The sequence below is a fragment of the Brachyhypopomus gauderio genome, unplaced genomic scaffold (genome assembly GCF_052324685.1).
Source record: "Brachyhypopomus gauderio isolate BG-103 unplaced genomic scaffold, BGAUD_0.2 sc96, whole genome shotgun sequence".
Lineage (NCBI taxonomy): Eukaryota > Metazoa > Chordata > Actinopteri > Gymnotiformes > Hypopomidae > Brachyhypopomus > Brachyhypopomus gauderio.
The window spans coordinates 584,232-720,710 of NW_027506917.1; the positions used below are offsets into that span (position 1 = coordinate 584,232).

Consider the following 136,479-nt stretch of genomic DNA (forward strand, 5'->3'; position numbering starts at 1 on the left):
GATGCAATTTACTTTTTATTGAGTAATATTAATCAGCTTACCAAGGGAGAACCTGCACAGAAAAAAGGAAAGGTTATATAATGTATGTAATGAAAAATGTTCATTTTATTTGAGCAATACCAGTGACTGGTATGCAGAGAAAGGCAGCCATGTTGTTTTGTTGAGAAAACAGATTGGGTTCTGTAGAGTCAGGGTTGCCAGGTCCTACAAAAATATCCCGCACAAATTCAGTGTAAAACCCGCCCTTCAGTCAACAACTTTAGGGTTTGGGCTAGTTTAGGCTTCTGAAGGGCCTAAACTAAAATTGACTATTATATCGGGATCGATTCTTAGTTTTGATTTGTAACTCCTGCGGTAGCCCAACTCAAAAGTAGCCCAAAAAACCGCACCCAGCAACCCCAGAATTTTTACCTGCGGCTGGATTTTCAAACCAGCCCAATTTGGTGTGAAAACCGCGAACCTGGCAACTATGTGTAGAGTGCTTTTATGGGTTGGGTTTTACCACCAAAAATCCAGGAAGTGACATCACACCACTTCCTTTGTAGCACTATTAAAGGCCTGATGGGAATTGTTTGAGCTGGTTTTTGGTGGGAGAGCATGTAATGCTGAAAGTAAGAAATGATCTTGACGCTTGAACTGTGCAGTGTGACAATTGATGTGAGGAACTTGTGAACTATCACATTTTGGGTTTTTTATGTCTTGGTTTGTTTCTGTAAATAGTTTTCTTGCCTCTACATGGGGATTAAATAAAGACATGCTACTTCTTGACACCCTACCTGAACCAGACCCTGTGCCTTGTCTGCCGGTCACTCACAGGGCGAACAGATCAAGGCCATGCAGAAGTGTCAGAATGTTATGTTTCTCCCTGGAGGTCATACATAGGCATAGTGGGGGAAGTGTGACTCAAGGAGTCCCCATTGAAATGGGCTAAAACTGACCGTTTGTGTTTTGGTTTATCTGTGTATTTGCCAGGCTTGCTTGGACTCATTTTGCAGCATGTTGTGTAGTGAGAAAGAATGCGTCTTCAGTTCAGAAAGAAGGTAGAGACACAGAAGTGGGGGTCCTGTGTGTAAATGTACTATGTTGGTTATATCATCAAACAGAATCCCACAGATTAACATGTTTTTGATAACTGCGGTTCCTTTGATATGCGCCGGGTGTTAAAGGAAGAGGAGTTTGGTGTAGGGTCTCTTCTTCTGTTTTCCTCTCTTCCCCTCTGCTTTCTTGCACCTTGAGACACCCTGCACTGGTCTGTATAACTGTTTCCATGAGAATAACTCCATAGGACCAGGACAGAGGAGAGCAGGATGAAAAGTGGAACAGTCACGTACAATCCTGCAGATACAATCCTGTCTTCACCAACGTGTTTACCCACCACTCAAGCTTGGTTGGTTCTTCCTTCGGGGTGCAGATGTCTGGCTAAACAACAATGAGGGAAAATGAAACATGATTAAAACATGAAAAGAATCCACGTGTGCCGGTCATTCACCACTTTTCTTGAAGGATTTCAGTGTGGATCTGCAAACCCTTGTGTATCAGCAGGGTCTCAGAGGAAGAGGCATGATGGGCAGGAAGACGGCTCCTCCCCCTTGTCGAAGGTCTGCCCGCAGCGTTGCAGAATGGCAGCTTCAGGTTCAGTTCCATCTTCACTAGAGGAACCCCTTCCTGCACGTGTCCCACTTGAACAGCTCCTTGCTGCTGAATGTGTGTTCCTTTATGTGCTTGTGCAGGCAGGCTGTCTGTTTGGTTGTATCATGAGCATTTGGGGGAATTTCCACTACACTCAAATATAACCGAATCTTGTATGTTTATTATGTATGGTGTATTCTTAATTTAGCTGTGACTGTAGTTAGTAGACTACTGTAAAATCTTTATTATCATTGTGCAATATTGTGTGCTGATGGTGATATTGTGCAATGAACCCAAGTGTTGGTTGGCTTTTCCTGCTCCCTGTAACAGGTGATGCCTGAAACTTTACAATGTTATTCATGTCCCAGCTTGTGCTTTGAACCAGCTACTTCATCAAGGTGGGGCTTTACATCTGATAGTGTCAGAGGTATTTTGTGTGTGTGTGTTTTTAACATGTTGTCTTCTCACTCACTCAGGTGCAGGTTTAAAAATGCTGGAAACACTGTCTCTCTGCCGTGCTACAGGCAATCATGCTCGACTGACTGACTTTCAGCAAAACGAAACCTAACTCAAATCCGACCACAAGAGGGTAGTAAATCAACAAAATATAATCACAGGCCTTTCTTATGAACATTTCTCAGTATCGCAGTACATGTACTCTGCCTCCAACCTGGCTTGAAACCCCTGTTCTCAGTGTCCACCTTACGTTTAGCCATTTTTGAGGAGGGGGATAGCTGAACGTTGATGTCTGCTTTGACTGCTGATTTAGGTTTATACTTTCGCGAGTGACCATAGTGCGCGACTCCGAATTTTAATGTTGCTTTGTGTTGCAGGTTTGCTGGAATTTAGGCTAAAGTACTTGAAAATGCTTGAAATTGTAACTACTTCGTTTCACAACAAATTGCTGTATTACGTTACGTTAACAAATACGAGCCTCTTGTAATTCCAGGACGAAACATGAGAGATCATGAAGACGTTAAGATTGAGCGTTTTGAAAATAAAAAACAACCATTAAATAATGTGATAAAAAGCGAATTATTTCGAACCATTTCGAGTATATGTATAAATATTTAACTTAATTAAGTTTAACGTGCTGGGAAATATTGAAATGGACCTTTAAAGTGACGTACAAGTGCTTTAATTCCACCTTATAAAGGTGTATGAACCCTGCAAACATGACTTTGTTCATTGCGTTGAGGCGTGGCGCGCGCAAAGTTACAAAATTCGAGATGTGCACGACCTCGAGAATCGACAGCACGCGAGACCCTCGCGCACAGGCAGAGCCACTGCGATTACGTCATTTTCGCCGCGCGGACCCTCGCGGGCCTTGACTTTGACATATGTGTTTTAGATGAACTGAATCATTAGAATCAGTTCACTAAATAGATTCCTTCAAAAGATTCGTTCACCGAATCGTTAAGTGCTTGGCAGGACTCCGACACACCTGGGTCACTCCACTATAATGGTTCAAATTGGACTTTGACATTTTCAAATTTTTTGCTTAAATGTATAATTTCTCTGTATACATCACAGCATTAAGGATATTTTTACCAATCAGAAAATCATATTTCCTCATCTCAGGCATTAGCTCTTTATTATTATTGGTCATTTTTTCAAGATCTGGGCAATGTTTTTCTTCAACCCCATTACGTACACAGTGGAAGCTCTCTGAATATGATCATAAAATGCATTTCTGAAGAAATCAATATTTTCATATTCATCAGATATCCTCAACACTAATTCAATAACTGTGAATACAAAAATGATATAGAATCTCACTTTTTTGCAATACTAAAGTCTGAAATGTCCCTTTTCATGAAAGCGCTCTTGTCATTTTTCATTAAAAGTGTGGTTCAACTAAAGAATCTTCACAAAAATCAATAAGCTTATAATAACTCAACATTTTAGACAGAAGTCAACAAACATTAAATTACTTTTCAATGCATTTTTTTAAAATTATGTATTAAAATGTAGGTGTGACAGGGTTGAGACTAGGGTAACGGGGTTGAAGATGGTAATGGGGTTGAAAGGACAAACAGGGCTTAGAGGACAGGATGCTGGAAATTCTGTCAGTCATCATTTCAGTCATCTTCACTTGGACCTGGCATGGAGTTGGGTTTAGGGGGATACTGCCCCTACTATACCTCAGTGAGAAGGTGAGCTCCTATCTTTGCATGTAGAAGAGCAGGTAGGCTGTTCTTGCCCTGCGCTTAAGGATTGCTGGCTCATTCATTTTTGAAACTTTTGAATCATTGAATGTTAACCAGCTTTCTCCTTTCTCCTCAGCTACGTCACTGATGTAGTGCCTTGTCAGGGTAGCAAGATGTCATTAGTCACTTTAGTTTCTACTGCATGTTTGTGGATAATGTCAGACTGCTCACCACTGAAAAATTTGCAACAGGGCAGATGTAAGAGAAGGAGGAAACCCTGAGTGTCTCTCCCTCCTTTTTCAGCTGAAGCAAACACATCATCAGGAACTCATGGGCATCCTGTGGAAGACAGTACATCAGAAGAGCATTGCTCCTGGACTTCAGCAGCAACAGAGTGAGAAAATAAAGAAGGTTGTGTGCAGTTCCTGCAGACTACTGCATGTGGTTCTGATGTGTTCTGAATGGCTCAGAGGTTGTTTAACTGAACCTGTTCGTAGTCCTCTCCAAACGCAGGGCATCTGACTGAAATACAGGCATTCAGGGCTCTCAGGAGCTTCTTCTTCTGTGAAGAGCTACGACTAGTGAGCCTGCCTTGCTGCAAATCTGCAAAACATCTACGCACGGTAACAGGGAGACCAATGTGGTTTATTTCTCTCTGCATCACAACACCTCCCTAAACACTCATATTTGAACAGTTCAGTTAGACACGTGAATCCTCTGTTCCTGATCTGGTACCTGAGCATCTGGCAGCTGGATGTCCGCTTAGCAATCGACCCCCCACCCCCCCCTCAACAACTTTCGTTCCATTGATGTGTATCAATCTGGTAGCCCTCCGCTATAATTGGTATTCAAGAAGTAGCTCCCAGTTTCAAAAATGTTGGTGACCCCTGCAGTAGACACTGCAGGATTCAAGATACCATTGAGTCAGACTACTACTAAACTACAGGAGTCCATGTCATTATCTAGTGTTTTTGTAAGTTAGACATTTGCCAAGAAGCACAAATAACCATCGACAGACATACCATTTAAAGAACAACCTCAAGTGGTATCAGCTGAGTTAGTGCTCTGGTAAGAACTCAACAAACAGGTGGGTCTTCAGTCTACGCTTGAAGATAGCAATAGTCTCTGCAGTCCTAGCAGCTTATGGAATATTGTTCCACCATCTTGGAGCCAGGACGGAGAATAGTCTGGAGCTTTGTCTTCCATGAGACTTTAAGCATGGAGTTTCAAGTCGAGCCATCTTGAGTTTCTGAGTATTCGCTGTACGGATCGGCTTTTGACCATGGACATCATGTAGGGAGGGGCCAGTCCATTTTTGGCTTTGTAAGCAAGCATCAAGGTTTTATATCTGATGCGTGCCGCTACTGGAAGCCAGTGAAGAGAGCGTAGCAGAGGAGTCACATGTGAGAACTTGGGGAGATTGAAGACCAGTCGTGCTGCAGCATTCTGAATTAGTTGTAGAGGTCTGATGAGGGTGACAGGAGCACTGATAATCAGCTGCTGATAACCAAAAATCCCATAACGGTCGAATCTGAAATCCTGATGGTTGTCCACGGTGATGATGAATAGTCCACGGATGGTGATTCTTTCTGGCTTTCCTCACAGTTCCTTGCACACTGACAATGGTGATTGTTCTAATAATCCCGACGATCAGTTCTTGATGTTGTTAAGTCCTCTGGTCTTGATACTTATAGTCAAGACTCTTCGTTACTTTGATGCAGGCCACGGCACTAGCGCTGGCAAAGTGGTGAAGGGTAAGCTACAACTACAAAGAAAAGATTAGGTTGAAGGGACGTTGACAGTAGCATGTCCATTCTTACTGAAATTGTGAACCTGTTCCCATGACTCACCTCTGCATCTATCCAGTAGAATTGTTGAGCACCCACCAGTGCTCACTCTGCCACCCACTGTAGATGGACTTGTGCTGAAGCTTCACCTCCACCACCTGCATTTTATGGGTTTTGCATCGTCAAAGTAGCAAAAAACTCATTTTGGTCTGGGGGCCGAATACAACTTAATCGGACCTCAAGGGGGCCAGACCAGTAAACTCATTACAAAAAATTACATGGAACTAATAATAATCAATCAATCAATCATCAGTTATTCATATACAGTGTTGCAAATAATAATAATTATTTATAATATAATTATTATTACAATAATAAGAATGCATTATTTTTAACAGCGTTAGGTAATGGCGTCATTTTGTCAGTAAAGGGATAATATAATTAATTACTTTTCCTGTCGTTACAACGCCGTTGACGTTACTGGTCATTAAAAGCGGTGCGTTACTATATATTGATATACTAACAGTAATGCGAGCGGACCGCTGCCCAGGCTAGTGAGGAGTAACAGATCTCGATAGGTCACAAGTTCTCGGTGTAACACCTGTTTATCTTAACAAGTCAGTAAGCGATTGGCTAAGGCAGCGTTATGGTAGCCAATCAGAGCCAGTGTTTTTACACGCGTGCCGAAGCACTCCAGTGACACGACACAAACGGAGAAGAGACAGAAATGGCGAGTCAGAAGTAAGCTGAAGAAAAATTTGCATATTCAAGTTGGCGATATAAACATTATTTAAGAAAATACTTGAAGTTCCTGAATGTCTACCAGACTGGGTATTTGATTTATTTAATTAAGAATAGAGGTTTAATTGTTAAGTTTACTTCTGTTGTGAACAAACCAGTTCTCAGGTTGAGAGAATTTAATTTAATTTGATAGATGTAAATGCACTTTATATAGTGTAACTGTTTACTTTTGTTTCTTTTTTTCCAAAGTTTTGGGATTATAAAGGATTTTATCCTGCACTGGTATGTTGATGTGCAATAAATGTCAAAATTTAAACACCTTTATGATCTACTCATTTCAACTGACTGTGAAAACTGCTTTTTCAAAAAATCCTTATTCATTGGCATATAACTTTTGTACTGTAATGCAAATAGTTACTTTCCCTGGTAACGAGTTACTTTTATTATAGAGTAATTCAGTTACTAACTCAGTTACTTTTTTGAACAAGTAGTGAGTAACTATAATTACTTTTTTAAAGTAATGTTCCCAACACTGCTCATACCTGAATACATTTAGACTTACTTATGGGGTATTTAGAAAATGATTCCTAAAGGCATCTTTACTTATTTTTACTCTTATTTGTGTTTTTCAGCAATCAGAATTTTCTGTGACGTATAAGGGTGTCTCCATCGATTCAGGTGGCCTTTTCAGGTCACATGAGTCTAATCACACCCAGACCCTGGAGACACCGGACCCTGCTGTTTTCTCCACCAGACCAGACCCACCAAGAGGACCCCCTCCACGCCCACCTCCAGGCTTTTAATCACCTACACAGCATTTTAATAGATTCTTATACAAAGTTCTAATCTCACTATGTATCATGCTTTTTACTTTTCCACATAAAAACAAAATGTTTTGAACTATTGAACTATGTTTGGTCTTTGTGGAGATGCCTTTGGGGGGGGGGGGGTGGATGCGGCTTCACAACAATGTATACACTGAAAAGGCCAGGGTTTTCCCCGAAAACATGACTTAACTCCAACGATAGACTTCACCCATTGTTTTTTAATTTGTGCAGCACACACATGAACATAGTCCCTTAAACTGGATAAAACATTGGTAAAACTGTGCAGTAAAAGCTTAGCGGCATGTCTGGCCACACTCGCTGCCCCCGTGAAGTTCTCCCTTGAAAGATCCTATGCTCGGCATTTAAATGAGTAGCCCCGGCCCCAACTTTGTTAGACTCTACCACCTACGTTGGAGCAGGACTACATACGTCGCCATTGAAACATGTACAACATACACAAACATAACTGTATGCTATTGTTTGCTAAACATCACATTCAGCATTACAACTTTTCCTGTCCTCCTCCTACAGGTTCAGTAGGACCTGCCTCCCCCCCTTCTGCCGATGACCGTGGGCTCTACCGGCCAGCACCAGGGAAGCCCTGGAAGACGGCCCTCCTCCCCTGAGGACGAAGGACCTCTAGTGAGTTATTCCTCTTTATATATACACATACACAGTCCAGGTGATGGGTCAGGTCTCTGACCCCATCAAAGTCTTTATTTTGCTTTTCTGTCTCTTTCTTCCTCTCCATCATGTAGGTCTCCAGTGCTTCTTCCTGGAGTAGAGACCACAGATAATGATAACTTAGCTGCTAAATGTATTCCTAATACGATAGGGTGACCAAACGTCCGTAATTCACATCCTGTGAGGAAATGTCCTGGTTTTTAAATGACCTTCATTGGACCATTAAGACTGGATTTAAACTTTCGCGAGTGGCCGTAGCGCGCGACTCCGCACGCGTTTATACATGACGCGTCACATTATTTGTGTTGTCCGCTCCCTACAAGAAGCGCTGCGAATTGCGTCAACTGATGCAAGTTACGAACTACCGTCCAGGGGTGAGTTTCCCAAAACGTTCTTAGCGCCAAGTACTTCTTAACCTCGTACGTAAGAATGAGGTAACGAAGTACTTGGCGCTAAGAACGTTTTGGGAAACTCACCCGAGAAAGACAATGTTGTAGAAAATCCAGCAGCTGTATGATGAGGAAAGAAGTAAAACAGGTTATTGTGAAGAGCGCCACAAATGTGGCTCTGACTGGGGATCACTGGACCTCTGTTAGCAACAAGAATGATCTTGGTGTGACAGCTCATATTATAGATGATGAATCTATAGATGATGAAGATCCAGTCATTTGCTTTGAGCATGCAGAAGACCACTTCTAGGCACTATGGAGATGTCTGTGGCAGAAGCCTGGGAAATTAAAGAAATTGCTAAAATGCTATTAAAAAACATCTTCTGATTTACTTCAATTCTTCCAATATCCTGAGCAAAACTCCCAAAATTAAACAACATTTTTGATCAGAATTTCCAATGTTCTGAACTGTTTTCTGCACACTACACATATATTGGTCTGTGTAGTAGACTGGTGGAAAAATAAACAAGATGTTGAAGTTTATGATTATGTTCATTGATTCATTCATCATTCAAACTTAAATTAATATTTCTCATGTTAAATACTAAAATGCGATTAAAATGCGATTAATTTCGATTAATGAATTACAAAGCTTCCGATTAATTCGATTAATTTTTTTAATCGCGTCCCACCCCTAATATATATATATATATATATATATATATATATATATATATATATATATATATATATGTGTGTGTGTGTGTGTGTGTGTGTGTGTGTGTGTGTGCGTGTGTGTGTGTGTGTGTATAATATTTATATATATATATATTTTATTATTATGTATATACAGGGCAGTCATGGCCTGGTGGTAGGGAACTGGTCTTGTGACCGGAGGGTCGTGGGTTCGATTTACAGACCTGAGGCCATGACTGAGGTGCCCTTGAGCAAGGCACCTAACCCCAACTGCTCCCCGGACTAGGGCTGCTCACTGCTCTGGGCACATGTGATCCACAGCCCCCTAGTAATAACTAGTGTGTGTGTGTGTTCTAACTGCACAGATGGGTAAAATGCAGAGGACAAATTTCGATTGCGGTGAAAAATCACAATTGACAAAATATGGCACAATTACATTTTTATTTACATTTTATATATAATGTATGTATATGTACATACAACAAATATGTGACTATGACGGACTTGTATACAAAATGGGTTGTTGCTGAGCCTCTGCAATCTAAGATCACAAGTGAAGTGTCAGCTGCAATCATTAAGAAGCTGTACTTGTTCGGCATGGTCAAGAAAATTATTACTGACCAGGGAAGAGAGTTTGTTAATGAGGTTAATATTCAGTATAACTTAACTTTTATATTATCATATTTACCATATGACATTTTACATTTACATTTTTACTTTGATATTTACACAGCTGAACGAGAACATATTTGCAACTCGCAATGTTAAACATGCAGTTTCGAGTGCAGGTGATGAGGTGTTGATATTCCAAAACCCTAATAAAACACACAGAAAAGACTCCCTTGCAGACCGGCATCAAGGGCCTTTTTCTGTAGATACCATCACTGCTAAAGGTGTGGCAACTGTGGTGAAAGACTAAGGGACTCGTTGCTGCATTAATGTCTCACGTCTTAGGCCTTTCTACCAATTGAAAAGTTTTGTCGTCATTGGTGTTCAAGATTATTGTATATTGGGAAATTTCTACTCTTAATAATATTCCTAATTTCTCTTGTCAGACTATGGACCAACCAGTTTCATGTCGCATCAGGACCATGAATACTGGACACCTAAAAATTATGAGCATTTATATGCTTTCTCTGTGGAGAAATGGGAAAAATACTTGGGTCCTATTGAAGAAAAACAGTTTCATCTAAACTCGTCATGTGAACTTCGCTTCCTCACATTATTTAACTCTCACTCTTACACTGTCAAGCACTGTCTCTCACACTCTAAATTAAGTAACTGATTATTATTATTAATTTCAGCTGAAATACATTTTGGACACTAGCCGTCCAGAAACAGAGCTTATCATTAAAGATGGTGATGTCTGTCTAACACGTGAGGACTTCTGGAGTCTCGGATTAAACCGATGCATGGAATCTACTGTATATATTATATATGTTGCAGAATGTTTACTCTAAGAAAAATCTAACTAAATTGATTTTGTTTGCATTTTACTCCGTTTTGTTTTTATAGATTGAGAATGCATGTTTTAAGCTCATCACTGCTGCTCGAAGACATGTAATCAAGAGTCAAATTATTGTTTTGTGGGTTTAATGTCCTTTTTTTGTATGGGTATTTTTATAGAGTTCCTAATTATTCTTAAATAGGGCAAAGATGTTCACATTGTGGACATGTATGTCATTCCCACGTGGAAGACATCAGATGTGGACCCACTGTCAAGCTTACCGGTAATATTGTTATAAGGCACTTATATAAGTCACACTCATGAATGCCCATAATTTTGTACAAAAACGAAGTAATCTTTTTATATGTATTTCTCTACAATACCAGGACAGTCAGTGCTCCAAGGATGCTATTTTGTTTCCTGCATGGAATAGGCAAAAGGATCAGGCATATCACTTTTTGCTATGCGTTGAGTTACAACTATTAAGATAGATATTTAGAGATTCTTTTCTGATTCTGATAGAACAAAATAATAAGTTGCCTATCTGGTCATTTTTAAATATGCCCAATGCAGGTTTTACTGGTAGCAGAGAAAGAGATCATTTTTCTAGACTCTTTACTGCCTGATGGTTTTGGAGATGAGGCCTACAGAACTAACTATATTTAGGTTAAGATAAAATAATATTTACTGAAGTAAAACTTAATTTACTTTATTGCCTCTATGGCTCCAGGTTTAAGTAAGAGCCTTGTTCTACGGCTCATGTCATGTCTTTCTCAAAACCTGCTGTGAACAGAAAGGTTAGCCATGAGCACAGACAATATCTTGAGAAGTGGGAGATAAACTACTTTTTCGTAGAGCTCAGGGGCATCCCGACATGTCTTATATGCTCAGATAAAGTTGCTGTGCACAAGGAGTACAATATCAGACGTCATTACACAACTAAACATGCTGAGGAATATGCAAAATATCAGGGAGAAGAGAGAAAGTGCTGTGCCACCAAGCTTAAAACATGTCTACTGCGGCAACAAGATTTTTTCAAGAAGGCAAGCAAAGAAAGTGATGCTGCTGTCGAAGTTTGCTGCGTGATGAGTCAGGTGATTGCTAAGGCTGGAAAGCCATTCAAAGATGGCGAGTTCATCAAAAAGTGCATGTTAAATGCTGCAAGTAGTCTGTCCAGAAAAGAAGGGTCAGTTTAGTAACATCAGCCTTTCAGCCAACACAGTGGCAGAGCGCATTTCTGACCTGTCAGGTAACATTTATGATCAACTGCGTGAGAAAGCTAAACATTTCCATGCATACTCTGTTGCTCTTGATGAGAGCACAGACATCACTGACACTGCGCAGCTCGCAATTTATGTCTGTGGTGTTGACGGTTGTTTTGAAGTAATGGAGGAGTTGCTCACAGTGATTCCAATGCATGGCCAGACCACTGCTCAGGAGATGTTTTGGAAGCTGTGTGATGCCATTGTGGATGCTGGCTTGCTATGGAAGAGTTTTGCTGGAATAACAACCGACAGAGCACCATCAACGACAGGGAGGAAGAATGGACTCGTGGGACTTGTTCAAAGAAAACTGGAGGAAGAAGGTGTGGAAGAGGCTATTGCTCTCCATTGCATTATCCATCAGCAGGCCCTTTGCAGCAAATGCCTGACGTTTGACAGTGTGATGTTTGATGTTGTGAAATGCATCAACCATATCAGAACCAGGGGCTTGAAGCACCGTCAGTTCCGTTTTGGGGGAAATAGACTCATCATATGAGGATGTGCTCTACTTCACAGAGATACGCTGGCTTAGCAGGGGAAACGTCTTGAAGAGGTTTTTTGAGTTGAGAGCAGAAGTGAAAGCCTTCATGGAGAAGGATGGGATGGCTGTTCCTGTACTTAGTGATCCCAAGTTGATCATGGACTTAGCTTTTCTGGTTGACATCACACCGGAGCTGAATGTACTGAACAAGAAGTTACAAGGCCAGGGGCAGCTTGTGAGTGTTGCCTATGACAACATCAGAGCATTCTCCACAAAACTTGGGTTGTGAAAAGCCCAGCTTTCTCAGACAAACCTCTGCCATTTCCCAGCATGCAAGGCACTCATGGATTCAGGCACACCATTCAGTGGTGAGAAGTATGCTGATGCCATTGTAAAGCTGCAGGAAGAATTTGATCACAGGTTTGCAGACTTCAAAACATTTTTGCTGATCCCTTCTCCTTCGGTGTGAAAGATGCTCCTCCTGAGCTTCAAATGGAGCTAATTGACCTGCAGTGCAATTCTGAACTCAAAGCCAAGTTCAGGGAGGTGAGTGGAAAAGCAGAGAACCTTGGCAGGGTGTCTACAGGTTTGACCAAGGGAAAATTAAGACATTTTAAGACTTTTTAATACCGTTTTCCAAATAAAATTAAGACCAACTCGCAAGATCATACACGTTAAAATAAAGCACAAAAACCAACTGATTATTTACATTAATTAATCTAGCTGCTTGAAAACTTCAAATGTTAATGCACAAGACGGACAATACAAGACACAAACATTACATTTTTTTTCACTGTACAGTATACACAATGAAACTTTATACAAAACAAAATTCAAACACTGACAACAGCATCATACCACACACACACACACACACACTAGGCCATTTTCCTGTTTTTCTGATCCACACTCCAGCTCATGCTCAACCCCTTTCAGTTCTGCTACTTTTTCTCTGAAACTCTTTCTAAGGATGTTTGATTTTGTGATCACTTTGGCCATCAGGGTTCCTGCTTTCCCTTCGGCTTGTTCAGCAAGTAAATTATTATTATAACTGGTTTATACTTAACCTTGAAAGTGACGTACAAATGATTTAATTCCATCTTGTTAAGGTGTATGAACCCTGCAAACATGACTTGGTTAATTGCGCTGAAGCGCGGCGCGCGCGAAGTTTTTACAAATTTTCTACTTCCAGCAATGTCACCCAAGTAGGTGTTTTCCCCTCATTTTCTGCAGATCTTGGAGAAAGCCGTTGCCAATCTGGAACGCATCTGTGACGGGCAGGTGTGAGCAACAAAAAGGAAGCGATCACGCCAAGTCTCAGGGAAAAAGGGTGGTTTAATATAAAGTGTGCAAAACCTAAAACCCGTGCAATAGATCCAAATTAAGGATATAATGACCAGCGGTCAACTGGTACAAAGACAAGACATATATAGGCAAACAAACGACCCTCAGGTGAGACGGATCACGGGCTCCGCCCACCTGAGGGACACACATGACGTCACCAGACAATAACAACAACAGCCGCTGTGGACAGAGATGGCCGGTAGGGGGCCGCCTCACCGTGACAGCATCGACTTTCTCCTGAGCTTAGGGATGGTCTTGTCAGAGGTGGATGGTGCTTCAGCACTGGTAGACTGGAAACCTGCAAAGTCAAAGCAAATAGACGGCGTGAGAGGGATGCTGTGTGTAGTCTTCCATGCTGTTGTCATTATTGTTGTTCATGCCCTATTAGTTGTGCAGCAGGAAAGACTACTAAACCATGGAAGACTACTAAACCATGGAAGACTACTAAACCATGGAAGACTCGGTTCTTTATAAATAATACTGTCATGAATTAAACTTCATGAAATACTAAAATGCGTACCATCTGGAATATGTTTGTCCACCACCTGGTCCTCCGTGTGAACATGCACTTAGTTTGTGCGTTTCTTTAAAAAGAGCAGACAATTTGATATAAAAAAATCATTCAAAATATGATTGACGGTAGCATAAATGTATGGTTGAAAATCATTCAGAAGAGCAGAGTCTAAAGCTAATGGTGTGACTGGGAATAAATACATTTTAAAAACAGATACCTTGAATCTCCGCTTCAGAAATCTTGGAAACCTGAACCACCAAGATTTCTTCTCCAGCCCCACGTCCACTGTCTGTGCTGCACTCTGCAGAGCGGAGCCTGTATGGTCCTGTTCTGTCCGAGAGATGGTGATGCCAGCGACATCACCGAACAGAGTGAGGGCAATCAGAGCTGACAGCTCTGAGCAGCATCTCTGTAGTGACAGCTTCACTTCCACGTCAGCCTCCGTCACAGATGCGCTTCTAGAACCGTAGTGATCAGTGTCAGGCTTGGTCCAGGATGTCAACCCAAGGCGTTCTTGGAGAAAAGTTTCTGAAGCAGTCTTCACAAATCTCCTCACGATGCCCGACTGGAGTGCCTCCTCAGAAAGGTCAGACAGCACTGACCGAGTCTCCCTGCAGCTCATTTGTGCCTTTACTCGGTCCAGAGCCGCAATCCTTTCCAGCATCAGGTTCCTCACTATAGGGATGAGGTCCTGAGCAACCACCTCCTTCACTGCCACTTTGACCCATGCTGAGATTTTTTCCAGCACTTCAATCAAATCCTCCATTTTCATCTAGTTAGGTTAAAGGAAAGTGTAAAAAGTTCATCAGTATCCAAAAGCTTAATGATTTTTAATTATTACTTTTTTTAACCTTAAGCTGATTATTTCTTTAAGAAGTAAAATGCTAATGTAAAGAACATCTACTGTTGTGAAGGTCTGACCAGACATGGCCAAAGGCTCATGTTGCTATGGTAACTCAGACACACAGGCAGATAGGAAGACAGAGATACAGAGATTCGTACTCACATTGCTTGGCAGTGTATTCCTCAGCTCTTCAGTTAGAACAGCTGGATTAATCCCAGAGGTGGATACGACTCCACCACTTTTCCCACATGGAGGAGTGTTGAGATCCTCAATCACTGCCTCCTCCACTCTAGTACAGCAAATAGCTGTGGTGAAAGAAACATTTACTTTAAGCATCTATGAGGCAGAGACTAATGATGCACATAAGCAAATGTCACTAAAAACATAAATTGTGGAAAATTATAGTTATGAATAAATAACCTCATAATGCATCACGTTTTGGTAACATGTAATCACGCTAAATCTCACCTGAAAACCATCTGCTACGGTCTTTCTTTGCCTGCTTGTTTTTCACGCTGGGGGCCGACACATCACAGCCCTCAGGAAGCTCTTCTGCTGGCCCAGCTTTCTTAGACTGTAGTAGAGAAAATGAAGAAAATATGAGTTTCATGATGACTATCGCAGGGGTTCTCAACTGGTCTCAGCCCGGGACCCACTTTTTCCCCCATTGTCATTAAGTCGCGACCCACTTTTTAAAAAAAGTTGTCAGTTGCCGTACACCATGCACTTTATGTAATACAACTTGTTTGGTGGTCTTATGAAGGACCGTTTATAAGCTATTGAAATTATTACAAAAAACAGTGTGTAGTGCTCTGGGGCCTTCACGACCGCCACTTGCGTCTGTGTTAAGGTCATTTGTAGACGGTGCCTTAGACGTTGCAGTGGTGAAAGTTGCACATTTAAAATACGTCTATTCCTGACGTAAACAAAGTTGTAGATGTTTGTCTTGGTTGCCAGAAACAAGAATTTTATTATAGCACTTTTGCCAATACTGTCTTAGTTATTGAAGAAAATTCCGAATACTCGAACGTGAAACAAACTTTACTGAAGTTTCCTAGTATGCATACGAGTGACTTTTGATCCCATCAAAATTAATTTAAAATTATGTACAGTTATAAAGAAGTGTGTCCTCTTTGTGTCCGACAGAGATGTAGACTGTGTGGAAAAAATGCGATATTTTTCGCTTGGCCATTTTCAACGCTTAGTGCTCAAGTTTCAGCTCCGTTTTGCGAGTCATGCTGGTGATCGGATTCCTGCATTTGTTGTTGGGCAGAGACGAACATGTGAGCGGGAGCTGGAGTCTATCGTTTAACTTTTAAAATACAAACTCAAAAGAAAATGATGGATATTTTTCCAATTACAAAAAATCCTTACCCATAAAAAAATAATGCTGTTGTATCGGCTGTCGCCAGTGGCGAGTGAAATAATTATAAAGTAGGCTACATTACGCATTAAACACGTTGTAGAATGCTACCCTTTTCTGTGAAAATACAGGCTGCGGACATACGCGCAGACAGGATAGGGGGAATACGAACATTTCATAATTTGATTTTTTTTCTCAACACCGCTGGACTCTCAATGAGAGAATATTAATCTATCTTAATGACCTCAGATGGTTAATAACCAATATTAATTGGTTACACATCTTAAATGTGATAAGAGGCCGTAAAATGAAGTAACTGGGATGTAACCGGATAATTAATGTTAATGTGAGTCGCCATTTGTGGTCGAAAGCAATTTAGTTCTATTTTTGTGCAATATTCTACAATCACTGTTGCTACAAAGCAACTTTAGAGAACTGTCTCGACGATGAATGTCATTTTCAATAAATAAACTGAGAAGCGGCTCTCTCGAACTTACTCGGACTAAAGTGAGATTATGGAAAAAGCTCAAAGGAACATGAACTTACCCTCATCATTTGTTGATTTGTTGATGATCACTTGGAATAGTCGCACAAGATATCGCTGAACCGCTGTAGTCGCTACTTCAACCTCGGTGACGATCAAACCATCTGTGGTTAAATTAAACACTGTCTGTGGCGACTTTTATAGGTCTCCTGCATTGTGACTTCATATGCCGTGTTGTCGTAGGGACGCAGTTAGATAATAACTAAAACTACTAATTGGCCGTGTTGTCATAGTGACAGTTAATTAATAACTAAAACTACTAATTGGCCGAGTCTTCAAGTGCAAATCACATTGGGCTGTCCCATGTTAATCTCAGTAGTTTGGGCCGGGACATTTATCACACCCACTCTGGCCCTGGACATGTATCAGATCCACTCCGGTGTTATAAAAATCTGTGCTACCCATCGAATGTCCTACTTAGGTATTTTCATGTCAGTGTACAACGTACACCTATAATTTTGCGTTGTCAGCATTTTTTTCTCTTGAATTCACAATGAGGACTGTCCATTTATTTTGCCAATTTACTTTTTTGTCAACAATTATTAAATATTTTTGTGAATATCCTCGGAAAGACCTGAGAAATATCACTACTGCTTTGTTTCTAATACGTGGAGGTTCCAAATGTCTGCTAGTCAGTTTGTTTTATCCTTGCCAGTAAATAACTGTGCTCTCTTTTATCATTCCATCCTAAATGGTTTTAGTTGACTGACCTTGAAAATAGCACTTCTTAACCTTTGACGTTCGTTCAGTTGGGCTATTTTACATTTTGAATCAATTTTATTAAATACAAGTAAATAACCATGAAATGTTAATGACGCTTGCACTCATCGCAGTCATTTCTGCGATACTCAGTTGTCAGTTAAACGTGCAATTGAGGAGAAGTGAAGTGGGACACGATACCTGTTTCTGATAAAGGGGACATACCCAAAGAGCTTCAACAAATCACAGAGGCAAAATCTCAGAAGTCCCTCCAAGTTTCAAATAAAAGGTCAGTAAAGTTCAAACATATGTTAGTCCAAACATGCTTCCAGCATTAATACTGTAGATTTTATGGTCTATATCGGTTCTAGACTGCGTTAACATCGTATTTGGACTGCGCAGACAGATTACATGGAGAAACCTGTGCACTTCACCTGTTCCAAATGCTCAATTCGGATAACCTCATATTAAGGCTCTAACGTTGGAGGATCCGTGGCTCCGTCCGAAATGCCGTGCAGTAGGCATTAGATTTCAATGCATTACGTTCTGCTCAAATCTTAAAGCAGTGCGTTCTTTCAGTAGGCGACTGGGCAGTTTTCATAACCTCGAACATACTACGTCCGTCATTTACCTATATCATATGATATGGCATATAACGGCACTTTCGTTGATAAAGGGCAGAGTTGGTTGTCTATGTGTGCACGCCACTGCTCAAGGGTGTTAATTATTTAAAATAAAATACACACTGGCTATACGAAGTTCACCTCTGACCACGACTTTGCAGTATTACAGCAGTATTATGTCTAAATATCTAGTTAGGACAAAACTAGAGTGCTCAATGAACTAAGTTAAAATCACTGTAACTCCGGAATATAATCTGTAGCGTTTTTATGTGTGTGCAAATGAGGGGACTCGGAATTCGGCACAACACGTTCGTTTGAAAAAAATTCTCCGTTGTGTCTGCTGCTTGCATGTGTTAAATGAAAATGAGCACCTGATTAACTTTCTGTTCCACCCCTGACGGGTGAAGAAACATCTGCAGAAAAGCCACACCTCATTATAACAGGGTTGCCAACTTTTGACGTTCGCTTGGAGTGAGATTTTAACCTGAATGTACACAGATTCAGTGTTATATCGCCGGTGGATGGCGCCAGAGCTAGCGAACTAGTAACGTATTGAATCATATATGTGGATCTGAGGTAAATAAACTGGATATTTTTTTTCGGCGTGAGATATCGGAAGTGTGGCGTGAGAGCGTGTGAAAACGGTCAAATGCGTGTGTCTCACGCTCAATGCGTGAGAGTTGGCAACCCTGTTATAAGTCGCATGGTTCAAAGCGTGAGGGAATAAGTAGCGGTTTATAATCTGGAAAATACGGGTAGCAATCGCGGGGGCTCCGCTGTGGCGGGTCGAGGTCGCGTTCCGCTCTTCAGCTCTGTTTGCAGGGTTCATCCACCTTTACAAGGTGGAATTCAAGTACATGTACGACACTTTCAAGGTCCATTTTCAATATTGTCCAAGTGGAGGTCGTAAAGGCCCCAAACTGCGCACTGTGTTTTTTGCAATTATTTCAATAGCTTTTAAATGGTCCATCTAAGACCACCAAAGGTATTGGATTAAATTAAGTTCATCTTTAATAACAACCTACAACTAAAATATGGGTATTTATAGCTTGCACCAATGTGTGGTGGTCAGTTTTTTCAGATATTTCAATAGCTTTTAAATGGTCCATCATAAGTCCACAAAACAAGGTTGTTGATTAGGATGCACTTAATGTACTATAACTTGTTTTGTGCTCTTATGATGGACATTTTTAAAGCTATTGAAACATTTCACAAAATGTGCACTTAATATTTATACAACTTGTCTTTATCTTATGTAGAATCGTTAAAAAAATATTTAAATATTTGTAGAAAAACAGAGTGCGCAGTGCTCTGGGGCCTTTACGACTGCCACTTTTGTCCATGTTAAGGTCATTTGTAGACGGTAATAGTAGTACATTTAAAACATGTCTAATTCCGAATACGCGAACATGAAACCAACCTAACCACAGTTACAAGGAAGAGAAAGACATGAGTCATGTTGGATGACAGAGATCCTAAATAACAGCTGACCTGATGTGAGTGCTTATTAGTTTATATTATGGCACCTAGAAAAAGTTATTGGCGCCTGATTTTTTCCTTTTAGGACCTTCTGGCTCCTTGAGTAATTTTTTAGTCTGTAGCCCAGCATGAGAACCATCTTGTTGCCATGGTAACCACCAATTGTTTACCCTTTTAATTTGTTATAACATTTGTACTGTCTATCATTCGTAGGCATGGTATTAGCTTCCATTGCTACGCAGATGATACTCAGTTGTATATATCTTCTAATCCAGATGATATCACTACAACTCTCACGATTGAGAACTGCGTCCAGGACATTAAAAACTGGATGGGATCTAATTTTCTTCAACTAAATTCTGACAAGACTGAGGTGCTGATTCTTGGGCCTAAAGCTGCTAGAAGCAATTGGGCTGATATTCCCCTTACCCTAGATGGTTTTTCAGTAACACCTAAATCTACTGCAAAAAGTTTAGGTGTCACTATTGATTCTGATCTTTCATTTGACGGACATGTATGCAATGTCACTAAGGCTGCCTTTTTCCATTTACGTAATATTGCCAAGCTGAGACACTTACTTTCATTAGCTGACGCAGAGAAGCTAGTTCATGCTTTTGTCTCGTCGAGATTGGACTACTGTAATAGTCTTCTAATTGGATGCTCTAAACAGTCTATAAAGAAGCTACAATTTGTACAAAATGCCGCAGCTAGAGTCCTAACCAAGGCTAGGAAATTCAATCATATTAGTCCCACTCTCGCCGCATTACACTGGCGTCCGATTAAATATCGCATTGAATTTAAAGTTCTTCTGTTAACCTATAAGGCGTTAAATGGTCTTGCCCCACAATATCTGAGTGAACTCATTGCTTACTACTGTCACGTCCAGCCCCTCCCTCCTCCCTGGTCCCGCCTAGCTCCCCGCTCCCATTCGTTCCTCCGTCTGTCTGTCACGCCCTCATCGTTAGTACCCACACACCTGAGTCTTGTTTCACCGTCTTGTCTCTGTGTATAAAAACTCCCTAGTGTTTTGCTCCCGTGTCGGTCATTGTATTTGTGTTTGCCATGTTTCCTGCACGCTCCGGTCTATGCTGCTCTCCGCGCTCAGTAGCCTGTACCCTCCCTTTGTTTCTCCTGTGTACTGGTCTGGTTTGTTCTGTTTTGTCTTCCCTGTTTTAGTTCTCATGTCTATTTGCTGGTTTATGTAGTTGTTCCTTGGTAGTCGTGTTTTCTTCACATCTTGTATATTTCTCCCTGTTACTCTGTTCCCCTTAGTAGTTAGGTTGTAGCCTTTGTCTTTCGCTTCTAGTTTGTGTATGCATTCCCTGTGCGTTCTAGTCTTCTTGCTTTTTAGTCTTTCAGTTATTTCAGTCCTGTTTGTGTTATGGTTGTCATGCTTTAGTATTGTTTGTTTGTCCATTATTGTAGTCCTTCCTGTGGTGTGTCTAAAGTTTATTTCTTGCATTGTGTTTCAAGTAGTGTTTCTATTAGTGTGTTTGCTTGGTTGCCGTGCTGTCTAGCTTATGTTTGGTCTAGTGTGTATTCTCCTGTCCTTTAGTTATTCTCTCTTGTTCCTTATGGTCTTTGTTTAAATTAAAAATTCAAAACCCGCTATTGCGTCACCCCTGTTAAATTGTTACAACTACAACCCAAAATGCTGGATTTCTCCTAGTTCCAAAAATTTGTAAGACTACAGCCGGAGGCAGAGCTTTCTCTTTTAAAGCCCCTCAATTATGGAATAGCCTTCCAGCTCCAATCCGAGATTCTGACACAGTTCCAATCTTTAAATCTAGACTTAAGACTCACCTATTTAATCAAGCCTTCAGCTAATATTCCTCTTGTAAGGTGTAGGGGCTCCATACGTTGAGATTTCTGGTGATCTGAGATGTTGATGCTGTCATCCAGCTGTGTCTTGGCATCACTCTATTTGTGACTATGACTTGACTGGAAAGCAATGTCTCAGTGAGCCCTCATGACTGTGGTCACCTCTGAACCCCTCCCTTTAGTTATGCTGCTATAGATTAGTCTGCCGGAGCCACATGCTCATCACTGGCACGTGAGCTACGTACATTTAAATCAATGGTGGTTTAAATTCATATCCACTCAGTCTGTATTTCTATCTTCTTGCATGGCTCTACCCAAGACGATTGGATACAGGCACCTGCAGGCACCTGGGGGATGGTCTGGCTTGTCGGTGGATGTGCTGATGCCGGGGTTGGATGAGCCGTTGCCACGAGGGGTCGTGCTGATGCTGGCCCACCTGAGGCCCACCGCCTGCACCGAGGGGACTGAGGCTGCTTGGCCGGGGAACAGGAGCCTGGACTGTTGCTGTAGAACTTTGAAACCACCCTGCGATCACGAACTTGTGTTAACGGGCCGCCCAATGGAGGATGGGTTCCCTTTTGAGTCGTGGTCCTCCCGAGGTTTCTTCCTAATCCCCATCCTATAGGGAGTTTTTCCTCGTCACTGTCGCCTTTGGCTTGCTCATTAGTGATCTGGACCCATATGATTGTAAAGCTGCTTTGTGACAACGTGTGTTGTGAAAAGCGCTATATAAATAAATTTGACTTGACTTGTACTGTATAAAACTGGGTCGCGACTTAATGACAATGAGAAAATGTGGGTCCCGGGCTGAGACCTGTTGAGAACCCCTGCAGTACAACTACATAAACCAATACGGGAGGACTCAAGCTACATAACATCATTCATTCATTCATAACACACATAACCAAATACATAACTAATAAAAATATATGCACCAACATTACACAACAATACCGGAGCCGCAGGGGCTCATGGGAAGTAGCGCCGTCCCCCAGTGGACTGACGTTACAGTTCACTTGCTAAGCAAATTCTAGCTAGTTAACTATTTTTATTGAATGACATTGATCCTTATCAGAGGGATACCATGGACAGCTCCACGGGTTCATGTCTATCCTTGACGCACCATAAGAAAACCTCGTTGTGCGTCACTGCAAAATGAAATAAGCGATTCGGCGCCACAAATTGGTGAAAGGTATAAATACCCACCAAAGAGTTGTAGGTTGTTGCATAGTATATACTTTATGTAGAAATTTTTGTTGGACCGTTTAAAAGATCGTATCGGCTAATGTAATTTGTAGACGGTGCCTTAGACATAATAGCGGCGACAATTGTACATTCACAATAACATGTCCACAATTTAAAATACGTCTATTTTTGATGTAAACAAAATCATAGTAGTTTGTCTTGGTTGTCAGCAATGAGAGTTTGTAAGCCTATTAGCACTTGTGCAAACAACGTCTTAAACAAACAATTCTGAATATGCGTGTAATTAAATCTTTATTTATCATTACTAAGTCTGATGACATCTATGTTTTCTCAACGACCGAGCCATCCAAAGACAAAGAATCGCATCAAACATGCTACCAGTAGTTTTAAAAGTTTTGCTTCCTACCGTTATGAGTCAGTTTATCTTTCCAGGCAGTGTTTTGGGCAAACATTTCTACGCATTATTTTGACACTAGATGGCGTTAGCGCATCTAATGTCAACCTCGAATCCACAAACTTTACAGATATTACACTGCACCGTTCAGACCTACCTGGTGGACGTTCGTTCGCTTTAAGTCCAAAGAGACATAAAATATTTTTTAAATAAAAAGTCCAAAGATCGGGTTCGCTATTCAGTCGTTGTCTGGCTACATAAAATGAAAATAAAAAAGTTTTCTTATTACCATTGTATAAAATAATGAACTGATAGCCTACAGATATTTTTGTATGTTAAATTTCCCATGTGAATAATCATGGTACTGTTGCATTAAATAAAATATTTGTGACGACCATATCACAAATTGGATCATCTAGGATGGGTGTTCAGAAAAAAAGGCCATTCAGTTTGCTTAGAACGCAAACATTAATCATTAATGTGCACAGGCAATTACATTTTTTTTCAGTTCAAGACTTTATTTTACAATATATTTATTTTCAGAAATAATTATATTATATTTATAATTATAGTTGATAACTGTTAAATAATAGTAACAGTTATCAATACAATAACAACAACATTATGCTGTGTGTTACTAAATTGCACGACAAAAAAGTTTTGTTTAAGATATGTGATTGAATGTCACTTTTATAGACATGTTGCCTCCCAAGTGATCATGACGGACTGTTTGCTCCTTGAAGACAGACGGTCCTGCCATAACGACATTCTCACTAGTCACTTGTCCTTCCTCACATAAAACAGCTAGACAGTAAGACCACATAATTAGTAGTTTACATACATGTAGTTTACATACATGTAGTTTACATACATGATATCCAAACAAGTTTACATCGTCTCCTCGTTTTCAGCTTTGAATGAATATTCTATGCAAAACATTTGGAAATTGTCGACGTTCCTGTAATCTACAGATCAACGCTCAACCACAAGTGTCCCTGGTCTCAGTACAGTCCAGGCACGCGCATGATGCAGCGTCCACGCGTGGGACATACGTGCTCGTAGTGTCATTCAAGCAGTGAACTTTGGATGTTACACGCCCCAGGACAGATCCGAGCACCAACTTCCTTTAGTCATACAGCACGCACACCATCGAGTTTTGTATGTTCCTGCTGAGGAAAGTGCCAAGATGCACTGCATACAAGGGCAGCTGGAAAGGACAGAGTCTGAGGAATTACTCCGTAATATGCGAAGCAAGCATGTTACAAATTTCAACTTGAGGCTCCTGGGTAAGATGAGTGTTTAAGGCTCGAGCGCTGTCATAGGAGACGTTACCGGCGCGCGCGTTATTGTGTGTGCCGCGATGTTCTTCAACAGTTAGCTGTAGGTTATGTTTTCATTAATCGCTTTAATCGGTTCTGTTCCGAGTTTACGACTTTACGACAGCTATTAATCACATAATTTCCATAAAGTGACATATTTGCACTTGCATAGCAACACCTGCCCACTCACACACCTTAAAGCAACACAACACATACTTCCGTTTTCTCGTTCTAGACCACAACAAGCATCGCGGTGCTCTATAATGTTTATATGAAAATGCAGTTTGAGTCAACATATTAATTAAGCATTTGTAAATTATGAATTTTTTTCTTATGGTGTCAGATGGCTAGAGTGAAGTTTTTAAAACATGACGTTTTGCATGGTTATTGCATTGTAACACGATCCATGGTCAGTATGAAACGAAAGAGCTCCTAAGATGATTAGCGGGATGCAACGACATGCTTATTTGAGAAGAAATTAGTTCGAATTATAGACTTTTACATAGAGAAGCCTTTAAATTCTCATAGTAGGCTTTAATTTCTCCACTCTTCACACTAATGCTGTTAGTGGAACGCCTCAAGCAGTCATGCGAATGCGAATCCGGTACAACGTCGGTAGAACGTCACCGTTAGAACGTTAGAACGTCTTCAGAACGTTAGGACGTCATGGTTAGAACGTTAGAACGTCTTCAGAACGTTAGAACGACCTGTTAGTCAAGAGTGAGTTTAGAGATCGTAAACCATCAGGTATGGGCGGGGCTACCGTCCATGTGTAATGAGCTGTGTAATGACTTGGATGTACCTGTGTTTAGTTAGCATTTTTAATGTGAATCAGGGTTAAGGAGCATAAGATCTCTTACTCCAGACTATGTTTGAACATGATTTATTCACAGACTAAATCTAGCTTTCTTAATGCAACACATATGGATTAAAGGCCCAGGAAACCTAGTTCAAAACATAGTTGTATGATTCTAAACATGAGTGTTAAACATATAGCAAAGTCAATATGTTCTGCTCAAACACCAGTTGAATTCACTAATCAGACTAAGAACTGTGAGGGCACGATCCAAATATTCTAATGAGCAGAACTGACACGCCTCTGTCCAGGATTCAGCCTGCTCTCCTGCTCAACCAGAACACACAGTGTACAGTACGAGCAAAAGCAGGACTGCCTGACTCTTTACCTACGGAGTTACCCATGCTGATTTTGAGACCTGTCCGAGAACACTAGTTTTTGCTAGTTTGCTAGTCTTATTTAGGATGTTCCTACCTGAAGCGTGTTCAAACGAGCACAGGACTGGCACAAGCAAGGCACACGCAGGACTAAGCAAACCTCACCCTTGGTAAAGCTCACACAAGCTTTCCCCAAGATTAGGACTGTCCACTGTACACCCATATTTACAGAGTGAAAAGTCACCAATTATTCATGCTGTGCATTCTCTGTGCCTGTAAAATCAACATTCATTCCAAAGTGATATTAATAACTCCCTGGGGCTTTGAAACCATTTGAAGATATTGTTTTAAATAGGCACTGCTTTTCCTGGCACTCTGAATAATCACTTTGCTCTTTTACATCTCCTAACACACCTGAACCAAACCTGTATCCTGAATACCTGATTGAGATGTACTGGAAACTGATGTGAAAAAACGTAGAGTGTTTGGACTGGAGTGGGAAACACTTCCTGGAGTGATGGGGTGTTGCCACTTTGATGTACCAACTGACATTATTCAAACTATTAGGTCTATTGAACTGTCTTGCTATCGATTATTATATTAACACTTTATTTATTTTCTTCTTATGTTAAATGTTTAGAATGGCACGTTCTTGCCTGGCTTGGATCATATTTGACAGAACATTATGAATTTGTTTGTGTTTCTTAATTTTTAGAATCTAAAGTATTGGCGTGCCATGTATCTCCACGATTTAGGATGATGGCGTACTATATATTCAAATCAATATTAAAGACTTCAGTCTGTGATGGTTCATCATTTGAGTTATGAAAGTAACATTTCTAAAATGGCACATTATGACCAAATGGATAAAAAAAAGGATGTGTGCTACATGTGTTCTGAGAAAGTGTAACGTGCTTTGATACCTTCCACGTTAACTTACTAGAGCCATGTCGGGCAACACAGCGGCTTGGTGGTTAGCACATCTGACTAGCAATTTTGGTCACCAAATTGTCGTTGTGAGCGTGAATGATTGTGTGTGTCAGCGTGATACCTAACCTAATAACGTGAGTGTGTGTGTGTGTGTGTGAATGACTGCGTGTGTGCATGCCCTGTGGTGGATGGTGCTCTGTCCTGGGTATTGTCCTCTCTCCTTGCGTGCGATTCAATCCTCAAGGGGGATGAGTCTTCCAGTTGAGAGTACGCCATATATGATTGGCTGCCGCTTCTCACCGGCATGTGACTGACTGGAAAATATGTACGTTAATTGTAAAGCGACCTTAGATTCCTTGAAAGATTCCTTCATTAGTTCATACAGCATGTTAACATCTGTTTGTCCCACTGTCTTTGTTAAGAAAACAAACTGTTAATTAAATTATCCACCTCTGTTAGGTCAGCTTATTCAAAATGTGAGAGCCTGCATCCTTACATCAGAAAAATGTCAGAATACGTACATTTGGTCTTATTCAGTTTGCATTGGTTTCCTATTTCGCGGCCAATGTTTAGGATAATTTGCAGTTGTAGCGGGTGAAAGATCAATTAATTTAATAAATTTCTTATATAAATATAAATCTGGAATTGGGTTCCAGAGAATATTATGCACCCTTGGTTTTAATAGTTTGATTTTGGGTGAGCTTGCAGTTAGTTTATCATATCTTTGTTTATTTAGTATTGTGCTTTATTAACTTGTCAACATAAACTTTTGAAACTACAACAATGCTCTATAAATAAAGATGATCGTCTTCTGTTCCTCCCTGAGGTATGGAAGGAGATGTGGATTTGCAGTTTCTCCTGAGTGGCGCAGATCTTCTGAAGGTTCGCTCTGGCTCCTGGAAGAAGACACGCTTTTACAAACTACAAGAGGACTGCAAGACCATGTGGCACGAGACCAATAAGGCCCTGCGTCCTCGACAGACATGTGAGCCCGTCCCCCGTGTGTGTTTTGTTGAGGATTCTTTGCCTGTGTGCGGTGGGAGTGCTGGTCTGTCCCTCCTGTTCTGGGCGTGTCTGTGACAGGAAACGGCCCAAGTCCTGTTTCCTGTCATTGCAAACATGTTTGAGTTGCAAAAGTTCACGTCTGACTCTGTCTGATTCCGTCTGATTCCGTCTGATTCTGTCATGTCCTTACCTTTTATGAGGTTTAAGTGGTGAGGACTTTTAATCGCGGCACCTGGAATTGACAGCACTAATATATATATATATATATATATATATATATATATATATATATATATATATATATATATATATATATATATATATATAGTACTTAAGTACTATATTTAAGTAACATAATCTAAGTAATTTAAGTAAGACTTTTATTGCTTTTACCTGGGTGAGGTGTTAGAGCCATTCAAAAAATCTCAGCCTATGTACAGAGAGCAAACAGCTGTGTACATATGCTGTTAGAAATTGCCGTATTAGATTGGATCAAAGTTCAGTTGTCATGTCTACAAGTGCTACAGTATCACCAACTGTTTCTGCAAGTCCAGTGAGTAGAGTAATCGGTTCTGGGACTGCTCCCTTACATACTCGGCTCTTGAAGGTCTTCTGGCCCGTTTGGTCCCGACCATGATCTCGCACAGATCCAGAAGGATGCCGTGTGTTTCTTGCGCTCCACAGTCTCCGTCGAGGACATAGAGTGCGTGCGGCCCGGCCGTCAGACGGAGGGTCTTAGGAAGTACACGGAAGAGGCGTTGGAGATGAGGGCCTTTTCAATCCTGTTCAAAGGCCGCCGTAAAAACCTGGACCTGGTCGCCGCCTCCGAAGAGGAAGCCAGACACTGGGTCTCCGGCCTGCAGAAGGTCATCACCAACCTGAAGAGCCTCAGCCAGCGTCAGAAAACTGAACAGTATCCTCAACGTTGCCATGGGTTTCATAGAATGTCATTTACTTTAAACGTGAAGTATGCTGGTATTATTAGGCCACTCTAGCTATCATGTCATGATAACCCATCTAAGACCCTTTAATGCGGTCTAAACATGAAAATCCCACTGTTTTGAAAGCTTCACATCATAATATAAATTGTACAACTGGGCTGCCCAATACAGATAATACAGACTTATTACACATACGTAGCATCATTATTGCAAACAATATCTACATATTACCAACCTTAACACTACCAATACTTAAAAGGCCAGAATGTTGTACATGGTTTGTTGTACATGGTCTGTTGTACATGGCGTGTTGCATGTGGCGTGTTGCATGTGGTCTGTTGAACATGGTCTGTGGTATGTAGCATGTTATACGCAGTGGTGGACGAAGTACAGCAATTATGTACTTGAGTAAAAATACAGTTACCTTGCATTGAATATTACTCAAGTAAAAGTAAAAGTATTCACCTCAATTTTTTACTTGAGTAGAAGTACAAAAGTATCTGCCTTCAAAAATACTTAAGTATTAAAAGTAAAAGTAAAAACCTTTTTTTTCTTAGCGTCACATCAAAACCCCTAGGCCTACTCGATCAAAAAGTGAACAGGAAACAGTGCCTTACATTTGCCTAGCAAACACAAAATACACAAAACTAGCCTATATTATCCTCACAACATTCATCTCCAAACTTTATCCATATTAATAATTCACACTAGAAAGGTAGACAAGTGGACAAACCGTTTAATATGAAAACATAATTCACCACCAAACAGTTATTTCGAACCGGCCACTTCAGTCCTAGCTTGGGGGACTTTTTCTGAGGTTCTATGTTGTCCACCACATGGCGGGACAGGGAAGCTAGAAGCTACTGAACTCATAATATTAAACTTGGCCAAATAATTAATATAATAATAATCAGAGTTGCCAACTCTCACGCAATGAGCGTGAGACACACGCATTGACTGTCTTTACCAGAGACCGTTTTCACTCGCACTACACTTCACATACATTCGATTTCTCACACTGAAAAAAAATCTAGTTTATTTACATCTGATCTACATCTATGATTCAATGAGTTACTAGTTCACTGTGGCGCCAACCACTGGCGATCGATCGTGACATAATACTTAATTTGTGTCCAACAATTTACACTCGCCGCCACCCCCACCCCCACCCCCCGCCAACATTTTACACACATGCCGCCGCCCCGCCCCCCAACCCTGATAATAATTTTAATAATTTTAATAATTTTGCTTCGCTCATATTTACTTGCCTTCGCCTCCCTCATAGGAATAAATTGCGAAGTTCGCTTCGCTTGGCCAAATTCGCGTGTATGTGTCCCCGGCTTTAACGTTTGATGTGGGAGTCTCCTGTGTTAAACTGGCGCTTAGCATCTCCACAGATTGCAATTCGGGTACTAGCACACTGCTTTGGATAAAAGCATCTGTTAAATGTAGTGTACTTCAATGTGATATAATTAACCGGGGTATATAAACCTACTAATCTAATGGTGAACTTACTTCGATGTGTTTTTTCAAGTTTGACAGCGAGTTCATAAATGATGACAGCGATGTGTTCTTCGGAATGCAGAGGAGGAATACGAATAATTCTTCTTTTCGAGGAATACAAACACTTCGGCTAAATAAGGCCAGGGGTGTTGGGGGAAGACATCTGTTGCAGCCATGTCAGATACTCAGCCATTTAGCGTACAAATCTTAATCTCTTACTGAGCGCTGATTGGTTATAGTCTGTGACATGGTACACTTTTACCTTTCGGTATTTTATTAAACGTTGATTTAAAAATGAAAAAGGAACGAGATGTTTCTGTAAATGTAACAAAGTGAAAAGTACAAATTTTCGCTTTGAAATGTAGTGAAGTAAAAGTATAAAGTCTTACCAAATAAAAGTACTTGAGTAAAGTACAGATACATGGAAATGTTACTTAAGTACAGTAACTAATTACATTTACTTAGTTACTGTCCACCACTGGTTATACGTGACGTGTTGCAGGTGGCGTGTTGCACGTGACCTGTTGCACGTGGCCTGTGGTACGTAGCCTGTGGTACATGGGCCTGTGGTACGTGGCCTGTTGTACGTGGCCTGTTGCACGTGGCGTGTTGTACATGGTCTCTTGTACATGGCGTGTTGTACGTGGCGTGTTGTACGTGGCCTGTTGCATGCGGCATGTTGCACGTGGCGTGTTGCACGTGGCTCGTTGTACATGCCGTGTTGTACATGGTCTCTCGTACGTGCCGTGTTGTACATGGCATGTTGTACGTGGCATGTTGTACGTTGTCTGTTGTACGTGGCCTGTTGCATGTGTCGTATTGCACGTGGCGTGTTTTGCACGTGGCGTATTGTACATGGCCTCTTGTACATGGCATGTTGTACATGGCGTGTTATATGTGGTCTGTTATATGTGGCGTGTTGTACGTGGTTTGTTGTACGTGGCGTGTTGTATGTGGCATGTTGTACGTGGTTTGTTGTACGTGGGGGTATGTGGCGTGTTTATGGAGGTTCTGCCCTTACATTAGACCTTTAGTTGGATCTTCAACTGTTTGCGCAAAGCGGACATAAACGGCGACAACAAGATGAGCCAGGAGGAGCTAAAGACCTTCCTGAAGAACATCAACATAGAGGTGGACGACAACTACGTCAAGCTGCTGTTTGAGGTGATAGCTTTATCACAAACTAATTAAAAATGAAATGACCCTATTGGCTATCAGTAACTCAATATGCACAATTCACAGTCACTTTTTGTGGTTGAAGCCGCCTCTCTCTCTCTCTCCTTCTACAGGTATGTGATGAGTCCCATCGTGGTTTTCTGGAGTTACAGGAAATTAAGCATTTTTATGAGATTCTGACCCAGAGGGAAGAGATTGATGTGATCTATGAAGAGTATGCCAAGACCAGTGGACTCATGAGTGCCGCAAACCTGCTGGAGTTCTTGTTGAAAGAGCAGAAGGAACAGGTGGACCTGGCTTATGCCATCCAGCTCATCGAGAAATATGAACTAGACGATGCAGGTACACTCTTCACGCTGAGTCCATCAACTCTTGAATCCTCTGAGTTTTTACGTTCATTGTGTAACGTTCATCTGTGACGAGGCCGTGCAGTTTCACACACACATACGCATGTTTCTTTTGCCCCCAAAGCCAAATCGAAGCAGCTTATGACAAAGGACGGGTTCCTACGGTACCTACAACAGCCCGAGGGTCTGGTAATGAAGCCAGCTCACAAGAGCGTGTACCAGGACATGAACCAGCCACTGAGCCACTACTTCATCTCCTCCTCACACAACACCTACCTACTGGAGGACCAGATCAAAGGCCCTAGCAGTACCGAAGCCTACATACGGTGTGTGGGACATAACGTTCACAGACAAACACAGGAAACACGCTAGAACAACGAACAGGCCAGAATCCTCAAGATAAACAATATTTATGCCCCAAAAGGCTCCTGAATAAAGTCCCTTTGTTGGCCTGTAGTCAATGTTTATTACACCTAACTTACAGCTGTAATAACCTCCTGACAGAGCCTTAATGAAAAGCTGTCGTTGCGTGGAGCTGGATATCTGGGATGGTTCGGACGGGGAGCCAGTTATCTACCATGGCTACACCCTCACCTCCAAGATCCTCTTCAAAGATACCATCAAAGCCATCAAGGAGTATGCCTTCAAGGTTTGCTTTCATTTCCTATTTTTGTGCATTTATCCAAAATGGATAGAAAAATATGAGTTTATGTGTGGGATATTTGACAGTTTACAGTGCTTGTAGAACATTGCCATGACCATGCTAATGGTTCAAGTCATTCAGAGATGTTGATGTCAATGACCACTATGACACGGTCACGGTGGTTTTATGTTCAACAGCGAGTTTCGCATTAGTCAGCATGCATGTAACGCCCTTCCCACACTTTCTCTCAGACTTCAGATTATCCAGTTATCCTGTCCTTGGAGACCCACTGCAGTGTGGATCAGCAGAGGTTGATAGCTCAGCACATGGTCACCATTCTGGGGAATGCCCTGATAACTAAACCCCTGAGGGACGACATGCCCACGGAGTTGCCCTCTCCAGAGGTGAGTCACAGCTCAAAGCTCAAGGTGTCTTCAGGAGCACTTTAGCCAACCATGGCTAACATCATGTTGCGTTTTACAAATCACTTCATTCTGATTGGTGGCAGCAGAATCCTCTCTTCATAAGATTGGCTGCGATCTAAAAGGGCGCATTACCGTTTCCTGGGTAACTTTGAAAGAACCAATGAGACAATCAAATAGCTGCTAAACCACCTCTGTTTCCTGAATAGATGCAGGATGACCGTTTAACCTAAAACCTTGACATTCAGTCAGAGACTGCGGTGGCCAAATGGTGTAATAACTGTACACTATACCAGACTTAAATACAGCAATCAAGAGTAAAATATTAATTTATATTACGATGTTATAGATCTAATTGGTCAGTTCCATTATCTAACAAGATGGATTATGGCTGCACTTCTGTGTTGTGTCATATCTCACTCTTTGATTCTCAGCTACCTCCTACAACTACTACATTATCCACCCGAGTATTCTGAAAAATCTGAATTATTTAGGGATGGTGGCGTACACATGACAGCATTTCGTTACGGTCTTTCTTAGCGCTTTCTGGGATGACGCATTGACACATCAGCCGTAATGACTGAGGAGTTGTTTTTATTGCTTGGGGTAATTGTAGCTTACCTATTATGCACGTCTATTCACCTCAGTCAAGGTGTGGTGTTGGTTCTGGGTCTACTTTAGCAATGGAGTTCACTACTGATCCTCTTTGGGTCACATGTATGTCTAAAACTTCACTGCTTTCATTTTTTAAGGTACAGTTCACAAAAAAAAATGCTAGCCTCACAAACACGCAGTGAAAGCTTGGGTGACCTGTTTGCATGTTCCCTTTTGTATAATGTTAAATAGGTCTCCCAAGCTTCTTTCTGGTAAGTTTCTTCATTTTCTCTTAGCCAGAGGACATTTTCTTTCAAAGCTGTGGTCACCAATATGCTCCTGGAGGTCTACCTCCCTGCTGAAGCTATACTGTCTTCAGAGATACTTAATGTGGTGGCAAACCCGGCAGTATGATAGATCTTCAGGAGGTGGGTGTGAACGAATGGATAGCCACTTCACTAGCGGGGTGAAATGACAACTACACGTGTCAACACTGTGTCCCTCAGGAGCTGAAGGGCCGTTTTTTGGTGAAAGGGAAACGACTGAATAGGCTGGAGGCCTTGTTCTTGGATGAGGAAACGGAGGAGGAAGAAGTCGTGACGGAAGAAGAAGACAGCCGCGACGATGACGAGGAGGAAGATACCCAGAGGAGTTCATCTAACATAGAGGTGTTACACTGAGATCCCGCAACACCAGTGAACTCCTTCGGTCTATTGCATGGATGCGTGTGAACTTTACTTTGGTTCCTCTAACTCGACTGTCGTCGATATCAGTAATTATTCCTTTATCATTTCAGAAATCAAAGATGCTGAATCTAGCCAAAGAGCTCTCTGACCTTGTCATCTACTGCAGAAGTGTTAAATTCCATGGATTTGAACACGCACGAAACAACCAGTCCTTTTATGAAATATCCTCATTCAAAGAAGGAGATGCGATGAAGCTTGCAGAGAAGTCTGGTAAGTTGGAGATGCTGCTTACGGCAAATGGCCACCAGCACGTCAGTTGAATTTTGTTGCTTATTGTGTAGATCATATTTAAAGGCCTTTACCACCAAGGAGGAACAGCTTAGTTACCTGTGACTGTTATATTTAACACAGCCAATGAGTTCATCCTCCATAATGTGGACAAGCTCTGTAGGATCTACCCTTCGGGATTCAGGACAGACTCCTCCAACTACAACCCAGTGTGTCTGTGGAACGCCGGCTGCCAGATTGGTAAATAATAAATAAACAAATATCTAAATAAGTAAGTAGGTTAGTACGTTATAGTAAACATGCATGCAGCAATCCCAGGAACACATTACAACCTGCCGAGTCTACTGCAAAGCACAGTGCCTACCGTATTCAATCCCTATGAATGTACACCAACTTGGGCTTCTCTGCTCTTTCAATAAAATGCAACAAAATAGATTTTTTGAAGCTAGAATAATGTATAACTTATTTTAGTTTTAACCCAGTCCTGATTTGACCCCAAAACTTTATGCTCAACATACCTGCACCACCTGGGAGTTGGCTGGAATGATGACAAAGGTTTGAGTGCTTGAAAAGAAATAAAACAAAGCAATGTAGCACACATACTGAAATAATTAACTGTACAGACAGAAAATATGCATTATGCGCCTAACTGCCTTGTTGTTATTGTATTGCTAAAGTAATTTATTGGGTGGTTGGTAGTGTGTCATTAGAGGAATGGACCAGAGATATTTGTGTTTGTAGATGTGCTTCTTACAGTATGGAATTACATTTCTACAACTATTACTTTGAATCAGACTTTGTGGAGGGCTTCAAATAGCCGTAAATAGATGTTTGAGAAGCCTCTGGTGTGTTCAGAATATCCATCAAATTTATATAGGTCAGATTTGTGTAGGTTTAGTAAAACATTGTCACTTTGCAACACTTTCTGATTCCAGTCCAAAGCACTGGACTGCCATGATCTTAGAGTTCATGAGTTACAGGCATCAAATTCAGTTTTTAAAGGTCTTATTTTTACATTGATACTCTGCATCCAACAACACGTTATGACTAAAATGTGTACTGCGGCGATAACAATATGGCAACCTTGAATCAGACCCATACAAAACAACCAAACTTGCTACAGCGCTACAAGATGTTGTGAATGCACGTGCAGCTTGATTTTGACTTAATGAAGCATTGTGATTTTATAGTGTTGTGGTATGAATAGCAAATTCCTGACAGAACAAATCATTGGCTTGAATGTAAACGTGTTTGGTTATGTCTTCGGTCTTCGTCGGGGGGGAAAGGCCACCAGGTTCGTTTCAAGCACTCTGGTGACTAGACAAGACTAGAGTCTTGGCGCCTGTGTTGTGTGTCTTGGGTCAAGTTGAGCAGTACTGGAAACACGAAGGAAGAGGATCTGATTGGTTCTTTAGTTATCAATCAATCAATCAATCAAAGTTTATTTGTATAGCACTTTTAACAACTCAAGTTGTCGCAAAGCAGCTTTACAGGGTTTACAAGGTTAACAATACTATGGGTCCAGAACCCTAATGAGCAAGCCAAAGGCGACAGTGGCAAAGAAAAACTCCCTATGTGGGAACAGTTATGTGGGAACTGGTCCAGTTATGGCTGTGTAGATGAGCACTGTTTTCATCTAATGCGAGACACTACAGGGGGCCAACGTAGGGAGCACGGTTAAGAGGGTGACCCAGGAACACGTGTTAGAGACGTTGTGTAGTGTCAGAAAGTAAAGGTCCACCCATTTGATTGAATTATCTCTGGAATCTACATCACTGGTGAGGCTTTCTTGTAGACTGGAAGACTAGTAATTACTGGATAAAATAATTGTCAATATGACATACAGTGCAAGAAGTGATTGAGTGCTTGGATCATAATACTCATATTACTAAAAATCTTTACAATCTTTTACAATTTACAATACAATTTACAATCTTTTTTTTATTTGATTTTACTAAATGATTATTTAGCATTGCAAACATTTAACCTGCTACATTGTGACAACCCATAAAAAACTGATACCGAAATCTTTTTTTTATATAGCACAAGCCAGTTTTGTAGCAGTTGCTTTATTCAGGTCACAGATATCTTAATGACCACTGTGTGAAGAGTAATGCTCTTACCTTTGTCATTCAGTGGCCCTCAACTTCCAGACACCATGTCCGGAGATGGACCTGAACCAGGGTTTGTTTAGCCAGAACGGCATGTGTGGCTACGTTCTAAAGCCACCCTTCCTCAGACGCCAGGATTCCCCGTTTGACCCCGTCGGTCTAACCAGGGGACCCTGGCTCAAGCACACGGAGTTTCACGTAATGGTGAGCATCGCCCATCCATACAGGCAGAGAGTGTTCAGGTGATAATTCATCAATGCTTTTTTAAGGAAGTTGGATGCAGCCAAAATAATCTGACATGGTTGGTTGGCAGCTGAAATGTCCTACAGGGTACAACAGAAGTGACTATGCCCCTGTGCGAGGTCACTTAAATGTCAAAAGTTTCAAATCTGTATCATCGCTCAATAGCGAAAGTACTTTCAATAAAAACAATTTGATTAATAGTTTATTGCATGAACATGGCCATAAAATGGCCTGTGAAAACCATACCTTCATTATCTCTGGTCCTATGGGCCTTATGTATCTGGAACATTATATTCCCTGCTGTATGAGGAATGAAGCACGACGTCTTCATGGCCCCACATGGAAAACAACTGCCAGTAGAACTGGAATAATCTGAATTATTTCACAAAGACGGAAAAAGATACAGGAAGATTGGTTGCCAACAAAAAAATAATCAGTCGAATCTGCAGCAGCGACGTGTAGAAAAAACCATACGATCTTAACCAGAGTCGTAGTCTCCATCTTCCCAAGATGACACCACGGTCAGCGTGCTACCTTCTCCATCCAGCGCTGAAGAGCAAACAAGCACATGCTATAGACTTGATACAGGTATTATTAACAGAAATAGGAGTTTCTGCCACAGGTCAACCTATATGGATGCCACTGAAGGAAAAAGCCTTTGCTAGCTCTTTGGCACAAACCTTCAAGATTAAACACTGCTGAAGAACTGAAAAGAAGCTTGATGGATATTGGGAGCACATTCTTTGGTCAGATGATACTGAGATCAATCTTTTTAGCTATGATGGGGACCAGTATGTTTGGTGGGCATCTAGCCAGGACCATCATCATAGTGAATGTCATACCTGACAGCGATACACTAAGATGGGAGTGTGATACTCCCATCTTTTTTTTTTTTTTTTTTAAAGAACAGCAAAACACCTCTCCAAAAATGTGTACAGCAATGGCATTCTCTGTGCCAAGGAGGACTGTATAATAATTATTATTATAAATAATGGACAAATGAGAGAAAAAAAAGATTTAAATCTGCACAGAGTTCCTACTATGGGGCTTGTATGTTAAATATAGTGAATCTACACTCTTCGTTTCCAATTTTACATTAAAGCAAATACCCTACTGTTCAATTCAGTAGTAATGCCATTATTATAAGATGATACAATTTTTAATCATTTGACATTTAAATGATTTTGCACAAGGCTGAACTCACTCCTGTTGAATACTGTACAAAAGCCACATTTTATTTATTATTTTGTGCTCGGCTTGGTAGGTGATCTCGGCTCAACAGCTACCCAAAGTAAACCCAAAGATATCGTCCATCGTGGACCCGCTGGTGCGTGTGCAGATCCATGGGGTGCCAGCAGATATGGCGGAGAAAGAGACGGATTACATTGTGAACAATGGTGAAGAAACCCAACGCCACCAACACCTTAACAGAACCTGCCAATGAAATGAGATTAGATGGTCAAGAACAGCGTGTTAACTGCTTAATGAAGAAATGACGATCTTCATATTTATCCTATAATGGCACATAAAGGAAAATATGTTTGCATATTACATACTGTTTTCAAAGAGAAACTCGGCTCATGACAAGGTCCTGTTTAAACTAGAAGACCTTCGTTTCAAACACCAAAGAGCCGTAGCTTCCTGGGGAAGTACAGTACCTTTCTAAAACCTCTTTTGTGAAAGTTTTTCCCTTCTGTAATAGGGTTTTCGGTGTTTTTATTTCACCTCAAAGCACTGAGGGAATAAGGATATGGTGGTTCCCACAACACTGCAACTAGCATTTGCAGTGTCATCACAAATGTTTTCATGTGACTTATTTCCTTGTTATTCAGGAGTAAACTGCCTATGTAGCAAACTGAAACATGATCCACTTCTTGGACAAGCACCACTATTAGTGATGACAATTTCTTACACTGGCTTAGCAGTCTTACACTTACTTCACACTTGTCTACATTAAGACTGCCAGACTGCAGATTGGTTGTGGAGGCTGCTATGTTGGAAGATCCAACCCACCTCTTGATATACAAACACTACTGGTCTTAAGTGGATCAGGTTCGCAGGGTAGATCTCCTGGAATTACTTGGGCACCTCAAGACTTCACAATCTCAGTTTGGTGGAGAAGTGCATAAATTCCACGAGCCTTCCTAGTTCATAAAATCTGAAACTTTTACCTCTAGCACAATTTGGTACAGGAACATAAGAGAATTTTTATTCATGTAGAAAGCTCAGTTATGGGGGAAGACATAACACACTCTCTCTTTGGCAAAGGTTTCAACCCCATGTGGAACAATTATTTCCAGTTTGACTTGTCCGTCCCCGAACTTGCGTTGGTGCGTTTCGTTGTGGAGGACTACGACGCCGTATCCAGCAACGATTTCATCGGCCAGTGCACGATACCCTTCACAAGCCTACAGAACGGTCAGTGATCACATGCCTCTGTGCAAGTCACAAGAACCTCAGGAAAGTCCCAACTGACATTATTTAAATCCACAATTTACATCTTACGTTCGTGAGATTTGAGTTCCCAGGACCTTTCAGTCTCACAATAATTACACAACTCAAGGAAAAAGTCCCCACACTTCCTCGTTAAGTAAAGTTTGTAGTTTTTGAGAGAACATTATTGCTCACTGTGTTATTGGTTTTCACCCACAGGCTACAGGCACGTGCCCCTGTTCAACGAGAACGGAGACCTTCTCTCGTCCGCTGGACTTTTTGTTCACACGATGGTCACAGACGCCGAATAGCTGGGCTGTCTACGCCAACTCCACGTTGCCGACGTTCCGGTGATGTTCAAACCCGTCCAGCTTACCAGGAGGCAGAGCGATAACACACATCTCAGGTGCGCAGGAAGCAGACGAGAATATGAACGAGGACTTGCTTGGGGTTCCTGAATACTGAATAGGGGTGTTTGAGTGCCATTCACACGTCCCATTCAACAGGCTTATGGCTCACTGTGTACAGCTCGGGTACAATGAGAATCTGAAAATGTATTCAAATATTCTGACGAGACAAGATGGGGCAGGCAGAGAAAATTAAGACACAGTACTATAAATATAAAACTCATGTCTTCACCAGTCCATGACTTACATAAATATGGACATTTTTAAAGCATCTACTCCCAAAAATATGCACACAGTGGGTATCAAAGGTTAAGTGGTGCAAAAAAAGCAATGAAACCACCACTGATACAGATATATACGGTTTCCTGTAAGTCATTCCCATTTTTTTATGGCTCCAACTTCTACACCAGACTCTCAAAGAATGGTATTTTATAGCCAGCCCACATTTATATCACTTGTAATCATTACCAGACATTTCCGGTAGAATTATCATGGCATTGCGGGGGGGGACGACACTACCCAAGCTGCAAAAATGAGGTTATCATTTGGTGATGAGTGCTAGTGTCTCCCTAGTGCTGCCATCTGGAGTACTTGACGTGCATTAGAAATTACAGCCACTACAGCAGAACTGTGTAGAGCCATCAAGTCACAAACTCCACCCACACACAGTCATCTGAGAAGGTTTTGCAACACGAAACCACACCATGCTCCGGTTCTGAGCAGTTGGTAAATAACTGACAGTCAACCCCTAACCAGTCCTAACACTGTACTTTTATAGAGAATGAGGGGGGAAAATATTTATTTATTTTTAATCTGCATAAGTGCACACTAGACCACCTATGCAGACCAAAGTTAATAATCCTGAAATTGGAGGTTTTAACGATACACTGAAAGCTGGATGGTGTGGTCTAGTTCACAGTACCGTTCCCTCAGTTATCTTAAGGGAACGCCATTTTTGGTGCTTCAATAAACAAACTGCATTGTGATTCTTTCTCCAACTTAAAACACATGTTTTTTCCACCTGCCTAAGGAAAATATTCATATCACTGTACTGTATAATAATGTATAAATCCCCCATTTAACTACACGCTGGAATTTGTATTTCCTTTTGTGAATTAATTATGGTTAAAGCTGACTTCAAGAAGGTCCAACTCCTTATAATATTACATTTATACTACATGGCATTAATTACATTTTAAATATAAATGCTGAATCAAAAGCAAAAGGCATCTGTTTTTTTTAAAAAGGTGCTTTAATATAACATCATAGTCTGGAAGGAAATTTGCAACAAACCATGAATCATTTCAGGTTGAAACATACTGCAAACATGCCACAGCGCGGCCCCTTGTGACTGGTTTCAAGCTGCAGTGAGCACTGTTGATTACTGGTCTTACAATACAGGAAGAGACGGAGGTCAAAAACCCAAGACCCCATGTGGACGTAATGCTTCACAATTATAAATGCAGTTTTGCAAGTGGTCAGAAGTGGAAGTTTTACTGGAAAACTTGCTGGAAGAACAGAAAGAGAACATGACCAACACCAAGTGCTTCGTTTCCGAAAAGCTCCTGAAAGGAAAAGGTGAACGATACAGGTGAGAAATCGGTGGAAGGATCCAATAAAACAAGATGTATCTACATTCCTGTAGGTTCTCAAATTCTACATGACGACCATGAATATCTAAAAAGGACGAGGTCTGAAACCAGAAACCACACAAGAAGCTGAGCAGGGCCAAACCAGGGAGAAACAGCAGCAGGATAATATAGTCGCTTAACATTACAAACCAAATACTGACAGAATACCATAATGAAAACGATAAAATGCTCTCTTGCCTTGGGTGCAGAGAAGAAGGAGGGGGAGAGGTAGAGCGAACGGGGACAAAATCACGGGAGAGGGGCGTCCGAATCGCCTGCATATGTACTAAACGCGGACGGGCCGTGGCGTGGCGAGCGCTGGGGCTTGTGGGGAGGTTATTGCATGCTGGCCGCCGCCCCTGCGCAGACCGAGCCCCTCCAGTCGAGCTCCCTCTCCCTTCAGACGACGGGGTCCGAACCCAAGGGCCCGGTCCAGCGGAGGTGTGTGGTACATCCCCAAAAGGTCGGTTGTCTCCGTGCGCCTGCCTACGATATAACCCCCCCCCGACTTTACGCCACGGAGACGCAAAACCGAACCCCTCTGGTGACGACCCTGGATTCTGCGAGGTTCTGGAGACTGGGCGCGGCTCAAAATCCTGACGGCACAATTCAAGCGAGCCAGGCACGGACAGCTCTACCAAACCACGCTCTTCGTGAAAGTTACAACGCCAAACAAACAAATCGCTAAAAGAAAAACCAATCGATACATTTGCAGTGATGCATCCTGAGAGAGGAGAGGTGCACCTATAACAACACTCCACCTTTCATTATGGTTAAAAGGGCTGATCTGCAAGGTGTCCACGCATCATGGCCACACACAGACTGATCCACACGCCTCTAAACCGCAGTCTGTAGATTCAAATTCAACTCATCGTAACAAATTTACCATCGTCTCCGGATGAAAGCAGAGACGGCCAAACAATTTCTGACATGTTCTTCACCATCGTAAAAATGAACCAAATCAACCAAGTAACCAATTTTACCACTGCGTAAAAAGTCGGTTAACGCGGTTAAATGGAACCATGCACTGCTGGAAAGATACAGCAGGTGATGATGTGAAGTGGGCGTGAAACACCGTCTTTTGGCACGGGATAACCGTCCCCACCATCCCGCCCAGCATCAAACCAAAGAAGCCTCCACGTAGGTTTTAATAAAATGAGTGCAAACGCATTCCTTTGTTTTCCCAAGACAAACATTTGTGTCCAAAGAAACAACGATAAAACCACGTCTGACTGATAGCACAAGCAAAAGAAAACAGACAGAAACATTTACCCTCGACAGATAAAAACAAAAGCCCCATCTGGCCTCAGTGCCTTTACAAAAAATCTTCTCCCCTACCTCCGTTTAGAGTAGAATTCTGGAAAAAAAAATTCTCTGGAAATATGCCATATACAAAATGTATTTTTCCCATAAAAACGACATTCAAAAAAGGCACTTGGTTGGGCGACGAAAAAAAAAAACAACCCAGTCCTTTTAACGTCTACAGGCCACAGGGCCTGCCTGCATAGCAACAACCCAAAGATATGCGCTTGTTTTTTTTCGCATTTAAAAAAAGGAGTTGTGTTTTTGGTTTATTGTTAAGCACTTGACAGGAGAGCAAGACGTGAGTCTCTTGAGCAGTAACGGTCTGTGTGTAGTGGAATTTCATCACACTGTTCGGGTCCCCCTGGTGGGCACGGCAGACGTGGCTCTGAACCTGGTAGTGAGTGGTGAGGTGCCGGAGGGTGATGCCTCAGGGTGGAGGGGGGTGGAGTAGGACAGGGATGGAGGTAACATCGTCCCGCCCCCTCCCGTTGCCCTCCGTCAGGCTCTACTCCGGAGCGCCCCCCTGAGGCGAGGCAGCTCAGCTGGCTACCTGCCTCTGAAGTTCTGCAGGACTCCGTAAACGTCCTCCTCTTTGCTCAGTCCTTCAAAGAACGGGAGCAGGTCCATCAGCTCAGTGTCCGCCATGTCATCAAACCACGACTGCACCGGGACCTGTGCGAGTCAATTAAAGAACCGTAGGTTAATCTACGTCAATTTCAAATAAGCAAACGGTTCGTTCCAGACGAAAGCTGCAGTGTGTGGGCTGAAACTCACGGCGTTCTCCGGGTGGAAGATGTAGGAAGCGGGAGAGTTGTCCACGATGATGACGTTGTGCAGCTCCCTGCCGAGCCGGCTGAGGTCTTTCACGTAGTTCCCCCTGTGGAAGACGCAGGACTCTCGGAACAGACGTGCCCGGAACACGCCCCACTGGTCCAGCAGGTCAGCCACGGGGTCGGCGTACTGCGGCAGAGAGGGTGGGGAGGTTAAAGTTCAACTTCACAGTCAAAGCTGAGGACAGTGTGTACCTCCGGACTGCTGTTACACTGTGCCCGTTTCTGTTCACAGACAAGAACATGGGTGAACTGAGAGAACTAAACCTGGAGGTAAATGAATACGTAGGTAGACGACTAAGAGGGAAAAAAAGATAAAAGGAAAAATTCACAGTCTGGAAAAAAAGTGTCTAGAAATAAGCGATTTCGAATAGATGATGGGAACATGCATCCGTCACTAAACTGGTGTGTTAAACCTCACTGGACTTACCTGCGCGCTCACAGTATCAATACAGTCACAAAACACTTCAGATTTAAAGAGCCTAGCTAACAAGCAATAAGCCATTTATGGCCTCAGCCTAACAGGCAGACTAGGGCATCCAAAAGACGAGGGCGGCTACGACACGCACGCTAATCTACGACAGCATCGACTCGACTACTGCAGCACGTACAACTAACCACAGGACGACGTAAAGCAGCGTCTGAGACGTCACGGCAACAAAGGAAACTTCACGGTAGCTGGCAAAGCGTCCCAAGTAAACATAATGCAAGCTTATAAACAACAACAACAAAACAAAGCAAGTGAAGCCGGCATCGTCCGGGAGGACGCTCAGCGGGCTAACGCTACTGGTGCATGGAGTCGTGGTGGCAGTTGTGGACACTTACCCATGCATTAGCAGCTAAAACATATGCTGGCCACACAGAGACAGAAAGGGGGGGGGGGGGGGGGGGGGGGGTCAGATATTAGGAGGAGAGCAGGAGTTCACGCCCCGTTCACAAGCTGTAAAGCATGCTTCCATAGAGCATCACAGTCAACAAGCGCCGCCACGCCGTGGAAAGAGACTCAGACGCTTCAGTTACAGGTGGGATTTAAGTAAAAAAAAAAAAGGGGGGGGGGGGGGGGGGGGGGTAAATTTAATCATAAAAAGGGCGCTAGTTTTTACCAAAGGTCTTTGTGAGATAGTAATAAGAGGGCGTGGGGGACAGCACCAGCCCTTTGAGACACTCAAAGACGCCTCTAGCCATGAAAACCGTGTCGTTTGTGTATGAACGCAACGGCACAGGTTGGGACTTAAAAAAAAAAAAAAACAAAAAACCAAGGAGCTGTATGCAGACAACATTCACATTCAGATGCGTGTAGTGCCGAGTTTTGGACCGGACCCCATCAGCTGTTAAGCCCAGTAGCTTTAACGTGGTGCTGTTGGGTGTGGTGCGGAGTAGACGGCCACACCTTGGCTAGGCTGGCTGTGAAGAGCACGCACTCGAACATCTCGCCCATCTTCTGGAGGAACTCGTCCACGTGTGGCCTCTTCAGAACGTACACCTGGAACACGGGCCGACGGGTTAACTCGCGCATCCTCTTAACGGAGAAACATCAACACCGTTCAACACACTCCCTCAACAGCAACACGCATTACAATTTCTATTCTATTCGGAAACTAGCTTTAATACGTAACTTACCATGGAAACAGCGAAGAACACACATTTGAAGACAACAAAAACAGTTGAACACATTTTAGATTTCAAACTACGCGCTGTATGAATGAACGCACGCGTGGATTATGTAGTTAACTAAGCAAATACACAACTGAGCCCTCTATACAGAAGAGAGCCTGTCAGCGGAGACACACGGCAGCCACCCAGTGCAAGTAATCGTGAATAGGCCTACCAGAACACACACAGCCTATCCTGGATTACTTGAACAAGGTAGCAGCCATCTTTACCGTCGCAAATGCTGCATGTTCACCCAGATACACACCGACACCAGTACAGCTAATGTGGTGGACTGGAAGGTCTTATGACCTGCGTGATATCTTCACTACTGGAGGGATGTCAGGGCGTCGTGCTAGTGTTGCTGGGTCCGGCTCCGTGGCCGCGTGGTTGCGAGTGTGACTGTACCTGATGGACCGTGCCGTCGATCTCCACCGGGACGATGAAATCAGCGTTGCTAATGGGCTACGAGGAGAAAAACAACAAGTTGTATTAAAAAAAAAAAAGACAATTCTTGAAATTATAGCACCATGACTTAAACCCTTCTAAAAATATATTTACCAGTTAAACTTTATTACGAGGCACAAACACGTACTGTACGCTTGTTTGAACATTACAACGGTAATAATCGCACTGAACAGCAGGTGGCATCTGTGTCCTTGAAGAGCAAACAGCAACCCAACGGATTTTCCGAACATAATTTTACAGTAATCTAACATTTTCATAAACTTTGAGTGATATAGTGCAAATAAATAGAGCGACTGTGGCATAGACGAGTGGCATAGACGAGTCCCTCGTCAGTGTGACTACTGTTTAGTATTGATCCATAGCTATAATTATCTGGCTGGGAATCTCCCTTCATATGATGGCGGCTGGTTTTCCTCTTACATACGTTTATTTATGTCTCCCCCCTGATCCTTTTTCAGCTCTAAAAATGGATTATGCAGAATACTGAGGAGGATTACAGCAAAGCCCATATGGATTTAATCTGAACAGGGGTGAGTTTCCCGAAACGTTCTTAGCGCTAAGTACTTCTTAACCTCATACGTTTCATACGAGGTTACGAAGTACTTAGCGCTACGAACGTTTCGGGAAACTCACCCCAGCTCAGGCTAAGATCCTGGCATTCTCTCTCCGACACCTCGGGGCGCCTACGTGCTGAGATCGGACCGGGAGGCCGTTGGGTGATCACTGTGAGCAGCACGAACGCACTGCGAGATTTGGCAGCCCTCGCGGTCGGGCTCTGGTAGAACGTGTATGACTTGACACGCCGAGTTTACACAGTGGTTGGGCTAATAGCACAGGGACCCCCTGGGGGCAGGGCGGGGCATTGCAGGGAGGGGCTGCAAGCCCGGCTGTTGAACAGCCTACCTTGAAGGAGCTGTGTACGAGCGTCTCATCCAGGTCTATGACCACGCACTTCTTGCCGTAGTCGTTGATGTTCACGTCGGGGAGGAGGTACTTCTCTGGGGGCTGAGGGGCAGAAGAGAGCGAGGATGAGTGTGGTGGGAAGGTGCGGGGGGCTTCGAGGGACGGGGAGGGCGGCTGACGTACTACACGCGGCGAGCGGCAGTGGCTTCGGGCGGGCGGTGGGCGTTAAAATATGAAGTGGAATGCAACCATGCAGCAATGTTCCTGCTCCACCCTACAGATTTCCTCAAAAACAGAAGCGGGGAAGGATTGTGCTTTGAGGAAGAACTAGCTGTCTTCATCTCTCACACACACACACACACATTTCAGTGTGTATGAACGATGCCCATGTTCCACCAGTATAAGCAGGAGCAGCGATGTTGAGGAACGATGCTAAATTTGTTGTGCCAACCTAAACCTGCGATTTGTGTCTTTTATAGTTAGCGTGAGTGAGAAAGGTGAAATTGATGCATCTGTCCTGTGGTGTTGCATGACGGCAGGTGACAAAACAACACATGCTGAGCTTCAGGTTGGACAGACACCTGGAATCAACTGGTTAATGTTCATATAACCTAGACAAACGTCCCACGAAGAGCCGAAATGTCCCATGCACACAACAGCATATTAAGAAATGAAATAAGTGATTGTTTAGTCCTATGGTTCTAAGAGTCCTGACTGCAAGACCAGGCACTGAGTTAAGACATCATAAAGACATAATCTGCACAGCTAAATCTAATCTAATCTAATCTGGCTCCACTCCACCGTGTTAACAAGTACATGCACTGATGTCTCGTGTCCCGCTGCTCACGGAGCGAGCCTCCAGGAGCCGAGAGCGCAGGGTGAGAACACGGCTGCGTCTCAGGAAGCCTTGGCCTGCAAAGCTGCTCGAGGAACATTTCAGTCACACGCGCGGTCCAGGCGATGCCCCCGGGGAGAGGCTGGCGTGGGGGGGTGTTAGCGTTAGAGCCAGCTCAGAGCTCAGATGCAGAGCGCACTCCCAACCCCCATGCACGACCCCAACCAGGAGGGACAGAAGGAGGAGGTACGTACAGCAGGGATGGGGGTGACTTCAGCCTGCTCGGACTGGGCCACGACACACCGGGACGGATGATGACAGACACACACACACACACACACACACACACACACACACACACACACACACACACACACACACAACACAGGAATGGGTGATAAGGCGCGACCCGCATGAGACAAGGCCCAGAGAGACAGTGACCGGGTTGAAGTGACTAAAAGTGGGGAAACCGGACGACTCTGTACCTACGAACAGACCAAACGCAAGATGAGCCGTGTGATCTGGAGAGTGAGGCAACCCTCCAGGTGACATCGACCTGGATTAAAGGTCTATGTTGAATTTCTCGAGCACTACGGTGCGCTTTAAGAGTGTAATGGTGATTATGACTGAACGAAAGAAGCTATGCCAATTAGATAAAGTCGTTTGCAGTCATATAACCTCAGCCTACATCCACGTACGTCCCAATCCTGGATGTTTTGGCTGGACCGTGAAGGGCAGCGTTGGGGACTCTCACCTTGGGAGGAGCTCCGTTCTCCTCGACGGGAGGAGGCAGGGGGCCAGTGTTGTTGTTGGTGGTGGTGGGGGGTGGTGGAGACTCGGTTTCATAGCTCTGCAGGCAGCAGAAGAAGGAACTGAAGAGACTTCGACGACTCTTCTTCCTCAAACTGCTGCTCGACAGCGAGACTGAGCAGAGACAGAAGGTAAAGGACACATCAGGACACACCAGGACACATCAGGACAACGCGGAGAGCGATTAGCACTTTCCAAGAATCCGGGCGAGAGCACTGAGGGTGAAGCGGGCAGGCTTGGCTATATGTGACTAGCTACATGTCCATCCTAACCTATTAAAAATTTTATACAAGAGAAAATGTATTCTTTTATATCAAGAAAAACATTTAAGGAGTTTTATGAAGGCAAGTCTAGATACAGTAGAAATATTTAATCATCCGAAGCAGTGAAGAATTGTGTTGGATACGGAGACGTTTTGCATAAATCAGAATCAATGACACATCAGCTGTCTAACATCATCATATTAAGATATGAAAACACTGGACAGACCCAAGAACAGAAGCACATTGCCAACTCTCGTATACGAAACCAAAACGACCAGCACCAGGTCCAGGAGAGTGACCCGTGATTTCTACTGCTGAAACTAAGGAGCTGTTGGAACATTCCTTATGTAATTAACTTGCTCATACACCAAGTCTGTACTTCCTGTTATGCAAATGGTTTGATGCCTGTGTTATACCTGATGGCCAATGACAACAGCCCCCTTATATGCAGGTATAATGTAACTTAATAAAAACACGAATAATAATAAGTTTATCTCATCAATTAAGTCACCTTCAATGCACGTGGTGCACGCACTGAACAAGCTGCCTTTGGATATCCGAGTATCATTTTTGTTAATTGTTATTTCAATGCTGGCAATAATAACACCGCAATATGCAAACCACCTTACGAATCACAGGTGTTTGCTGAGGGCGTCCTGTCCAATCAGAGGTTCCAGATTAGCCTTCTGTGGCTGCCAGGGCAAATCAGAGCAATCCATGATCACACAAATGTAAACAATGCTGGTAGAAGTATTGCAGGCCTCTCTCGAACCATCAAAGGGCCACTGACGGTTTTAACTACACTGGCAGGCATTTCCAAAATTCAATGTGTAGCAATGGAACTACAGCCTTAAATATCATCGGCATTTTACACACATAGGCAAATGGCTCTATAGGAAACTAATATATAATATAGTTATTATAATGTTATGTAAAGGCAAATAAAAGCACCTTCATAATAGCTATTAAAAATGATTATGCTAGGAGGTCACTGGAGGTCAGAAGCCCTGACCTGCCTTTTAGAACGAACCACTGCACTTTTCAATCGATCATTTCCAACATAAGTGCACGTTTCTCTTTTTTTTGATGAATGTCAACAACACGAGCTGCACTGGCTAAGAACACGTCCATACTGTCGTACAGCAAGAACCCGTCAAAGTCATTCACGCCTCTCGCCCCCAGCAATAACAACCATCTGCCTTGCCAACGCGCCCTAAACAACAACACTGAGGTCACCGGCACGAGAATGTCCTTTAAAAATAAAGACTGGAGGGGGGGGGGGGGGGGGGGGGGGGTTAAAAAGAAACAAGACCCTCTCACTTCCTGACTCCACCCAGTCCTGTTTTGGCTCACCGTGCACAGACTGGCGTCTCCAGCTCCGTTTTAAGGGCACACAGATATTAAGTTTCTTTCTGGAGCTCGAGTGACAACTCCTGTGGCAACGCCAGGAAGAGGAGAGCGTGCAAGAGTTTGGGGGGGGGGGGGGGGATAGCAGAGGGGAGGGGCCAGCACAAAACAAGGAAGGGCCAGGTGCACCACACAGCCAATGGGGAAGCGCCATTCCCCACCCGCCCCTTTGGTTAGTGCCGAAGTGCTTACGGAGTTCCTCAGACCAAAATATTATATTTTGGGAGTAAAATCTCTCCCACGTCTCTAATGCTAGGCCTAGCACACAATCAAAACAAACAGTCTGGATTTTTCTTCTAACATCTGTGGTAAGCCCTGAATCCAGATGTTTTTCTGTCTGTGTAAATGTACACACAAAAAAAAGTTAAAAATCGCACCCCTACCCACACACTATTTCAAATCAAAATGTGAACTATGTAGACCAATAATAAAAATATTATCTTAGCAATGATTTCAGCGTGTATTAGTTGCCCAAGTAAGAACTGCCCCCTGTAGCAGAATCTTGCCCGTGTTTGCCTTTCTGTGGCGTTCTGATCCACTCCATGAAACCCCAGAACGCCACCAGCCACTGTACTGTCCTGTCTGCTGGGAGGGGGTTACCAAAATGAAATGTGATAAAACATGAGTTAACAAGGGAAATGCTTCTCCATCGTGGAGATGATTACATGTGTAGGGCATGAAGCTGAATTACAAATGCTCTACCTGGACAGGTAGAAAACAGAATCTGTAATGTGTTGAACTGTAAATTACAGACTTTACGTAAACAAATCTAGAATGCTATGTAAAGCTTTGTCTGAACAGCCTTCTGAGTAATATATGTAACTGGTTGGAAAACGATTCCTTCAAGCAAAAACAAAAATTACATAATCTTTATATCAACGCTTATTTTAATCCATATAACTACATACACGATATTCATATGTCCCTTTAATAGGTTTGCTTATTCAAACATTCCCACTCACACACACAATCACTCACAATATGTCTTGCACATACAGAGACACGGTCTCAAAAACATGCTTGTGCACATACCTACACACTAACACACACTTCTGCATTCTCTCTTGTAATGCATTCTCATTCACGCAAAACCCACAGAATACAGTGGTGCTTGAAGTTGTTTTACATTCAATGTTTCTCTATTATTGCATGAATATAATCTAAATATTCATTATGTAATTTGTATGTGAGGCAAAAAATATGTGAACTGTTGCTTTCAGTTACTTATCGGTTATTTTGAAGGTGACATTAGAGCAAGATGTTTTCGGTCGGATGACGATCAGTTGTAAGTTCACAGTTTTATTTAAAGAACAGGGATCTATCAAAGTTTGATCTGCATGCCACATTCAAGGAAGTGTGTCACGGCAAAAGCAAAAGAGATTCATGAGGACCTCGGATGAAGAGTTGTTGAAGCTCATCGGACCGGAAAAAAGATTACGAAACCTTCTCTAAAGATTCTAACAATCCATAGACAGACTGGGTACAAACGGGCAAAACTCAATCAAAAAATAATTCACTCCAATAACAAGACGTGTAATAGTCCACAGGGTCACAAAAGAACACAGGAAAACGTCTAAGCAACCTAGGGTGTCTCTCACATTGGCTAATGTTATTGTTCATGAGTATAGGACCATCAGGAAAACACTGAAACTGTGTGCACGCCAGGAGAATGCCACTGCTCTCCAAAATAACAATCCTGGCTACCTGCAGGTTACTAAAGATCGTATGGACTAACCAGAAGGCTACTGGAAAAACGTCTTGTGGATGGATGAGACCAAATTAGATTTGTTTTGGTTTAAATGAGAACCATTATGTTTAGAGAAAGAAACATGTTTGTGGTCATGGTAGCATAATGGCTGGGGCCTGTGTTACTGCATCTGGGCAAAGGTGGCTCGAGATCAATTCTGAAGTACACCCACTAACTCCAAGTCACATCAAATACTGAAAACAAAGGTTCGTATTCTTCTGCTACCCAAAGATACATAATATTGGATCAATTTCATTAATAAATAAATAACCAAGTAAGTGTAATACCTTCGTCTCATTTGTTTAATTGGGTCCACCTGCTTTTAGGGTTTGAGAAAATCTGATGATGCTTTGAGGTCATATTTATGCAGAAGTATAGAAAATTATTAAAGGGTTCAAAACCTTTGATATGATTTTTGCCTATAAAAGGCCTCAGGAACATCACTCTTCAGTGACCAACAATAGTCTGCCAAGACAGAAGCGCTCCGATTTCCTTGGTACCACTTTTGCACATTATGGGATATATAATGATACGAGAGCAGATATCCAGCGATAGATCAGAAGCTGTGTGAAGGATGCAGCTGTCTCAAACAGTCCTCCTCCCTCTCCCACCCTCCCTCCACCAGCGTTCCCTCGCTACACTCAACACCCCCTCAACTCCTCTAGTCAAAAAAGCTTTTACACTTATGACCATGTTCAGCTACTGTACAGCCAATGCATGTCTAACATATCCAATTTCATTTCTCTACAAGGGAAAAAAAAACAGTTATCTATACAAACTGCTTGCTTTAAGATGCAGTTTTCATGAATCTTATACACATGAGACAAACCCATGTCAGAATGCAGGGCCACATTTCTGAGTCTAGTTTATTATTTGCCTAAATGAGAAAACATCTGCTGCAGAGAATCTCCTCTTGACATGCAGAGGTCAAAGGTCAACACGGGGAAAGAGTCCTTCAACGAGGACAATCTGAGCGGGGACAATTTAACCAAATAAATAAACGTTTTTTAAAAACTGACAATGTTTTGCATAATTCGGGTCCAGTATCACAAACAAGTTAAATTACATTGTTTTATTAATATAGTTCTCAGAAGCTCGGGTAAATAAAAAACAAAGCTATTTTTATTCAATAAATTCACCTGGAAACCTCAAAATTGAGCAGATATGATGACACGGCCTGTCACAGCTCCCTCCATTTACCTAGAAAACATCTAATAGTGTACTCGACCATTATGGCGCAACACTAATACCAAGACACATATAATGTATATAAAAATGCTGTGCGTTTATAAAGTAGAGCGGAGGAAATACATTGGTTAGCTAACTGGCTAGCTTCTGTACCTGGACCTTAAGCCTAAATCCACTTTAACATTCCTATTTGCAATTACATTTACAAACAAGAACTACATTTCCTTTAATTATATTTGTTTTGCCACTGATAACCCAACATCATTTACCAGACTTTAGCTATCGCCATCAAGCTGGAACTTAACTAATGAACTAGGTTAGCTAATACGTTAGCCCAGCTAATACGTTAGCCCAGCTAATACGTTAGCCCAGCTAATACGTTAGCCCAGCTAATACGTTAGCCCAGCTAATACGTTAGCCTAGCTAATACGTTAGCCTAGCTAATACGTTAGCCCAGCTAATACGTTAGCCCAGCTAATACGTTAGCCTAGCTAATACGTTAGCCCAGCTAATACGTTAGCCTAGCTAATACGTTAGCCCAGCTAATACGTTAGCCCAGCTAATACGTTAGCCTAGCTAATACGTTAGCCTAGCTAATACGTTCGAATCGAATGTAGTGCACGCGACGAGCCCGCCAGGTGACGCGGCCCCTAACGGCCCCTGTGAGGAGAAGCGCGACCGCGGCGATAACGGCCATTCAAGTCAACCGAAACACACTCACCTTTCTCGGGATTTGACGATAGTATCTCCTCCTCCTTTGGATTTGTAACTTGCGTTATTATGGACGTGTTGTCCATGGAAACAAGATGTTATTCCTTCTCTCCAGCAGTGAGCTAGCTAGCAAAAAAAAATATTTACCTCAAGTATAGACTAGTTAAGTGTCCCGTTCACGGCTAACGAAGCAGAACCCGAGGAGACCGCTAGCCCGGCTCGCTAGTGGCTAACCGAGTCTCTCGATAAAATCCAACCAGCTAGGGGACCGATTTGTTTTGAAGTCCGCTTCAGCGAACGGGGAGCGCCGACGCTCGCTATCTCTTAAGCCTTCTGATATTTTGAACACCGAGCGGGACTTCGCAGACATTCATTTGATATATTTAAAACGTCGCCCGGCCACAAACGATAAGAAGATAAAACTCCGGACGCGTTAAACGCGCTATTAAAGTATTGCTAGCTAGCCAGCTAACTAGTTGGGGATTTCTACTGCCTAGAACAGACCAGCTAGGTTAGCTAGCTAACGTTAACTAGCTATTTAACCATGAATCCAATAACAAACATGAACGGGGGGGAGGAAAACGACCTCAAAAATCGTCGCGTAAACGCCTGGTCCAGACGCAGGGGAAACTGCTATCCGGTTAGATGGTGGTCAAAGCCCCGCTCCAGTGCCTGTTTGCAGGAACGTTATTCTTTTTCCAATATGGTGGCGGCGAGTGTTTGAAATTCACGGTAGACCTGAGGCTACTAGAGGAGGTAGTTCCTCGGTTCCTCCTGAGACCAGGAGGAGGAGGTAGTTCCTCACGCCCCCCTCCCCTCACATTAAAAATAAAAGCATGGCGATCCTCGCACTCTTCGAATTCAAGGACTTTTATGACTCTTCCAAGTTAACTGTTAAGCCTGGTTGAATTACCTAATAATTAAAAATTAAAAAACAAGAATAAGGCATATGCATTGATGAAGAAACTACATATAAATCGCTTTTAAAATTCTCAAATTGCTTTCTTGTTTTTTAATCCTGTTCGTTTCAATATTGAGATGTAGTATGTCTCCCTCTAGTGTCCAATAATGTCATCGCACCATTACTCACTTGAGTCGCTTGAGCGTATGCACCTGCATCATAAAATAAAACACACTGTTTTCCCTGGGCTCACATACCTGTTCATAATTATATATTGCATACATATACTTATATGACACACAAAATGCCAACCAAATTCAAATATATTTAGAAAGTTTTCTAAGATGTTTTATTGCTTTTTGATACTACTGTCATACACACTTTCCAATGCTTTGGAGTTCATTACTGTTTTATTGCTGGCTCTAACTCAAATACACGCATACACATGTGAAAGTAAATAAATATGCACTCATCTGTCCATTTACACGCTTTTATTAAGTTGTGGAGAGAGAACAGACTTTAGTGCGTGTCTTTCTGACTGGTGCCCCCCCCCCCCACTGCAGTGCCGGACTGGAGATGATCTAAATATACTCTGCACACCCTCCCGCCGCCGAGTTCACAACATCCACAACCGCCACTACTGTCTTTCACCGACTGCACATCGCTACTGTAAAATCAGGACGGATGAGTTAAGACAAACACACATTCACCTTCTCTTTTCTTTTTTTCTTTTTGTGGGGGGGATCAAGTCTCCAAATTACTGACTGGAAAGCGGACCGAAGGTTAGTATTTGCAAAACGCACCTTAATTTGCTTGAGTTTTGTGAATCGTACAATGTAGTATTTTTAAGCATTCCTTATAGGTTGTTTAGAGATTTTATCGTCCCAGCATACAACATACCAGCATACAGCAAGATTTTAAAAATTGCTTTCAGTAAAAATGTAAACGTTTTAAACATTAGGTTTCGACCCCCCCTTACCCCCTCGTTACCTCGTTACCTCCCCCTCACCCGTCCAGTTCAGCTACTTCGGTTGAGTTGTGCAGTGCGGACCTTCTAAGGGATTATCATTAATGATTTGTTCGAGGCTTCAACACAGCACAAATGTCCTGCACTGTAGCGACGAGCAACTGCTCGGGCTAAAATAGGAAGAGGTTTTACGGAGCAGCTGACGGTGCTGTTTCTGAGGAGCTGTGAACCAGGGCGCTCCCATTTAAGTCACAAACTCTAGAGCTCCCTGCTGGTGGTTTATAAGGCGTAATGATCGCATTTCTAGTGGAACAGTGCGGTTTTGCTGAGCCTTGTACGTCTTTAAGTGTTCAGGCTGTTGTCTTGAAGCAGCAGAGTTGTTCATGTTTTTAAGGGCAACACCTGCGTTTTTTATGTAAAGCAGTTATTTGCATTGAAAAGCATGGCACGAGGCCAGTGCATTTAAAATAGCTCTACGGTCCCATAAAAGAATGCAAAGAGAGCAGATCCATTTGCTCTTAAATCGGGACTACCGATCAAAATCTAGTGTTTGTTTCCATGCATGCGCAGTGACGGTAGACTCACATAAACAAATGTGCTTAGAATATGCTTCTGTTGATTCCTAGTTGAATAATGATATAGTAGCCACACAGATTTTCTCAGGTTGGTAAAATCCTAAAACAAACATGTGAGCTAGGCCTGCACAAATTTGTTGTGTGAATAAAAATGTTTCCAGGTTGCTTTATTCCAGAATGATGTAATCTGTTTGAATGCTGTAAAAAAATGATGCCTTTTCTTTTCCACTGAGAGTTGATCTGTACAATACATTTAATTTATTAATGCTTTCATCACTCATAATAAAAAAGCATTAATTGTAAATAAATAGCTGTATTGCCACTGACTATGACTGTGGCAACTGGCTATGAGACCCATCAGAGATGTGGTGTATGGTTACACATCTCCCTCTCGTGATAATGCCTACAGAAAAACTGCTGAGGGGTGTGTCCAACAGCCAGAAAACAGACCAAAACGGACGTGACAACTATATGCACACGAGTCAACGGGTTGTCATGTTAAATGCTAACAAGGCATAATGTGTTACCTCTTACATTAAAACTGAGACATAAAACTGTGGACCTATTCATGATATTGGACTATACCCAGAGGCTAACTGTGTTTGAGAAATAGCAAACACATATTGGGAGTCTGTTGTGACAGATGGATAATGTCTTTACTGACAGTAATAGGTCAGAAAGTCACTGGTTTCCCTAGTGCACTCTGATTGGTCTAAATAGTAATTAGTGACCGACTCATTGATTTTGCTGCCTAAATGCTATTGATACAGATAACAGTAAAAGGATCACACACACCTCCTATCACACATGTCTTCCATAATGCACACAGCTTGTGTCACACAGAAACACACACACACACACATGCACGCACACAAACACACACAAGCTCCTTCAGACCTTTGGAAACGTACACACTTAGCAGATTAGCCATTCAAATACTCGGTATTCAGTATTTAAATAAGAGATAACAGACCTAGCTAAAATTAAATACATTAATGTAGCCTGTCTACATATATTTTTGTTTGTCTGTTTGCTTGTTTATTTATCACCACTCTTCTCCTATATCTAAGGTACTGCTTTGTGATTGGTGCTAGATTTTAACCATGGGGATCAAGACAGCCCTTCCTAAGATGGAGATCTATCTCTACACCAGCGTCCTCGCCCTGGCTCTTCTGTGGGCCGCTAGCTGGATCATGGAGGCTTCGAGTGGTAAATTCTGCCATGGTTCTGAAGTGGGGCAAAAACATTGCTAATTCATACCTATTTGTCATCACCTTATTTGAAGAGCGTGAGGAATTAGGATCTTGGGGAGACAGGATTAACTTGAAGTTGGACTTAAATAATCCCTACAGGAAAAGACCCAGTTACTTCAGTCCCAGTGGAGCTCATTGAGCTAGTTTCCTCTTAATGAGTTTTACAGCTACTGTGAATAACATTCATCCTAAATTAAAAAGAGGTGTTTGGTGTGATCTATCTGGAAAGATGAAAGAGACGAACAAGCACTAAACGGCTTCTATGTTCCACCACTACACTGCAACACCTATTATGTAATCTCTAATTATTCATTTTCTGAGTGACCAGATCACATGTTAAATAGACCAGGGTTATTGCAGGGTCTAATTCATTGCATTTCCTGGTCGGTTATTTTGCAATCTGCTGGACTTAATTTTACCAGTGATGCAACCAAAACATATCCATTGTAAGTACCTTAGTGTACTGGTATTTATCTTAAATGCCAGTTTGCATATCTGTCTATAAGTCAAAGATTTCATACAAATAATTCAGTTGGCCGTATACAGTCCAAACGCAACACGAATGTAGGTGTTTATGGGGTTGCACGAGAATGTTTGCTGCAGTGTTTCTGTTTTTTTTTTCTTTCAGAGAATGTGCACAGGAAGACCTTTAAGGGGAGTGTGAAGACTGGGTGGCACTATTTCGGCAGAAAGATGGTAAACAGACAAAAAACAGTCTGGATTCGCACACGTCATCACTGAAAGAGCTCAGCCTTTATACAGACACGTTACCCACATCAGGAGCTCATTAAACCGCATTAGTGGCATATCATCTATATCCAGAGCCGGAGTGGCTAATCGGGAGATTCGGGAGGATTCCCGATGGGCCGGCTCATGTCAATCTCTAGTTTGGGCCGATTGGGAGGGAAAAATAATTTTTGGCCGGATTTGGGCATGAAACTCCCGGGCTGAAAAAGTGTCCCACTCCGGCCCTGTCTATATCTTGGCTTTCTGTATGAGTTGACTTTCTCAAACACGCTGCATTAGTTCGCTGCGAGCTTGTAGGTGACAAATTGTTTTTTCTGGTGATGATGGTAGAGTGATTATTGCTCACTAGTGCTCACTATTGTTCTCTCACTAGGATGTGGCTGACTTCGAGTGGGCAATGTGGTTCACTACTTTTCGCAACCACATCCTGTTCGCGCTCTCTGGTCATGTGATCTTTGCCAAAATCTGCTCCATGATTTCACCCAAGGTGAGTATGTCTGGTTCCCAAAACCTTCCCAACAGCATTCGTTTTGTGCATGGACATTTGTTTACTAAAATGGTGGGCTGTGATTAAAGCACAACGTAGGTCTTAACCCCAATGGCATGAATATCAGACGAGTCTCATTTTGTTTCTTCTGCATCTGGCGAAGGCTGGTATAGATGGCCATAAGGTAACCACGATTTTGAAACTTTTGAAAGCACTTTGCGCATCATTTTGCATTAGCATGTTTGTTAAAATATGAATAACAAAATTATTATTTTAATATATTTGTATATTCAAGCTGTAATAATACCATGTAATACATTGTAAATATACTGTAATAATAATATTGTGTATTAATTGGTTAAGAATGATAATTAGAAATTTCTTCCAGCCAGAAGTAATACAAGCATTACTACAGATATTAATTAAACATCAATCAATACTCCCACTGCTACCACTTAAAAAAAATAAACCTTCCTAAAAATTTACTTCATATGAAACCTGTTGCATATATATATGATGGATTTGTCAAATAAGTGTAATCAACAGTGACTGGTTGAAATGTTGATGATGTAATGTTGTACCCTCTCCCATAATGCACCATAGCACAGGTCACTGATCTACATGCTGTATGGATGCATGACTGTTCTCATCATCATGGGCTGGACGTACGTCTCCCTCATCCTGTCCCACTGCGTCGTCCTCTACAGTGTGGCCCTCATTAAGAGGAAGTGGCTCTGCTTCCTGGCCGGACTCACCAGCCTGGCCACCTTCAAGATGGACCCCTTCGTATCCTGGCAGGTTGGTGATCACTCTGGTGACCGACTCACTTTCAGCTCGCAAAATTAGATGAATATACATACATAATTACTTGTGGAGTTATGGTTTGGCAACTTTAGCACAAGCTGCTTTAATAGTTTAGATGCCTCCGAGGTAAAAGTTTGGGTTCTTCGTTCGTCGTGTCGTAGGCTGGCTTCGTCACCGGCACGTTCCAGCTCCAGGACATCCTGTTTTACGGGGGCTGTGGCTTCTCCATCATGCGTTGCATGAGTTTTGCCCTGGAGAACTGTGAGAAGAAAGATGGCCACTACACCTTCATGGATCTGATCAAGTACAACTTCTACCTCCCCTTCTTCTTCTTCGGACCCATCATGACTTTTGATCGATTCCACGTGCAGGCGAGTCCCTTGAAGCTCTCGCTGCTTTTAGGAACATTTTACGATAAACGTAGTCGCCGCCGTCGATGCCAAACTGACTGGCACTGGCAGACTGATAGTCAATCTGTGTCTGAAAAATCGTGGTTCCATCATCAGCATGTTAATGTGTTGCACAACGAATGGTGTGCTTGCAGGCCAACAACCCCGACTTGACTCGTAAAGACAGAGAGATGTGGAACATCTTCATCCATGCTTTGGTGCACCTTGGAGCCATCTTAGTTGTGGACGTTCTCTTCCATTACCTCTACATTTTGACCATCCCCAATGACATGAAGCTGGTGAAAGATCTGTCTGACTGGTCTTTGGGTCTGGCCCTTCTTCATTTAATAAGACATTAATATATTTGATCAGCTGCACATTAAGGTGTCTCCTGGCCGGGCTCTTAAAGGCACTGCTCTTGTGTTCCAGCTGGTTTGGCCTACTTCAATCTGGTCTATGATTGGGTGAAAGCGGCCGTGATGTTTGGTGTTATTAACACGGTGTCTCTGCTGGATCACCTGGACCCTCCACAGCCCCCTAAATGTATCACCATGCTGTATGTCTTCGCCGAAACGTAAGTGTTCACGTTTCACTGACACGTGTGATGACCTAAAACCACAAGTGCCATTATGTTTCATTCACTGATTCTTCATTTTCCAGGCACTTTGACAGAGGAATCAATGACTGGCTGTGCAAGTGAGTCAAACTAACTCAGTTATTTTTATAGGATATAAACACACAGAATGGTATATTTTGACATTTTCCCATTCAGGTCTTTGGAATCACACATACTGGCATATTTACAGTTAGGTAATACTGCAGGTGCTCTGGTCTAGTTCTTTAGGAAACACCAGGAATCGTCTGGACCAGCATTCTACTGCTGAACATGATCATGTCTCAGATATCACCAGCTATATACATTGGCTCATCTGTGGTTTACTTTTGAGGTATGTCTATGACTACATTGGAGGCAATCATGATGGGATCTTCAAGGAGCTGGTCGCCACTATCTGCACCTTTTCCATTACGACTCTCTGGCTTGGACCCTGTGAGCTGGTGTACATCTGGTCTTTTTTCAACTGCTTTGGCCTGAACTTTGAGCTGTGGGTGGCTAAGCTCTTCTCTCTACCGCCCCTGTCTACCATTGAAGTAAGATTCCAGGGACATCCTTAACAGTAATGCCTGTCCATCAAATGCCAGTTAATTCGGTGTAATGAACAGTGTGATGAACAGTATGATAAACAATGTGTTGAACAGTGTGATAAACAGTGTGTTGAACAGTGTGGTGAACAGTGTGGTGATCAGTGGGGTGAACAGTGGGGTGAATGGTGTGGTGAACAGTGTGATGAATAGTGTGGTGAACAGTGTGATGAACAGTGTGATGAACAGTGTGGTGAACAGTGTGGTGAACAGTGTGATGAACAGTGTGGTGAACAGTGTGATGAACAGTGTGGTGAACAGTGTGGTGAACAGTGTGATGAACAGTGTGGTGAACAGTGTGATGAACAGTGTGGTGAACAGTGTACCTTTGCTGAACCGAGCGGTGATGTCACATCACACTGCCTTTGAGACACAGAGGTCCTACATCCAAAAACCACATCAGTCAATTTGAACTAGTCAGAATGCAGTATGTTGGTAAAAGTTAGTAAGAGCAAACAGCACTATCACTTTTCCATGTGTGTTTTATTAAAGGGCCTGATGTCGGAGGCAATGTCACGGCGAATCAGGGGACTGTTCAACGCAGTTAACTTCTGGCAAATCATCCTTTACAACGTCCTCTCACTCAACAGTCTGGACTTCGCCAAGCTGGTGGCCAAAAGATTGCTCATCAAGGGTAAATGACGTCTAACACAATGACAGAGAAATTTACCAAGGCATCATGAATCATAAGCACTAACAGAGCACTAGAGACTGGCGTGCTTGATCATTTATACATCATGATACTTTATAAAGTCATCTATGACATATGTTGCTTAAGTTACAATAATGTACAGGCGTCATTAAGCTATTCTAGGCCTGGCGGTCCTCTCCTATAACACACGTCTCTCCTCCCAGGATTCCCTGTGTCCACCATCTTGGTGCTCTTAGTGACTTACTGTGGCATCCAGCTGATTAAGGAGAGGGAGCGGAAACTGGCCCTGTTGGAGGAGCCAGAACCAGCAGCGCCAGGCAAACCCAAAACGGATTAGAGGGGAGAAGTCAATGGATTGCTAACTTGGAGCTAACACCAAACCCAAGCGGGCCCCCGTCGTCATGGTCACTGCTCAGCACAAGTCTGGTTCTTAAGCAGCAGGACGGTTTTTTTTAACTGTGAATAGGCCTCAAGTGTACTTGCTATGTAAATGCCAACTGTCCTTTACCAAAGACTCTCTCACACACTCAAAGCAACAACATAATTTCTCTGTCATTCATTTTATTTAAAACTAATATAAAAATGTGAAGGATAGCCTTGCCAAACATTTTATGAAGATATAATATATTGAACAATTAAAAACAACAAAAAAAGAGCTTTTATGGGTTTGTGTCTGTTGTCACTGTGGTCAGATATGATTTGACATGTAATCATGGGATAATCCTTCATGGGAAACGAACATTATTTTCCGTGTTATTTTCACATGATACAATAAACATGAGACCAAGCTCCACTGATCTGTGGAGGACTCCAGTGGCCAGTCTGAAGACAAGGGCCCGTCTGTAGGCCCAAACCCAGCACTAGGCACTGGTGTTTGGCTGTGATGTGGCCCAGTACATATGTAATGGACTACTGTAAGCTTAGAATTACATTGTGGCGGATCAGACCTTCTGGTCTTGTGAAACAAGACCGAACAGAACATCGACTGACAACATGCCCTGTTAGCCAGTGATGTAGCGTTTAAAGCACGTAGATGAATTTACGGACTGGCTTCCCGAGAGCTGCTCGGTGTGTCAGTGTGAGGGACAGTTGTCCTCATACAACACTGGGGGGACATTGTCTCCTGCTGAGATCAAAGAGTTGTGGCTCATTGTGTGCACAGAGGTTGAATGTTCTTCTTGGAAGAATACACTCAGCTGTGCGTCACCTTACAAAAACACAGGTTTTTTTTCACGGCCTTATCCTTCGAGAACCAGAGATGCGATGGTTCCCTTGGGCAGCGTCAGCTGTTGGCTGGAGCCTTTTGGTGAAATAGGGTTTGGGACGGAGGAGGAGGAGGAGGAGAGACTCGAATTTCAGCCTCTCCAAATGTGAGTCCCACAGCTTTGCTCAGTTCTAAAAATGACCGCAGCTGACGGTCCATGACAGCTGAGGAGAGAAGCCACACTGCTCACGCCTCCATTTCTCGTAGGGTCAGGCTGTTAATACAATCAGTCGAGTAGCGGAACAGGAGCCGAACGCCCTCCTACTTACATAAAGTGTTAATTTTGTGAAAACGCCGACAAGATGGCCGCCGCGCTAGTAGACCCGTTGACGGAGCCGCGGATGTACCAGCAGACTCTTCTCCAAGATGGACTCTGTGATCTCCTGGAGAGCGATAAGTTTGTGGACTGTGTCCTTAAGATCAAGGAGCGGGAGTTCCCCTGTCACAGGCTCGTACTGGCCGCCAGCAGCCCGTACTTTAAATCCGTGTTCCTCTCGGACCTGGAGGAGAGCAAAAAACGAGAGATTGTCTTGAAGGACGTTGAGCCGAGCACCATGGGGATGATCCTGAGGTACCTCTACACCTCCGACATTAACCTGACCGAGAGCAACGTCCAGGACATTTTCATGGCAGCCAACATGTATCAGATCCCGTCCATCTTCAGCGTGTGCGTGTCCTACCTGGAGAAGAAGCTGGTCCTCAGCAACTGCCTGGCCATCTTCAGGCTCGGGCTCCTCCTGGAGTGCCCGCGGCTGGCGGCCAAGGCTCGGGACTACATCTGCGACCGCTTCCAGCTCATCGTCCGGGACCAGGACTTCCACCAACTGGGCTCCGGAGAGCTGGCCGCCATCATCACGTGTGACGCCCTGGACGTGGAGCGGGAGGAGACGGTCTTCGAGAGTCTGATGGAGTGGGTCGCGTACGACCCGGGAGAGAGGCTGAAGGACCTGCCGGACCTCCTGCACTGCGTGCGCTTTCGATTGATGCCTCTTGATTACTTCAAGGAGAAAGTGGAAGGACACAGGTTGATACGAGCCGACCCGGAGATCAAGAAGGAGTTGCAGCTAATACGGGACGCTGAAAAAGGGATGCTGCCCAGGGTCAAAGGGCGGTCAGGCAAGACCGCGGGAGCCACGGCGGGACAGGAGGAGGAAGAAGAGGATGAGGAAGGTATGCTTCCAGGGATCCTGAATGATAACCCACGCTTTGGAATGTTCCAGAGGGATCTTATCCTGATGATAAGCAACACAGGAACATACGCCTACGATCCTGCTGAAAACGAGTGCTTCTTGGCCTCCTCGTCTACTGAGATCCCCAAAAATCACTGCAGTTTAGTGACCAAAGAAAACCAGATCTTCGTGCTCGGGGGTCTAATGTATAATGAGAAAAATACAGATGAGCCCTTCAGTTCTTATTTCTTACAGGTAAGGGTAAATGAAAACCACTGTTTGGTCTTTTTGCTCAGCTACCTTGTAACATCACTAAATTTGTCCACATTACAAACGCATGAAGCATGTCATACACAATCTGAATTTGATGCCTGTGATTCATCGAGAGCTCATCGGGAAACCATCGTAATATCTCAACAGCTGTTAGGCCGACGTAACGACACCAATCATTTTTACCAGTGTTTCACATGATCAACCTTGAGCTCCATTCTCCTGTGATACTCAGCTCACAAAGAGATCGCATGAAGCACACGTTTGAGTTCACATTCAGTACTCATTTGAGCTGACATGCAGCACACATTTGAGTTCACATTCAGTACTCATTTTAGCTGACATGCAGTACACATTTGAGTTCACATGCAGTACACATTTGAGTTCACCTGCAACACACATCTGAGTTGACATGCAGCACACATTTGAGTTCACATTCACTTTACATTCAGTACACATTTGAGTTCATGTACAGCTCCCATTTGAGTTCACTTGAAGCACACATTTGTGAATAGTCAAAAGAGGGAGAACAACACAAGCTCATTGGTATGTGACGATCCTCTTCCTGCCAGTTTGACCCCATGAGCTCTGATTGGCTGGGAATGCCCTCGCTACCCAGCCCGCGCTGTCTGTTCAGTCTAGCCGAGGCCCAGAACTCCATCTACGTCCTGGGTGGGAAAGAGCTGAAGGAGGGGGAGCACGCCCTCGAGTCCGTCATGGTCTACGACAGACAGTGAGTAAACTCACCAGGTCAAAAAACAACAACAAACGAAAACAAATTCACGAATCACACCGGACACGGACGCGTTTGAAATCGTGAAGCCTCCTGACGTCATTTCTCTTTCTCCTTGCACTGATTTCTCCTAGATCGTTCAAATGGGGAGAGTCCGACCCACTCCCGTACTGCGTGTATGGACACGGCTCCGTCTCCCATAACGGGCTCGTCTATGTGCTGGGTGGAAAAGCAGGAAACAAGTGTGTTGGGCCTTTTTCTTCTAGAAGGAATGCTTGATCCAAAGATGTGCATGAAAGCTTCAGGCAGCAAATTAGCTGGGCGCAATTATGATCGAGTTGTTCGTTGTAACATTTTTGGGTGAAAGAATTTCTTTAGCAAATTAATGCCAGTCTTGTCCACTGCATTTTTCATGTTACACCAGAAGACGCAGTGTTCTCACGGGATGGTTTTGTGTTACGTAACAGGGCGTGCTTACGGAGGGTGTGTGTCTACAACCCAACTAAGTTTGAGTGGAAGGATTTGGCACCGATGAAACTGGCTCGCTCTCTGTTTGGCGTTGCCGTCCACAAAAACAAGATCTACGTTGTGACGGGAGTGACAGACAGCGGCCTCACCAGCAGCGTGGAGGTCTATGACATCGCCAGCAATACGTGAGTCACAAACTCCGCCCGAGCCGCCCTGTTTATTCGACCTGTAGCCACCTGTCTGTTCTTATGCGAGGGTGACAGCATCACAAAGAGAGAATGACATCATCGTAAATCCTAACGATGGGAGAGCTCAACGGGTTTGTCCTGCTCACAACGAACTCCCAGGTGGACCGACTTCGTAGAATTCCCTCAGGAGAGGAGCTCCTTGAACCTGATCGAGCTAGACGGGTGTTTGTACGCCGTGGGGGGATTTGCCATGATGCCAAACGATACCACAGAGAACCTGGAACCGACAGAGATGAATGACATCTGGAGGTGAGCGAGGCCACCACGCAGTGATGTATTGTTATAGTCCTAATGAAAACCAATTGCTCATCAGGTTAATTTCGAGGGGTTAAAAGTGTCATCAAAATGCGTCAGGAGTGGAAGAGAGATGCACATACTGATAGTCTCCCACTACCCCCCCAGGTTTGACGAAGACGAGCAGTGCTGGAATGGGATGTTGAGGGAGATTGGCTACGCGCGCGGCGCCACGGTGCAGGGAGCGCGCCTCAACGTCATACGCCTCACCAAGATGTGAGCGACGGCAGACGTGAGCCAACGCGTGGGACGCGCGTGCGGAGAGCGCTGGAACGTAGCGACGCGTTCATAGCCAAACAGGACGCAGCGCAATGTGCCTGTCGATGCGAAAGACGGACAGCAGGGGGAGACAAAGGACAGGCCATAAGATTTCAAAGCCATGCGAGCAAACGTGAACTTTCTACAGATGGTGTGGTCTGTAGCGATGGTTGGAGTGATGTATTATGTCCATCTATGCGTTTGAATTATTCACGCCTTTATTTGAGTTATACTGGGTTTTGATAATATTTGGCTTATCATTTTCTTGTGGAAAATGACGCAGCTAAAATGTAGCAGTTACAATGTGTTAACTGACATCACAACAGACAAACATAAAATGGCTGAAAATACAGATTTCTATATGTCATCCATAAAACAAGTGACTGCATGACATGTAACATGAAGGACATTCACGTCAGGCATGTAACTCGACAAGCGTAATATGTTAAACAAGGAGAAGATACCACAGAATAAAACAAAAAGCAATTAGTGTTCAGTGAGATAGTAAAACACAGACAAAACTCATTTATGTTTGAGATTAACAAGGATGACTCTTTAGGTGTTTACAGATACATTAGCCAGTACACACGATGACAGAACATAGAGCAATATGAACAGCCCCTTTAGTCTCTATGACACTTGCTGTGTAACATACAATAACATTAATTTCAGACCCACCAGTATCATTACAGACACCGAGTTAGTTTAAAATACTTATTTAATCACCATCTTATAGAGTGATTTGGGGTGGAGGACATGAAAAACAAATCAAAGCTTTATAAAGTGACTAATCTTCTCCTCTGACATTTTAAGTAAATCTCTGACAGCCAGTGATGCTTCTTGTCCGCCATTAGAACTGCCAAGTTTCTAACTTCTATCTAAACGCCACATTCTTGCTACAAAATAAAAGTACCTGCAGTCAGATCACCTCCAAAATGTATTTTCTTGATAGTTATACTACCACATTTTGAATCAAACCATATAGTGTTTTCTGCCTTCTTCCAAAAGAACAAAAGCCTTTATTTTCAACAGTAAAACATAAGCAGAGATCATTTGTATTTAGGCTACAAATTTGGACCAATTTGACAAAAAAATTGCACACTATAGGCTATAACAAAACAGCTATTTTAAAGTGCCGTGATCCTCCATGTACAGTCCTGCTCTCTACTGTTTAGTGTTTGACTATGTCACACAGCTGAGTTGAAAAACTCCTGAAGGTACACAGCTAATTGTCAAGACCTTTTTAGAATTTGTTGGCTGTATTGTAGAGGGGCAACTGCTAACCCCCACAATGTGAAGGCGAACCATTTCTATACACCACTGGCCTACAGAAACATAGTATTTTTACTAGTTTTTCCTAGAATGTTTTAAAATAGGGGTTTCTGTATAATGCTTGACTTAGACAAAACAATATGACGTCTCCTAGACTACCTCGACATCCTTTGTCATAAACAACATAAACATTATGGACATGCACAACCATGTGGCTACATCCATTAATTCTCCACCAAGAAAACTGGGAATAAAAATGATAGTGAGGAATAGTATTTGAACCTCAGTCTGATGTGAGGGGAGTAATCCCTTGGCAATGGCGTTCTGGACAGATGTCCAAGTTTATCAAGAAATAATAATTTCTTATTATAAGGTGCGATACGCCTTGGACATACTAAAAAAAAGTAGTATCGCATAGAAAGTTGCAAGGTTGGAAATTATATAGAGTAATGCACATACTATTAAAATATACAGATATAACTGACTCACAGCTGATAAACAGATTACATTCTGTACATATTGGCAGAATTGTACATAAGTTGTACATAAGTTGTGACAAATAACATTTGTCAAAGAAAACTGTTAAACATAAAAAAAACAAAAATCTGTTAAACCTAACGTAAAAAACCAAAGACACCTTGAGGTTTTACAGTGAATTACACACAAAGTTGTAAAAACACAGAACCTGCTTATGGGGGCAACAGTATTTACGGTTCTTTAACATATTACAAGGCTTTCGAGACAGAGAGAGTTGTGAAGATAAAGATAGATTTTCTGTGTCTCTCTCTGTCAGCAGGGGCTAACCACAAACACATACAGATTAACCTTCTGCAGGAAACATACAACCTCGTAATGGACACACTCAACAGGTGTTCAGCTGCATCTCACTGGTCAGTGTGAGAACAGACCAAAACACCCCATGCTTCACACCGCCTTCATAGCCAGCAGACTGAACAAGGCTATTATTTTAGAATTTCTGTGAAATACCTGTAATATTATCATACAATGAGTGATTGGTTTAACCATAGCTATAAACATTCAGTGTATTTTATATATTTCAAATATAACTGTAATTACATACACCCCTTTTTAGTTTTTTACCTGTAATTTTGCTCTACTGTATATGCCAAAAGTGGCACAACCATAAACTGCTTGCTCGGGTGTTTTTCACTATATAAAATGATCATTATAATTTGTTTTTCTAGCTATAAAGATTATGTGTGGCAAACAGTGAGTTCCATACTGGGTTTGAACATTATTAAAGTCATACAGTCTGAACAAGAAGTTCCTCTAGCTTGACTGCAACACTGAACAGTAGTCAGGCATCCCCACTAGAGTCTGTCCTTGGGAACGGAGGCGGTAGAGGGTGTAGTTGTGAGTGTGAGGTGTAGCCACTCGCAGAGTGGAGAACTCTTGATGGCACCATGCCGGCTGGGTGAGTGGGCAGTCCCGTGTCCTTACACGTCTCCATCCCGGCCAAAAACGGATGCGCCTGATTGGCCGAAGCTTGACTTGCGACGGCGGAGGGGTTGTACTCGGTGGGCGGAGCCTCAGAGATGGGCGTGTCCCTGAGCTGAAAGCACTTCTCTCGGTGAGCCTTCAGCATGTTGGAGAAGCGGAACCTTTGGCCGCACGTCTCACACGGATACGGTTTCTCCCCCGTGTGTGTGCGTCGGTGACGCTTCATGTTGGGCCGGCTGGTAAAACTTTTGCCACAGATCTCACATATGTACGGTTTCTCCCCTAGGACACATTGATCGACATCATCAGCCTTCATCGATGGACAGACGGACAAACAGACACACCCATACATGCATATACATCATATTCCTTTGTCCTCCAATCTCTAATCCTTTGACACAAAATGTCTTTTACAACTTTCACTGTTTCTTGAGGGGACACAGCTTGAGCACTGTCCATTTCCAAGACACCCACTGCTGGGCGCTAAAGTGCTGAACCACTGAACTGTCAGAAGCCGGACGCCTCGACCTGCTGCTGAATTGTGATGCTGATTTATGACGGCTCGCGCCGAGACCACGAACAAGCAGCCACTCGCCCCGCAGCTCAGAAACCGCAGACGTTTACCGCACGCCATGGAGGCACCTGCCCCAACAAACCCACTGACCCCTTGACCCCACGCAGTGAGGCAGTGGGTTTGCAGAGACGAGGCCCAAGCGACCCCAGCGCTAAAGCAGGGATTAAACCAACCAGTTCTCACCGACTTAACGGACACAAGAACAGGAAGCTGCATCCAGAGATGTGTATCTTACCCGTGTGCGTCTTCATGTGCTCGTCGAAGTACTGCTTCATGTTGAAGTCCTTGCCGCACCACTGACACATGAACTGCTTATGGCCGATGTGGACACTCATGTGCGAACGCAACTGGTACTTGTACTGGAAACGCTCGTTGCAGTTCTGGAAGACGGGCAACGGAGACACGGGGCACAGTTATCGGTCGGCTCCGCCCCCAACGTTCATGGGGGGGGGATTGTTCCCTGGGCTCCAGGGGTTGGGAGAACCCAGAAGCACCCAGAATGAGGTCAAATGTGAACAAGTAGTGATGTTGTTGGAGGGATGTGGGGTGTGTGTGTGTGTTCTGTTTACCTCACACCTGAAGGGTTTCTCTCCTGAATGTTGGAGGAAATGAACCTTCAGTGACATGCTCCTCTTGAAGGACTTGCCGCACGTCTCGCAGGTGAAAGGCATCTCCTTGGTGTGGGCTGAAAACACAGCGAGACGATGAGGAGACGTTCGGCGTGAGCTTGGGCCACCGGGCCCATGCGCATTTAATGAAGAAACCGAACATCGTGGGCCACTACTGCAACTCACCGACCATGTGTTTGCGAACGTGAGCCATGGTGAAGAACTTCTTCTCGCAGACTTCACACGTGAACTTCTTCTCCGCATAGCCATGGACTATTTTATTGTGCTCGTGGAGAGACCAAAGCTTCTTGAAGTCTTTGCCACATGCAAGACACTGAAGATCAAACAAACATCAAAGGGGACGAGTGTCCATATGTTGCATGCACATATTGCCTCTTCATATATTATGTCTTTTAAGAAAAAAAACATTTAATTGTAATTACATTCTCATGTTTGATATTACCACTGTTTTTGCAGTATAACAAACAAATTACATGCAATATTAATTTGAAATGAACAAAAACTGACCCAAGTTCTGACCAAATAAAACAATATCTTGTCCAGGTCTAAGATGTGTGTGTACCTGTTGAGCAGGTGTGTGTGTACCTGTATGTTCCTCTCACAGTCGGTCTGCTGATGTAGTGCCAGCTCACTCTCCAGAAGAAAGCGCTTGCCACACTTATCACAGGACTGGATGCGGTTGTGTGCGATGTTTGCATGTTTTTGCATGTCCCAGCCATTGGCGAAGACCTGTGGGCACGTTGAACATGGGAAGCTCCGCCCCTCCTGCAATCTCACCTCAGGCCCGAACCCCTCCTGCTCGTCTCCACACCCACTCCTGACTCCGCCCTGCCTCACCTTCACGCCTGTTCTCATGGTAACCATCGCCATGGTGTCCCCCGAGTGCCTGCGAGGTCTCTGAGGGAGGAACTCGGGCAAGCTGTGGTCGCGAGGCACTGCCTCATCCTCGCTGGAGCCCCCGAGCACCTCGTCTTCACCCTCACTGGGATCCTCCTCTTCCTCGGACTCCCCGTTGTCCCTCTCCACCTCGAAGCCGGAGGGAAGGGCTCCCGGAGACGGGTTTCCCTCCGGCCCCTTGGACATGTTGAGCGTCTGGTTGTTCAGGTTCAGCTCCACGATGATCCGCTCCCGGTTGAACGTACCGAGGTCTTCCGACCCTCTCGCTCCCTCCGCCTCCCCCTCCAACTTACACGCCGGTGCCGACCCGTCCCCTATATGCGCCACATACGGGTTCTGCTGCGCGTCTTTCCCCCCGAACCCCTTGGTCCCCGCCGCGTCCTGCTCTTGCTTGATCTCCACGCGGGAACCGACACCCCCCGGCCCGCCGCCGTTGCTCCACGCCCGGGCCGGGGCGTGGTGCTCGCCCTGAGCGTCCCGCAACGTCCCGCGTGCGATCAGCTCGCGGCAGGACGAGGCCACGTCGCCCATCTGCAGCACCGTGGCCGCGCGCAGGACGTCACGCGCGTTGCCGCCGTTCACCAGCAGCTTGGACGTGTAGATGAAGTCGAGGATCTGTAGGAGGCCCTGAGGTCGCAGGGCCTCCAGAGACAGCTCCACGCGCCGCAGCTCCTTCCCGGCGGCGAACAGCGAGTGGAAGAACGGGCTGCAGGCGGCCAGCACGCCCTTGTGGGCCCGGAAGGAGGCCTGGTGGTGCAACAGCACAATGTCCACGTCGCACAGGTCCGGCTGAAGCAGCCGCTGTTCGTTCAGACGGTCCATCAGGAAGGCGGCGTGCAGGGCCACGTCCTCCACCAGCGAGTACTCGTCGGACGGGCGGTCTGCAGTCTTCTCCACTATCAGCTACAACGGGGCAGGAGAGAGTGTGGATTAGAAATCACGGCGCAGACCGGTCGTCAGAGAGGTGGATTGAACACAGGATGTTCAATGATTATGCAACATGGTAATATCCCATTTTATAATACAGCTGGCTTATATGCTGTCTATATTGACTTAGAAACTATATTAAACACTTATTATTTAAGAGCATGCTGTTCACAAGCCATGCAAGACATGTGTTTGACTCAGGTCAAATTAAAACATGCTTGAAAGATTTAAGATGAAAAAATGTCAAATATATATTGCTTTCCATGACTCCTTATTTTGTTAAGCATGGTAATTTCAATAATGCTCTGCATTTGATAAATGCTTATTAATGAGCAATTTGCATCTTACCAGTATCTTCCTATTTGCACTCCATTGACATTTAATACTGAACAGGCTAAACACAAGAACAGCCGATAAATAAACCAGATCTCCTCTGTATTCACATTGCATGATATTCTCCTGACCAACAAACGAAAGATGTCGTGGTTGCCCTGCCCGTGTGACTGACCACAAGACTAGTTTATACACACGCCACTGACTCTGACAGCGAGTCACACTGCCTACCACCTTACAGTAGATTTTTGGTTACTGTGGTCACTCATCACGTTGCATGCACAAAACGAACGGAAAAAACCTTAGAACTGTGGATAGTCAGATGAATGAATGTACGCGTATTACTGAACTGAACTGTATATAGTTTTCTAGTTACTTTTTGTAGTCCACAGTTCAATTCAAGTTTATTATAAGTGCGGATTTAAGTGCGGTTTATTATAAGTGCGGAAGTTAAACAGCCTTCCTGTTGACTTTAGTGAAACTCAACATACAGTAATAGAGGCAACTGCCTTTCAACCAGCATCACCAACTTAAGATTTGTAAAGAAAACATTATTGTAATTGTGGTTACATGAAGAGGCTTCTATCAGGACCTTCAAATGTTTATTCCTGTGTGTTTTAATCAACACGGCTGTCCCCGCTGTTAAATGTACATGACGAGTGTGAACAATCTGAAATCTATTGAGCAAAGTTGAATAAAACCACCACTGAGGTCAGTGTAAAAACGTCTTCTTACGGTTCTGAAGCGTTATGACATGTCTGTTTATTCTAAACCAAGTCTTAAAAATACTTTATTTTTAAAGAAAGCCAAACCAAACCATACAAGTATAGGCTAAATGTCCAGCGTCTTGCACACACAGTGCGTAGATCACAGCACATCTTAACAAAAGTTCCAACAGCTGTGAATAAACGTTAACAAGCAAGGCGAGATATGGTCCACAGGCCCGAAACCCAAACGTCTGCAAAAACAAAACGCAGCGGCCTAAACGGAACGTGCAAATGTGCAGAAGAGCCCAGAACAACACCGAATATTCGGGAGAAGAGTGACGTGCTACCATCGTGTTCCCGTGGGCTCCGCCGCGAAGGAGTTGCGAGTCCCCTCCTTGGGATTTGCGCGGTTCCTCTCCATGCAAAGAGCTATTCTTTATATTTAAACGGCGTGCGTTTATTTAGACAGCTGCTCTTTTTCGCCATGTTTGCATGCACAACGGTTTGCAGCGGAGGGAAATGGTGATTGGAGCTCCAAAATCATATGGGCTGCTCTGTGTGGGGCGTTAAAGCGACAGGGATGCGGTGATCCGCGGATATTTAGCCCCGGTGGCTTATTAAGTTTGCTTACATCGAGATTTGTTGTTTGAAACGGGGGCCGAATATTTGTTTTGAACAATATATCGCTTAATAGGTTTAAACGGGCGCTGCGGCGGCTGCACGCGGGGTGGGCTGCGGCGTCATAACGCGCGCGGACGAGGCTGCCAGGGTCAACGGGTCCATGTTGGAGTGAACAGGTTCGGTCGTGCACACGCACCGCGCACCCTCGTCCACTCAGTGGCAGCACAGCACTGCATATGAATATAACACTCCGGGCCATGCATCGTTAAGACTACTGTCACTACACTCGTTTTGTTTTTTATTTCACTATGTGGAACTGTTTGCATGCATTTGTCACGTTTACCCAATGATGCAACTGTAATACTGCTATTAATTTGTTTTAAATTCATGCAGCACAGGGGTTTTGTGTTATATGCATGCGTATTTACCGTAGCACGTGTTTATAACGTTGGGGAATTGTAAACCCACTGCGGTACTGCGATTCCTGTTATAGGCCTAATAATGGAAACTTCGAGAACTTCCTGGTCTTTCACATCAGAAACGGTCACTGATTAATCATTTGGGTCATTTGGGTAAATGGGGTAGATTTGGGTAGAAGTAATTTGGGTAAATGGGGTAGATTTGGGTAGAAGTAATTTGGGTAAATGGGGTAGATTTGGGTAGAAGTAATTTAATGGGGTAGATTTGGGTAGAAGTAATTTGGGTACATTTTGAAAGCCCAGTGAACGTGGTTGTAAGTGCGCCAGTTGTGTTGCGTGTGCGCGCGGTATATTAGACACTTGGATGATGCATTTTCTGTACCAGCAATGAACTGGATCTTGTATAAAGACCACGGCCTTCTGTTGAGCAATATCATATCTAAAAACAGCAACAGTGCCTCCTGTTGGACAATTCACTATTTAATAAAAAGGTTATTAAAACAGCGTGTTGTTCACGATCTGTTGTCTAACCGGAGATGAAGCCAAAACTGCCCTGGAGCGCGTGGCTGTGTGTTACACCGACACCACGTTGTTTTAGGGGCAAGAAGGAACGGAGAAACTGGATTAGCGGATACGGGAATAACAGCTGCGGCTATGTCAGGTGAAGTCTAAACTAAGGCGCTGATACATTTTTGTACAATCCACCGTGGTGTTATTTGTCATTCGCTTTTCCTCTTGTCTCTCCCTCATTTTGCATCTGTCCTCTCATCTCTCTCTCTCTCTCTGTCACACACACACACACACACACATGGACGTAGTTTTGATTTCATAAGTGGGGGGGACACAACCTGGGGTGGCGAACTGTTGAGCGGGGGGGGGGGGGGGGGGGTTTTGAATGAAAATTGTTGAGCGCTGTGAACAAAAATTGTTGAGCGGGGGGGGGGGGGAGCTCGGAGCTGCATGATCCTAGTGCTAGATTTGTCGCTATTTGGATATTGTTTTTTTAACCGTTAAAAAGTGGGGGGGGGGGACATGACTTCGTCGCTACTTAAATATTTGGCTTTAACTGTAAAAACTGGGGGGGACCAAAACCGGCTCCCCCCCCAAAACTACGTCCGTGCACACACACACAAAATACGGACCGACATTCTAATGAAAGATTTCTGGAAGTAGGTAATACACCTTGTGAAATGCAACATAAGCAGGTTTTGTTCATGCTGTAGATCTGTTGAACTGGGGATTGTGAATATTCAAAAAAGCTTTTATAAGAAATGGAAGGATGTGTAATCAAATAACTGAATATGTAACACAATGACACAACATCTGCAAGTCACTTTAATTGACCAATAGGCTACTTTCTATATAACACATATTTTACATACATAAATACATCACTTGGTTCTGTTTGCTCTTCTGTACAGGATTGTGCATGTAAACATATAGACATGTAGAATTCTACCAATGCAGGTGCAGGTTTTATTTATTTCTTTTTTTATTTTGTCACCTGCTGGTCCCAAATTAGTATTTGTAATTCTGTTTTGTCCACTCTAATAAAAAAAAACTTTTACACTCAGCACAGGTCAAACTTTATAAACCACTATAAAATGACATAGAATCATAAATCACAGATTTAAAAAGCCATAAAAATGCACGGAATGATTCGTATGCTGTTATTTCACTTAAAGACTGAAACATTCATTATAACCTTTGGTAAGAGGCTACTGTCCACATTACCACAAACAAGGGAGCATCACAGGCAGGAGACAGAAATGTCAAGACAGAGGTCATAGGTCATGTTGGTCACATTCAGTTGTCTACCAGTATTAACAAGTGGAATAATAAACGACTCACACGGGGAGTCGGTGGGATGCGTGTGCAAGTAAAACGTGTTTTAATAAAGTGAGGAGGATAAAGTCGTAAATACGCACGGGAGGAAACAAACCAAAACCGAAATCTAACAGAAAACGAAGCACGGAGACCAAGCAAACCGAACAGTGGACGCAGACGGTCGAAGGAGGAGGACAGACGTACTACAAGAACCGACATAGGAACAAGGGGCATAAATACACAGCCTAATTATCGCTAACGAGATAAACGGACCAACACTACCGACTGAAAAACGCACATGACCACAAATGAAAATGGAACTAAAGAAAAAAAAAAACAGCTGCCGAAGGTATCGCCATGGAAACATGACATCAGAGAACCGTGCAGGAGATGTCACGGGTCCCGAAGTGCAAAACAAATTCAACAAGAAACTAAAAAGAAGATCAACACAATGACAGGACAGGACAGGACATGGAACAAAATGGACCAGAGACTGGACAGGATGTACTAGAGACTGAAGACAACATTGAAGGACAGAAGACGAGGGGAGGAACCGAAGGGGACAACAGATGTGGCAACAGACATAGACAGTCAGGACGCACTCAGAACGAGACACGGAGACCGAGAGGGGATCAATCATGGGGACAGGGATGGACGTGGACGCAGGGTTCAAGACAAAACCAGGAAGGGGGGACAGAAAGGACAACGGTGAAGCCAATGAAATGGCCACAGGTGTGCTGTGGGGCGTTGCCACAGGTGTCTCCTCTGCAGAGCAGGAGACAGAAGACAGACGCTGGGAACAAGAAGCTGGTTAGCGTCTTCCACACCAGGAACAGGCCTCAGGTTTGGGGCAGAGACACACATGGAGAAAAGGGCCCCAGTGTGCTTCCTCAGGGCCCCCACATGGAGTGAGGCAGGCCCCACCCCTAGACAAGGAGGGCGGACCAAGATCTGGCTGGCACATGGACTTAAAGCGAGCGAGTCAGAATGACGTGGTACGGGCCTGCCCCGTGCTTTTTGAACAGGGTGGCCACAGGAATTCAGGCAATCCAGACGATCCTGACAACGCAGCACTCCCCCAAGCCCAAAGTATCCTGTTTAAAACAGCTGTGTAAAGTGGTGCTACCTGGAGCTCCACTTTCCGCTGGAGCCATTGGACCGCAGAACGCAAAGCACAGAGATCCAAGCGAACAGAACAGCACATGTAAACAAGATAAGCCCAAAATAAGACAGACCTGCAACAACAACCAAAAACGTAGACACAGAAACAAGGGGAGTAAACACACAGAACCGATGAACCTTAACGAGAAACATGGGGGGGGGGGGACGATGACTAATGACTAAACAAAGAAAAGAAGTAAACAAAAACCAAAACACAGAACAAATGGCAAAGGTTGTGCCGTTGGAACCCGGACGCCACAGGAGGGTCTTCCGTGACGGGCCCAGTGCACATACCTGAGGTGCAGGAGACATGCAGCCTTATGGCAACACGAGCAGCTTAATGAGACCGAGGAGCGGGAGGCGATGGCGTGAAATGTCAGCCCAGTGTCTGTCTGCGCTGGGAGGACTGGGGGAGACTCCCACTTCCACAGAAGGGCTTGTCTGCAGCCTTTTCACTAGAGAGACATCAGAAATCCGACTTTCCCCTGGCACACCAGACCCTGGCCTTGCACACGCGGATCAGCGGAGTGGTTCAAAACATTCAGTGGTCGAGGAAGCTTGCCATGATGAGGTTCCCTCCGTGCCAAGGGAGGGGATGGTGCTTCCTTTCCTAAATCGCCCCCTTCCCCCCTCCAAACAGCTCCTCCACCGACAACCTCCACAACCACGATGAGAACGACCACAAACGTCAACGTGCGGACGCACCGTAGGCCACGTTGCTTATTTTACACCAGCAAATGGAAACCCAGTCATGAGACATCATGCCCCTGGTGGGAAGTAGAGCTTTTCGGGCAGCGGTGAGTGGTTTCGAGCTTCTGGCCTGAGTGTCCTGGGACCGTTGGGGAGAGACGTGGACTCAGGGGCTTTGTCAGATGGGCTCAGATGGTGGAGAAGTTGTCGGGGCAGCCTGAAGGTCGGTGGGTGCCGGGGCTGCACTTGGTCAGCATGGTGATCTGGGTGGCGTTGCCGTTGCTCACCAAAGATGGCTGCTGGTACCTGGTGTCAGTGTCCAGGAACCTCTGCATGTTCCACCGGCGCCATTTACGCTTGATCTCGGACTGCACCTGTGTGAAGGTGAAGGTGAAGGTGAAGAAGACAGGGACAGTTACGGAGAGGGGGAGTGTGTGTGTGTGTGTGTGTGTGTGTGTGTGTGTGTGTGTGTGTGTGTGTGTGTGTGTGTGAGAGAGAGAGAGAGAGAGGGGGGGGAGGGAGAGAGAGTGGGGGAGGGAGAGAGAGGGGGTTGTGCGTGTGTGTGTGTGTGAGAGAGAGATAGAGAAAGAGAGGCAGGGAGTGTATGTGTGTGTGTGTGTGTGTGTGTGAGAGAGAGAGAGAGAGAGAGAGAGAGAGAGAGAGAGAAGGGGGAGTGTGTGTGTGTGTGTGTGAGAGAGAGAGAGAGAGAGATGAATGTCATGCAAAGCGAGAGCGTTGAGATGAGAGGAGTGAATCAGAACACTCCTACACAAATAATTCACTTTGTAGAGAGTTAAGCTCATATTTCCTTTATTCACTTTCATGTTTTATCAGTTTACAGCAGCTAGCTTCAAGTTAACGGTTTCAAAAAGCACTGGGAGTTAGGGATTTGGAACAAAACAATTTCAAATGTCATCCAAATATCTATAAAATACCTGCAAACATATCTTACGGTACACAGTATTGTGTATCCAGACAAATGCACAATGAATCAAACAGCTGACATTTTCCACCACTCACTTGGCAAAGGAATACACTCTTCTAACTCATGTGCTTGGTCACATGATCTTGACTGTGTCACCAGTTCATTAAAGCTAAGATAAGTATAAAAAATGCTGTTTGTATTACCTCTCCGTTCAGGAAACAATATAGGACAGCAACACAGAAGCCCTAAGGGAGGAAGACAACAGTCAGAGGTGGATAAACAACACCGTGAAAAACACGTGCCCACGAGCCCAAACACAACAAGCCATTAGCATCATCTCTACTGCACACTGTTGACTGTTATTTAGTGGATACAGTTCTGTGCTATCGATTACCCTTGTACGTAAGTACATCTCAAAACATCGCTGTCAATGTGACACGCCCCCTAGTGGTCGATTTCTCAAAACCATCATGGTGGGAAGATAAACTGTTGGATAAACTCATACGTTATCCTGTACATAAATTCACGATAACTTTTGAGTTACAGTGCATTGGGAGCTTTTACTTGAACTACCAATAATTGAAACAAGTATATTTATTCCTAATGGCTGGGTGACATTTATTCTGTACATAGATTTTACTGAACCCTAGGGGAAAAATCATTGGTGTAAAGATTTGTGAGGTCATGATTGTGTCATCATATAGACATGTTTGGTGCAACAACAAATAAGGTCAGTCTAGATGAAAGGAGGAGAGACCAGAATCACTGGATGTGTTTATCACCACCGCTGCTATTTGCTGTATTCTCATGGCATTTAGAGAATCCGCGAGAGATAAACAAACATGAGAGGAAAATAAAGCATGTCTTGTGTTTGTGTTTCTGTGTGTGTGTTTCTGCATGCGTGAGCGTGAGAGAGAGTTAAAGTTCACTGTTGCATACCTGAAAAGAACCCAAGAGAACGTCAAACACCAGGCGCATGTAAGACTGTATGTGGTGGGGGATAAAGGCAAAAACGATGTAGTTTATTCCAAACAGAGGAATCAAGAGGAGCGTTGACTTTGCCAATCTCCTGCAAAGCACATATATATATCTATGAATATGAATATATATGAATATTGCACTTTTACCTTAGCTACATTTGCTCCAACACACTAAAAAAGGAATAAATCTTCATTAAAACATCAGATAGTTTTTCAGGTTCATAAAACTTGATTTTGGCCTCCAAGTATACTGACAAGTTCAAGAGGAACTCACGAGTACTGGTGAGATTCACTTCTACCAATGTCCCTACAGTTGATCTTCTGCCGTAGGATGCGGATTATACATATGAAGAGAATGAAGTTCATCTGGAAGCAGACAGATCCAAGCCCAGCTTTAATCCAGCATAATAATCCTGGATTAAAATCAGTGTGAAAATACATTCAAGGTGGTGGAATTACCCAGCAACGCTGTGCATACTGACCACGATTATTACCAAAATGGGGGTATTTATAATCCACCAGAGATCATCAATCATTTCCCAGCATCTATAAAAGAAAAAAACAAAACAACAGAGATCCAGTCGGTTGCTATAGTCCATGCAGGTGGAAGAGACTCAAGTCACCTTAATCTATCTGAAGTCTGAATTAGAGAAACTGTTGGGTACAATCAGTTTAATTAAAACACTGGAAATGCTCAGGTCAGATCCAGTCCAAATGACTCGCACACAGATCCAGTCCAAATGACTCACGCACTGAAACTGAGCTGATCAGAACTCCATGTGTGCCACACCAGGACAGTAAACCTCACTTCTGTGACACGTGTATATGTCTGTCTTGTTTTTGAAAGGCTTGCTGGCATTGTCTATCTGGCACAAATGTCTATCCTGCAGATTAACCCTTGCAATGATCATCAATAAGCAATAATAATAATTCCCATGTAATTACAAAATCCACTCTGGCTCAAAAAAATATTCACTAGCTGAAATCTCTATTGTAAAAATCTAATGATTTTCTGACCTTTCTGACCTTTCTATTTCTGACTATTGGATTCTTTATTGGATTGTAGTTAACAGGGAACTCCATCGTTCAATGTGCTTCAACGCTGAGCTAAAGGATCATGGGTAATGTGTCTCCTGTCCCTTTTAACAGACCTCTGGCCGCAAGAAACAGCATCCAATGAAGGTGGAGGATTCTCTGTTTGTTCTGTTTACACCAAAGTGCTGAAACGCACATGTTCATATACTGTCTTCTCAGACCAGGGCATGTGCAGCGTGTTTTCAGGAGTAAATATTTGTATGCAAAAAAGCTGATGTAAAAATACCAGTTTAAAAAAAACAACAGGGTAATATTAAAAAGAAAAAAAAAAGCATTAGAACAGCAGTAACTTACCCAACGTTGTTTACGTAAGCTTTTGAGATGCTCCATGCAGTAATGAAGACTGCTGGAACTCCTGTAGACGTTTCAGGAAAAAAAACACGCACGCACACACACACACACACACACACACACACACACACACACACACACACACACACACACACACACGCACGCACGCATGCGCACGCACACACACACACACACGGACGCGCACGCACACGCACACGCACACACACACACACACACACACACACACATAGTGTGGGCAGTGGCCAGCTAATGTTTAGCCTCTTTATTTTCATTTCACTTAACAGCTCAGTAGCACAAGGTTAATTGCGGCCTTAAATCAATGCTGGACCAAAAGAGTCTTTGATCGATTAACTTCTTCTTCTGTCATTACTGTAACTGTAAGTGAGTGACTAACGCCTCTCATTGCTGTTCAGTAGGATGTCGGGTATAATACAGATTAGCCAACTGTCAAAATCAGATTCATAGTCACAGACTAATTAGACGAGCTATTTTTTCTTAACAGCATCAAACAGCTTAATTTCACTAAACGTCCACGATGGCATCTGATGTAAGAGTGGGAAAACCTGGGAATGCTATATTTAAAGAATGAAAATTCTTCATGTGCACATTTCCTGAACTTATCAAAACACGGAGCGATTGTGGCTGCTCTCCCTGGTCGTTAAAATGTCGCTAATGTCATGGAAACCACAGCAACCATAAATCAGACATTTACTGTTGATCCATAAGCATACTCACCCCAGCCAATCAGAATGTACCACCAGAAGTACTTCCTGTGTGAGAAGAAGGAGATTGCGAGGAGGGCGTGGAGGAAGAGGCCTTCCACCAGTAGCCAAAAGAAGCTGGCCATGACTCCGTACTGGAAAAAAACCATCGCGGCTTTGCACCCCACCTGTAATAAACAGGTCTCTCAGTAAACTGAACACACACACTTGTGTACACAGACAAGACCGGGGCATCGTGTGTTAGCTACATGTTTATACACAGAGAAAGTTATTAGCATTTGCTAGCATAGGCAACCGTCTAATGGGGAAAGTAAACTAAGCAAACTTTAAGCAACAACTACTACTGCTTCCTGTTTGGATGTGTTGTTATTCTGTCAAATATTACACTTCTTTTTTTAACTCGACATTAGGTGAATTAAAGTTATGGCTTTTATGGTTTTGTATTTTTGATGTTTAGATGAAACCTCACAAAGATTCACATCTATCACCGCCATGTTTAGCAAGGATCATAGTTCATATAATGGAGTCATAAAGGATCAAGTCCATTGTCCATTCGCGTCATTCTTTATCACTCTTTCGTTTCAAGGACACGTATTGATCAACGCTGATCAATACTTGGGTTTTCGTAGGGGTTATGAATGACCCCAGTAAAACCGAGGTTCTCCATGAGGCATTTATGGAGCTCTTTAATCTTGCCTGGTGTGTTGACGAGAGCTCGAGTGGCTCAGAGGGGGGACACTGGGGCACCTGGACGTGACGTGATGGAGCTGACCCATTCTTCAGTCCAGCAGCTGTGTCCAGCTGACGCTGCGCTAAGTAGACTTAGCATGCTCGTTTATAAAGTAGACTAACATGCTCGTAAAACCACTTCATATAACACACACACACACATAGGCCTCCAAAACATTAACCCTTAGAGTGACCAAAAAGACTTTCTGTTCTTAAACTCCTGTCGACTATAAGCTCTTCACATGATCGATTCGCGGTACGCGAGGCGGCTTGACCGCAGTAGGCCTTTGGTGCGTTCTGCTGCGTAACCCAGCGTAAACACAGGCTCTCTCCACACCCGGAGAGGGACACCATTAGCAGCCTATCCAAAGCCTCAGAAGGCTTGGACAAACAAGTCCAATGCCCTGCAGCGCGTCCAGATCAAGGAACATTTGATCAAGTGCCATTCAGAAAGTAAAGCCGAGTTAATGCGAGACAGCTCGGGCATGTGATGTAGCGCTGTTTGCTTCAGGGGAGGAACAGCTATGGTGAAGCTTCAGTCGTCAGAGTTTACCTAAGGGACAGGTCGTCTGGGGTTAGGTGAACAACAGGTCCACTGGAGGGAAAGGTATTTAGCTTGAAATGATTACTATAAAGATGAATTAAGATGAAGTAAGATGAATTAGAAACATATGGGGACAAAAGGCATCATAAAAGTCTTCTTACACAAGATATAAAGGCTTCATCAAATCTCTTGTGCCATAACTTCACTTCATATCACATAATAAAAGTTCCTCTTACAACTTTGAGAATCATATGGTCGTGTGGGGAAAAATCCTTGAAATTTCACCTGCATTTTTAAACATCATCAATCTGATTTGACCAGCTTCAGGTTCTCCGGTATTTACAGGACCATCATGAAGCCAGCTGTTGCTCAGGGCAGTCAGGTTTATAAATATATGACCCCTTGTGTTTAATAACTAGTGGAAAATCATTGGTGGCAGTAATGTAAACTGATCAGTTATATAAGCCACGCCTTCGTCACTTGTAATTAGACAGTGAGGTTAAATAATTTCGTAGCCCTTTCTTCAGGAAGCCGAGAGGGGCCAACCTGCTGTTGGCCGTCTCCTGTGGTGAAAATCAGAAACTTCAATGGTCAGATTTTGCTCCCTCCATTAAAGAACCCTCTAAAATATCAACCAGAAGGGGCAGGCACATACCCGGCAGCTAGTCCCTGTGTCCGTACCAACAGGCAGCTTTCACTGGTAACACAATCAGATAAAAACGTGGCCTATAGTATCAAAGAATATCTAAAGGTTTTTCAGTTTTATGAAACGGGTATATACAATATATTTCCCCATGAACTTTGTTGTTACTTTGAAGGGGAAATGATGAACTGCTGAGTGTCACCTCTGCCACAGGCCTGACGCTCCCTTTCGTGCTGTCAGACTGGTTTCTCATATTCTACGGGGCTCAGCAGAGAACTCTGGGGCAAAAGTAAAGCTGTAACTGCCTCCCACATTGATTCCAGATAAGAAATAGGGCCGTGAAATCATGAGGGGAAGCTCTAAAAGACTTCGCTACAGGTCTCGAATGAAATAAAACCCCTCTCGAGAAACGTAAACACATTACACACACACACACAGACAAAGCATTGCTCCCCGATGCCTTTCCTGAAGAGCCAGTCACGCAGTCTCTGTTTCTTAAGAGCAGTGGGGTTTATGCTTTACTACTTAGTTTAAAAAACTGCTGTAACACAGATGTTGTAAAGATACAAACGCATTATTTAAGCACTTGGTGGCAAGAGCAATTGTCATAGGTATTGTCCCACACTTACATCCTATAAAACTAAATTCAGTTATCAAAGTAAGTTTCAGTAGTTATCAGTGGAGTTTAAAAATGACTACAGAAGATTACAAAGTAAACACACCTATTCAGACCACAGAAAAGGAGCTATACATATCTGTGCAGTAAGCCATATCTGTGTTTAAATAGTACAATATCAATTTTGCATTTAAATACAGATTAAGAATCCTTATTTGGGAGTAGGTGGTAGTTTTAAGGCGAAGTAGTACTTTAGTATTTTGGCAGCAGCAGTGTTTCAGTATTTTAGCAGTAGTGTTTCAGTGTTTCAACAGCTATGTTTCAGTTTTTCAGCAGTAGAGCTTCAGTATTTCAGCAGTAATGCTTCAGTTTTTCAGCAGTAGAGCTTCAGTATTTTAGCAGTAACGCTTCAGTATTTCAGCAGTAATGCTTCAGTATTTCAGCAGTAGAGCTTCAGTATTTCAGCAGGAGCACTTCAGTACTGTATTTTCTCTGCAGGAGTGAACCTAAGCAACATGCAAACATGCACTCAGCAGTCAGCCAGCTTCCAGGGCGAGGCAGCGTGTATCAGAAGCAGTCTATTAAACACAGCATGGAGGAGTCTGTGATAGGAAGCATCACAGCCTCAGACACAAACACCTCCAGGCAATGATTCAGCATCACCCAGAATGCGTCACAGCGGGACGATCACGCTAGTGATCTGTCTGTAAAAGCTGTGGTTGATCTCCTCCTGCACCGTTAACCTTCACGAATGGGTCCACAGGCAGGATACAAAGCAAGGCAGACAAACATGAAGATGAAGACATGGTGTTACTCCTTACTGCATCGCCCATGGAAAATGAAGATGCAGAAGATCGGGGTCTCAGAGACATTAGCATGCTTTGTTTATGGTGTTACGGTAATGGGCTGTATGTTTCGAGTCATGATAGAGAATGAATGTGCGTCAAGCTCTCTGGGTATTCCTGAGGGCATGTCTGTTTGAGTACAGTAAAGCCCATGTAAACAAAAGGGCTTTAAAATACAAACTGTGAGTGAAAACTGATTCCCTGTCCGTCAGGTCTAAAACCGCTCAACAAGGTCATTATAAGCCAGTCACTACAAAGACGAGCAAAGCCATTAAACACGTTTCGGATGTTGAAAAGGAACTTACGGAACCTGGGTCGCACTCATCCGACTCCGCCACCCCGTACAGAACCACGTCCTTCATGATGACCGAGATGGCCTTCAGGGTGAAGGCCAGGAACAGGTGGATGTGGATGTAGTTCCTCGTACAGTGGAGTTTCCTGCACAGAGACGCCAGGACGTCAGACATTTATGGGTTTTCCCGAACAGGCAAACGAAAGGTTAACCATACGCGTGGTAACTTTGATTTCTGCGACACGTATTCGTTTGGTTACATAACCGCTCCAGAGCCCGTCCAGGTCGGGGAGCGTCTGGTGCATGTTTGTTTCCTGTTACGAGATGACGCCGTGCTAGTCGGGGGCCTGTCTTCATGTTTAATTGAGTGCGTGATGCTTTAAAAGCCACAACAGGAAGCTTCGCAAGACATGACTAGCAAACCGAGGTGTGTTATTGTGCCGTGTCAGTCTCAGCCTCTCTAACGTCCTGTCCACTGAGACACAAGCTGTGAGACATTACATTCAGCTTAATTCTTTTACTGGAAGTTCTCCACTAGGGTCGGGGCATTAGTGCTGATTTTAACAGCGTGACTCAGTCTGGGTCTCTCACTGCGGCGTTTATTGTGATGTATAACCTGTCCTGTAAACTCACAGTGGCATCGCAGTAATGTAAACGCATGGCCATAACAGTAAAAGGTTTTAGCCACTCTCGGTGTTACTTCCTTAATAAACGCCATAATCAGAACTGGTGGGGGGGGTTCCCCTTACCTGAAAAAACACAAAATGAAGATGGCGATGATAAGAGACATCAGAGACACGGTGTGGCCGATGGTGTATCCGATCCGCACTGATCCCAGGAACTGGCCCTGAACCAATGGCACACTCATGGTTACCAGGATGAATTCTGGTATAAACTGGCAACCACAGTTCCCAGCAACCTACATTCTGTCACTTAGTCTGTGTACAATATATGTATAATATACAGTACATGTGTGTTAATTATCCTGTCTGTTTATTGTTTGTACTGAGCAATTGCTAACAGGCAGGTGTCTGGAAATATGAATTCCAGTGCACCACGTTCTGGTAAGTTATGATAACTGTGATCCCTTATTAGCTGGGAACAATTTAAGTGATTTCAGCCCTTTTTCCCAAAAAGCAGGTGAAAGCTTGTGCAGTCGTACATACCATGTCTTCACCCTCCGTGAAGTTGAGGCTATAGCCACAGTTCTGTGCCACAACGCTGGGGTCTATTTCTGTCCAGCCATCCTGGGTACAGGCCTTTGATATGTTACCTACAGAGAAAAGGCTCTGAATAGCTTATGGCCTTCTTCAAAGTTGTAAAACACCACAAAAACACCCAGCTGAATTATACTTGTAATTCACATGCTCGAGCTCCCCAAGCTTCAGTAGGAACACTTAAATTAAACAACAGATATAATGCTTCTCCTCAGTCAGCCGCGTGAACGTGTCAACCATCTAGTACGGCTCTCCACCAAGCCAAAGGCACAAAGGCAGCATGAATCAGGGTCTGCTGGCAAGCAAATGATTACCTCAGCAATCAAAGGACCCCAGACCCCTCTCCACAGTCACAGTTGAGAAAAAGCGCCTTTGATCAATTTGAAATAATTGCACTTTAAAATATCTTAGAATAAAGCAGCAAGTAAATTTCCCTCAGCTCTGAACAATTGTCTCCGTCGCCGTTGAGAGGCCCGGAACACTTTCTCATCTTTCCACATTTTCCGCCAACCCACACCCCCCCCCCCCCCCCCCCCCCCCACACACCATTTTAGAGCTATAAACAAAGCATCAGCGATCACCTTCCCCTTTCCAAACCAGAGTGAGTTGTGTCCTCCTGGCGGGGGTTTCGCACAGGGAAAATGGACAGCTTTGGATTTAGATCCTGCTAAATGTTCCTGGGTCTCATGCTATTTCCCAAGAGTAACTGGGTCAGATTAAAAAAAGAAATAAACAGAAAGAGAGAGAAAGAGAGAGAGAGTGTAAGAGATGGAGGAACGAGTGGTTGATTGAATTGAGCCTGATTTATATCCATCTGTGGGGAAGTTGAGAAAATGAGGGACTCATCATCTCCTGGGTAATCTTGCTTTGTTAAGTAGAGGAGACCCCCCCCCCCCCCTTCCAGTGCTCTAACCTCATTCTTGATCATCATCATCATCATCATCATCCCTCCCTCAAAACACTGAGTTTGGCCCATCATGTTTCTGCCCGCTGGGGAATCATACAGGAAGCAATGTTCATTAGGCCACGTTCAGCGAGATCCAGGAAAGGGCCGTCACCCTGGGACCCGTCGCCTTGGGACCCGTCGCCCTAGGACCCGTCGTCCTGGGACCCGTCATCCTTGACATCTTTGTGCTTTAATAGCTGTTTTTCTTCCACAGGTTCAAAGCGCTCAACCCTTGCCAATCCTACCCCCATACACCCCATACTCCACTTAAATACGTATGCGCTTCCTTCATCATCCAATTTATCAGAAATTGTCTTGAATTAGGTTTTGTGAACATCACCTATTAGAGCAAAGATAACATCAACACAGGGGTGATGTGAAGACTCTTTTACATCCAATTAAAGGCCGATATGTTGTTTTAAAGTGTTACTTCAGTTGTGGAGCTGCTTAGCAACTACTAGTTTTATACACAGCAGTTTCCCCGGGGGGCTGACTACTTCATAACCCCTCTTTATCTGATACAATTACAGAGAGGATCCATGAATAAATTATTGCCATCTCCACGTCAGAAAATACGGCTCTAATTTGTAGAGCTTTCTGTACTCCTGAGAAGCATGCAGTAACTAATGAGCAGGTGAGGAGCTTCAGTGAAAACATATACACATATTTAATCCATGATTCACAGTTCCAGAAGATTCCAGTGACATATAGAAAAGCATATATAGAGTCTACATATAGAAAAACAGTACTGAAAACTTGGCAATAATCTATATGAGAAAGATGCTTGAATATTTAAGCATACAACATCTTTGTAGCACATAAGGTTTGAGTGGATTTAAATTGGTTATCATAACTTTACACATTTTTCTTGTCATCTGTTGGAGGTGGTTAATTTGCTTAGCGAATAGCTCTGTAGTGAGCGTTGAGGAGATTGGCTTTCTGCCATCTTCTGCCCACCTCTCTGGTGGAGCCAAACATTTTAAATATCTGGGGCTTGGTCCAGATGTCCAGATGTCCTGAAGGGTGGCATGGTTACTGCACGCTGCCATAACAGTCTGATCCTGAGCAACGTCACCATGTCCATGGGTGGAACTGAATCAACGTGTGGGAGATCTGTTTCCTGCTTCGTATTCAACTATAATAGGTCCAAAAGTGCAATTTATGAGCAGGGGACCTAATCTAGGTCACAACAGTTCAGAACCCGCTGACAACACAAGAAACAAATAAACAAGCAACTAAAGAAATAAACAGCTCCTCGTCGGTGTAGATGAAGGTGCATGAACCTGGACATGCAGCTGTTAGGACAACCTGGAGTTGCTCTGGCGTGAAATATGTAAACAAGCATAAAAAAAACATGTTCAGCTCCCAAAGCGGACGCCTTTTTCACGTGACCTGATCGGGTTGCCGGGCTCATGGAGGGAAAAGTGACCCATTTCTACTATCTGAGTGATGAGCAGGGAAAGATCGCCTGCGTCTACTCCAAAGCTCCTGAGGAACAAGTCGAGCTCCGTAGGGAGACGGCAGGGAGACGGCGGGGAGACAACGGAGGCCCCACCCGTGCTCGATTTATGAGATGTTCCCAGGGCCACGTGGCTCCACGTTTCATAACACTCCACGTTTCCTCCCAGCTCCAGTGAGGCGTGACATAAGCTCTCATTTCGAACGAAACAAAGGCCTTTGCAGTCACTGATATCTGGGCCACACGTCTGCCATATCGGGGCCACCACGATCATATAGGAAACCATAAACCACAGAGAGCCGTTTGTCTGAGCATGACGAAGCCAGACACGTTTTCAAACATACTTTCCACCCTCCGACTTGTCTGAACTTTTTTGCAGCAGACATTGTAAATTAATGATAAAAGCTCGTATGTCAAGAAAGTATTAGTAGATAATATGTTAAGTGCTGTGCCAGGGTTTCAACAACAGCACGCAGAATTCTGGGAAAGACATTCCTCCCCGGTCAAAGGGGAGAGCAGGAAAAATTGTACCATCAGCCCGCTTGTCGTAAATTCTCCTGCACTTCCACACGTAGCGACGCTAATCTTCCGATTCCCTTTGCTCCTGTTACGATGCTGACACTGTCGTGCCCATGAAGGTTTAATGTCTCCGTCCTCTGTGGATCCTTCGGTCTGTAATCTGCTTTTCCCATCCAAGCCCATGGGGTCGAATGTGGTTGCCAGGTCATCCCACCCCCACGCTCGTGCGTATCACCAGATGTCTCCAGAGGCTCGCTCAACGGTGAATCCCACGGACAGGCAGGCGAGATAAATCTTCAACACTTCACCCTGACAAACCTAAATCCCTCGATCTATGTTTTGAATGTGCAACGAAAAAAAACTCTCTCAAGGGCTCAAGGTTTATTTTTTATAGGCAAAGTTGGTCTCTTTCATCAAGTTGAAACTATGACCTGGAAGCCATTAGATCTATCTAAACAGGGTTCATAGGGCTATCACACTGGTTGTATATCAAAGCTGTAATTCTGTCAGAGGACCAAATGACAAAAGAGCACCACACTCACATGAAACTGTCATACTAATAATTAAAAGATAATAACAGAGTAAAAAAGGCATGTGATTCATAGGACATTGATTAAGCATTGTATGGATCCAGTTATTTTCCATAAACATCTGACTGGCTTTTGGCCTTAAAACATTCCATGCTGCTTCATATGAAAATAATTTCCCTCTTATGAGAATTAAACAGACAGTTTAGTTTTAGCTTTTGACTGACCTGAATTTTTAAAGGAAGTTTATTTGCCATAAAGGTTTGTGTGCACTCTAATAACTCACTATACACTCTAATAACTCACTCTGCCACTCTGCTGCTGACCAAATCGCACCCAGAACTTTCTGGAATTCTCTTTATCATTGCCTGTCTCTTACTGCAGAATCAAACGAACTGTAATTTCAAATAGACACACCATCAGATTACAAAACCAACAACACATCCATAATATTTGCAACATGCAAATGACGTTTAATGAAATTAATGCAAATTCATGCAAATCGTATTACAACACCTAACTGGCTGTTCAATAGATGATTAATTCATGGTGTAATTTTAATTTACAAGCTGCAACTACATGAGAAAAGGGTCATAAGTGAAAAGTCTTATGTATTTCCATCTATATTTCAAACAAACTTGTGAATACTTGTTGGTGACATGGTTAAAGGGTGTCTGTATTATTTTGAACTAAAATCCACTACTGTTCACTAGTTATATCACATGAATTCTAAATCTAAAATATGCCAGACTCCTCTTGGCATATTCATTAACATATAACAGACTTTGGGCAGGTTGTCTGTTATATGTCCAGAATTCCTGGACATTATCAGGAGGTTGAGAGGGAGGGGTTTCAGGAGGTTGAGAGGGAGGGGTTTCAGGAGGTTGAGAGGGAGGGGTTTCAGGAGGTTGAGAGGGAGGGGTTTCCGGAGGTTGAGAGGGAGGGGTTTTAGGAGGTTGAGAGGGAGGGGTTTCAGGAGATTGAGAGGGAGGGGTTTCCGGAGGTTGAGAGGGAGGGGTTTCAGGAGGTTGAGAGGGAGGTGTTTCCGGAGGTTGAGAGGGAGGGGTTTCAGGAGGTTGAGAGGGAGGGGTTTCAGGAGGTTGAGAGGGAGGGGTTTCCGGAGGTTGAGAGGGAGGGGTTTCAGGAGGTTGAGAGGGAGGTGTTTCCGGAGGTTGAGAGGGAGGGGTTTCAGGAGGTTGAGAGGGAGGGGTTTCAGGAGGTTAAGAGTGAGGGGTTTCCGGAGGTTGAGAGGGAGGGGTTTCAGGAGTCTCAGACGTTTCCTCCCAAAAACACCAGACACTTCATAACTGCATACTGCGTAGTTCTAGTATGAAACCACATTGACTACCTCTCATCACCTCTCCTAAAAAGGTGAAGTAATTCCACAGCCTCGGGAAACATACCCATCCTTCTTTGCCTTTCTACCGTCCGACACACATACCTTCCAACAACATATTCACCAGCATCTTATCAATGGCAGACAAATCTTATCAAATAGGACAAAGGTATACATAAAGCATGTTTTATGACCCAATATCCACAGGCAGGTTTGGGCCTGCTATGTGCTAACCCTGATGAACACAGCCTACCCCACTGTATCTCATACGTGTAACCCACACACGGTCACAAACAAGCTCTAGACATCCACGCTATTTATCCAAGCACATGAGATGTTGCAGACCTTGAGAAAAATCAGGAGAAAAATGCCCTCAGGGTTTATCCAGAGATAAACACATTACCAGCATATGTCCAAGGTGCCACCAAATGCACTGTAGAGACTCCCAATGTGCCAGGCTCTCTATCTCACACTTTCTCTCCCCCTCACTTTCACCAGGTCTCCACGAGACCTTTAAACACAGGACGTACAGCACGGTCCTGCGTTATTGCGTTTGTGGTTGACTTTACCTTTTTGGTCAGTGACGTGACTGAAATAATTCGGGCAGGGAATTATGACCAGCTGTCCAGCGCTAGCCGACGGCCAACAGGCAAGGTCCCATTCACCATCGCAGTCTGGGGAGAGAGGAGATCAGATTGCTTTCTTTGTGCATGCTTTAACAAATGTTACAGCATATTCACTACGGTAGCTATACAACATATAGAACATAGTCATGACCATATCATAACCATATCAGCTTTTATTTTGATGACCATTCTCATGACCATATCAGCTTTTATTTTGACATGTGGCGATGTTCATAAAGGTGCCATCCTCCCTCACCCCTCAGTCACCACAAACCGCCTGGGTTTCACAGCTATTCTCAATTACTGTATCAGCACAGCCAGCGTATGACAAAGAAACAATCAAGCACATTATCACTTGGGAAAACATGCATACTTGTTGTGTCTAATTGTACAAGAGGACCCTCATAAGTTTTCTCTGTTGCACATTACTCTAGGGAGGTTCTGGGGTTTGTTTATGTTCTATTTGTTTTTTTTTTGTTTTTTTTTCGCTTTGCATTGCCAATGCACATGTGTGAATACAGAAACCCAACTTTATAACAAGCTCCGCCTCCAGACTGCCACCACCTGTCACTGCTTTGTTTATTAAAAATATAATGAAAGTAGATTAGTTTTGTCTGGATAAGGGAATAGCTTGCACTTCACTCTGATTAGCTACATGTGCAGGGCTGAGGTACGGTGGCCAAGAAGACCCGTCACACTGCAAAAGAAGAACTCCCTGAAGCGAATTCAACAAAATGACAACGTGTACACAACATTTCGCAAATGCGCTGCAAATTCATAAACACTGTAAATCCAGTCACGACACAACAGAAGTGGACCACAACACTATGATGTGTTTCTGGACGAATTATAAGCAGCAACTTCCAACATTGCAGCACGTTTCAGATATGTAGTAATCGTGATGTAATTTTGATGAATTTGCTTTGCATATTTGCAGCGTGTTTTTCTCTTCACGATGGATCTTCTCAGCCACTGTAGAAAGGCACTACAACACTTATTCATGTCACTGGTGCATTGTCACATTATATCCACTTGGGATTACAAGCACAGCGCCCACATGCCTGTTCAGAGAATTACCAAATCTATAACGAATCAATAGTAAGATTATATTTTGTCCACAAATGAATGTTGAGTTTACTCTCATCCTCCATGAATAAGCTATTTCTACATATGCGCATGCTTTTTAAACTTATATATTGATTCTATATATAAAGACCTGGTGACACACAAGTGCTGTGTCCAATTGTACAACAGAGGACTGGGTGTGAAAAAACAAAGCAGGAAATCTTCTGTCCACACATAATGTCTGTTCATGTCACCACATGGCAAAAACAACACCATCACCAGCACTAACCCTAACCCTAACCCTAACCCTAACCCTAACCAACAATACATAATAATGTCAAATATATATACAGGGTAGGGTAGCCTAGATGTGCTAGTATGTATGTCACTCATCCTAATTAAAAAGTCTAAGTCATTTATCTTCTTCTTATCCATGTAAAATAGACTCTGTTGTGCTTAATTTTGAATACATGATAAGTCCCTGTTTTTATTTTGTGTTTTGCTTGTTTGTTATTGCCTAAACATGCAATTTTGACATGATCAGATTATTTCTATATGAATTGGAGATAAACTAAAAATAAAATACATCTTAGAAAGATTAATATAGCAATTATAGCACCAACATTTATTGAGTACATTCAGACAGCTCATAATGGTCAAGCCCTATTTTGTTCTTTTATATATATTTTGGTGAGCAAACTCTGTACAGCATGTGTTGATGAACACCCATTTGATTCACTGCTGGCAAAGTTGTCCAATAAAACAAACCTTAAAGTTACTCCAACATTATTGGCTAGTTACATGCTGATACTTGAAGGCATTTTCAGCAAAGTTGCTGAGGTAACAAACCATTTTAAGCACTTTTCTCTATATTTGCTTACAGTACAGTTGCTATATTTTTCATATGCCATATAATAACTGGTATAATAACACTAAGTTATCATCTCACCATCTTAGAGGACCACAGCAAAATTTTCATTTTATTATGTTTTATCATAAACCATATTAAGCATATTTACTGAAAAATACATCTGTCAGATTCTAGTATAATCCACTAAATCATTTTGACTCAGTGCATTAGATAATACAAGGCTTAACTTTACAATCACACTGCTAACAGTATTACTGTAACTTTCTTATGACATTACACCACTGATAATCACAGGCAAACACAGTGGCTGTATACAGTGTTTACAGCAGTTACTGCTATACATAAAAGCCAAACAAACCTGATGTGATGTTTTCCAAATGAGCCAAGCACTCGTCTTTCTCTGTCTCCAGGTCTTTCATGATGTCACACATCTGGATAGATAACATCTGGTGGAACAGATAAGGTCAAAGTTGGCTTATTTATTTCTATTGCGTATTTATTTATTTTGCAGGCCACGGAGTAAACCGCATTTGATTTTGCTGTGGTTTTGACATTTACACAAAAGGTTGTGGGCAATTGTGGATGGCTGAAAGGAAGACTGCTGACCGCTGAATGGGTTTGAATGAATGAGACTCGATGCAGGCAAAGAAATTGTCACAGTTACCACACAGAGCAAAGCCATGCTTCTCCTGATCGCTGTTCCTCTCTTTGTGGACTGAAACCAAACAAAGAGAGGACAGTCCACGCTCCTTCGTCTCTTACTCGGTGGTTCTAATGGCAAGCAGACAGCTTCGTTTACAGGTGCCACGAATCAAATATATATTATGCACGTCCTAATTTAGCTGAAACTCCAATTTTAGCCTTTCTTTTATTCACTGGCAGGCTGTCCGCTGCCAGTTCAAAAATAACTGCACATCTTGTGCATTGTTTGAAAACCTCCGAAAGACACACGATGCCATGAATCATTATCTCCACCACCTTTCCACGACTGCTTCCAATTTTCCTTAAGGAGTCATTTTCATTATGTGATAGCATGCTCCCTTGGACTCCTTCATACATGCACAGAGGAGACGCAGATTTACTGCAGTTACTTTGGCGAATGGAACCACTCCACAGGTCCATAAATCTTTGCACCGAAAGCTAGCGATAGCCTCAAACAAGACCCATATGGCTATACAATATTACTTCTCGTAGTCCAAAGCTTAGACTTCAGGTGCAGGTTTGGCTGAAACAGTGAACTACGGCCCGCGTGACTAATGAAGCGGAAGCACCATTTTACCAAGGTGTGAATTTCATTTACATATATAATCTCATTTACATATCTCATTTACATGTAGCACTTACGTGGCCACACCTGAGTTCAACTAAAAAAGGCAAAGGTTTTACAATTTTTCTTTTATCTTGCCCAGTCAAGTGTTAAAACGCTTACAGCGGAGGGACATGTAAAGGAATGTCTTAGCTTTATCACTGGAGGTAGGAAGAAAGAAATTCAAGGACACTGCTGACTTTAGATCTAACAGACTGTGGTGTCACATCTAGCAGAGGAAGCCAATGCATCACTATCATGAATTAAGATCAATGTCAGCGATCACTGAAGCTTCCAATCCGTTTACACGTATATAGATATGAAGAAATCCCCCCTCTACACAGACAATAATAATGCTCAATGTTGACAGTTTCACATAATCAATAAAACTGGGTTATACTAGGCTCAAAAATGTCAATCAAGACGATGATCAAAAGGAGATATTGCAAATTAGCGAACGCAAAGATATACAATGACAATTTTTTCATTATAGCACAGATCCAAACAGACACGATGCATACTGCCTCATTTGCTTAAATGCTCCAGGGTTTTAATCAGGTCGTTTTTTTTCTTTAAAGTGTAAATGAGATGTTAATAATAATAACATAGCACTCAACATCAATCACTCCGTGCAATTACAGGGTTAATGGAACGTGATATAACAGTGATCTCTCATTAATCTCTCAGTGGCATCTTGGTGAGTAAAATGTCACCTATTCTCAGAAAACAAACATCTTCATGTGGTCATACGTGACACAGACTGCTCACGCTCACTGATATCCTACTGATTACACATTTATGAAACCAGAAGCAATTGTGAAGTAAACTGTTCTGTTCTCTTACACGTCACTTGGTCGTTTCAATATTTTGACATGTTATATCTAAAATACACTTTTCTAGTGGACTACATAAAACTCATGTTTTTTTACCGAGTAGTAAAATGCAGACTATTTAAAGTTGGAATATGCCATCAGTTTCAAAAAGCTTCACCCCACGGTTGTAAGGAAATGTCGGTGCCGAACTGAGAAATTAGTGCAATTTCTAGCGCAGTCTAGAGCAAATATCTGCGGACAGACAAAACACGAACCGCTTGTAAAAATATCCTAACTACTTGTAATGTCAAATTGTAAATATCGAGACTATTTCACTTAACTGTATCCTTTCTAAAGCTGCCTGTGTGCAGAGTACTCACCGGTCCAAGCAAACAAGTTAAACAGAAAACGAACCCTGATTTGGGCATCTCCACGACTCTCGGTGCGTATGCGCGCCGCCGGACGTTTGACGCGCGTTTTCGCCTCTTCCGTTTCACTGCGCATATAAAAACTTCGCAGGACAAAATGACACGAAGCAACTTTTGCTGCTCTCAAAGTAACTGTGGGCACGGCCGCGGCCGTGCAATCTGTCGGCTAGGTATAAATTCTGTTCTGCCAGACCTGTCCATGCATAATTCAGAGCCTCTTTCGCAATCAGCATGGCACCCCATTCATTCCTGATTCCTAATGCTTTCACCACCAGTAAGAGTTTAAGTCCTGGGGTTTAATAGCAATTTATTTTATACTCGAGCAGTGTGTATGCATGTTGTGTCTAAACTCATGCCCACATGTAAATGACTTCTGATCATCTCGCATTATCACCTCCTTTTCCTGGACAACACACTGTTGATGCAAACAGGGACTCATGTCTACCGAGATACTGAAACCTGTAGTAAATTCATAAAAAGTCACAATTTTCCCAGATGTCGTTCGAAGGGTGAAGCAGTATGCAAACCAACACACCAAAGCAAACATTTCGCTGGAGTCATTTGTCTCTGCGGCAAGTGTGGGTGGTTCTCTATACGAGAATCCCCGACACTTCCCTCTCTGAACGGGCACAATGTTTTGCTACCACGATTCAGCTTCGAGTGTCCTAGTACAGCTGTGTTCACAAGGTGATAACGCAGTGCGAGTATTTATTCTATGAGTCACTGCATCCAGCAAGATGTCTACATCAAGAGCGGTCGTAATATAGGCTACGTGTGTACATAAGAGTGTTTAAGAGTGCTTAAGGATGAACTGCAGTGGAAACACTGTAATTAGGAACACTATCAATGTAGGAGTTAAACAGACAAGATAAGCTCTGAAGATGTTTTGACATAAACTTGTTTCCTCTTTGCAAAGTAATATATGCACATGTGATATTAAATAGACACAGAATATTAAGCTGATCAAATCTGTCGCCAAAATCAAAACGTGAGCGCGACAGATGGAGCACAATTAAAAGCGCGGGGTTTATGTGCATCCAAACACCGCAAATAAGTAACGCGTGATCTTGCGTGGCTGTCATTAGTGAATATTGGGTATTCACCGTCATCGTCTCTGATTGGCACGTTCAGAGGATTTGAATTTTATTACATCATCAATATTCCTAAAAGAGCGCCATTCATCTGGAATAATCAATACTATTACCTCATGTCAAGTCATGTTCTTATCAGTTGGCGGGTGTTGGGTAGCCTAGGGTTTCTTCCAGCTCTGGTATATTTTTCTTTATGTTTTCCTTTTAAATCAGTATGTTGTACATAATGATTTGCATACATTTGCATAAGGGGCAAAGTGCAAGTTTTCTTTCTAACTGAATCTTTGAGAAACTAGATCTACCACAATCCCTCCATCCATTCCTTCTTGAGGTTTCTAGCATATCTCTCTGGTTCATCATGTGAAGTTACCAGGTCAGAGCCGCAAAGAGCACAAAGCCAGCAGCCTCGACATCAGTACCTAGCTCCAGCTAGCACAGACGTCGCTCACATCTCAGAGGTTTTTTTTACAGATATACCCCTCTTACATTCCTCTTACTGCAGATTAGGTTAGAAACCCTAGCCACAGGGGAATGACCCCTCCTCCTTATTCACAAGGCTTATATCACACATTCTCACTCTCTCTCTCTCTCTCTCTCTCTCTCTCTCTCTCTCTCTCTCTCTCTCTCTCTCTCTCTCTCTCTCTCTCTCTCTCTCTCTCTCTCTCTCTCCCACCCCATCTCCCCTGACCTCTTCGTGCACAGCCTTTCTCAAATGGACGTAGTGTTGTCACCACAACCCATTGTTGACCTACACTGTTGTGTTTTATGGAATGGGATTTTTTTTCAAACAAAAAGATGTTAGATTTAGATCTAGACCACCTTAAATTTAAACCACTTAGATGACAAATGAACAAATCCATCATTTTCTGACAATAAGTGTCATAAATTCATCAATTATACAGATTATTAATGGAAACTGTCTTCTTCACAACTGACTTGGTTCCTCGTAATTGATCATTTATCACTGTATAATGTTCTGCACTGTGAAATACATCAGCGTGGGTCATTTTTAGCATTCCAGAAGGACTGAGCTCATTGTGCTACAGGTCTTCATTACACCTTGTCAAGGCCAGAATGAACATGTCATTTATAGGTCTACAGCGTATGATCACTGTTGTTTGTGCGTGGGATGCCGCCTTTTGCAGCAATCGAAGTCCATTAAAGCTGCAGTTGTGAAAGAAGTCTTGATTTCTCAGTGGGTGGCTTCAGAGAGCGTATTAGTGAAACTAATTACTACTCACAAACGTTGGAAACAGCGCAAGAATCCTTTTGCACTGACTGATTTGTGCTGCCTGCATTATGACTGACTGAAATACATCAAAAAGAAATTAAGAGTCTGAAGAAGTTTCAGCAATGCCAACTGACAATTCCAGGGTTGTCAAACTTTATTCCACTGAAAACTGATGAACTTTTGTGCATTTTATTTAACATTTATTTTACAACAAATGAAATCCTGCTAATGATTCTAACTCTTCACAATAACCTACCAATGACAAATTTGTCATTGATGAACTCACTAAAGGAAAACTAGTGTTGGATATACGTTCAATTATGCTTTCATAATGAAGTCAAGGTGGCAGTACGTTCTGTGCAGCCAATGAAATGGTGCGATGCATTCAGGGTGCTCCTACATTCTCAGAAGGGAAATGCCTCACTAAGGCTTTGTCTGATTGGCTCTGTGGAGGTGATCTTCGCTCTCGTGTTCACCTACAGTAACCAAGCAATTTACACCATTGGATCTTCCAATCTAGGTCAAGTGAGCTTTAGCACTTGGTTAAGCATCAGATCAGACACACCAGAAGGAGGGTCAGGCCTGGCTGTGCTTCAGCAGACCGATCAAGCGGTTCAAACTGTAGTTACAAAATGCACCATTGTACGCTGCATACAGTATGTTTACAGTGGATGGTGAGTATATGTTCAAATTAGAACAAGGAAGGGACAGGTACAGCTGAATATAACACTACTTCATTCAGTCCACACAAAGTCTGTGTCAATGGAAGACCTTATAATGTAGGTCAGAGACCTTGGGTTTAATACAACGCAGACTATGCAGGTTTCAGCCTCCTCTCAAAGAGACTAGACTGAACAGGAAGCAAAAAAAAGCCCTCAGCACACTAGGTCTACGTTTGCATTTGAGGTCTACGTTTGCAATGGAAAGTAGAAACATTTGAAAAAAATGACGTGGGGGGTTTGTTAGCCACTCTGAGCAACCAAACGATAGATCTGCTATACAGCCGCACACACAGCTGCATGCACGTCCCTACAGTTTGCTAGTTTGGTAGAGAGCCCCTGTTGGTAATGCAAAATGCAAAAGAGAACAGCTCCTTTCTCAGCAAGAGGAAGATGGGGTTTGTCGTGGTGTGGAGGCCCCCCGCCAGTCACCTCCGTCAGCTGTGGCGGTGTTTGTGATGTCCTGTCTTTTGTTGTATGTACACCCCTCACGTGGGTGGTACCCATCAGTGAGTTTTCCACCTGAGGCTGGATTTGTCTTTGTCTATTTATGTTGTATGTTTGTACCAGCTCGTTGCTGGTTATTGTTTCTTATTTTAGACCACCATTTTTATGTTCAATCACCTTTTTGTTATTCAATCACCGGTTTTTTCCCCCAGAGACTTGCGTGTTTGCTTTCTCTTCTGTGCACACTCTCTCCCCCTGTGACTGGGTTAAAAACAGGGCTTCTCAGACATCTGGATAACCAGCTTAACTGCTGACTTATTATTTAGTTATTAACCTTATTCAGTAATAACTTTAAATCCTCCAGTAACTACATCAGAACTAATGATTTTTTTAGTTTGCTCAAACAAGCAGTTTAAAATAACGAATAACGTCAGCTGGATGGTGGAGACTTTTGTGCCGCTTTTATTTTAATACGCAGAACTTGAAATCGTGGGCCCACTCTCAGGTCCTGCTAGAGCTTAAACCAGAGGATCTGAAGCATGGCATTCCCAACTAAGATGTTGTTTGCTGCCCCACGTGGCCTCCAACCATCACCGATGAGGATTTAGCAGCCATCGTGGTGAAGGGACAGCAGAACGTTTCTTCAGGTGCTTCAGCAAACAAATAGCTGCTTCCCTGAAACACTCGCTCACTAAAACCCTCTTACATCAACATCACGGCTGCTCTCTGTCTGAACATGCAGACCACAAACAGAATGTGACTTCTGGGGAAAGAACAGGAGCCGGTTTGTCAGTGTTTTGCATGTAGGAAACAAAGTGAATGAAAGAGCAATAGTGTGTTGCTAAATACTGCAATGTAAACGCTTTAAAAAAATCAGTGCACTATGGTGCACACTGTGGTGAACTATGTGACCTCACGCACAACTGTACCTGTTAAAAAAAAACACCAGGTTGGTTTGGTCAGTATGGTCTCTAGCGACGGAGGAGGAGGTGCTGGGGATGACCGTAAAACTCCAGATGACCATCAACACTGCTGGAGGAAGGAAACCATCTCACCTTGAATAAGAGCTGAAAACAGGAAAGAATGAATGAATGAATGAATGTTTTTTACCCTAAAGTTCAATTTTCTTCATGAGACTCTGGCACAGACCGTGTGTGCTACACAGAACCACACTGGCAGGTGATCTTCAGATTCAATTTGAAGGTATATAACCTTACTCACTTGAAACTGACTCGAAACGTGAAATAATTCTGTGGCCGCTTTCATATTTATGCAGACATTTCATCAGGAGAAGTGTTTAGGCTTCAAACAATGTCCTTTTGTTAGACATGAAAGCTTCGGCCTCACCCAGGCATTCTATCTAAAGTAAATGTTGCTGGTTTGCCAGCGCTTGGCTAGCAGAACGGCAGCGTTTAGCCTGATAGCGGAGAAGGGCACGCTTTGACTCAGCTATTGTCCATATTTTATTCATAGGAAAGGGATCTGGGCACTGCAGACAAGCCTCATTAGAAATCAGCCTGAAAAATGTCACAGAGCTTCTCGACCATTTAAAAACGGGGCGCCGTGGAAACTGGCGACTCCCAGCAGGCCGGACACGCGGCAGATTGGTTTCCGTAGCGCCGAGGCCTCGTTTGGAGTGTCCTCGTTTGAGGGACTGCACGAGGCGTTTGATTGGATGCGTCGTATTGGGTTAGGAATTAGAACGTGGTGGGAAGGCGGAGCCAACAGCGTTATAGCCGTCCAAGTCTTCGCCATTGCGGCCTCTTAGAAATCTAATCTCAGAGTGTGGCAGAGAAGAGCACAGAATGTCTGCCAGACATATTAAAGGTCTGCAGCAGCAGTGGCTAGACACTGTGGAGACATGTTGAGCAAAAAGGAACTAAATGTTAAAATGTTACCTATTGCAAATAGTGTCACGTTGTGTGTACATTTCAGGTACAGTTGTGAAAGAAAAGTGAATAGTGTCAAGAATAGTGTTGAGCTTTGATACTTATTTCAGTACAAAGATAGGAGACACTGCCACACAGCCCCCCAGTCCCACATACAGCCCCCCAGCCCAACGCAGAGCTCCGCAGTCCCACGCACAGCCCCCCAGTCCCACATACAGCCCCCCAGTCCCACATACAGCCCCCCCAGTCCAAGACAGAGCCCCCCAGTCCCACATACAGCCCCCCAGTCCCACGCAGAGCCCCCCAGTCCCACGCACAGCCCCCCAGTTCCATATACATCCCCCCCAGTCCCACGCACAGCCCCCCAGTCCCACGCAGAGCCCCCCAGTCCCACGCACAGCCCCCCAGTCCCACGCAGAGCCCCCCAGTCCCATATACAGCCCCCCAGTCCCACGCACAGCCCCCCAGTCCCATATACAGCCCCCCAGTCCCACGCAGAGCCCCCCAGTCCCATATACAGCCCCCCAGTCCCACGCACAGCCCCCCAGTCCCATATACAGCCCCCCAGTCCCACGCAGAGCCCCCCAGTCCCATATACAGCCCCCCAGTCCCACGCACAGCCCCCCAGTCCCATATACAGCCCCCCAGTCCCACGCACAGCCCCCCAGTCCCACGCACAGCCCCCCAGTCCCACGCAGAGCCCCCCAGTCCCATATACAGTCCCCCAGTCCTACACACAGCCCTCCAGTCAGGTCTCCACCCTAGTTCCTCTTGCGTGGAGTGAGTAGACACAGGTGAAGCCCAAGGCAAGATTCAGGCACAAATGAACGTTTTATTTAAAACAAAAGGAAACAAAGAAATAACAAAACCAAAGGGAATTAACAAAAAGGAAACATAAACTGAAACCAAAATGAGACTTAAAACTACAAAATACCACGAGGAACTAACAAGAACGCTAAACCGCCAGACAAGACAAATAAAAACTGACAACTGAGACAATAAAACAGGGTGTAAATACACAGGTCAGGAAATAAGGCAACACCGGGTTCAATAATAGGAAGGAATTCAGAAGACGAGAGTGGAGACAGAAAACGAAACAAAACAAAGAGCACATGGTGCACAGTGACATGGGAACCACAACACGAGAGTGGAAAACTGTGATTGAACCATCCCTGTTAACAAGCAGAATCAAGACTGGAGTAGAAACACAAGCCGAGACAAAGGTAGGAGACGGAGTCTAGACGAGGACAGGGACAGGACAGGACCTGGGACGTGAACAAAGGAAAGTAAGAACAGAAGGCAGGACACAGGGCTGGATAGGGAACTGGTTATCTCACAGAATGGGGACTGGACTGTGACTGTACAAAGACAGGAGTTTGGACACAGGACTGGATGGGGAACTGGTTGGACAGGAGTATGGACACAGGTGTGAACACAGTTTAAGGCACACAAGTCCAATAAATCTCACGCCAAATATGTTTTACCCTGAGGGATCATGTATAGTGTTATTAAAAAAGTAAAGGTAGGCTACTTTCATTGTTTACACTACAACAAAAATGAACGCATAAAAAATTTACAGACTTTAGGCCTTTTTGCTTCTTTTTGGTCAAAGACGTCAAGCAAGACACCGCGGTATTCGGTAATAGCTAAAGACTCAAACAACAGGACGAGGGTGGAGACAGAGATTAAAGCAAATCAAAGAGCAATTGGTGCCCAGCACAAAAAAACTGAAGGATGAAACCATGACAATGAGAAGTGTGTATTAGCTTTACTAACCTACAACCAATGGTTAGTGGTTGTAACCTACAACCAACCTTGGTTGTAGCATGTAGCATGTCTTAGCATGGTCAGAATGCTCATCAACCAATCAGACTGTAAACAGGGAACTATGAAATAACTGATAATACTAGAGTAGTTAAAATTGTCAGAAAAGGGAACTGAATAAGTTGATAAGCCATCTTGTGCCCGATATAATTTTTCCTGTTGCAAAATGACAAATCATTGCTGAACGTGTTGATTGCCGAATGTCTTTAAATAACGAACATTTTCTAATAAAGCGCTTGACAAAAATAGTAACAGGATGACTTGATTTTCGCATGCAAGGAAACAGCACTAACCTTTTATCCACACATCACAACATATCACATAATGAGATGTTCCATTACTTAACCTGGAGTTTCCGTCATGCTGAAAACAACCTTACTTGTGAGTAAAAGCATGCAAAGGTCATTGCGGACTAACATTTCAGGATGATCTTATCAGCACTTTGGAAAAAGAGACTCAGGAGTTGGTGCTTAAGTCTCTGCCCAGATAAGGCACTGAAGTTTCCAGCCCCACCAGAACCATGTTTTAGGAAGCATGGCCCTAGCGTCAACCAAAATCTCCCTGCGTTACATTTGACATGCTGATGTCATTCTGGAGTAGCGATGTGTTTGTGGGACATAACCACATCCACTGACAAAAGGCCATGTTTGCTAAAAACGCGAGAGCCATCCGTGCATTGTGCGGTCTTTCGACAGCAGGGCTCCTCAATACACCATCTCCTCAATACACCAACACAACTATTTACACTGACGCAGGTGTTGATTTCGCCAGTAGGACACATCCTGTGTTCAACACCAGGGTTATGACCAATCAGATTAGCTAAAAACAGCGCCACAGAGTGCCGCATGCACAGCTGCTGTTAAGAGCTGAGCTCTGTGTTCTGCTAAGGGGAGGTGAATGAGCCAGGTAGTTTCTCCTGGACGAGAGCCAAACTGGAGATTACACCTTAAATATCCTATACAGCAGACCTTACATGGAGATTAGACCTTAAATGTCCTATACAGCAGACCTGTTGAGGAAATTAGACTTAAATATCACCCAATTTAGTACGTAGATTACACTTTAAATACCTAATCCAGCAAACCTGAGCATGCAGTTCCCCCTAGAGACAGTGATCCAGACACTCATTCTGAACAAAGACAAATAACTTCCTGGCACGTTCATCTCGCCCCCTAGCGGTTCATCCTGCAACATTACTTACTTGTGTGGTTCCTACACAGAACCGGTCTCTGAGGAAAGCTCTCTCACACACACACACACACACACACACACACACACACACACACACACACACACACACACACACTTTCTCTCTAATCCACTATTTTAACATTGTACTATATTTAAAGTACACAACACACAAGATTTAATATTATTCATTTATTTTTAAAAAGGCCATATTGCTTAGTATTGTAAAAATAATTAATTGCATCAAATAAGACAAAATCAATTAACTCGACTTAGAATATGCACGTCGTAACGGCGAAACGAGGCTGAATGACGAGGCGGGTGCGTACACACACACGACGTTTATTGGGTAAATGTAAAGTGTTAGACTCAAAGACAAGCACGGACATTAATGAACATTAAGTAGGCACACGAGACCCGAGTGATGACGAGACGAGCCACAGGTGAGACCGATGAACACTCACATGAAACCACACCCACGGAAATACATATATGGACATGGCTAGACGTAGACCACACCCGCACACGCCCCAAGGGAGGGGTCCCGGTGACACATTACTGAAACTGAAATCACTATTTTATTGTGATAACTTTCCCTCCATGCCTTTGATTTCTTTAACTGGAGTTTTTACTAATAAAATAATCATTAAAGCTGTGTATGCCTCAAATGTTGCTTTTGTGTTTCAAGGGTTTTCATGTTTATTTCATTTACACATACAAAACAGGAAGATCTAGAAGCCGTAAGGGGAAGTTGGTTCACTGGCGTGAGATCCACTCCTAACAGCGACCTGCATCTTCTTGTAGATACTCAACAGTGCGTTCCTCAGCTGAGGAGGGTTTCTGGCCAGCTCCTCTACTCATGATCGCTGTGGTGGGAAATTCCACTATTTCTCAACTAGCTTTAAATCTGGCTTCTTAGCAGGCCAGTCCAAGCTTTCAAATTTCTTCTTCATGAACCATTCCTTGGTAAAGACCCATGTGAACGTACGTTTCCCATCATGCATAGAGAGGCCTGCATTATCCCCAACTCAGAGCAGACTAGTGTCAGCACTGAGGCTAGTTTCTAATGCAGCTATTACTGAAGGCTATAGTTAAATTTTCCATTTATCAGTTGATTAAGAGCCATTTTATTTAAAACACCCCTCTTGCACACACCATTGATTAGGTATGCCTATCTTTCAGGTGATTTCATAGATGAAGCCCATCTGTTCTTAGTTGTGGCTATAGCTGTAGTACAACTAACACTGAACACAGCAGCAGTTGAGCTAACTGTAGCCGATAACTGTTTCTAATAATGTGAGTCGGCAATTTCCCCAAGGAGAGCAGTTTTCCCTGATTAGTTTGATATACAAATGTTTTTAAACCCAAAGAAATCAGAGGGCTTTGGTTCTTGCTCTCTCCCCTCCTGTTTCTACTTGACACAGCAGCTAACAAAGTCAACCAAATAAAAGTTAAGTGTGGGAATTATACGCTAGAATGTAGAAAAATGTTCAGGTCAAATTTTTTTCTCATGGCACATTAGAATCAGATAAGAAAGATGGCAGAATGTTGGCAGAGTATCAGGGTGGCATCATGTCTGGCGATCCAGTTCCCTTACACACACACAAACACACACACACACCAACACACACACAAACACACACACACACACACACACACAAACACACACAAACACACACACACACACACACACACACACAAACACACACACACACACACAAACACACACACACAAACACGCACACACACACACACACACACACACACACACACACGAGGAGTTTGATGTATGGACACTTGATGTTTCCAGGTCTTAAGTGTTGTTGTTTTTACAAAATGCCTAAAGGAGAAATATGTAAATTTAATGTACAGCTCACATGAGATGACGTAGAAATGTACGCGTGTACTGAGTAGACGCCGAAAGACGCAGGGACGGGGAGGACATGAGAGGGAGGACACGAGACCTCCACATCTAGTGCCCTTAATCAGCCCCGCTGGAGTCCATTACCCAGTGTGCAAAACATACAAACAGGCCTTTAACCGCAGGTCCCCAGGAGGATGTCAACAGCCCGGGTCTGGGGCTTTGGTGCCACACAATCATGCATAATGCATGATTATTATGCATGTGTGCCATAAATTAGTCAGATACGTACGTGAAAAAAAACGTAAACTAAAACTTCAAGAAACTAAGTTGCTAAAAAATGTTTGATTTTTTTAAATTAGAGGGCTTGTTCTAAACTAGGCAGTCCCTTTGACTGACCACCACTTACTGTTGTAACTACCGACACATTTAAATGACTTAACCACACAGATTTATGACAAGACTGCCATGCGGTTTCTGTTGCTTCTAGTTGACAAAATAACACAGCATCTGATTCACTCATCATAGGTCTGTATTGTGTGCACGCCAAATAAAACCACTCCTCTAGCAGATAATTCTAACTATTTCAATCCTTGTTAACTAATTCATGACATCACTCAAGCTTTATTAATGTATATATCAAGCATATCAAGTTCACGATGTGATTACAGTAATCATGCTGTGCATGTGATCACGGTGTGGCCACACCCTCACGGCCCCCAGGTGTTCTGCTAACAATGCCTAACCGCAGTTTGCCGCAGGTACACCTGTAAAGAGGGTGTTCCTGGCCGCAGGGTCCTAGTGCCTGCTCAAGCAACCGGGAGGAGCACAGATGACAGAGTAGTCCTGGTGCCACCAGCGTCCATGCTGCACAGAGATCAAAACCCTTCTGGACGCGAGACGCACACGGCAGTCGGGTTCAGATGGCAGCTGCGATGACCTGCCGAGCGCCGGCACGCACACCTGCGCGCTAAGAGCCTGACCTACGGCTTCTCCATCGAACGCTTCAGCACTTATGGACTTCAAGCCATGGGTGCTGACTCCAGGTGCTGGAGGAGACGATGTGGATTTAGCTGGAGGCCGTCTGCTGCCCCACAGAGCTCGGCTGAACCAAAGGTCTGCAGGCCGGTGACCCCTTCCCAGGGCTCCACGCTCCTGCACAGCTACACAGGAGAAGATGATCGTGAGGTATCTGGAAAACGCAAGCAGAGAAAGAACCATCATAGCACCATTAATCTCCTGAAAAGAAGACAAAAACACAACATATCAGATCACCGATAACCTGATATTACTGAAAGGAATACTTTACCCAACAACGCTAAAGTGCCCTAACAATGAATGACCTTCATCAGTAGGGGAGTGTTAGCATGAATGCTGCTTGTTATTCATAGCAAGCTAGTCAACTCCTTGTCCTGTGTGTGTTAGATGAAGTATTTCTTTAACTTCACACTGTTAAAAGATATACGTCTGTGTGTCTTCTGGTGTTCATCCATCACAATATGAAACTGTTCCAACATGTTCTCCATGCAGACATAAACTCGTTCTCTGGCCCATAAAATGGGCCAAACGCAGTTCAGAGCCATGGTCACTACCCAGAAGAGGAAAACCATCTGGACACTAATCTGGTTATTCGTTTTTACATAAATTAAAACCACTATATAGTGCGGTCAGTAAGTGACAGGACAATGTTTCTTGTCTCTGTAACGCAACTCACTGCATTTGACATGAAACATAACGGTGAAGTTTAACAGATTGCCAGGTTCGTTTCAGAGAGGGACAGCGGTCCGGGCCGAACTGAAACAGCTTTAATCGTCTCTGCTTCCAAAACAAACAAAGATGCGTCACTACGCAATTATCCCCGAACAACACGGCGCGTGTCAGGATCACGAAAACATAAATCCTCCACGTGCAAGGTACGTGACTGATGCTACAGATAGTGAGTCAGTAATCATATCCCAAATTTCTTTAGGTATGTGTCATAGCGGGAAAATCCAGTAGGCATTATTAGTCGCTGTAAATAAACATGCTTGTGTACATATTCGTATGGGATATATTTATGAGTACCTTCTGCAGATCTCTGTAAATATATATGTTTGCGTCCGTCCCATAATGCGGCGAAATGGACCTAAACAACCACACGGGTTGCTCAGGATAACTTAATGCACTTATGATAACCTCCAATTTATTAATGACGAACGACATTTGCTTATTCCGTGTGATGCAGTTTTCTTTGGACCTACGGTACCAACCTGCCATTCTGACCTTTTCCCGAGACAGTCAGCGCGTGAATTGCCAAAGTCAAATAAACCGACACAAAGTAATGATATACATAGCGTTTCTAATATCTGAGCTAGAGTAAAATACAATTTACAATCATTTTACAGTAAGTGCGTGTCTTTAAATAACCAGCGACCCCAGCACTAATTTTGTGCGTCGAAATTTATATTCGAGTGTGTGCTATATTGTTAATATTTGTTGTACGGTCCTTTTATTTTGAAGGATGATGTGTGGGTATCCATTTATATATATATATATATATATATATATATATATATATATATATATATATATATATATATATATATATATAAAAGTATATAACATATTAAACAGATCTAAATCCCTGTTTTGTTACACTCTACCCAAAAGTTGCATTAGCTCTCAACCTCGCGCGCCAGTCGCCTCCCGCAACGCTGTTGACCTACAGCGAGGAACACGGAGGACATCTGGTGGTCTCCGAATAAAACATTAGCCGACTTTTCCCTGCCTGATCATTTGTGGAACATGAGACGTTGGAGAAGCGCACAAAACGTGAAGTTATTGATCCCGCTTCGCTTTGAATGTGTTCTGTTTTTGGGGTTCCTGTTAGGATGTCAGATCACAGACTTGATGTAGTACTTTTACTCCAGAATCGCGCCATCATGGTATAAACCTGAACTTAGACCAAAATCACTGGCAGGCATCTGGACAAACGGGTCTCACTGTCCACTCTGAGTTCTACACTCACCACAACCTGAAATGAGGGTTGCCAACTTTTGACGTTCGCTTGGAGTGAGATTTTAACCTGGAGCCGGTGGCGAGCGAAAGTTGTTGAGCGGGGGGGGTGGCGAACGTAAAATGGACACAGATTCAGTGATTCAGTGTTATATCGCCGGTGGATGGCGCCAGAGCTAGCGAACTAGTAACGTATTGAATCATAAACTGGATATTTTTTTCATCAGCCCAACACAGCTCCACTCTCTCTTCTTAATTAAGGTTTGTGTATCCGTTATCTCTTCTCCCACAGTATATCTCACTCAATACATTAATTAAATCCCGTTTAATAAATACCCGTCACCAGGCCCTGTCCACACAGTCCTTCAAACAGCTGCAGTTACTCTCATGGTTAAGACACATATCCTTGACTCAAACTGGCCTGTAAATTATATACCCAACCTGCAATCTCACTCAAAGAGATTTTCAAAGAGACGTTTTCATTCAGGATTCTTTTCTTAACATAGTTCTGAACATGCACTTTTAAGAGCCATAAACAACCTTCTGCTTGCTGGAGACACTGGCCATATTAATATATCAATCAATCAATCAATCAATCAAATTTTATTTATATAGCGCTTTTTACAACAGTTGTTGTCACAAAGCTGCTTTACAAGTGCCGAGTCCAAGCCCCAGTGAGCAAGCCAAGGGCGACAGTGGCAAGGAAAAACTCCCTAGTTTTTTGCATGAGGAAGAAACCTTGAGAGGAACCAAGACTCAGGGGGGGAACCCATCCTCCTCTGGCCGACACCGGTCACCATGGCAACAACAACAATTTAAACAGAAAGAAATAAAGAAAAGGAAAAGATGTAGTAATGTCCATCATGGTGTAGGCTCATCCGGTCAGGCAGTAGGGGGCTGGCACTGGATGGATCGCTTGTCTCTCCTCATCTCATTTTTCCTCGAGCAGGCTTGATTTAATTGCTAATTTTCATTCTTATCTCTCCTCCATCGACATATGAGGAATACTATTAGATTGGTTTATTTCCAACTTCACACACACATAACAATGCTTCATTGTTGGTGATCACAGATTGCCCACAGCACATATTACTCAAGAAGTCCCTTAATGATCTGTTTTTGGACCACTTATTTTCATTATTTATATGATACCGATCAATCAGATTATCTTTGGCCATAATTTACATTTCCATGACAACCACATATATGTTAGCACAAAGTCCATCTTCAACGTTACACTCCATCCCATAACAGCACACATCCATGAATAAAAACTCTGGATGTATGAAAACATCATATAAAACAGTGAGACCTACAACTGATGCTAGAAATGTAGGCATGCAGTTTGATTCTTCCCTCACCTCTGCCGATACTGCCATCCTGGTTCACTCCCTGGTCACATCTCGTCTTGACTACTGTAATTCTCTTTTGTTTGGTCTTCCCCTCAAGTACCTCCAGAAGTTACAACTGGTTCAGAATGCTGCAGCTCGCATAATCACTAAAACTCCATCCACTCACCACATCACCCCTGTTCTTCGACACCTCCACTGGCTCCCTGTTAAATTCCGCATCAACTACAAACTTCTACTGCTCACCTTTAAAGCTATACATCAACTTGCCCCTTCGTATCTCACCGAGCTCCTCCACATACATAGATCTAGCCGGACACTTAGATCCTCCTTATCCATATCACTTACAGTTCCCTCAGCCCGCTTAATCACCATGGGTGCTAGAGCTTTCAGTTGCTCTGCTCCTCGTCTCTGGAACTCTCTCCCACCTGATATCCGCAATATTACTTCACTGGACACTTTTAAATCACAACTAAAAACTCATCTGTTTAGGTCTGCTTACAGCTCCTAGTTTGTGTTTTATCTTGTATTTTTTGTTTTATATCACTGAATGTTTTATGTTTTAATTGCTGCTATATGTACGGTGTCCTTGAGAGCCCTGAAAGGCGCCTATAAATAAAATGCATTATTATTCTTCACGCACTTTTGAGGAACCCATAACATCATTACCTCCTTTTCTCCTTCAGAACATGACACACCTCCAGCTGTTACTCACACTTGACTCCATGACTCTGGCTCGTGCCTTCACCTTTTCTTGCATTAATTATTATAACTCTCTTTTAATTTGTTAGCAAACTTAAGTTTATTCAGAACTCAGCAGCCACAGTGATCACCTACATGAATCTGCCCACATCAGCCCCGTTCTTGGTGAGGAACCCCGTTCTCCTCAATACCTTCAAAGCCCGTAATGGGCAGTATCTAGCTTATCTTAAGGAGCTCCTCCATCATTACAATGAACCTTGTTCTCTCAAATCCTCCAACAGCCGTCCACCTGCAGTGCCTCACACTAAACTCTCTCTGTGTGACAAATCCTTCATTGCTCTAACACATGCACTCTGGAGTTCTTCTCTTGTTCAGTGCCCAGGCCCCTTTGTTGAGAGGAACAGCGTGCTCAGGTGGAAAGAGGAAATCGCAGCATGGTGGGAGTTCTCTCACTTCACTCAACTTCTCTTTTTCTCATTTTTTTCTCATTTTTCTTTCTCTCATGGTTCATGGTTTGCAGGAGTGCTGACTGCACTCACACCCAAACTATCACCAGTGACAGGTCTCCACCCTGTCGCCTACTAGAGAAACTTGTAAGTAAAATTATAATCTAATAAATATAAAAATAAAGTTCAGCACATATCAACAATAACAGTAATAATGCGGGGGGTTTATTATTAACATGTTTTTATTTGTTTTATTTTATGATTGGCTTAAGGACATGAACATGGTGACGATTGGTAAGTTAAATGGCATATACACTCATATTGTTCAGTTTGAACAGTACAGGATCTAAATGCTGCTATAACATTTAAACACTGCAGTGGAGGACAGTGATAGTGTGTTTTATTTTACTTGGATGAGCTAGTAAGTGGCGGCATGGTGGTGTGGTGGTTAGCACTGTCGCCTCACAGCAAGGCGGTCTGGGTTCAATTCTCGGTCTGGGCTGCTCTGTGTGGAGTTTGCATGTTCTCCCTGTGCCTGTGTGGGTTTCCTCCGGGTACTCTGGTTTCCTCCCACGGTCCAAAGACATGCGTGTTAGGTTGATTGATCATGCTACATTGCCCATAGGTGTGAGTGCGTGCGTGTGTGTTGGACTGGCGACCTGCCCATGGTGTACCCTGCCTTCGCCTGGAGATGTTGGGATTGGCTCCAGCCCCCCCGTGACCCCGACTAGCAGGATTAAGCGGTTCAGATAATGGATGGATGGATGGAGCTAGTAAGTCATTTTGAGAAGTTTCATGTAAGCAGTAATGGGTAGGATCTCATAGCAAACACTGGCCCAGGAGGACAAGGCACAGTGTCCTTAGTTAAGGGCGACTAATTCAAGGGAAATCCTCAAATCTGGAGTGTTGTCATTCAAGCATTATGGTGCAAGTTGAGAAGAGAAAACTACAATAAGATACTTCAGCCTGTCAGGATTATGTATAGTTATGTATAGAAACAGTGGGTTTTCATAAGGTTTATGTTTCTCTCTGATGTTTCTACCTTTATGTTTGATTCAATTGTATTTATTTTTGCCTGCAGGGTTTACCCTGGGATGGTTTAGATACGTTTTGTTCTCGGTCTGGGTGATGGACATTGCGATGTTGTTCCTGATAACACACATGAAAAGGCAGATAATGATGATGATACAAATGCGTATTGAGCGAGACAAACAGTGACGTTTGCAGCTGTGGAGACAGCAACGTGGAGGAGGAACTGATGTGGGAGGATCTGCATGTGCTTCTGAAAGGAATGCCGAACCAAATTAGTTCTTGTGTTTTTCTAACTTGCTAATCTCGTGGTTTTTTTTTCAGAAAAAAAAACTGAAAAAGAAGTTTGGTTTTTTTTTTCGTGGTTTTTTTTTTACTCAGAATGTAAACATTTTTGTGCCTGAATAAATTTCTAAACAAAAACATTCTCCCAGTTAGTATAATTCAACGCATTCAGATGTCATTTGACCTCTTGTACTTACAAAACCCAAAACCAGAAAAGTTGGCACGTTGTGTAAATCGTAAATAAAAACAGAATACAATGACTTGCAAATCATTTTCAACCTATATGCAATTGAACACACTGCAAAGACCACATACTAGCTCATTTGGAATTTGATGCCTGCAACATGTTTCAAAAAAGCTGGCACAAGTGACAAAGAAGACAGAGAAATTTGAGGAATGCTCATCAAACACTTATTTGGAATATCCCACAGGTGAACATGCTAATTGGGAACAGGTGGGTGCCATGATTGGGTATAAAAGCAGCTTCCTTGACATGCTCAGTCATTCACATAGAAGGATGGGGCAAGGGTCACCACTTTGTGAACAAATGCGTGGGCAAATTGTCGAACAGTTCAAGAACAACTTTTCTCAATGAGCTATTGCAAGGAATTTAGGAATTTCACCATCTACGGTCCGTAATATCTTCAAAAGGTTCCGAGGATCTGGAGAAATCACTACACGTAAGGGACAAGGCCGAAAACCAACATTGAATGCCCGTGACCTTCGATCCCTCAGGCGGTACTGCATCAAAAACCGACATCAGTGTGTAAAGGATATCACCACATGGGCTCAGGAATACTTCAGAAAACCACTGTCAGTAACTACAGTTCGTCGCTACATCTGTAAGTGCAAGTTAAAGCTCTACTATGCAAAGCAAAAGCCATTTATCAACAAGATCCAGAAACACCGCCGGCTTTGCTGGGCCCGAGCTCATCTGAGATGGACTGATGCAAAGTGGAAAAGTGTTCTGTGGTCTGATGAGTCCACATTTCAAATTGTCTTTGGAAACTGTGGACGTCGTGTCTTACGGACCAAAGAGGAAAAGAACCATCCGGACTGTTATAGGCGCAAAGTTCAAAAGCCAGCATCTGTGAGGGTATGGGGGTGCATTAGTGCCCAAGGCATGGGTAACTTACACATCTGTGAAGGCACCATTAATGCTGAAAGGTACAGGTTTTGGAGCAACATATGCTGCCATCCAAGCGACGTCTTTTTCATGGACGCCCCTGCTTATTTCAGCAAGACAATGCCAAGCCACATTCTGCACGTGTTACAACAGCGTGGCTTCGTAGCAAAAGAGTGCGGGTCCTCCCCTGGCCTGCCTGCAGTCCAGACCTGTCCCCCATTGAAAATGTGTGGCGCATTATGAAGCGTAAAATACGACAACGGAGACCCCGGACTGTTGAACAACTTAAGCTGTACATCAAGCAAGAATGGGGAAGAATTCCACCTGAAAAGCTTCAAAAATTGGTCTCAGTTCCCAAACGTTTACTGAGTGTTGTTAAAAGGAAAGGCGATGTAACACAGTGGTAAAAATGTCCCTGTGCCAACTTTTTTGCAATGTGTTGCTGCCATTGAATTCTAAGTTAATGGTTATTTGCAAAACAAAATAAAGTTTCTCCGTTCGAACATTAAATATATTGTCTTTGCATTCTATTCAGCTGAATATGGGTTGAAAAAGATTTGCAAGTCATTGTATTCTGTTTTTATGTACGATTTACACAACGTGCCAACTTTTCTGGTTTTGGGGTTGTAATAGCATTATTCTTAGAAGTAGAAGCACAGGATGTGGTCTCAGCTTCCGGGTATTAAAGTGTAAATTTGTGAATAGTATCGACTCTCTCGCTCTCTCACTCTAGAGAAGAGAGAATACAATTAAATATTGATTATAGATCAGGCACTGAAGTTTCCAGCCCCACCAGAACCATGTTTTAGGAAGCATGCCCTTAGCGTCAACCAAAATCTCCTTGCGTTACATTTGACATGCTGATGTCATTCTGTAGCAGCGATGTGTTTGTGGGATAAACCACACGCACTGACAAAAGGCCATGTTTGCTAAAAACGCGAGAGCCGTCCGAGCACTGTGCGGTCTTTCGACAGCAGGCCTCCTCAATACACCATCAACTATTTACACTGACACAGGTGTTGATTTTGCCAGTAGGACACATCCTGTGTTCAACACCAGGGTTATGACCAATCAGATTAGTTAAAAACAGCGCCACAGAGTGCCGCGTGCGCAGTTGCTGATGTTAAGAGCTGAGCTCTGTGTTCTGCTAAGGGGAGGTGAATGAGCCAGGTAGTTTCTCCTGAACGAGAGCCAAACTGGAGATTACATTTACATTTACATTTATGGCATTTAGCAGACGCTCTTATCCAGAGCGACTTACAAAAGTGCTATGTAGTTGCTTGGAATCTCCAAGGTAGAATAGATAGTCCTGAACACAAGGTACTCTAAGCTGGAAAAACCACTAGACGAAAGTCAAATGATACCTAACAATTATACCTGAATATACACATCCCCTGAGGAAAAAGACAGTAAACAATTCCTATAACCCAATTATGCACAATACCTGAGGAAAGAGACGATAAAGTACAATAGACAAAGCATAATTATGCAAAGTGCACTTGAAAGAGGTGGGTCTTCAGTCGGCGTCTGAAGACAGCAAGTGACTCCGATGTTCGGACACACAAGGGAAGTTCATTCCACCACCTTGGAGCCAGGACAGAGAAAAGTCTGGATGCTTGTCTCCCATGTGTCCTGGATGATGGAGGGTCAAGACGAGACATACTTGAGGCGCGGAGGGTTCTAGGTATGCATCTGGGTTTTACCATGGCCATCAAGTAAGGAGGAGCTGGACCATTCTTTGCTTTGTAGGCCAGCACCAGGGTTTTATATTTGATGCGGGCAGCTACCGGAAGCCAGTGGAGGGAGGACAGCAAGGGAGTGACATGGCTGAACTTGGGAAGGTTGAAGACCAACCGAGCTGCAGCGTTCTGGATCAGTTGCAGGGGTTTGATGGCATGCATAGGAAGACCAGCCAGTAGGGAGTTGCAGTAGTCCAGTCTTGAGATAACAAGGGACTGGACAAGGACCTGAGTGGCCTCCCTAGAGAGAAATGGCCGAATCCTCCGAATGTTGTGAAGGGCGAATCTGCATGATCGTGTTGTGTTAGCAACGTGGGCCGTGAAGGAGAGCTGATTGTCGACAACTACACCAAGGCTACGCGCTTCCATGGATGGAGTGATCACGGTGTTCTCGAATGAGATAGAAAGATCACGATGAGGACTGGCTCTTGCAGGGATGTACAGCATCTCCGTCTTGCTTGGGTTAAGCTTTAGGTGGTGAGCTGCCATCCAAGAGGCAATGTCTTTCAGACATGCAGAGATTCGAGCTGAAACCTGTGTGTCAGAGGGTGGGAAGGAAAAGAAGAGCTGGGTGTCATCCGCATAACAGTGATAAGAGAAGCCATGTGCAGATATTGACTCACCCAGAGAGCGGGTATAAAGGGAAAAAAGAAGTGGACCCAGTACTGAGCCTTGTGGAACACCGGTGGAGAGTTTGCATGGCGTGGATGTTGATCCTCCCCATGTTACTTGGTAGGAACGACCCTCCAGGTAGGATGCAAACCATGTCCATGCATTGCCAGTGATACCAAGGCCTGAGAGGATGGACAGAAGGATCTCATGATTGACTGTGTCAAAGGCAGCCGAAAGGTCAAGCAGAATCAGAACTGATGATAGTCCATTTGCTCTAGCCGCATGGAGTTTCTCAGTTACTGCAATGAGTGCAGTTTCCGTAGAATGTGCCGGCTTGAAGCCAGATTGGTTGGGGTCCTGAAGCTGGTTCTGTGAGAGAAAAGAGGATAGCTGGTTGTGTACAGCCCGTTCAAGGATCTTAGAAAGGAATGAGAGGAGAGATACCGGTCTGTAGTTGCTGATGTTGGTGGCATCAAGGTTGGGTTTCTTTAGGATTGGCACCACCCTAGCCGCCTTGAATGATGATGGCACAATTCCTGAAGATAAGGAGTTGTTGATGATGGTCGAGATGAAAGGGAGGAGTTCGTGGGAGATTGTCTGGAGGAGTGTGGATGGGATGGGGTCCAGAGGGCATGTGGTGGGACTGCTGGATGTCAGCAGCTGAAGCACCGTCTCAGCTGAGAGAGGAGAGAAGGAGGTTAGAGAAAAGGGAGGAGTAGGAGGGGACACAGTGGGAACAGGGACTAGGGAAAAGGTGCTGCGAATCGTATTGACCTTCTCTTCAAAGAAGGTGACAAAATCATCTGCAGTAAGAGAAGTGGGAGTTGGAGGGGGGGAGGGTTTGAGGAGAGAAGAGAAGATTTTGAACATCTTGCGTGGATCTGATGTAGATGCCTCCAGCTTCTCTCTGTAGAATGATGTCTTGGCAGCAGTTAGTTCCATGGAGAATAGGGACAGGAGAGACTGATACAAGCGAAGATCAGCAGTAAGCTTCGATTTCCTCCATCGCCTCTCAACCATCCTCAGTTCTCGTCGGTTGTTACGTAGGGTGTCCGAGAGCCAAGGAGCAGGTGGGGAGGATCTTGTGGGTTTGGAAGAGAGGGGACATAAGAGGTCAATAGATGAAGAGAGGGAGGACAATAAAGTGTCAGTGGCGGTGTCTGTGGAGAGACAAGAGAAAGAGTCATGGGACGGGAGGGCTGTGGTGATAGTAGAGGCAAGTACTGATGGAGAGATGGAATGAAGGTTACGACGGATGGTGGTAGTGCCTGTAGCAGTAAGGGTGTGACGGTGGGGAGGAAGAGATAAGGAGAAAGATACAAGGTGATGATCTGAACAGTGGAGAGGAGTTACTGCAATGTCCATCACTGCAGGTGGTCTAGTGAAGACCAGGTCTAGGACATTGCCTGCTCTGTGTGTTGGAGAAGACTGGGTGAGGTTGAGGTTGAATGATGACAGCAAAGGAAGAACGCCAGATGATTGTAGTTTATCTGTTGGGAGGTTGAAGTCACCAAGCAGAAGAAGAGGAGTTTCATCATTAGGGAGGACGCTCAGAAGTGTGTCTAATTCCTCAGTGAAGTTACCTAGGGTGCAGGGTGGACGATAAACAACAATGATGTGAAGTGTGGTTGGGAAGCGTACAGTGACAGCATGATACTCAAATGTTGAGATGGTAATTTGTGGGAAAGTGCAAGGAGTAAAGCGCCAGCAACTGGACAGAAGCGATCCAGTGCCACCTCCCCTTCCAGTCTGTCTTGGAGAGTGCGAGAAGGAAAATGCAGATGACAGGGCAGCAGGAGTAGCAGAGTTCTCTGGGGTGATCCATGTCTCTGTTAGGGCCAAGAAGTCAAGGGACTGATGAGCTGCAATGGCTGTGATGAAGTCTGCTTTCTGGACTGCAGACTGGCAGTTCCAGAGTCCCCCGGTCGCAATGATCGGGGTGTTTGTTGAGAGTAGAGGGTAGATGAGGTTACTGGTAGTGCGTTTTCTGTAGTGATGTTTGTATTGACGGCGACTATAGGGAGCAAGAACAGGGATGGAAAAACACATGATGAATAAATGAATGAAGGTAGTATATGATGTGTGTCAAGGTGTGATACTTAACCAAAAAATGAAGATGGGCTTCAGTTGATTGAAGAGTAGAGGATGTCTCTAACCGGACTGCCACTTATTTAAGCAGCAGTCAATATGTGGTCCCGCCTCCTCAGTTATTCACACTTCCTAACCCGAAACTAAGACAGCTGATTTCACTAATGACAACAATAGATACCAAGTAGACTACAGACTAGCAGAATCAAGCTGAAAGTAATGTAATCCAAGGCCTACCTTAAAACCAGAAGACAATCCCAAGAAAAACACAGCACAACTAATTCCAATCAGAAATGCCACTTATTTAAGCAGCAGTCAATATGTGGTCCCGCCTCCTCAGTTATTCACACTTCCTAACCCGAAACTAAGACAGCTGATTTCACTAATGACAACAATAGATACCAAGTAGACTACAGACTAGCAGAATCAAGCTGAAAGTAATGTAATCCAAGGCCTACCTTAAAACCAGAAGACAATCCCAAGAAAAACACAGCACAACTAAGATTACACCTTAAATATCCTATACAGCAGACCTTACATGGAGATTACACCTTAAATGTCCTATACAGCAGACCTTAAGTGGTAATTACACCTTAAATACCTTATACAGCAGACCTTACATGGAGATTACACCTTAAATGTCCTATACAGCAGACCTTAAGTGGTAATTACACCTTAAATACCTTATACAGCAGACCTTACATGGAGATTAGACCTTAAATGTCCTATACAGCAGACCTTAATTCACGGATGTAATTTGGGGGGGGACATGTCCCCCCACTTTTTCAAAAGCCCGTTTTGGTCCCCTACAGTTTTTAACTCACACGAATCCCCCCCCCCCCCCGGCCACGTTTTATACCCCCCCCCTACGAGCTTGAAGGACAGCATCCATGTGGTTCAACAATGATTCATACTATTTATTGATGAAGTCATCAGGAATAGCAAAGAATGCAGTCTTACATGCCTCCCAGAGATTTGAAGAGACTGGAGATGTTTTTGACAAGCCCAGGTCCAGCAGACCCCACAAGACAACTGCTCGGGAGGAACGTTTGTTGGTTAGAAAATCCAAAGCCAGTCCCTCTTCCACTGCAGCAGAGCTCCACCAGGCCTGGTCACCTCAAGTCCCTGTGTCAACTAGAACAGTTTGTAGGATTCTGTCACAAAATGGCCTCCATGGTCGAATCAGTGCCAAGAAGCCAGCACTAAACAAAAGGCAGGTAAAAAACCACGTGGCATTTGCCAAAGCCCACAGCCTGCTAAACGGTCATAAAAGGGGTCAAATTTTGCAGCACGATGGTGCTCCATCTCATACATCCATCTCTACATTAAAGTTCCTCAAGGCGAAGAAGATCAAGGTGCTCCAGGACTGGCCAGACCAGTCACCAGACATGAACATCATTGAGCATGTTTGGGGTAGGATGAAAGAGGAAGCTTGGAAGACAAATCCAAAGAATTTTGATGAACTCTGGGAGGCATGTAAGATTGCATTCTTTGCTATTGTATGAATCATTATCGAACCCCATGGATGCGGCCCTTCAAACTTGTGGAAGTCACACAAAATATTAAATATGGCTCTAATAGCATCACAACGTAATTCACCAGTGTTATGAAGCACATATTTGTATATGAAGTGAATTATTTGTTTGATTTTCACTTTACTTTCTGGGGGGCGACAAAACTTTTGTCTTGCCAAAATCTGACCTTTCTGTGTTCATTAAATGATCAATATTTCTGCAGTAAAGCAAATTTCTTTTCGTAAATTAAATCTCATTTGGGAGGGTTTCAGCTTTCATATGAGTCATTTCTAAAACCAATCGATGAATTAAAAGTCAGGTTGGGCTATAAGCTTTTGTTTCCACAACATGGATAAGCGACAGAATTTATGTCAGGGACTGTTGAGATTAGACTTAAATATCACCCTGTGCAGCAGGCCAATTCAGTATGTAGATTACACTTTAAATCCTTAATACATCAAACCTGAGCATGCAGTTCCCCCTAGAGACAGTGATCCAGACACTCATTCTGAACAAAGACAAATAACTTCCTGGCACGTTCATCTCTGCCGCCACCTCACGTGTGGCGCCCCCTAGCGGTTGAGCATTATCCTGCAGCATTACTTACTTGTGTGGTTCCTACACAGAGACCGGTCTCTCCGAGGGAGACACACACACACACACACACACACACACACACACACACACACACACACACAAACTTTCTCTCTAATCCACTGTTCTTTTTTGAACATTGTACTAAATTTAAAGTACACATAACACACACAATTTAATATTATTCTTTTATTTTAAAAAGGCCATATTGCTTAGTAGGCTATTGTAAAAATAATTAGTTGCATCAAATAAGACAAAATAAATCAATTAACTTGACTTAGAATATGCACGTCGTAACGGCGAGGCGAGGCTGAATGACAAGGTGGGTGCGTAGACACACACGACGTTTATTGGGTAAATGTAAAGCGTTAGACTCAAAGACAGTATAATGGACGGTACGTCACCGTTGACTCCATTGTGAATTTTTCCAGTATATACTGGATACTGCATACTGGTCCTCATAGTAGTATGCAGTACAGTTTCCAGTATGCGACAAAAGCAAAGCACACTACGGGGTCACGTGAACGTAGCGTTGCATGATGGGATGCAGTACACCACGAAGATAGCTCTGTTCGTATACTGGAATATTTTGCGGAAGTAATAGGTCATCCGGGTATGTTTCGCGTTCTGGAAATTTTCATTTTGGTCACATACTGCATACGACATACTGATTTTGGGCTCAATCAGTACGCCAGTAGTATGTAGTAGACTATTTCGAACACAGCCATCATCTCCGCCCCGACATTCGTTAGGATACGCCCACCAGTAGGCCTATAGACGGGGTCGCGCATACGGACTGTGCTTCACTGAACTTGACTTCAGTGGAATCTTGCCACGAATTACATGTTTTACATGAATTACATGATGTTTGCTAACATCAGATAATGTATAATTAGCAGCTAGCCAAATCAAAATAAGGCACTTGGCTAGGTTAGTCAAGTTACAGAAAAAAATCCAAAATCAACCAGATGGTCTGTTAGAAATACGCCACCTAGCTAGCTACTACTGAACAAAGATATTGTTTCACTTAAAAAATTTAAAAGTGAAAAAAAGCTATTGGCTAACAGAGCCAAATTTAAAAAGCAGTTAGTTTGATGAGGTTTAATGTGAATGACTTCAACTATATATACATAATTAATCTTGTATGTGTATACCGTATATACGCAGGGGCGCAGATGGCACTGGGGACGGGGCGGACATGTCCCCTCCAGATTTATATTGACCCCATCCGAAATCTAGCATCTACAAGCATAAACGTATATATTGTACAGCTTGGTCCCCCTCACTTCAGAATTTCCATCTGCGCCGATGGCTATACGGTCTCTGGTGTATACATACACACACACACACACACACACACACACACACACACACACACGGTCGATGCTTCAAGTACATTTCGTTCAATTCGCTAAACTACGAACAAGCTAGCAAAATTTGCTAACCTGAGAGGATTTAAAGTTAACATCTGGCTAGTTAGTCCAATATCTAATTGAGCTACTTACCGAAAGAACTGCAAAGAACTTGACCCTAACAGTCTCTTACAACAATTTACTGCAGAACAAGACATTGAGGTGTGGTATAAAGACACTTTTGACGTTTTACAAAATAAACAAAGGTAAAAGGTTTTAATACTGCTGTTGTCACGGTGAGGTCCCCGGCCCCTCCCTTTTGGGCATGTGTTAACATTGTCTGCGTTTACTCGTCTGCGTCGGTGTATCTCCGTGGGTGCGGTTATGTCTTGCGATAATCCGTCTCACCGTCTTGTCATCACGTGGGGTTTACGAGCGGCCTAAGGAGACACCATGCCAGGCTATGCCACTCGGCCGAAGAAGGAGTTCTCCGCCGGGACGGTGAAGGGGAGGAGGAGTCCTGAGGTGGGCTTATCCTCCGAGCGCTCCCAGGGTAGCGATATGGACTGTTCCCGGGGTGGCAGCTCGGAGCAGCCCATGAGCTGGAGCCGTGGCAGTGAGGAGGCGATGGAGGAAGAGGAAGACACTCCCACTGCCGGGTCCGGAGGGAGATCACGAGGCGAAGGGGGTCTTCCGTATGGCCCACCGAGGGGAGAGACTAGTTGCGCTGCATCTGGCGCGTCCGCCAGCCGTGCTGCACCCGGTGGAGGGTTTGCAGCGAGGGCAGGAGGAGGACCGCAGCACCAGCAGCTCCCGGTTTCTCTCCCCTGGCCGCTCTCCTCCTGGCGCGAAGCCTGGCGCCAATTCTGTGTTTGTCTGTACCAGTGTTTGTAAACGTTGCCGTATGTCTGCCTAACTCCCTTTTCCCGTTTGTGCCTCTGTGTGTGAACATCCCTGTTTGTGTGTTCGTACATGTCCCAGTGTGTCTGTCTAACGTGTTTTCCCCGGTCTTTCCAGGGAGGGTGTTCTAGGCGGTTCGTGGCGGACTCTCCACCGAGGGTGATCATCTCCCAGACGCAGGACGGAGCGCTGCAGATCCGCCCATCGACGTGGGTTCGGGGCACTTGGTCCTGTTGGCACCCCGGGATGGGTAGTGCCCTTGGTGGGGGAGTCTGTCACGGTGAGGTCCCCGGCCCCTGACTTTTGGGCGTGTGTTAACGTTGTCTGCGTCTACTCGTCTGTGTCGGTGTATCTCCGTGGGTGCGGTTACGTCTTGTGATAATCCGTCTCACCTGTGGCTTGTCTTGTCATCACGTGGGGTTTATGTGGTTTGTCTATTTAATGTGCGTTCGCGCAGTGTCCTGTGCTCGTCGTTGTATGAGTCTGCACGTTTGTGTAAAGTGTCAGTGTCTATCCGTACGCATACTGCGCTATTTGTTGTTAAAATAAAGTGACCGTGAGTGACGCTGGGATTCTGTGTCTCGTCCTTCGCCCTGCACCGCGCGTTACAGCTGTCGAGAGTTTTGCTGTAGAGAGTTTTGCTGTTGAGCGTGTTCACGCGTTGCACATAGGCTAGTATGTTCTCAGTAACGTTCACAACGCAGCCGGTTGTGTACGCGAACGCATGGGCAAACAGCAAGTATGTTTCCACCTTTATAGAATTGACAAAATATAATTGCTCAAAAAACTTATTTTATGAGTAATAAAAATTCAAAGTTTCTTGTCCACTTATATATTAAATTTCTTTAATTCCAACTTCATACACACATAACAATGCTTCATTGTTGGTGAACACAGATTGCCCACAGCACATATTACTCAAGAAGTTCTTTAATGATCTGTTTTTGGACCACTTATTTTCATTATTTATATGATACCGATCGATCAGATTATCCTTGGCCATAATTTACATTTCTATGATAACCAGATCTGTTCTCGGTCTGGGTGATGGACATTGCGATGTTGTTCCTGATAACACACATGCAGAGGGAGATAATGATGATACGAATGCGTATTGATCAAGCATACACAAATGTTTAGCGGCAGAAATGAATCCTGCTACTGTAATGTGGAGCAGGAACTGATGTGGAAGGATCTGCATGTGCTTCTGTAAAGAATGCTGCGCAAAATGGCTCATCTTTTCCTAACCTGCATTTTTTCACATTTCAAAGAGTTGAAAGGAGAATAAATAATAATTCATAATGTAAACATTTATATGTTTAAAAAGAACATTCTCCAGTTTTTATTCAACTTGGCTTGTCTGTCAAAAAACAACACATTCAGATGTACTTGTACTTAAAACTTTATTTTTAGAGCTGGAAGTGGCATTGGTTTACGGGTTTTTTAAGTGTAAAGTTGTGAACAATTGCCCATTTTAATATTTATACTCTCTCTCTCTCTCTCTCTCTCTCTCTCTCTCTCTCTCTCTTAAAATTAAAAAAATTTAATAAAAAAACTGTGATCAAAGTGATTAAAGACTGTAGTGAAGTCTAGATTAGGTTAAATTAAAATATTAGATTAGATTAAAAACTGTAGTGAAGCTTCCAAAGGTTCAGACTACATGAATTTCCATTTTGACCATTCTTCCAGAAGCGCATTTGTGAGGTCACATACTCATGTTGCCATCAGGACTGTGCAGGCCAGTCAAGTTCATCCACACCAGACTCTACCATCCATGTCTTTATGGACCTTGCTTTGTGCATTGGTGCACAGTCATGTTGGAAGAGGAAGGGGTCAGCTCCAAACTGTTCCCACAAAGTTGGGAGAATGGAATTGTCCAAAATGTTTTGGTATACTGAAGCATTCAGTGTTCCTTTCACTGGAACTAAGAGGCCAAGCCCAGCTCCTGAAAAACAACCCCACACCATAATCCTCCCTCCACCAAACTTTACAGTTGGCTCAATGCAGTCAGACAAGTACCGTTCTCCTGGCAACTGCCAAACCCAGACTCATCCATCAGATTGCCAGATGGAGAAGCGTGATTTATCAGTCCAGAGAACGCACCTCCACTGCTCTAGAGTCCAGTAGCAACGTGCTTTACACCACTGCATCAGACACTTTGCATTATTGTATATATATATATATATACTGCTCAAAAAAAATAAAGGGAACACTTAAACAACACAATATAACTCCAAGTCAACCACACTTCTGTGAAACCAACCTGTTCAGTTAGGAAGCAACACTGATTGTGAATCAATTTCACCTGCTGTTGTGCAAATGGAATAGACAACAGGTAGAAATGAGAGGCAATTAGCAAGACCCCCCCATAAAGGAGTGGTTCTGCAGGTGGGGACCACAGACCACTTCTCAGTACCTATGCTTTCTGGATGATGTTTTGGTCACTTTTGAATGTTGGTGGTCCTTTCACACTCGTGGTAGCATGAGACGAACTCTACAACCCACACAAGTGGCTCAGGTAGTGCAGCTCATACAGGATGGCACATCAATGTGAGCTGTGGCAAGAAGGTTTGCTGTGTCTGTCAGCGTAGTGTCCAGAGGCTGGAGGCTCTACCAGGAGACAGGCCAGTACACCAGGAGACGTGGAGGTGGGCAACAACCCAGCAGCAGGACCGCTACCTCCGCCTTTGTGCAAGAAGGAACAGGAGGAGCACTGCCAGAGCCCTGCAAAATGACTTCCAGCAGGCCACAAATGTGCATGTGTCTGCACAAACGGTTAGAAACCGACTCCATGAGGATAGTATGAGGGCCCGACGTCCACAGATGGGGGGGTTGTGCTCACAGCCCAACACCGTGCAGGACGCTTGGCATTTGCCAGAGAACACCAGGATTGGCAAATTTGCCAGTGGCGCCTTGTGCTCTTCACAGATGAAAACAGGTTCACACTGAGCATGTGACAGACGTGACTGAGTCTGGAGACGCCATGGAGAGCGATCTGCTGCCTGCAACATCCTTCAGCATGACCGGTTTGGCAGTGGGTCAGTAATAGTGTGGGGTGGCATTTCTTTGGAGGGCCGCACAGCCCTCCATGTGCTCACCAGAGGTAGCCTGACTGCCATTAGGTACCGAGATGAGATCCTCAGACCCCTTGTGAGACCATATGCTGGTGCGGTTGGCCCTGGGTTCCTCCTAATGCAGGACAATGTTACACCTCATGTGGCTGGAGTGTGTCAGCAGTTCCTGCAAGATGAAGGCATTGAAGCTATGGACTGGCCCGCCCGTTCCCCAGACCTGATTGAGCACATCTGGGACATCATGTCTCGCTCCATCCACCAATGTCACGTTGCACCACAGACTGTCCAGGAGTTGGCGGATGCTTTAGTCCAGGTCTGGGAGGAGATCCCTCAGGAGACCATCCGCCACTTCATCAGGAGCATGCCCAGGTGTTGTAGGGAGGTCATACAGGCACGTGGAGGCCACACACAATACTGAGCCTCATTTTGGCTTGTTTTAAGGACATTACATCAAATTTGGATCAGCCTGTAGTGTGGTTTTCCACTTTAATTTTGTGTGTGGCTCCAAATCCAGGCCTCCATTGGTTAATTAATTTGATTTCCATTTATGATTTTTGTGTGATTTTGTTGTCAGCACATTCAACTTTGTACAGAACAAAGTATTCAATGAGAATATTTCATTCATTCAGATCTAGGATGTGTTATTTGAGTGTTCCCTTTATTTTTTTGAGCAGTGTATATATACGCATATACCAGCCACTTTATTGGGTACACCTGTCCAACTGCTCACTAACACAAATGTTGAATCATGGCAGCAACTCAATGCATTTAGCCATGTAGACATGGCCAAGATGATCTGCTGCAGTTCAAACCGAGTATCAGAACGGGGAAGGAAGCTGATTTAAGTGACTTTGAACGTGGTATGGTTGTTGGTGCCAGACAGGCTGATCTGCATAACCATCTCTAGGGTTTACAGAGGATGGTCTGAAAAAGAGAAGCTATCCAGTCAGCAGCAGTTCTGTGGGTGCAAATGCCTTGTTGATGCCAGAGGTCAGAGGAGAATGGCCAGACTGGTTCAAGCTGATAGAACGGCAACAGTAACTCAAATAACCAGTCGTTACAACCGAGGCATGCAGAAGAGCATCTCTGAACACACAACACATTGAACCTTGAGGTGGATGGTCTACAGCAGCAGAAGACCACACCGGGTGCCACTCCTGTCAGCTAAGAACAGGAAACTGAGGCTACAATTCACACAGGCTCAACCTGGACAACAGAAGATTGGAACAATGTTCCCAGGTCTGATGAGTCTTGATTTCTGCTGTGACATTTGGATGGTGGGGTCAGAATTTGGCGTCAACAACATGGAAACATGGATCCATCCTGCCTTGTATCAACGGTTCAGGCTGGTGGTGGTGGTGCAATGGTGTGGGGGATATTTTCCTGGCACACTTTGGGCCCATTAGTACCAATTGAGCATCGTGTCCACACCACAGCCTACCTGAGTATTGTTACTGACCATGTCAATCCCTTTATGACCACAGTGTAGCTATCTTCTGATGGCTACTTCCAGCAGGATGACATGCCATGTCAAAACGCGTGAATCATCTCAGCCTGGTTTCTTGAACACAATAAGTTCACTGTACTCGAATGGCCTCCACAGTCACCAGATCTCAGTCCAATAGAGCACCTTTGGGATGTGGTGGAACGGGAGATTCACATCATGGATGTGCAGCTGACAAATCTGCAGCAACTGTGTGATGTTATCATGTCAATATGGACCAGACTCTCTGAGGAATGTTTCCAGTACCTTGTTGAATCTATGCCACGAAGAATTAAGGCAGTTCTGATCTTTTATATACATAGGTGCTGGTCATAAAATTAGAATATCATGGAAAAGTAATTCTATTCAATAACTGCCATTTCCCCCTGGGATCAAAATATTTCTGAATCTGATTCAATTGCCCCCTGGGATCAAAATATTTGACACAAACCCATAACCCAGTAAAAGGTTCCACACTATGAACCACTAACACACACACACACCAGTCTGTTGACCATAAATGCTTTATGTTTCATTAACATGTGACAAACAGGTAAAAGAAACTACATATCAGGTCTCTGAAAACAGAGAGATTGCAAGATGACAAATGAGCATCTTTAAAAAAGAAAAAAATGTCCAGTTCCTCACACGTTCATCGCAACACTACAGTAGAGGGAGGTCTCAAATAAATTATAAAAACCCGACTTTTCAGTACAGTTGCAGTTTCGAGTAACACTCGACTCAACTCTCTCCAATACTGTCGATTCCAGGGGCGTCCGGACGGCGGACCCGGTGCACGTCCGGCACCACGTGGACGGAGCTAAGGCACGTGACGGAGAGGACAGGGCCGAGAGGGGCAGGTCGTCAGCTCTTGGCCTGCTTGCGTCTCTGAATCAACTCTGCCAGCAGCTTGTAACGGATCATGCACTCCTCCTGAGAAGACAACCCGGACAACGAGTCGCAGCAATATGAGAAATCTGAACACACACAATATACAAAATGTATTGTTTTTATTATAAGTTTTAATGTGGTGACAACATAAAGATCTGCCCCAGATGCCCCTAGTGTATTCTGAGAAAACAGGGTTTCTCATGATAATCAAGAGTAACCATGATGAACCATACGGTACTGATGCAACACGTGACGCTGATCAGTCTTCTGGTATCTTGTCTCTCCTGTACTATAAAATGGAGTGACCTCATTGTTAAATCAAGTCACTGTACTATACACACATAGCCACCACTTTATCAACTTAGTGCCTATACTGGTCTACAGGTTACCACCTCAAAGACTTCACGAAAAAGTTGTAAACAAACAGGTCAACAGGACACTTGGACCGCGATGTCCACCCGGTTCTCATTCACTCACCTTGCTTTTCCCGGGGACCACTTTGGCGATCCTGTCCCAGCGTTCGGCTGTGCCTCGCGGGTACTGCTGCAGGGCAAGCTCCAGGAGTCTCTGCTGGTTCTGGGTCCAAACGTCATCAGCAGCACCGGGCTTCTCCTTTGGACTCACGGTGGCAGTCGGGGTCTTCCTCTCCTCCTCGCTGTCCTCGTCCACAGCCGAGGGGTCAAAGTCTCTCTGCCGGCGTCCCTTGACCCTGTCCTCCCCTACACCTGTGGCGGAAGCCCCCGCCACGGACTTCCTGTTTCGCCTCCGCACGCCCCTGCCGTCCTGGTCCTCGGCCGGGTCGGACTCCTCCGGGGGCGGGGCCTCCGGCTCCTCCCGCTGGGTCATGAGGTTGTCGGGGACAACGGCTACCTTGGAGCTCTTTCCAACGACAGCCGCTGAACTCTTTAGCTCAGAAAGCTTCACCAGCCCTGACAGGGAGTGGGAAAGAGATCTTGGTAAAGTCTCATCAATAACTTAGATCCTTCCCTCGTTAAGGTGCTCAGCAGGATAGAGGCCTTACACACCTACCCGATGTGTTGGAGACATTGTCTTTAACTTGTTTTACTTTTGCTGTAACCTGTGAAATAAGGGGAATGTTCCATATTATTCCCATTTCATTTTAAAATCACTATGAATGCAAAATAGGATTCTGCTACAAATGATCAACCATCCTTTGGGGGGTTTCTCCTTCAGTTATATTATCCTAATAGCTCTAACGACACTTATCTTAACACTTAATCTTTTAACACAAATGACCAATTTAACACCAATCATTTTAAAGTCCTGATTTCAACATCATCCTAGTTATATTGCTTAAATGTCATGTGCACAGCTTAAACACCCACTTCAGCGACAGATCGCCCCAGCTCATGAGCGATCTTCTCCCAGCGGCCTGGTGCGCCTCCAGGGAACTTCACCATACTGCGGGTCAGCAGACTGAGGTCCTCCTCCGACCACTCGAGAGTCTGAAAGAAGAAGAAGAAGAAACACATTGATTTCTTCAAAAAGCTCCAAGCCCTTTAAGGAGCTCCGTCCAGTTAGACCTTCAAGTTTAAGCCACTGTGACCTCACTTTCTTTTTCTGCTGTTTCCTGTCCTCCAGCCATTCGTTCATCTGATCCTCGATGTCCTCAATGGACGTCCCCTGGTCATACGTTGGCGTGTACGCTGCCGTGTCGCCCTCGTAAACAGGAAACTCCACTTTGGGTTTTTTCACCCTGGGACGTTTCTCTCCTGTAACGGACGATAAACGCTATGTGTCATTTTTGCCCTACGTAACAACATTAAACTGATTTACTTGCAGAGACCATGACTTCGAGATTATCAATAACAACTTGAGGGGCCAATGTGAAAATGTGTAGAGGAAAGATCTCAAGAGGGCTTGAACAGCAGCTCCAAGTGCAGCCGCAGAGGAACAGCGAGGAACCTCGCACTGAAAACCCTCCAGACCCCATTAATCTGAAGCTCGGTGGGTCGTACATACAGAAATCCACGCCGATGTTGCTAATGGCTAATGCCAGCTACACAATACAAAATCAGCATTGTAGACACGCTTGGAAAACCGCGGCGGCCCCAGTTGAGCGCGTGAGCGTGGCAACGGCGGATTTACTTTGCTGCATTTCCTGTTCTGCGAGAGCTTCCGCGCGTTCCTGCTCCTCGGCCTTCATGTCTCTGTAATCCCTGTAGTACTGCTTCACGTCCTGAAACCAAAAAGCACGGCGGAGAATGACCTCTGAAACAAAAGCAGCCCGTTTCCCCGCCTTCCTCGATAGGTTACGGTGAAGTGCGGTGAACTCGTGGCACGTGGCAAACGCGCGAGGCAAACGCAGCTTTGTTGTGGCGGGCGGGTACCTGTATGACATGAGGAAGAGACTTCAAAGAGCGAAAGAGCCAGATGCTGAGTTTGAGGGGTAAAATATCGTGCCAGTGTGGTTTGTCTGATCTAAAGAGAAATTATATGAGAAAAAGTCATGAAGGATTCCCCTTAAGGACTGTTTATCTAGCATGAGTAATTATGATCACGGGAAAGAGTATAGAAATCTGACTGTGGTGCTACTATGAGGTTTTTCACAAACAGTAGCCCATATTTAATAACTTCATAAACTAACTACTGCTCCAGGATTCATGGTGCTTTTCACATGTTTATGACTACCACACGCCCAGACGACAGGCGATGTTAGCGACGCGGCTAACCTCTCGTTTCTCTCTGGCCCGGTGACCTTTGACTCCTCGGCTAGCTTGCCTCCTTGTTTTTTCTTCTTCTCCTTCTTCTTCTTGCTCAGAAGTTCATCCTGAGGTACGGGGGAGGCTCAGGGTTAGGCCTACACAAACGTCACGATCTAGCGGTCTTCACACTACCGTTACTATCTCAGTCAAATCTGGGACTGGCTGACGAGTTCAGGCCACAATGATGCAGTTGCAGAACGGAGATGATTAATCACCAGTTGCTTCTCAAGGTAAATGGACCAGATGACAGCATAGTGGCCCACGGTGAGGATGAGGAAGAGGAGGAAGCCCAGTTCTCCATTGCTCATCTTCCTCACGCGCCGGTAATAAAACACCGGCTGTCTCCAGTCGGGCAGACCATTCACCAGGATGTCATCATACCTTCCAGAGAGATGTTAGTTATAACACGACCAAACACTTTGCACAGAAAATTCTGTAAAAATATAGATATTATAGATATACAGGCATAGATATTAGTTAATATCGTCATTATTGCCTATAACCCCACCTTTGTCTTCTCCCTTCATCCTTAAGAACCTCGTAGATGGCAACAAGCTGAAAAAAAACATTTGTGTGACAGATATTTAATCACTTATTCGTGTATCACGTATACTTTGACGCAAGAACGACCAGTTATGTAAATATAACGTGAGACGGGACAGTTTGTTGAAAGCGATGATTGCTTACCTGTCTGAACTGGGTTTCTGCGTTTTCATCTTTGTTTTTATCGGGGTGCAGTACGAGAGAAAGTCTCCTGTACGCTTTCTTGATCTCAGACGATGGCGCGTCCTGGGAAAGAGCGTGATTCACTGGGTTAGGGTTCAAAGAGCCGAGACTCGCATTAACTAACGTGGAAACCATATGACAACAGTCCATTTAATGTAAAGGACACAAGACTGTTGTAAATATCTCAATAGTGCATTAGAACCTGCCATCTAGTGGTTCAGCGCCTTGTAAATAAAAACGGGTCTTAATGCACGACTTTTTCATAATCTCCATAGCGTTTGTGGATTTCTCACCACTGCAAAACCGAGCTCGCCCATGAGCTGTGTGAAGAATGAATGATCCTTTGGGACTACATGGTAGTGTAAAAACCCACCTTCCCCACTTTAGTAACAGAAGCAGCACATCAGAACGCTACGGCGCAAAATAAAACAAAATAGATTATTGTAGGCGTCAAAATGCACATAACTGCAGAGGCCAGCGCGTGTTTTTCAACACCAACGTCGCTTTCGTTAGTTGCACTACCGCTTTTGCAAGAGGCCTACAGCCTCGACATTTCTTACGGCTGCTATGGCCATGCAGGCGGTGGTGCAGGCGGCCCGAGCCACAGAGCACGTCCGCCGGCTCCGGATGCACGGAAAACACGGAGGAATAAGCGGTACCGTGGAGCTCAGGTCGCCCCGGTTCTGTAGAACGCACCGAAATAAACGCGATCCGTCTCGAGCGCAGCGTCGCACTCGCACGCGAGCTCGCGGGTGCGAAGTTACAATCGCTCGTGCAACAAGCGCAGTGCCGCGGTTCCGAGGGTCCAAAACGTTCCGTTAACCACGCAAACTTACCGGACCGACGGACAAGAACTCGTAGAAGGTCTGTGGGATCTCCTCGACCAGGTCGAACAGCTCCAGGTCCATGTCCCATGCTGCTGTCGGCAGAGGTTGGAGGATACAAAGGCCGGCGAGCAAAACCAGCGCAAAGACCTCAGTAGAAGTCGTTGTCATTTTGTAACAATAATGTTTAATTCTAGGTTACTGCAGAAGTCTTAATATGAACCGTCCACTCCTGGAGAGTGGGTAGGCCATCTATATGTTAGCCTGGGGACTGGTCTCCCCCGGATCAGACGTGGACCAGCTTTGGCGACGTGGACCAGCTTTGGCTGCTTACGTCCACATCCTGCACACGGGCGGCACCAGCACAACCAATCAAGGCTCAGTCGTGCAAGCGCACCGCTCCGTGCAGAACACCGAGAGTCCCGGGACCGGAGGCTTGTTTTCATCTCATTCATCTCTGAATGCAATAAGCATTTTTTGGGGGAAAAGAGTGAAATATAGAAGTCTAGAGATACCGCCCGCGTGCACGGCTCACGCGCCATCATGGACCTTTTGGACCTGTGGAATCTGGTGGATTTAACCCCAATCCCCCCAAAAATGAACTGCACAAACATGTCAGAACTCCTTCTGCATGGTCGGTCGGTCTGTTTGACTGTCTGTACAGCAGTGAGGTAGTGTTGTATGTTCATTCGGTATTTATTTCCTTTTTGGTGTGGGCTACTGGCTATCCCGGGTGGGGGTGAGCCGCCCCCCGACCCCAATCCGCTTTAGCGCACGTGCTATACGCCCAATCCACCAGCAACTCTGTCGCCGTTAAGTACCGGAGGCCTTCGAGTGTCAGTAGTCACCAGTTGGACTTGCAAACGGGGAAACGTCTTTTGCCACTTATAGTCTATGTTGTCAGCAGAATATCTAGACATAGTAAACTGTTGGCTTAAACTGAGGAACCAAGAAGTTTTGTTATTTTGTTTTCTTTTCTCCTTTCTTTCTTTTTTAAAACTTTCCAAATAGATGAGGAAAATAATCCCAAATTACAGCGGAGTAAAACTGTTACATAGACTCAAAGCTCAGGACATGCATATTCCTGGACTATTAGGGGTTCGCCTGAAATATGATAATCTACAGATATTTCTCATACATATTTGTCTTACAGACATTACAGAGAATTTCTCTTTACCTATCTCATCTATACACACAACTATGGAATGTTCTTTGTTGTAGGCCTTTAAGTATTTTTCCCGATGTAAGCTATAGTTTGTGATGCGACTTTGGGGTCAGATAGTTGTATGTTAAAGGCCCCAGGTTTGACCGTCCGTTTAAATAAATTACGATCAAATCGGGACAGTCGGATTATCAGGACTAAACATGATAAAATAAATAGATCTGCTCTGAGAAGAAGGAATGGAAGAGACTCAACAGGTTTCTTCTAATCCGTCCAACAGACAGCTTCACATTATTAAGTTGCACACTGAATGTTCACGGTCAGGTGGTGTTGCTCCTGTGTTAAGGTTTTCCTGTAAACTATCCTGTGAATTTTGTATGTACAGTGTAATAGTAAATCCACTCAATGAAGGAACTATGCCACTGAACCTTTCTCAAGACATTTACAGAAAACTATAATTATTTAAAGAGCATGTCCACATTTAATAAGAACATGCTGCTATTTGTAGTGAACCAGTAGGCCCATTGGTATTTTTTAAAAATAGTATTAAAAGCTCTTTAGCACAAAATAAGCAGTAACCTACATTATTTCCACCGACAAGGCTACAGATTCGCACTATAATATATTTATGAAACTGTGTAAAACTAGCATGCACAAAAACGGTTGATAATACTGTAAAGGTTTTACCTGCATTTTTTCACCCCGTAACAATTTTTGCTCATTTTAAATATTTCTGCATTTAATAAACAATTATGTTTAAAATACTATCAGTGCAAATAACAATACTAGTACTATTATTTATCTTATTACGCACCGTTGCATAATTATGATGAATAAACAATTAAGCTTTTAATTAATTCAAAATATTATTAATTGTTCACTGCTCGTTGTAATGAATTTGTCTGTTCGGCGCTGGGCGAGAACGTCCTGAAAAAGAATCTAAAAATGTTACGACTGCAAGTAAAAATTAGATGCCGTGTATATGCGCACTGAATGTCGAATGTTCAGCACAGTAAAAAAAATAACTTAATGTAAAAAGATTTTTATAAGCACACCTGCTGTACTCGTTTTAATAATTAGGAAACACTGACACAACTTCAACCGGTAGCTGATGTTTGTGCTTAAGCGACAGTGTGTGACCTTTCAAGACATTTGATCATGTTCAAATATATGAAGTAATAGACCAAAAATGAGATACAGATTTCCTGTTTAGCTCCTTTTTCAAAATTTCACTAAGGGTTTTAAATTTTTTATTTTACAAGATGAAGCTCAACATGAACAAAGAAACAAAATTAAACAAATTAAAATCTGACCAGCATGCACAGAAAAGCAGAACGCGCGTGCAGTAGAACAACCTTCACGAGCGCATTCTCCTCCTGCAGCTGTCGCCTAAATCATAATCAGAGTATATATGATTCGGTACCGACAAAAGACCGTAGTTCTGTTGTTGTTAGTGTTTAACTAGGGATTTTTTATGTATAAAAGTGTAAGCCAACGTGACTACGTAATCAAAAGCGATTGTCATTCCATCTGTTTCGTGTGCCAGTGTGTCTGAGATCTGATAATTACAAAACAAAGTCAGGGCAGAAGTCTTGACCGCCATCTATCATTTAGGCCACAAATCAATCAGTCAATTGATCGCCATTGGTGAGTAAAGAAAACACAGCCAACGATACATAGCTACAGCACTTAAATAAATAAATAAATCGAAGTTGACCAGTAATATAATCCTGATCTGACCTGGCAATGCAGGATTATATCACCTGCAGTGAACTAAGAACTGGCATATTTTTTTTTATTTAGAAATTGTAAGAGGAAAGTTCTCTTTGTGCGTTAGCCTACTACATGAACACAGACCGTCGGGCCCGTGATTTGTTAACTCTAGACTGTCTATGCACAGGAAGCCTTTCGCGGTGATGTCAGAAAAGTGAAAACCGTCTATTAATTTGGCAGAACACAGACAGCGGTGTTTGTAAGACTGCTGGAAGCGACAGCAAGCTAACGTGAGGACAGGATACGTCCTGAACGTGAAGTCGGGACCACTGTCGCTGTGCAGAACGAAATAAAACCGTTAACGCGGAGCGTTTCGCATTTCCGCACGCGCACCGCCTTCTTTGTTCTCAGCGAGCAACGCGAACGCGTGTGACGTCACGGGACGCGATCGTTCTCGCAGAAAGACCGACGCGTCCGCTAAAAGTCCGGCGGACAGTCAATCCGAGTAGTCTACCGGACAATTACCGTGCGTTGCAAAATCCCCAACCCCTTTCAGAATTCATACCGTAAATTGGGCGCGAATCGCGTCCCTGTTCAAAAGGAAATAGGCAGGTAATAGTTATCAAAAACGCTCAGAAATGTTTTAATATAAGGATTATGACAGGCTTAATCTCACACCAATAATGCATCTCCTTCAAAAAAGTGTCTTTACCCTGCGGAAGAATTCCCGCTATAAGACTAATTAACACCTGCAGACCTGCCAGACATTTATTATTGAATGGATCACGTCTATAGTTATGAATCTTCTACAGTGAGACACAAACTTACAGTGCACGATATATTCAAACACCGAGATAACAGCTACACAAGAATTCATAGACTATTGCGCTCAGACCATAAACCTAGGCTCAAACCAACCACAGTTTTGTTAGACTCGACTTTGTTAGACTTTGTTAGACTATACATGTAATTTCTTCAGCCTGTTGAATAAAATG

At 43.7% G+C, this 136,479-nt stretch overlaps 8 protein-coding genes and 2 long non-coding RNA genes across 16 annotated transcripts; 4 read left to right on the top strand and 6 right to left on the bottom strand.

The window, feature by feature from the left end:
* Nucleotides 1-14,721: 14,721 nt before the first annotated feature.
* LOC143496508 (uncharacterized) lies at nucleotides 14,722-16,893 on the bottom strand. The gene is made up of 3 exons (XR_013125619.1): nucleotides 16,705-16,893; nucleotides 15,264-15,369; nucleotides 14,722-15,100 (listed from the first exon to the last, which is right to left on the bottom strand). It is a non-coding gene; the product is annotated as an uncharacterized LOC143496508 (long non-coding RNA).
* Nucleotides 16,894-23,957: 7,064 nt separating this feature from the next.
* On the top strand, nucleotides 23,958-40,232 carry plcd1b (phospholipase C, delta 1b). Of its 2 annotated transcripts, XM_076992710.1 has the most exons (15): nucleotides 23,959-24,210; nucleotides 27,173-27,331; nucleotides 28,036-28,264; nucleotides 30,830-30,959; nucleotides 31,085-31,313; nucleotides 31,443-31,644; nucleotides 31,823-31,967; nucleotides 32,213-32,365; nucleotides 33,484-33,645; nucleotides 33,774-33,933; nucleotides 34,075-34,191; nucleotides 36,088-36,266; nucleotides 37,570-37,702; nucleotides 38,574-38,723; nucleotides 38,958-40,232. In XM_076992710.1, exons 1-15 carry the CDS (start codon nucleotides 24,111-24,113, stop codon nucleotides 39,047-39,049), a joined length of 2,340 nt encoding a protein of 779 aa, XP_076848825.1. In that variant the 5' UTR covers nucleotides 23,959-24,110; the 3' UTR covers nucleotides 39,050-40,232. The 2 variants fall into 2 exon arrangements, with proteins under 2 accessions (XP_076848826.1, XP_076848825.1); XM_076992711.1 differs by lacking the exon at nucleotides 38,958-40,232 and having other exon boundaries at nucleotides 23,958-24,210; nucleotides 38,606-38,723.
* A 134-nt stretch (nucleotides 40,233-40,366) lies between these two features.
* Nucleotides 40,367-53,701, bottom strand: ctdsplb (CTD (carboxy-terminal domain, RNA polymerase II, polypeptide A) small phosphatase-like b). Of its 2 annotated transcripts, XM_076992719.1 has the most exons (8): nucleotides 52,904-53,701; nucleotides 47,522-47,691; nucleotides 47,022-47,054; nucleotides 45,933-46,034; nucleotides 44,970-45,026; nucleotides 44,302-44,394; nucleotides 42,856-43,041; nucleotides 40,367-42,753 (listed from the first exon to the last, which is right to left on the bottom strand). In XM_076992719.1, the coding sequence occupies exons 1-8, from the start codon at nucleotides 52,977-52,979 to the stop codon at nucleotides 42,628-42,630; spliced, it is 843 nt and encodes a 280-aa protein (XP_076848834.1). In that variant the 5' UTR covers nucleotides 52,980-53,701; the 3' UTR covers nucleotides 40,367-42,627. The 2 variants fall into 2 exon arrangements, with proteins under 2 accessions (XP_076848834.1, XP_076848835.1); XM_076992720.1 differs by lacking the exon at nucleotides 47,022-47,054 and having other exon boundaries at nucleotides 52,904-53,698.
* A 701-nt stretch (nucleotides 53,702-54,402) lies between these two features.
* Nucleotides 54,403-61,524, top strand: hhatla (hedgehog acyltransferase like, a). Of its 3 annotated transcripts, none has more exons than XM_076992716.1 (13): nucleotides 54,403-54,576; nucleotides 56,431-56,545; nucleotides 57,218-57,285; nucleotides 57,710-57,823; nucleotides 57,987-58,007; nucleotides 58,427-58,621; nucleotides 58,789-58,998; nucleotides 59,172-59,343; nucleotides 59,446-59,590; nucleotides 59,677-59,712; nucleotides 59,964-60,165; nucleotides 60,709-60,850; nucleotides 61,072-61,524. In XM_076992716.1, exons 2-13 carry the CDS (start codon nucleotides 56,440-56,442, stop codon nucleotides 61,203-61,205), a joined length of 1,545 nt encoding a protein of 514 aa, XP_076848831.1. In that variant the 5' UTR covers nucleotides 54,403-54,576; nucleotides 56,431-56,439; the 3' UTR covers nucleotides 61,206-61,524. The 3 variants fall into 3 exon arrangements, with proteins under 3 accessions (XP_076848831.1, XP_076848830.1, XP_076848833.1); XM_076992715.1 differs by having other exon boundaries at nucleotides 54,404-54,576; nucleotides 56,407-56,545; XM_076992718.1 differs by lacking the exon at nucleotides 57,987-58,007 and having other exon boundaries at nucleotides 54,406-54,576; nucleotides 56,407-56,545.
* A 766-nt stretch (nucleotides 61,525-62,290) lies between these two features.
* On the top strand, nucleotides 62,291-66,269 carry klhl40a (kelch-like family member 40a). Its single transcript, XM_076992714.1, has 6 exons — nucleotides 62,291-63,556; nucleotides 64,144-64,304; nucleotides 64,439-64,546; nucleotides 64,772-64,957; nucleotides 65,120-65,269; nucleotides 65,423-66,269. Exons 1-6 carry the CDS (start codon nucleotides 62,435-62,437, stop codon nucleotides 65,532-65,534), a joined length of 1,839 nt encoding a protein of 612 aa, XP_076848829.1. The 5' UTR covers nucleotides 62,291-62,434; the 3' UTR covers nucleotides 65,535-66,269.
* Nucleotides 65,769-72,908, bottom strand: zbtb47a (zinc finger and BTB domain containing 47a). Of its 2 annotated transcripts, none has more exons than XM_076992713.1 (6): nucleotides 72,720-72,908; nucleotides 70,094-71,308; nucleotides 69,674-69,821; nucleotides 69,449-69,564; nucleotides 69,115-69,259; nucleotides 65,769-68,587 (listed from the first exon to the last, which is right to left on the bottom strand). In XM_076992713.1, exons 1-6 carry the CDS (start codon nucleotides 72,720-72,722, stop codon nucleotides 68,163-68,165), a joined length of 2,052 nt encoding a protein of 683 aa, XP_076848828.1. In that variant the 5' UTR covers nucleotides 72,723-72,908; the 3' UTR covers nucleotides 65,769-68,162. The 2 variants fall into 2 exon arrangements, with proteins under 2 accessions (XP_076848828.1, XP_076848827.1); XM_076992712.1 differs by lacking the exon at nucleotides 72,720-72,908 and adding an exon at nucleotides 71,681-72,671.
* A 1,826-nt stretch (nucleotides 72,909-74,734) lies between these two features.
* vipr1a (vasoactive intestinal peptide receptor 1a) lies at nucleotides 74,735-96,216 on the bottom strand. 2 transcript variants are annotated; one of them, XM_076992722.1, is made up of 13 exons: nucleotides 95,892-96,216; nucleotides 93,718-93,805; nucleotides 91,367-91,471; nucleotides 85,960-86,066; nucleotides 85,543-85,640; nucleotides 84,807-84,939; nucleotides 81,138-81,291; nucleotides 80,385-80,445; nucleotides 79,478-79,541; nucleotides 79,270-79,361; nucleotides 78,955-79,084; nucleotides 78,219-78,260; nucleotides 74,735-77,464 (listed from the first exon to the last, which is right to left on the bottom strand). In XM_076992722.1, exons 1-13 carry the CDS (start codon nucleotides 95,979-95,981, stop codon nucleotides 77,279-77,281), a joined length of 1,350 nt encoding a protein of 449 aa, XP_076848837.1. In that variant the 5' UTR covers nucleotides 95,982-96,216; the 3' UTR covers nucleotides 74,735-77,278. The 2 variants fall into 2 exon arrangements, with proteins under 2 accessions (XP_076848837.1, XP_076848838.1); XM_076992723.1 differs by having other exon boundaries at nucleotides 95,858-96,208.
* Nucleotides 96,217-111,712: 15,496 nt separating this feature from the next.
* On the top strand, nucleotides 111,713-112,980 carry LOC143496562 (uncharacterized). The gene is made up of 4 exons (XR_013125647.1): nucleotides 111,713-111,793; nucleotides 111,919-111,940; nucleotides 112,272-112,419; nucleotides 112,728-112,980. It is a non-coding gene; the product is annotated as an uncharacterized LOC143496562 (long non-coding RNA).
* Nucleotides 112,981-116,220: 3,240 nt separating this feature from the next.
* Nucleotides 116,221-118,568, bottom strand: LOC143496560 (uncharacterized). The gene is made up of 2 exons (XM_076992730.1): nucleotides 116,449-118,568; nucleotides 116,221-116,359 (listed from the first exon to the last, which is right to left on the bottom strand). Exons 1-2 carry the CDS (start codon nucleotides 118,484-118,486, stop codon nucleotides 116,289-116,291), a joined length of 2,109 nt encoding a protein of 702 aa, XP_076848845.1. The 5' UTR covers nucleotides 118,487-118,568; the 3' UTR covers nucleotides 116,221-116,288.
* Nucleotides 118,569-127,948: 9,380 nt separating this feature from the next.
* Nucleotides 127,949-132,953, bottom strand: dnajc1 (DnaJ (Hsp40) homolog, subfamily C, member 1). Its single transcript, XM_076992724.1, has 12 exons — nucleotides 132,622-132,953; nucleotides 131,747-131,848; nucleotides 131,568-131,614; nucleotides 131,275-131,440; nucleotides 131,027-131,124; nucleotides 130,685-130,775; nucleotides 130,443-130,533; nucleotides 129,906-130,066; nucleotides 129,680-129,799; nucleotides 129,363-129,411; nucleotides 128,811-129,262; nucleotides 127,949-128,375 (listed from the first exon to the last, which is right to left on the bottom strand). Exons 1-12 carry the CDS (start codon nucleotides 132,778-132,780, stop codon nucleotides 128,307-128,309), a joined length of 1,605 nt encoding a protein of 534 aa, XP_076848839.1. The 5' UTR covers nucleotides 132,781-132,953; the 3' UTR covers nucleotides 127,949-128,306.
* Nucleotides 132,954-136,479: the final 3,526 nt, after the last annotated feature.

What these genes read in the sequence shown, in the direction of transcription:
- LOC143496560 (XM_076992730.1), bottom strand. Translation starts at nt 118,486, where the DNA reads ATGTGTTTTTCCATCCCTGTTCTTGCTCCCTATAGTCGCCGTCAATAC. An exon ending in CCTTTATACCCGCTCTCTGG is followed by an intron (nt 116,360 to 116,448) that starts GTGAGTCAATAT and finishes TCTGACACACAG; the next exon opens with GTTTCAGCTCGAATCTCTGC.
- hhatla (XM_076992716.1), top strand. Translation starts at nt 56,440, where the DNA reads ATGGGGATCAAGACAGCCCTTCCTAAGATGGAGATCTATCTCTACACC. An exon ending in ACTATTTCGGCAGAAAGATG is followed by an intron (nt 57,286 to 57,709) that starts GTAAACAGACAA and finishes TTCTCTCACTAG; the next exon opens with GATGTGGCTGACTTCGAGTG. An exon ending in CGCCCCTGTCTACCATTGAA is followed by an intron (nt 60,166 to 60,708) that starts GTAAGATTCCAG and finishes GTTTTATTAAAG; the next exon opens with GGCCTGATGTCGGAGGCAAT.
- plcd1b (XM_076992710.1), top strand. Translation starts at nt 24,111, where the DNA reads ATGCACTGCATACAAGGGCAGCTGGAAAGGACAGAGTCTGAGGAATTA. An exon ending in CGGAGTTGCCCTCTCCAGAG is followed by an intron (nt 32,366 to 33,483) that starts GTGAGTCACAGC and finishes TGTGTCCCTCAG; the next exon opens with GAGCTGAAGGGCCGTTTTTT. An exon ending in CTTCACAAGCCTACAGAACG is followed by an intron (nt 38,724 to 38,957) that starts GTCAGTGATCAC and finishes TTTCACCCACAG; the next exon opens with GCTACAGGCACGTGCCCCTG.
- klhl40a (XM_076992714.1), top strand. Translation starts at nt 62,435, where the DNA reads ATGGCCGCCGCGCTAGTAGACCCGTTGACGGAGCCGCGGATGTACCAG. An exon ending in GTCATGGTCTACGACAGACA is followed by an intron (nt 64,305 to 64,438) that starts GTGAGTAAACTC and finishes GATTTCTCCTAG; the next exon opens with ATCGTTCAAATGGGGAGAGT. An exon ending in GGTGGAAAAGCAGGAAACAA is followed by an intron (nt 64,547 to 64,771) that starts GTGTGTTGGGCC and finishes GTTACGTAACAG; the next exon opens with GGCGTGCTTACGGAGGGTGT.
- vipr1a (XM_076992722.1), bottom strand. Translation starts at nt 95,981, where the DNA reads ATGCGCAGTGAAACGGAAGAGGCGAAAACGCGCGTCAAACGTCCGGCG. An exon ending in ATGAGTGCGACCCAGGTTCC is followed by an intron (nt 81,292 to 84,806) that starts GTAAGTTCCTTT and finishes TGTTTATTACAG; the next exon opens with GTGGGGTGCAAAGCCGCGAT. An exon ending in GCTTACGTAAACAACGTTGG is followed by an intron (nt 79,542 to 80,384) that starts GTAAGTTACTGC and finishes TTTCTTTTATAG; the next exon opens with ATGCTGGGAAATGATTGATG.
- zbtb47a (XM_076992712.1), bottom strand. Translation starts at nt 71,782, where the DNA reads ATGCAATGTGAATACAGAGGAGATCTGGTTTATTTATCGGCTGTTCTT. An exon ending in GTGCAAATAGGAAGATACTG is followed by an intron (nt 71,309 to 71,680) that starts GTAAGATGCAAA and finishes GCCCCGTTGTAG; the next exon opens with CTGATAGTGGAGAAGACTGC. An exon ending in AGAAACCCTTCAGGTGTGAG is followed by an intron (nt 69,260 to 69,448) that starts GTAAACAGAACA and finishes CCCGTCTTCCAG; the next exon opens with AACTGCAACGAGCGTTTCCA.
- dnajc1 (XM_076992724.1), bottom strand. Translation starts at nt 132,780, where the DNA reads ATGACAACGACTTCTACTGAGGTCTTTGCGCTGGTTTTGCTCGCCGGC. An exon ending in CAGAAACCCAGTTCAGACAG is followed by an intron (nt 131,615 to 131,746) that starts GTAAGCAATCAT and finishes GTTTTTTTTCAG; the next exon opens with CTTGTTGCCATCTACGAGGT. An exon ending in TGGTCCCCGGGAAAAGCAAG is followed by an intron (nt 128,376 to 128,810) that starts GTGAGTGAATGA and finishes TTGTCTTCTCAG; the next exon opens with GAGGAGTGCATGATCCGTTA.
- ctdsplb (XM_076992719.1), bottom strand. Translation starts at nt 52,979, where the DNA reads ATGGACAACACGTCCATAATAACGCAAGTTACAAATCCAAAGGAGGAG. An exon ending in TCACAGCCAGCCTAGCCAAG is followed by an intron (nt 43,042 to 44,301) that starts GTGTGGCCGTCT and finishes TCTCTGCCGCAG; the next exon opens with TACGCCGACCCCGTGGCTGA. An exon ending in TCTTCCACCCGGAGAACGCC is followed by an intron (nt 42,754 to 42,855) that starts GTGAGTTTCAGC and finishes TGACTCGCACAG; the next exon opens with GTCCCGGTGCAGTCGTGGTT.